The sequence below is a fragment of the Lissotriton vulgaris genome, unplaced genomic scaffold, assembly GCF_964263255.1.
Source record: "Lissotriton vulgaris unplaced genomic scaffold, aLisVul1.2 SCAFFOLD_1203, whole genome shotgun sequence".
Lineage (NCBI taxonomy): Eukaryota > Metazoa > Chordata > Amphibia > Caudata > Salamandridae > Lissotriton > Lissotriton vulgaris.
In genome coordinates, this window is record NW_028248146.1 from 201,692 (window position 1) to 345,870 (window position 144,179).

The following is a 144,179-nucleotide window of genomic DNA, read 5'->3' on the forward strand; positions in this document are numbered from 1 at the left end:
CTCCGCAACATCAAACTCTTCCTCCCGTTCCACATCCTCCGCCGATTCCTCCACCCCTTCCCGCTCCCATTCTCCCTACTATGCACCCAACAAATCCTTTGCAACAGGAGGTTTTCAGACCCCGCCACAAGCACATCGGTTGACTTATAGGGATTTAGCACAGCAACGTACACCTCAATCAGCGAATTACGACATACTTAAAGAGCCTCTTACAGATTGTAGATATGATCCAGTACCCGGTAAAGACGACAGAATGATGCTATCATCAGTACGTCTACGACGAGTTGCAAACTATTTAATGATATTACCAGGAATGATTGATCATCTAGACAGAATATATCGTTTTGTCCAAACAGGGGAAGGTCCTGAAAGTATTGGCGAGGCCATGGCATACCAGAAAGTTGACACTCAGAAAATGATATTACGTTTCTTCATAAACTGCTTGATAAGAAACCAAGACAGGCCTGGTGTAGACCAGGAAGAAATGAAGGCACTTAATAAATGGGGTCAGAATATAGCAGACGGGAAACATGATAAACAGAATAGTATAGAAAATATGTACCGGAGGATCCGAAAAGCAGTAGAACAAATACATGAAAGGAGACAGCCTGAAAGAGAAATAGATGCAGACAAAAGTGAATGCTCAGAGGAGGAGGAGGAACAACTAGAAGCGACTACAGGACAGTTACAATTACCAGCTAGAGAAATGATAGCATATGTAGGTAAGGGAAGACCCTTTAATAATTCAATGCGTCCGGTACGTCCAGAAAGCAAGAGACTCTTTCAAGCTGCCATGTCAAATCCAAAGACACCTGAACACCTATTTCAGGCTACCGATAAAATACTTCAAGAACGAATGGGGTACCATGTACTCAATTCTATGGATGAACAAGAATTAGCCAGGTCAGCAGTACAATGGGCTGACCGTTCTGATAAATATAATGATGACGCATTAGCACAAACCTTTTTAAATCTTTCCCCTGACGAACAGAAATTAGCTGGAATATACATGATTCAGCATCTCCTTATATTGTATAAAAGCCAACATTCTGATCCAGGTCCCCTACCTGATATATTAGTAGAGCTGCTCATGAATAGATGGAGAGGTCTAGGTACTGACCTAATTAAAATAATTCTGGAACAACGGCACAGATATAGTGCCTTCCTGTGTCCACAGTTTGATCCAGCTCCCCCTCCAGAAAGAAAAATGTATTACATAGACAGACAGAATCCCTTGCGAGAAGTACATCCAGTCAAGAATGATGATAACACCTTTAGACGTGTGTTTGTGTACACACCCATAACTAAAATGGAACTGTTAGAAATGAAGAAATTAGTGCCCAGTCATGACAAAGATCCAGTAGGTTTCCACCGTGAAATAAAAGACATGTTACTCATGGGTGATTACACCTATCCCGACATCATGAAAATATTGAAAGTATTATTGCCTGCTGGTATTTACGAGAAACTCAAGGAAAAAGAATGGGAGGTGGGAGAGGCAAAGATAGATTGGGCTGCATTAGAGAACGAAGAAAATTCTAGAACCCCAGGCCTAGGGCTCGGGGACAAAACTAAGGCATTACCAGGATTGTTAGTACAAGTATTGCCACGTTTGTTAGCAACGAAAAAAGAGGACTGGGATGCAATCTCAGCCTGCAAACAGAAACCCGATGAAGACACTAGTGATTTTTATTCCCGATTTGAGAAATGTTTTGTTATTAATAGTGGCCTGAAACCAAGTAGCGAATCATATCCACATCTTTTTGTATCTAAATTGGTCGAAAATTCTCTGCCCCAGTGTTAGACGGACCGGGAGGGTCGGCCGAGTATAAGGGGAGAGGTCTCCAGGGAGAGCCGTCTCCAGCGATCGTACAGACAAGTAACTTCCCCCCCACAGACGGACACCACACAAGGATAAGGTTAAACGATACTTTATCAGCAATTCTTTGAGTACGGTCAAATGGTACAAGGAGGTCTGGACTCAGGGGTCCCCTCGGTTCGGGTCTCTGGTGGGGAAAAGGGGTAGCGGGACAGTCTTGTTACCAAATGGGTGGATGGATAGCTCTCAATCCTCGAGCTCGGCGTTCTAGATGACCGGGCCGCGGCGGAGCCAGCAGGTCCCGAGATGGTTGAAGGTGGCGACGGTCCGCGGCGGAGCCAGCAGGTCCCGATGAAGATGGAGGTACAAACGGTCCGCGGCCACGCCAGCAGGTCCCGACGACGATGAAGGTTACGGAGGTTGCGGCAGCGCCAGCAGGCAGGACGGTAGTTCGCAAGGTAGGGCTACGGCAGCGCCAGTAGTCCGTCAAGGATGAGTTCTTCTCTGCGTCTCTCGACTCCAAGATACAACTGCCTTCCTGCTCTGGAGCTGCCTCAGTTATAGGGCTGATGCCCTTTGATGTCCGGACCCTCGCACTTGGAGATCGGTGGGTCCAGGATGAGGGAGTCCAGACACCCAGCAGGGGGGTGGAGCCAGCGCCCGGGGAGGCTGGGGGCGAGCGGTACCTGGCGGGGGAGAGCCATCGACACCTCTTTCTCCCATTGACCTGCCAAGTAGTCCACTCACCTCCTGGGTGGAGGTTGGTGCCGGGATGTCTGAGGCCTGGCCAGGCCCAGGGTTAGGGTCGGTCGGAGGCCACGCGGCCTCGTGGTGCAGTGTCCAAGATGGCGCCCTGGTCGGGCGCGCGGCCCAGTAGTGGATCGGGCCCAAGGGGTCGAGATGTTCAGAGGCAAGGGTCCCGGAGGGGACGGAAAACGTGAAGTGGTGGTGGGTAACACTTGAGGGACCGGGCTCGGGCCTGGTCGGGCAGAGGGGGAGCGGGTCCTTCATGTGGCCTGTCCAACATGCGTCCCCCCCAGCTGAAGGCGGGGAGAGTCACCCATCCTCTTGGGGACTCTCCTCGTCGAGGCGGAAAAAGCGTGACAGGCCATCCGCGTTGGCGTGGTCTTGCCCAGGTCGATGTTCCACAGTGAAGTCCATCCCCTGTAGGGAGATGGACCAACGTAGTAGTTTTGGGTTCTCCCCCCGCATCTGCATCAGCCACTGCAGGGGTCGATGATCGGTCTGGACCCGAAAGTGTGTGCCAAAGAGATAGGGCCGGAGCTTTTTGAGGGCCCATACCACTGCGAAGGCCTCCTTCTCGATGGTGCTCCAGCGTTGTTCTCGAGGCAGGAGTCGCCTGCTGATGAAGGCCACTGGCTGATCAAGGCCTTCGGGGTTCAATTGAGACAGGACCGCCCCAATGCCGTGGTCAGAGGCATCCGTCTGGACGACGAATTCCCGGCTGTAGTCGGGGGCCTGAAGCACAGGGGCGGAGCACATGGCGGCCTTCAGTTGTTCGAAGGCTATTTGACAATCTGGGGTCCAGTTGACCTTCTTTGGTTAATTTTTGGACGTGAGTTCTGTGAGGGGCCCCACTATGCTACCATAGTCCTTCACGAACCGTCGGTAATAGCCCGTGAGTCCCAGAAAGGCGCGTACCTCGGTCTGGGTGATGGGGGGCTGCCAGGACTGGATGGCGGCGATCTTGAGCTGCAGAGGGGCCACCAGGCCGCTTCCCACCTGGTGTCCGAGGTAGGTCACGGACCCCTGACCAATCTGGCATTTGCTGGCCTTGATCGTGAGGCCAGCTCGCTGAAGGGCCTCTAGCACCTCTCGGAGGTGGTGGAGGTGGTCGGACCAGTGGTGGCTGTATACAGCGATGTCGTCTAGGTAGGCGGCACTGAATCCTTCGAGTCCGGCCAAGACCTGATTAACGAGTCGCTGAAACGTTGCTGGGGCATTCTTCATGCCAAAGGGCATAACCTTGAAATGATAATGGCCGTCAGGAGTGGAAAACGCAGATCGTTCTTGGGCCCGGGGTGTGAGGCCGATCTGCCAGTAGCCCGCCGTCAGGTCGAAAATGCTGAGGTAGCGGGCAGCTCCCATGCGGTCGATTAGTTCATCTGCCCGGGGGATGGGATGTGCGTCTGTTCTGGTGACTGCATTCAAGCCCCGGTAGTCGACGCAGTACCGGAGTTCCGGTGTGGTACCGGGGGTGGCTGCTTTGGGGACCAGTACTACTGGGCTGGCCCAGGGGCGGTCTGAGGGTTCAATGACCCCGAGCGTGAGCATATTGGTTACTTCTTCCTGGATGCAGGCCCGTACCCGATCTGGTACGCGGTAGGCCCGGTGGCGGATAGGGGGGCTGTCCCCCGTGTCCACGTCGTGCACACACCAGGAGGTGACACCTGGGGTGAGGGAGAATAGGCTGGCGAACTGCAACAGAAGGTCTCGGCATTCTTGGCGTTGTTCCAGGGTGAGGGCCTCCGAGAGTCGGACCCCGTTCACGGAGCCGTCTTTCTCCCGAGTCCGTAGGAGGTCAGGGAGGGGTTCGGAGTCTTCTTCGGCTCCATTGTCGGTGGCCATTAGGAGGCTGAGTTCTGAACGCACGAAATGGGGTTTCAGTCTATTAGCGTGGAGGACCCGGAGGGGGTTCCGTGAGGTTTCCAGGTCGATGAGATAGGTGACAGGGCCCTTGCGCTCGACTACTTTGAAGGGCCCCGTCCACTTGTCTTGCAGGGCGCATGGTTCAGTGGGGGACATCACCCATACTTGTTGGCCGGGTTCAAATTCGATGGAGGAGGCATTTTGGTCATACCACTTTTTCATGTCCTCTTGACTGGGCTCCAAGTTTGCTTTTGCCAGCTCTCTGAACCGTCGGGTCTGGTTGCGGAGGGTTAGGAGGTATTTGAAGACATCTGGAGGGTTCTTTAGAGGGGGCATTTCCCAGCCTTCCTTGACCAGGCTGAGCGGTCCCCGTACGGGGTGTCCATACAACAGTTCAAACGGGCTGAAGCCGAGGGACTTCTGGGGGACCTCTCGATATGCGAAGAGGAGGCACGGCAGTAGCACATCCCACTGGCGACGGAGGGGCTCTTCCAACCCCCCAATCATTCCTTTGAGCGTGCGGTTGAACCGCTCAACGAGTCCGTTTCCTTGAGGGTGATAGGGGGTCGTGAATCGGTAGGTGACCCCACACTGTTGCCAGAGGGACTTCATATATTTTGAAATAAAGTTCGTGCCTCTGTCGCTGACGACTTCTCGGGGGAAGCCCACACGGGAGAAGATCCCCATCAGGGCCCGGCCGACTACCGGGGCTGTCACAGTTCGCAGGGGAACAGCCTCGGGGTAGCGGGTGGCGTGGTCCACCAGTACCAGGATGAACCGATGTCCTTGTGCTGTACGGGGGTCCAGGGGCCCCACAATGTCTATCCCGACCCACTCGAACGGGGTGGTAACCACTGGAAATGGTTGCAGGGGGGCTTTTAGTTTGCGGCCGCTCTTTCCACTGGCTTGGCACGTGGGGCAAGATCGGCAATGCTGGAGTACATCATTCCTCATTTTAGGCCAGAAGAAGTGGGTCACTAGGCGCCTGTAAGTTTTATCCTGGCCCAGGTGTCCAGCCAGGGGGACATCGTGGGCCAGATTTAGCAAGAAGTCTCTAAAACGGAGGGGCACCACTAGCACCCGACTGGCCCCCAACTCCGCGATCCTTTGTTCACTGTATAGCAGCTCATTGTCCCAATAGACCCAATGTGTTCCGGAGGTATCCCCTGCGCTCTGGGCGAGGGCTTGTTGGCGGAGTCCCTCGAGGGAGGGACAGGTCTTCTGCTCTTGGCGAAACTGCTCCTGTGTGGGCCCCCCCTCTTGATGCCACTGGTCGAGGCCAGAAAGGTCCGGAGGTTGAGCTGGTTCTGGGAGGACGGCACGGTCGGCGTCTTCGACTGGAGCGACCGGGGGAGGAGGCGTCGGCCATTCAGGTTCCTCGGGTCGGGGATTGGTCCGGGCGGCCATGGACCGGGTGGTGACGCACGCCCAGTCCGGGATGCCTAACATCCCCAGGTGTTCTCTTCGTTCTACAACTGCCCACGGGGAGCTTTCAAGGTCATTCCCCAGGAGGCAGTCTACGGGGGCATCATCTCGGACCGTCACCTTCAACATGCCGGAGACTCCTCCCCATTCGAAAGGGACGCAGGCCATCCGACACAGACTTTCCGAGTTATCGGCTGAACGGACAGGGCAGAGAATATTTGGTAGGAACTGTTCTGGGGTCACCAGGTGACAGCGGACGGCTGTTACACTGGCCCCGGTGTCACGGAGGGCTTCGGCCCGGCGTCCATTGATGCTCACCCATTGGCTGTACTTCCGGGTGTTAGCGGGTAGGGGGACCCGCGGGACCATGTCTTTCCCCCCTAAGCAGGCTAGAGCCATGGCGGCTGGCTCCCATTCTTGATGTTCTTGCTCATATTCTTCTTGTTCCTCGGAGATCTGTTCTTCCCCCAGGGCAGCGGCAGCCACCTGGCGGGGTCTCGGGCTCTGGTTCTGTGGGCAATTTGGGTCGTTTGCGTAGTGGCCGACTCGCTGGCATCGGTGACACGTGACATTGGCCCTATATCCCGGTCGTGCCGGGGTGCTGCCCCGGTTGGCCGGGGGAGTGGTGCTGGCAGCGGGGGTGGCCGGAGTGCTGTCTCTTCCTCTTCCTTGGCCCCCCCCTCCTCCCCCTCGGGGACGGTGCTGACCGTGGTGGTTTCGGTTCTGTTCATAGGACCCATTTCGGCCCACTCTGGTGATTTCCCACCGGTCAGCTTCGGCTGCGAGTTGCCGTGGATCAGTCAATTTGCTATCGAGGAGGTGCTGCCGGAGCTCGATGAAGCAATTGTTTGACAGATGCTCCCACACCATTAGATTGAAGAGTTGTTCGTAAGTTGTGACATTGCTTCCTTTGATCCAACCCTCGAAGGCTCTGCTGAAATAGTTAACGTACTCCACCCAAGTTGTACCCGGGATGCGGGTGCAGTCTCTGAACCTCTGGCGGTACATCTCGGGTGTGAGCCCATAGCGGGTGAGGAGGGCCGCTTTCATGTGGTCATAGGAGGTCATCAGATGGTCCGGGAGCTGTAGCAGGGCATCGCGGCCCTCATTGAGGAATCTCCCCCATAGACCGGCTCCCCAGTCGCTTCGATCGATCCGGTGGGAGGTCATAGCTATTTCGTAGGCCTTGAACCATTGTTGGATGTCGTCCTCTCAGAAGTATTCTCGGACGACATCCTTGGGGATGTGTACCTTCTTATCTGTTGCTCCCGGGGTGCGGGGTTGCTCGGTCGCCCCTGATTCCTTGTTCTGCTTGCGTAAGTCTATTTCAGCCAATTTGCGCTCATGTTCATATGCCAGTCTTTTTTCCTCGAGCTCTCTTTGTCTCTGTTTTTCCTCTCTTTCTTCTCGGAGCCTCAGATGTTCTAAGTTCAGTTTCTGTTCGGCCAACTTGAGTTCACCATCCATTTTGAGCCGGGCCATTTCTAGTTCATGTAGTCTTGTTCTTTCTCGTTCCTGGATCTCGTTTTGCGAGAGACCCGTTCTTCGCTCCTCGGGAGCCGCGGTGTCTTTGTCTACTGCTGTGATATTTTGGTCCGGGGGTCTGACGGCCCCGGTTTCTGCCCAGGGCTCCAGGGCCTGTTTGAAATCATCTTTGGTACTTAGACCGGTGGTAGCGATACCTAGTTCGATGCAGAATTGTTTTAATTCACGATGGCTGTATTCTTCCACTTTCTCCATCTGAAATTTCTCGGTGGATCCGCTTTCTTTGGTAGTCATCGTGATTTCGTCGTGGGGTGAGCTACTCTCTGTACGATTATGCGGTGATTCGGATCGCGCCGCTGGCCACCAATGTTAGACGGACCGGGAGGGTCGGCCGAGTATAAGGGGAGAGGTCTCCAGGGAGAGCCGTCTCCAGCGATCGTACAGACAAGTAACTTCCCCCCCACAGACGGACACCACACAAGGATAAGGTTAAACGATACTTTATCAGCAATTCTTTGAGTACGGTCAAATGGTACAAGGAGGTCTGGACTCAGGGGTCCCCTCGGTTCGGGTCTCTGGTGGGGAAAAGGGGTAGCGGGACAGTCTTGTTACAAAATGGGAGGATGGATAGCTCTCAATCCTCGAGCTCGGCGTTCTAGATGACCGGGCAGCGGCGGAGCCAGCAGGTCCCGAGATGGTTGAAGGTGGCGACGGTCCGCGGCGGAGCCAGCAGGTCCCGATGAAGATGGAGGTACAAACGGTCCGCGGCCACGCCAGCAGGTCCCGACGACGATGAAGGTTACGGAGGTTGCGGCAGCGCCAGCAGGCAGGACGGTAGTTCGCAAGGTAGGGCTACGGCAGCGCCAGTAGTCCGTCAAGGATGAGTTCTTCTCTGCGTCTCTCGACTCCAAGATACAACTGCCTTCCTGCTCTGGAGCTGCCTCAGTTATAGGGCTGATGCCCTTTGATGTCCGGACCCTCGCACTTGGAGATCGGTGGGTCCAGGATGAGGGAGTCCAGACACCCAGCAGGGGGGTGGAGCCAGCGCCCGGGGAGGCTGGGGGCGAGCGGTACCTGGCGGGGGAGAGCCATCGACACCTCTTTCTCCCATTGACCTGCCAAGTAGTCCACTCACCTCCTGGGTGGAGGTTGGTGCCGGGATGTCTGAGGCCTGGCCAGGCCCAGGGTTAGGGTCGGTCGGAGGCCACGCGGCCTCGTGGTGCAGTGTCCAAGATGGCGCCCAGGTCGGGCGCGCGGCCCAGTAGTGGATCGGGCCCAAGGGGTCGAGATGTTCAGAGGCAAGGGTCCCGGAGGGGACGGAAAACGTGAAGTGGTGGTGGGTAACACTTGAGGGACCGGGCTCGGGCCTGGTCGGGCAGAGGGGGAGCGGGTCCTTCATGTGGCCTGTCCAACACCCAGGTTAAGAATCGTGTTCTGAAAGTCGAGAGCACATGGCAAGCAAATACGCCTTCACAAATGTTACAAATGTTACAGTACCACCAGGACAGAATTAGAGAAGAACATGATCACGAACAAAGACGTATAAAAGACACAAAGATGAAAATGTTAGTTGCTCAGTCAGTTCCAGCTGACGGTCAGAGAAAGGGTATGACACAGTCCAATAATCCAGCACCTCCTGTTAAAGGGACCTGCAATTATTGTAAACAGCCAGGTCACTATATAAATGATTGTGCAGTTTTGAAACACAATATAGCTACAGGTAAAACTAAAGAGAGACCGCGTCCTCCTAGACAGGACCAGGTCCAACAACAAGTACCACAGAATATCCAGCCTATGCAAGCCTCACAACAGACAGTAGCGGTACCACAGCCACAACCCATTGCCGCAACACAACATACAACACAGCAGATGTACCAGTATGCACAGACGGATTACCCCGATTATCAGCGATACACATGAAACAGCCTAGAGAGGGAAGTTGACTTGCCTCTCATTGAGGTTCCTGTAGATCAAGAAGGTCCTTATGTACACAGTCAAGTATTAGGGAAAGACCGAAAGTTTCTGATTGATACAGGGGCAAGCAGGACAACTATAAGTCACGACGAGGTTCCAGGGGCACCCCTCTCAGGCTCACAGAATGTTTCCCTTGGATTTTCAGGAAAGCCTATTATTAATGAAGTATCACAACCACTTCCCCTTGCAGTTGGTCCATTGACACGTACTACAGATCTATTACTAACGAAATCATGTCCAGAAAACTTGTTAGGTATAAAGACATTGAAAGCTCTAGGAGCTGTCATTTGCTGTTCTCCGGAAGGAGTAAGACTGTTTTTACGTGACTTTAAAGGTCACTATGTGTTGAGAGATATTGATCCCAGATTACGGAATGTTCCTGCACATTTGTGGGCACAAGGCCCCACTGATGTAGGATGTATGCACATTACACCATATCGAGTCACACTCAGACCAGGAGTAGTCTTGCCACGAATTCGACAATACAAATTACCTCCAGATGCTGTAGCGGCTTTACTGAAAATCATTGACGAGCTCATTGCACAAGGAGTGGTTGTGGAAACCGACTCCAATGTATGTAACTCCCCTATCATTCCTATTCTTAAACGTACTGATCCAAATGCACCCCCAGTTTATCGATTAGTTATCGATCTACGCGAATTGAATAAATGCATCGTACCGCAGTATCCTGTGGTCCCTGATATATCGTCTCTATTAACTGCCATTGATTCCGAAGCAACGTTCTTTACTGTGATTGACCTGAAGAACGCCTTCTTTAGTGTCCCCATTGACCCGGAAAGCCAATTCCTTTTCGGATTCTGTTTAAATGGTCGAAGCTTCAAATTTACACGCGCACCTCAAGGATTCACAGAAAGCCCCAGCATCTATAGTCAAGCACTAAAAAGACAACTAGACAGTATACACATGACTAACAACACTGCCCTGTTACAGTATGTCGATGATCTATTGATCACCGCCCACAGCGAACCTGAATGCGAGCATGCGTCACTGACGGTTCTGCATTTCCTGGCTGACAAGGGACACAAGGTGTCCCCTTCGAAGTTACAATTCTGTGTTCAGCAAGTGGTATACCTTGGGCACTTGCTGTCCAAATGGGGGAGACAGCTAACACCCGACCGTATCCAGTTAATTGTAAATATGTCACAGCCCAGAACACAAAAGGAGGTACGAGCCTTTATAGGCCTCACTTCTTACTGCAGACAATGGATTCCTCAGTATGCATTTCTAGCCAAACCACTCATACAGTTGACAACCCAGGAGGCAGCGACATCGACTGTCCTCCCTTGGACTCCGGAACATACACAAGCTTTTGACGACTTAAAGAAAGCCTTATGTCAAGCACCAGTTTTAGCGACACCATGTTACAGTAAGCCTTTTACACTTTTTGTCACAGAACGTGAAGGTACTGCATTGTCAGTGCTCACGCAGGATCAAGCAGGTTCACACAAACTGTGTGCCTATTTTTCTAGTACATTGGATCCGGTAGCCCAGGCTTTGCCTGCGTGCTTGAAATCAGTAGCAGCAACAGCTCTAGCAATCAGACAAAGTGATTCCATAGTGTTAGGACACCAATTGACAGTACAAGTTCCACACTCCGTGGAAGTTCTTTTAAACCGAACACAGACTCAACACTTGACTATAGCACGACTGACGGGTTATGAATTGACATTGTTTCAGCCACACATAGAAATTAGACGTTGCAATACATTGAACCCTGCTACACTTTTGCCATTAAATGAGACAGACCCATTGGCACATGATTGTATTGAAGTTATTACTATTACGACAAAACCTAGACAAGACTTGACAGACACCGCATTACCAGATCCAGACCTGACACTTTATGTGGACGGTTCATGTATGAGAACAAGTACAGGAGAGCTAGTGGCCGCTTATGCAGTCACAACAGAAACTGAAGTCATAGAAACAAATTGTATAGACACCCTTTCAGCTCAAGCAGCAGAGCTCATTGCTCTGACCCAAGCCTGTATTCAAGCAAAGAACAAGAGAGTTAACATATACACAGATTCACGTTATGCATTCGGAGTCGTACACGACTTCGGTGTCCTCTGGCGAGAGAGAGGTTTTTTGACTTCTCACGGTGCCAAAATTCAGCACGGTTCCCTCATTCAAACTCTGTTAGATGCAATACATCTGCCTACAGCGATATCCATCATGAAGTGCAGGGCACATACGAAAGTTACAGATTCAATTTCTCAGGGTAACGACCTAGCAGACCAAACAGCCAAACATACAGCTCAGACTCACACCACTGATCTGACAAAGACCATAGTCGCGACACCAACACATTGCATGACAGTTAAGGATCCCGCCCTAGATGTAATTGATATACAGACACATGCTACACCAGACGAAATCAAGAAATGGACTGAACTAGGAGGGGTTCGGACAGACCAAGGATGGATGACGAAGGGAAGATGTACATGGTTTCTCCCCGACTCTATGGTCCAAGTAATCATTAACACAGTACATAGTCCTGCACATTTAGGAGAAAAAGCCATGTTATATAGTATTCAAAACATCTGGTTCAATAAACATTTACGAGCAGCAGCCAAACAGAAAGTGCGTACTTGCATGATTTGTTGTCAGTTCAACCCAGGTAAAAGCATTCCCGTAGAGCAAGGTGGATTCCATCCTCCCGATCACCCTTTTGAAGTCCTCCAGATGGATTATATCCAGATGGAACGTTGTCGAGGATTCAAATATGTCCTTGTAGTTGTATGTGCACTTTCCCATTGGACAGAAGCATATCCAGTCCCAGATTACACTGCTCCGACCACTGCCAAGCAGCTGGTACGTGAATTTTTCCCACGGTACGGTTTGCCCCGTGTCGTGTACTCAGATAATGGACAGCCATTCTCGTCCGAGTTAATGAAACAGGTATCACTCCTGCTCGGCTATCAATGGAAGTTCCATTGTGTCCGACATCCCGAGGCAGCAGGCCTCGTGGAACGCCATAATCAGACTCTGAAAATTCGTCTTGCCAAAATCTGTAGAGAGAAAGGAGTCGACTGGATAGTAGCTTTGCCAGTCGCACTCTTCTATATGAGGATGGTCGCACATTCCAGAACAGGGCTATCCCCGTACGAGGTGGTCTTTGGTAGGCCACCGAATATGTGGGGGACGCCTTTGCCGAGAAAAATTACCGATGTCGACTGTAATATGCTGACAGATTACCTTGCCTCCTTGATGTCTGCACTACAATCTTGTCGTTCACAGGTAGCTGCAGCCTTTCCCGACAACACCGATGTAAAGCCACATGGGATCGTTCCGGGAGACCTTATTCTCGTCAGGAACTTTGATCAGAGGAGTCCGCTGGAGCCCCGTTGGCAGGGGCCGAAACTTGTTCTGCTGACCACGAGGACTGCAATCAAGGTCGAGGGCCGCAAAGGGTGGCTCCACTCCAGCCACGTCAAGATATTTCATGGACTGCTTCCAGCTACAGACTCTCAGCCCTCCCCCTCTAAGGACTGCCCAGATTTCAGTGACTCTAAACTTCCCCTGATAGAGAAAACTCCGTCTAACTAACTAACTAAGGTCTAGCAAGTCAGACAGTTTAATTGTTTAAGTCCTCCCCTAGGTGAATCGGTTAAACCTGATTCTGACATGTACCCGTTAGACCCCAAGAGAGAGAGAGATAGACAGAAACAGCTCAAGAAACGTGAATATTGTAAATCTCTTCGCAGCCACTGCATTGTGACACTATTGATTATGTTTCTTCTAAGTCTTCTGATTATTGCTACAAGTGTGCTTTTACATATGTACTACCCTATTTTCAAACGTACACAGTCTTCTTCAAATGACACTGTCGAACACTCTTTCAGTGAACTGCCCCCGCATGAACTTTCTTATCGACTTGCGCTGCGTAACAACACATTCATTAGTATGTTACATCATTCCCATCAGACCAGCAATGTTACCAATTGTTGGATATGTGGTCGACTCCCTCCCTATCAGAAATACCAGGGAGTCCTACCCCTCTTCCCGTACCCGTTCACACACAATGGTTCCTGTGGGGCATGGTTTAGTTTAATTAATTCCTTAGATTCTGATTCTATAGTTTATCAGGGCAACTGGGTGTGGGGAAATCTGAACACAGTTTTGCATAGAGTATGCTTCCCTGACAAGGAGGGTCTTCCTAAAAGGATAGGGACTGATCTAGAAAACGAAGTATATGGATTAGGTAACTTTACACTTAACCTCATGATTCTGAATGTTGAATCCGAATCTGAACCAGTCTTACCTGCAATGTCCGTACTACCAGTTAAAGGTGAATTATGTGTCAGAAAGAATGGTTCAGTACGCCTGGGTCATAGTAAATGCCTTACTGTGATCGAATTCAGTGATAAGGGCAAGTCCACATTCAAGGCTTCACGTCATTCCTACTTTGTTTGTGGTCATACCGCATATGTACGCTTACCTCTAGATTGGGATGGCACCTGTTACATTGCATTCCTTCTGCCACCTGTTTTCCTAGCCCCTCCTGATTATCATAGGGACACCCATCTAGTACACCATAGACCACAGAGAGATCTCCCGATTGTCGACTACACTGAAACGGCATGGGAGCAATACACAGACTTCAATAAAGGTTTCTTTCCCTACTTAGGTACTGTCTCCAATAGTAAACTGATACGAAAATTAACCAGAACCCTCGAAGCAGTAGTGAACAAAGCTACTTCCGCCCTAAGTAACTTAACAGAGGAGCAGTCTGCTATACGGATTGTTGTTCTTCAAAATCGTCTTGTCCTTGACGTCATTCTGGCCGATAGGGGCGGAGCCTGTAGAGTCATCGGGTCGAGCTGCTGTGTTTTCATTCCTATAACGCGCCATCAGTATATAGAGCCATTACCCGTCTTCACAAGATTGCAAGTATGATACACCAGGATCCAGGCACCTGGACTTGGTCCGGTTGGTTCTGGACCACGTTGTCAGCCTGGGGATGGAAAGTCCTATCCTTCCTAGGTATTGCCCTTCTCATAGTATTCAGTTGCTGCCTATGTTTGCAATGTGGGCCAGCGATTTGCGGCTTGTGCGCCACATCATGTATTCCACATTCAAATCCTCATTCAAAACGCCATAAGAAGAAAGAAGAGCAAATGATGTTACATGAACAGATTGATAGATTGATGAGGATTGATATATCATGAAGGGTCCGTAGGGGACAAGGAGGGAATGAGGTAATATGAATTTTATGGTCAGTTGTGTCCCCTATCGTAGACCCCACCGGCTCCATGTACGTGTTTCTAGTACATGTAAGTTCCCTCCATTTCCAGCTATGAAGACGCAAATACATTTGCGTCCAACGTTAACATGTTCTCTCTCTTATCCACCATGAATGGGTCAGATATTCCGTTCCTAAGTGTGCCTTGCCAACGTCTTTATATGGTGCACTTTCATGATTTCTAGCTCTGGCGAGTTAGGCCCTGATTTCTGCCATCAAGCCTTTTCCTGCCTTCTGTATCTGAAAGCCGCAGCTTGCTGCTTCCTGACCCTTGACTTACTCCCTGCGCGGCGAGCAGTGCCTAGCTCGGCCTGCCTTGCCTGCCAAGACTGTATTCAACCTTCAAGTTATCTGCTCCGCTCCTCGAAAATACATTCCTGTCTAGTAGTTTACGAAAACATCCTTCCCAGCTGCAGAGCCTCACTGTCTCCATGCAGGAAATTCATAGCTTCCGTTACCATGGTAGGCCCATGGCCCCTCACATCTCATGTAGACACGTAGTCGCATATGCACGCACTAGCAGTCAGTATAGAATAGCCTCTGCCCGAGAGACCTTTCCTTCTAGATAATACAGTTCTTTAAACACAAGATATACCCAAGATATAGATATGATTTGGGTTTAGGTTGTTCTGACACTCCAGACTTTTGTCTCCACATGTAGGGCTAAATGTCAAGTCCCCTTCACCCTCCAGTTCCACGTCATTCACACGTCATACTGCTGCGCGCGCATCTCTGCCAGGTATTTCTGCTGACTGTGCAGGATTCTACTAAGGATCCACCCACATGTGACACCTCTATGTGACGTTTCTAGCACACACCTCCGTGTACGCCCTCATGCACGCCTTCTGCTACGTACATATGTTCTTATCTTTTTCTCTCAGCTGTTACGCCTTCTGAACCCATCACCACTGTAATGCATTGACTATTATTATTATTATTATAGGAGTTTATAAAGCGCCTGGTGACGCCTCCCGGCGTGTTCCCGCGCTATGGAGAGAGTGTTGCTTAGGTGGGGTGGCATCAGACAGTAATTAGATAGTGAAGAGGTGTGTTTTTAGATGTTTCCTGAAGGATGTTTCACTTTTTTCCTGTCTGATGTTCATAGGGAGGATGTTCCACTCCTTGGCTGCGAGAGTGCGAAAGGACCTGCCTCCAAGTCTGGCTTTTTTTGGGCACGATGTTTTAAGCAGACCAGTTCCCTTAGAACGTAGGGATCTGATGGGTTCATAGAGTGAGGCTAAATCAGACAAATAGGAGGGGGCTCTTTGATGGATGATCCTATGGCACCAGAGAAGTGCCTTGAAAACTATCCTCTTTCTGATGGGCAGCCAATGCAGAGTGTCCAGGGAGGGTTTAGATGGAGCTCTGCGCGGGAGTCTTAGCACGAGGCGTGCCGCTGAGTTTTGCAGGACTTGCAGTTTTCGAATGTTTTTTTCCGAAGTGCCCAACAGTAGCACATTCCCATAGTCAATACGGGAAGTGATGAGAGCCTGCGTCATGGTACACCTGGAACTCGATGGAAGTAGATCCATGGTGCGGCTAAGCGTCTTCATCACACCAAAGCACTTTCCAGCTGTTTTTTTGATGTGACTATCATAGGAGAGTTTGTTATCAATCCAGACACCTAGGTTTTTGGCCTCCTGACTAGGGGTGGGTATTGGTCCCAGACATGAGGGCCACCAATCTTTGGTCCAATTGGTGTTGTTCCCCCCAATAATGAGCACCTCTGTTTTTGTTCCGTTTAGTTTGAGGCAGTGCTCATTCATCCATGTAGCCAGCTTACACATACAGGATTTAAAGTTATCGGCCTCAAAGGAGGGGGATTGAGACAGGGAGATCAGGAGTTGAGTATCGTCGGCGTAGGAGACAAGCTCTACGCCGAACGATTGGATCACCTCTGCCAAAGGTGTCATATATAAGTTGAATAGGGTGGGACTCAGGGCGGAGCCCTGAGGTACCCCCTGTTCTAAGGGCAGACTGTCCGAGAGATAGGTCCCTCTTTGGACCTGGAAGCTTCTGTTGGTCAAGAAAGCTTTTAGCCAGCCTAAAGCCTCTTTCGTGACTCCCGCTCTGTTTAGACACTGTAGCAGTATATAGTGAGCTACAGTGTCAAACGCGGCACTGAGGTCCAACATGATCAGGGCCATAGTTTTGCCTTTGTCGGCTCCCTCCCGCAGAGTTTCAGTGGCTCTAAGGAGTGCTGTCTCTGTGGAGAAGCCTGATCTAAAGCCCGATTGTGAGGGATGAAAGGTTTTTTGTGTTTCTAGATGTGTCATAAGTTGGGCGTTAACTACTTTCTCAGCTAGTTTGGCTAGGTAAGGGAGTAGAGAAATAGGACGTAAATTCTCCAATATATCCTGGCTCAGGTTAGGTTTTTTCTTGATGGGGAACACTATAGCTTTTTTCCAGTCCGCGGGGAGGGTAGCTGTGGAAAAGGATGTTTGCAACATGTGCCTAAAGTGCGGCTCCAGGGCCGGGAGACTAGCAATTAAAATTTTAGGAGGTGCGGGGTCGCGTGGCGAACCAGATCTGATACTTTTACAGATTTTTGTCAGAATTTCAGCTGGAGGTACAGAGAAAGCACATAGATGAGTAGGAGTGCTTATATGAGCTTCGTTCTCTGTAAAATCAATGCCAGCTTTTACGTTGCTAGAAAAATTTGCATAGATGTTGGTAATTTTATCAGAGAAATATTTGGCAGTTTTATTGCAGGTATCCGCTGAATCATTCTGGGAGGTGGAGTTGGACTCAACTATATAGATCTCTTTGTAAATCTGAAAAAGCTCCTTAGAAGAGTTCTCAGCTTCCAGAATTCTCTTGTTATAATAGGAAGCTTTTGATGTGCGTACCATTCTGTAATAATCTTTTTGTGCTGTTTTGTATCTGGTTTTTATTTCAGAACAGAAGCTAACGCGCCAGTCTCTTTCGAGCTTCTTGCATGCCGTTTTAGCTGTCTGGAGCTCCTGACTATACCACGGGGCGGTTTTCTTAGTTCTTGAGGCATTTGTTATAGTACGGATGGGAGCGGTAGCGTCCAGCGCTTTTGCAATGTTGTCCTGTAAGTGAGCATAAGCTGTCTCACTGTCAGATCCTTTAGGGGGGGCCGGTATCCTGAATAATATTAGAAAAGGAATCAGAGGAGAAATTTTTCCAACTTCTACGCTTAAATCGTTGTGAGCTTTGTTTGTACTGCTCAGCCTTTTCTAGTTGGATTAATATAGGAACTATATAATGATCAGACCAAGGGATAGGCTGAGGAGCTGAAGTCTGGATTCCCTTCCAGTTGCCAAATACAGGGTCTAGTAAGTGTCCGTGTTGGTGTGTAGGATCATTATTTATTAACACTAGTTCCAGAGAGAGTAGCTCTGATTTGATGTCCGCCGCCTCTGAGTTATGGCTTCTACCAAAGTGAGGGTGAAGTCATAGAGTTGTCCGGGGGGGCGGTACACCAGGATACCAGAAAAGGAGTGATTAGGACCAGTAGTAATAGTAAAAGTGGCTGCTTCACTATGGTCAATCATGGTGGGGGAGAGGGAGCATTCTAATGGAGTTTTAGTGGCTATCGCAATGCCTCCCCCTCTGCCATCTTTCCTGTCCAGCCTAGAGAGGGCGAAGCCAGGTGGAAGAGCCTGTATAATGTCTGGCTCTGAGTGTTCATCCAGCCATGTTTCTGTAAGAAACAAAATATGGATAGTGTCGTCTTCAAGTAGGTGGAAAATTTCTAAGCTATGTTTTCGAAGGGATCTGCAGTTCAGCAGAGCTGCCTTTAGTGTATTGTTGTCACTGGCCGAGTTCAGATTGGTGACAGGGGCGAAAGTGCATGAGGAACAATTTGCTAGTGATAGGGCATGCACCGGTTGTTTATCACATGAGGAGATGTTGGGACGGATATCCAGCAACTCTTGTCTACCATACCTTATGGTGGTCAGAATAGGTGAACCAGGGGTTGTGGCCCCGCGCCCCGTCCGGCCGCGGACGGGCGCAAACGGGCTTGACTTTGGCTCGACTTTGGCACGCTTCCGGCGCGCCCGCTGCACGCGTCCGCTGCGTCACTATATATATGATGTACTTGTAATAAAGCATTGTAATTCCCTTCCTGAACCTTCGTGGTGATGGAATATGAATGAACCTGGTTCGAACCAATTCCTTTTTAAGGAATAAAACCCCTTTCAAAACTCAGATGCCACGGATTCTGCCTTTCATTTTGACTGAGTTATTTTATTTGAACTTTACCGCATAAATTCCGCATAGGTAATTAAAATTTACCACAATGCCATCAATGTTTGTCACCTGATATTTGGCATCAGGTAAAAGTTGCCTTGAGGGGACTAGACATTCAGCCACCATGGTGATGCTAGCCCCTGTGTCTCTGAAGGCCTCAACTTTCAAACCATTGATGAGGGGCTCCTGTCTATACTTGCTCAAAGTGTTTGGGCAAGCAGTGAAATTGGCAAACCCCATGCCAGTCTCATAGCCAAGAGTATCTGAGTTAGGGGACCTGGATAGGCCAGAGTCCACCTGTCCTCCAAAAGTAAACCCACCCAAATTCTTGGGGGTGCTCCCACCACCTGGGGGACCACTGCTAACAGTGACAGGAGGTGTTGGAGCCTTACCTGGAGGTATATTCTCCTTATTGACATTCTTGGGACAACAGCTGTCTGTGTTGTAATGCCCAACCTGTTTACAGGTATGACAATAAGGCTTTTTCTGGGCTGAAGAAGTGTCTTGGGACCCACCCCCATTCTTGGAGTTTTGGGGCCCTGGGGAAGTCTTTTCCTTACTTTTATTCCCACCCTTCTCTTGAGGCTTGGTAGTCTCTTTCTTTTGGTCACCACCCTGGTTCTTAGGCCTGATCCTGGTTCTGACCCATTTGTCTGCCCTCCTACCCAATTCTTGTGTGGAGGTCAGATCAGAGTCAACCAGAAGCTGATTTTGACAATTACTTAAGATTTGCTCTCTCATAATTAAATTATACAATCCTGTATAGTCAGTAACCTTGCTTCCCAGCAACCAGCCCTCCAGAGCCTTAGTGGCACATTGAATAAATTCAGACCAGTCCTGAGTCTGTGTCTTCTGGGTGTCTCTGAACATTAACCTGTACTGTTCAGTGGTTAAGCCTAACCCATCAATCAGAGCACTCTTCAGGACCATGTAGTTTCTAGAATGCCCATCACTAACTGTGAGGAGTCTGTCTCTGCCTCTACCTTCAAAGGAGAGCCACAAGATTGCTGCCCACTGCTCCTGAGGGATCTGCTGTACCATGCAGGCTCTCTCAAGTGCAGTCATCCATTTGTGGATGTCATCCCCAGCTTTGTAGGGGGGCACAATCTTACTCAGGTTTCTTGTATCAGAAGACCTGTCTTCATCCTTAGGGATAGTGCTGCCACCAGTGGATCCTAATCCACTCTCTCTAGGCTGTCTTTCTCTAGCAAGTTTCTCTTGGGCCAGGGCAACCTCTAATTCTTGTCTCTGGATCCTAAGCTCAGCCTCTCTCATTTTGGCCTCATGTTCCCTTCTCTGAGGGCTAGTCATCTCCCTTCTGGAGTGACCATGAGAACCTCTAGAAGCATGGGAGTTGTTAGAGTCACCTGAGTGAGTCCTTCTCCTCCTAGGCTTCTGGTTAAGTCCACCTGGGGGTCTGAATGGGTTGTTCCCAGATTCAGTCCCAAATAGGCTTAAGTTAGCCTGGTTCAGTCTACTGACCGGTACCTGACTATTTCTGTCATCATCTGACTCACTGCTCCCTCCTTCTGTCTCTTCTTCCTCTTCCTCCTCCTCATCTACCTGAGGAGCTCCAGTGATGGGGGCTTCCTCATCTACCAGGGCTATAGGGTCATGGGTTTCTGCAGTGTCATCCTCAGAAGGATGGCCTCCTTCAGCATTCCCTGTGGGGTCTGCCAAGAGGTCTTTAGAGTCTCAGACTGGTCTAAGATCTCTCTGAGGTGGTCTGTAGTAGGGGAAGGCCCTGTCTTCAGACCCCTTAAGACACAAAGCTGTCTTAGTTCCTTAAAGGAGAAAATAGCAAATTTGGATGGTGCCCTTGGAGGGTCACTCTCAACAGGGACATTCCCAGTGGAACCCTATGCTCCAGACATTGCTCTAGTGTGGGTGTATGTGTTGCAATCTACCTACACTGGTGTTTACTTACTAAACCTATCTAGTAGTTGTAGTCAGGGTGTGCTACTCCCTTTCCTCTACAACAACTAAGTTCAATAGAACTTAAGTATACTAGTCTTGTTTTATATGTACCTAGCAGGTACCTGTATGATCTTTCAAATGATAATCTCAAAGATTGTGATGGTAAAACAACAGCAAGCTCAGATCCCAATCCGCTGCTCACCAATGTGAGAAGTTGGCCTGGTATATAATGCTCACTAATTCTAGTGATCACTTTGTACCATGCCAAGCAGCCCTTATGATGATTGGTTGTAAGTCAACCTTATAGACCAGTTATCCTAGTGGTAACGTGGACAAAGCAGTCTTAGGCTAAACTCTGAAAGGCATGTGAAGCCAGCTGTATTACCATACACAACCCCCTTGAATACCAAATGAAAGGACACCATACAGATATATATTGAAAATATATATATAGATTTATAAACTAAAAGTATCCCCTGGACTCTTTATGAGCACAGAAGCACAAGCGTTAAAACACAAGACAGTTTAAAATACACAAAAGTTGCACAATATGGATGAGCCCTAGGGGCCACCTAAACCATATACTAAGAAAGTGGTATAAGAGATACCAATCTAAAAGGAAACAGGCCTAGGGCCTTGGGAATCGCTGGAGCTGTTCGGGACTAGCAGTGACTAAGTCGGGAAAGGCCAGCGGGACTCGGGTGCAATGTTTAAAGTGCACGCACTCACCAATGCAAAGTCTATGGTGCGTAAAAAGTACAAAGTTAGTTAGTTCGGACCCTTCCGAGTGACCTAGAAAGCTGAAACTTGAGACACAGGCCCTAGAGATGTGTACCAGTGTAGAAACACCAGCGGAGCTGAGTTATCTCACCCACAGGAACTGGGTGCACAGGGTCGAGGTAGTGTCGGGTTTCGTCACGCTGGTCGATGGTGCTTGGAGCTGAAGATGCTGCAGGCGGCTCGATGTGAAGAGTTCCAGTGGATCCAAGGGTGGATCTGAAGATGTGAAGACCTGAAAGCAGAGGGGACAATGTTCAAAGTCACTAGCCAGTGACTACCGTGGAACCAGATTGGAACCAGGCGATGTCGGGTGCAAACAGGCGTTGAGGTGTAGATTCTCTCTGCAGCCACGTAGACACCGGGGGTCAAGGACGTCCAGAAGTCGGACACGAGCTGTCCCACGCAGGCTTCTCGCTGTTGGCGGTGTTGGCAACTTGATCGGAGCAAACAGGCCTTGGCTAATGCAAGCCACACAGGAGTCAAAAAAGTCTTAACACTCGGACCAGCAAGGTCAGAGTGGGTGCTCCTTTTTACAGGAGCTAGGGCAAGTCTGGAGCAATCAGACCCGCAGTGTAGTTCTTCGGTTTCGTCGCCAAGATGGCCGCTGACCACGTGGCTAGTGGCCGGGATGGCGCGTCGAGTGGCACAATGCAAAAGGGCCCCACGCAGATCGTGGAGATTCTGGGGGGCTGTTCTTCAGTGCAAGAGCTGCGCGGTGGTGGGGGTTCTCAGTCCCCAAAGCACAATGTCAAGGATGCCTCTGGTGCTGCGCAGTCAGCTCTTCGGGGGTCTTCCAAGAAGTCCGGTCCCACGTCTCTCGGTGCCTCCACGGGTCCCTTCTTTGCAGGGACTGTGGATCCGGCTGTGAGAAGTCTGGGAGTCTGGGTCTTGTCAGGCTCTGGGCTCGGGCTCCGGCGGGAGGCAGTGGCAAAGCAGACGTCGATTCGCTGGTTGGTACCTGTATTCACAGGGTGGCCACTCCTAGGCCACAAGGGAGATTCTATTCAGTCTTCTGAGCAGCAGAATGTCGAAGTCCAGTCGTCTTCTTAGTTTCAAGTTGATTCAGGATGATCTGCTGTGCAATGGCACTGCTCCCACTCTTATTCCCAATCTGAGGGGTGGATCACCTACTAGATCCCTCCACTGGGTGGGACCAGGAAGGGGGGCGGTTACACCCCCTTTCCTTTGTCCAGCTCCTCGCGAGGCCTGGGTCTGGAAAGTCCCAGGACCGGTTTGGACTGGCTTATGCACGGGGACACCTTGTGTGCCCCGGGCATGTCTCAATCTATTCAGCCCTGTCCTACCCAATACACAAAACCCTGTCTGGGGTGGTGCTCGCACCTCCCAAGGCAGGAAATCCTTTGTCCAAGCCTCCCTCGCTGGAAGGACTCCCAGCAGCAGGAGGTCAGACTTGTGTCTGTGGTGGCAGCATCCATTTTGTGATGCTGAGGCTCTGGTTAACTTTAACCGGGGTTAAGGCTACACACATGTCGTGTCCCTCTAGAAGGGTGGAATGCTATCCCCGTCGACAGAACTGTCGAGGGGATAGTATTCCAATTCGTATGACACCTTAATCGACATGTTTTGATAAAGCCAAACCAAAGATAGCATATAACCGCGAGGATTATAATGCACTTAAGAGTATATGGTATGGCAATATCCCGGAACAGCTTAGGGAGTGGTTCCCGACAGCTGCAGACAGGCTCAGCTCATGCTAGAGCACCATCACACATATTTCCAAGCACTCTGCCTCCAGGATTGATGAGGCCTTCCATAGGAGTGGCTGATAGGAACATATGTGTCCAGTTTAGGGTTAGATATAGGGATACTATATCTAAGTAAGAGGTGATTACACCAACTTACCCCAGCTGAGTGATCAGCCAGTTGTGTCAAATATGGAGGCCAGGCCAGGGGTGGCACAATACATGCTGCAGCCCCTGGTAGGCCTTGGATGCACCTATGCCCTGGGTACCTATGGTACACTGTTACAGGGGCCAACAAGGTGAACCAGTTCCAATTGTGTATGCACCTAAGGTACATGGAGTCCATTTTAAGGAGAGAGCAATCAGCCTGGGGCCCTGAATAGCAGGATCCCAGGCCAACTATGTCAAAAACCAGCTAAACACCAGGCAAAAGGTTTGGGGGTAACCATAGTCAGATATCCACCTTCCTACAGGCGGCTAATAAACAAGCTGCCCAACATCTGCCTGTCTCACACTCGATAGAAGCCGCTTGAGGCTACTTGGTCTTCCTGCTGCCGCCTGCCTCCCGCCGTCTCCGACTCCAGAGATGAAAGCTTGCACAGGTGTGTTCGAATGATACAAAGCAGCACTCCAGTGCTCCATCGCGGCTCAGTTCAGCTCAGCTTCTCACCGTTTTGAGCGGAGGTCGATACTTCTCAACACTTTGTTACCACAGCATTTGCCTAATGAACGCCTCGGGTATTTCTGTATCGAAAACGTTCTTTTGAGGCAGTCTTCTTTTCCAAGCCAAAGAAACCAGGTAAGGCCGTAATAACGATTCCCTTCTCGGGAAGCCAGGAGAGAGAGGTTTAGAGCTGCCTACACAGCCCACGCCACGGCCGCCATCTTGCCTCGAGGAGACAGAATTAGAAATGAATTTTTGTTCTTTGTCCGCCCGACTTCTGTCACACTACCGTCGAGAGGCGATGGAGGTTGCGACAACTAATTAAGCCGTTCCAGGATAAAAGTGCGCAAGCTTACCTCAACAATCCTGCTCGACTTAAGGTGACCTGGGAAGGGCAGACTACATTTTTTGTCTCAGAAATTAAAGCCAAAGAATATTTGGATGAAATATCAGCTTAGGCTAAGATAGCACAGCACCAGTAATATCGTTAGCTTTGGTAGGGCAATTTTTTCCTTTTTTCTTGTTTTTCTGACCCAGACATGATTTAGGCGCTACATAGAAACACTTAAAAAAAAAATATTATAAAATGTTATAACAAAGTTTTTTTGTATGCTTGTGTTTGGGGTGCAGGGGACAGGTGGAAATCATGATATAGCATCATATATTTTTTTTTTTTTTGGAGCTCAGTATGTGTAATATTAGAAACAAAACAATGAGCTCTAGTCATATGTTGCACGTCCATCACTTCGTACTCTTATGGAGTCTGTTTGTCTCAATTTTGGTGGGAGGTGTGGGGGTGGGGTAGCTGGGGGGAGGTGAGAGGCTGGGGGGTGGGGTTGAAAACTAGAAAAAGAAGCAGCTCCAAATTTAATATCATAGCAACACAACAGAAAGTGATAATAGCAGCAACATTTTGTTCATCAAAAGAATACGATTTGACTTGTTTGAATAGATTTCTTGAAGCAGCAGAGGGTTGTGTGAAACATTATATTAAACTGTAATGGGGAGGTTAACATGCTGCTCCTGGAATGTGGCTGGCCTAAATCATAAAATCAAGAGGGCTCGTTTTTGTGAATTATTTAGACAAGGCTCTTTTGATATTGTCTGTGTGCACGAAACCCACCTTCCCTTGGAAAAAAGAGAACTTCTCAAAATTGCTGGCTATAATATACTTGCCTCCACAACTCAAACCTCGAACACCCGTGGGGTTGCGATTATGGCCAAAATATGTTTGGGGATACCTAATCGCAAACTCTTTGACTCCCAGGGGAGGTGGGCTATCGTAACACTGACATCAGGCATTACCATCTGCTCAGTTTATGGTTCAAATAAAGATGAACCACAAATATTTGAAAATATTGAACTTGAGCTTGCCTCTTGGACAAAGTCAATAATATTCTGTGGGGATTTAAATATTTCACTAGGACCGACATTTAGCAAACATACTCAAGATAAATATACAGGCCGAAAGCCCAAAGTGTTTAATGCTATTAGTCAACTGCGATCTAGCCACAATCTAATAGATATCTGGGATTTAAAGAATTGTCATGAGCAGAAATAAAGAAACTCGCTAAAATTATCTCAGACTACAACCCTCTACTTCTGATATTAGACATAACTAAATGCACCAGGCCATATACTAAATGGACGTTTGATAGAAAGCTCCTAGCTGATGAAGACTATGTGAATTTTATAAAAAAATGGGCAGAGGGATTTTTTGATATGAATCGATATAGTGCCTCTAAGGGGGTTGTATGGGATTGTTTTAAGGCGGCCCTCAGAGGAGAAACGATCAGCTCTGTAGCTAGGGCACAGAAACAAGGTGAAGCCAGGAACTCACAATTAATATATGATTTGATAAAAGCTGAAGAGGAACATGTTCTAGAAGTCACGCAAGATAAGGATGGAGTCCATATTCTTAACCGAATATTGATCCAAAAAACTGAATTAAATAGCTGGCTAACTAAACGCTCAGCGGAGATATTTCAGATGTATCGTAACAGCTTATACGAGAATGGTGAGAGAGTTGGTAAACAGTTGGCGCTATGCACCCGGCAAAAGGCCTCATATAACTCAATAGCATGCATCAATTTAAATGGCACCGATTATACTGATTCCGATGAAATAATGGAAGGGTTTCGGCAATATTATCAGGGACTGTGTACGGACCATATCCCTCAGAGCACCACAGAAGTTAGGAATGTGGTGACTGAATTTATAGGACATACCCCACAATCTAGAACATTGGATGATCTAACCAAGGAGGATTTGGAGAAAGAGGTCAGCATTGCCGAGATACAACTAGCCCTCTCTGGCTTGGCTTCAGGGATTTTTGAAGGCTGTGGGGGACAAAATGCCAGGTCCAGAATATTGAATTGACTTGGTTTCAACTTGTCTTGTAACACAAATCATACTTAATATCAAATACTGAGAGATAACTGAATGGCTGATATGATTTTAAAATTACTAAGAAAAGAACATAAATGTTCATACAATGATGGTTTTAAACATATGTGATTTTACATTGTGCTACGACCCCCTAATTAAAAACATCAAGAAGGGCCTTAAGAGTGTTAACAGTTTACACTTATCTATTATTGGGATGGGGATTTTTTTTTAAATGAATGTACTCCCAAAGTTTCTTTATTTATTTTGTTCAATACCATTAGCAGTGGAAGATAGTACTCTTAAAATAATAGACTCGCTGTTTTCATCCTTTATGTGGCAATATGGGAAAATTAGGAGATCACTTAAATTTCTGACGCTACCACAGCATAGAGGAGGCCTAAAACTCCCCAATATTGCGCTAAACCATTGGGCTGCCTTTCTCCAACAAATGGCTCCCTTATTTAGTATTTTCGCTACCAGTACAGAAATTCCACTACCAGAAATACCCTTGATATATGAACTAATATTGGGAAAGAAATATCAAGATTTTCTTTTAAAGCAATTAGAGCCCAGTTATTTAAAACAAACAAAATTTAAGATAGTCAAGAGTGCGTGGAGAGTTTGGTGCAAGATTTCAAGGTTTTTGAAAATCCCAAAATATAATAGATATACCCCTTTATGGGGCTCCTCGCTACTGCCCCTGTTAGTAAATGATGATATGGCAAAGAAATGGGAAATGCTAGGCATAAGAACAGTCTGTGATTTCTGTGGAAACAAAGCAGATTGTAAATTTACAAGTATTCAGAATAAATTTGGAATACCCAAATCCCATTTTTTTTTTAATTTAGGCAGGCTAAAACAGTCCTGAAATCAAAAACTCCTAGGATTCTATTCGAAAGAATACCACTTCTCGAGATTCTCGGTACAAAATCATTTACAATTGGTTAAATTTATGACCCGCTTTTAAACAGCCTAAACGATGATCTAGAGCACATTGAGTCCTCTTGGGCTTTCAGACTTACCAACCCTAACGTAGACATCGATAAGAGTTTATATTTGGCATCTAAGACACTTATGTCCTCGAGCCTTAAAGCCCAATTATATAAAACTATTTTTAATCTTTATTTTACCCCCGCTAAGTTGTTTTCATGGGGGATAGGATTGGATGATCACTGCCCAAGATGTGGATGGGTCCTGCCAATTTTAACCACATGTTCTATGAGTGTGAAAAATTAATGGGGTTAAAGAATTGACTGGGTATATACTGGGAAGAAGTATTTGGACATCCTTTAGCGATTTCTTCTACATTGGTTATTCTAGGGTGTGATCGTAAATTGGGGTTGAGTAAGGTCGAAGAATCATGCCTGTTTATAGGAACAGCGGTATTCAGGATTTTATTAGCAGCTAGCTGGAAAGAAACAAATCCCCCATCCTTTCAAATGTGGCTTGCCAGGTTCTTGGCTATATATGACCAAGAAACGGCTATATATGTAACCAGTGGTAGACACTATAGATCGTGTGGTCAAAAAATCTGGCAAACCATTGAAAACTGGATAAAAGCAGTGAAAGAGGACTCATAGAGAGGAGAATCTTTGTCGATATACTGTAATTATTTGTATAACCTATATTGTATCATACTGTATGTATATGTGAATATGAAATATTTTATTATCACAATATCTAGCTTCCCTTTATCTAAATTTAAATGCTGCTGTTCTTTTACTGAAATTCTTTATTTTTTCTACCAATCTGCTGCTATTCTTCTTTTCTCTCCTATTTTTTCAAATATGTACTTTTATACTATTGTTGTATCTTCTATGTACCCATTTGCTGCTAAACGTATGAAATTTGTGTGGTATATAATTGTTGCTATGTATTTATTTGGTGCTGCATAATAAATACATTTAAAAAATAAAAGAAAGTTGGACAGGTATTTTCAAGTTTTACATGTCCTGGTAGTAACCGACTCGCAAATTTGCTTTTCACCATTGTAAGGCTTACCTCTCTCGTAGGACAACAGTGGGTAATCTTCTTATATTTAATAAGTGATAGCTTTTGTTAGAGAGCAGGTGGGATTGCCATGTTTGTTGCCTGAGGAATTACAATTTAAAACCCTCTTTAATGATAAAGTCAGATTGTAAGTTGCAATTCTGGAAATGACAAATTTAAAAGTTGAAATGTTCTTGTCCTAAATAGTGCCTGCATCCTGTTTCCTGGGTCACATGACTATGTGTAGTTGGCACTTGACCTTTGTGTATTCACCAAGACAGCCACATAATATATGGCCTGGATGTTGGCAGGATAAACCATCAAAGACAGGCTGGTGCAAAGCTGTGTACACACCTACTTGCACTTTAAAGACCCTGCCTCAGCTCACACACAAATAAATTTACATTAGTATAATGTGTCTGTAGGCAGGGGGCAGGAAATTCCAAACACCTCAGTGGTGGGGAAAAAACTCTACAAGCTTTTCCATTTCAAGGCTTTTCGCTACCTATAAAAATGCAAACCTCAGACCCAAGAACTCTGCAATAACCTATCTAACTGCTTCCACAGTAATATTGTATAACAATAAAGGGTGTGGCTCCAAGCAGTAAGGCTGAGCACAGATACATGAAACACCAAAAACAATTGCCAATACTGCTTTATGTTTGTAACTTAGTCCTGTATGAAAATGGGTGGGTATACCATCAAACCATTTTAAGCTTACTAATTGCTTTTATTTGAGTTAATTTGAAAATAATTTTGTTTACACATTAGCAAAAATGACTAATACATATTTATATCTCTGTACACCATAAATATATACAATTTTCATGAAACACACTAAATTTACACGCCACACCACTTTCAAATCCACAACTTTGAAAAGAAAAACTTGAACACCTTTCATTCACACTCATACTCATCATACCAAACAATATTGCACTGAATGAAACACAATATTGCATTCTATACAAACTTCTTTTTTGTTTAACCTATTTAACACATTTGCTTATTTTCCAGTAATGTCAATTAGTTCTTCCAGAACCAGTTGTTGTGAGCGATTGTTTGGTATTCCACGGTCTACGCGTTTCGAACCATTTGAATACAGGTTCTCATCAGGACCAACCTCACTTCCTTACAAGCAAGCCTTGCATCAAGTATTTTCTGTCTACTGGTACCAAGACCGATATTCAAAAGCTTTTCGTAACTTCAAACAAGTGGCGTCCTTCGTTTTTTAGCCTTTGGATGCGTTGTTTTGAATAGTGCCCTCCCAATTAGAGTCCATGGTCCCCGTGGGGGGCTAGGATTTGCGTATACAATCCGCGAAAGCCTATCACAGGGATTCTGGAGAGTTGAATGACTGTCTCTGTGCTCTGGAAAGTCATGTGACTTTCCGGACCACATTTTCATACAGGACTAAGTTACAAACATAAAGCTGTATTGGCAATTGTTTTTGGTGGTCCACAGTAAGATGGCAAACATCTTCAGCAGTTTTGCACACCAACCAGAACCTAGCAACCTCAATGCCAACCTGCCCACCACTAATCAAGGTGACCACCTAACCGAATTTAGAACTCACCAGAGAAGAAACTCAACCATCATGCTGAATATCCACTCAGGGGCCCCAAATGTTCCCTGCCCCTACCACAAATGGAACCTCGATACTGCACCTATCAGTACTGCCCTCAACCACATCATCAACACCTCCATCAACTCCACCACCTTCCTGGAATACTCAAAACATGAGACTATTAACACCCTCTTGAAGATACCTTCAGCTGACCCAAGCCAACTGAGTAACTTCCATCCCATCTCCCAGCTCCCAAACCCAGCCAAAGTGATACAGAAGGCAATTGTCAAGCAACTCAAAAGCCACCTTGAGCTACACCTCCTACTGGACAACACTCAGTCAGGATTCAGAAAGAACCACTTCACCTAAACAGCACTCATTGCAGACATAGACAACATCAAGGCCATTTTGGACTAAGGAGAAATATCTGCCCTCCTCCTGCTCAACCTCTCTGCAGCATTTGACTCAGTTTCCCACGCCACAGTTATCATAAGACTCCAAGAGACTGGCATCCAAGGACCCACAATCAATTCAATCTGCTCTTTTCTCACGGGAAGAACAACACCACTCTTCACATCGGAGACCAAGAATCTTATCTGCTCAATCCTCAGGGGATTATCACTCAGCCTGACCATGTTTAATGTCTACATGGCACCACTCGCCAATACCATCTGATACAAAGTCATCACCATCATCTCCTACATGATGGAACCCAAATCATCTGATGGGCAAGACTACCACCAACAGAACCAACTTCGCCAATTGCATGAACATGGTAGCAGAATATCTGAGATCCAACATCCTGAAGCTCAACTCTGATAAGACAGATGTTCTGGTCTTCAGAAACAAGGTTTCCCCATTCAAACCCCCCTGGTGGCTGACAAAACATGCACCAACACCCATTGGCTATGCCAAATTTGGGGAACATCAGGAACAACATGTGCATCATTATTGACAAGTCAACGCAGTGAGCTCCGCCTGCTTCCGCATCCTACAAATACTATGAAAGATCTCCAAGTGGTTGCCACAGAGCACTAAATGGACTGTCATGCAAGACCTTACCACAATCAGACACCAGAGTGGTATCCCACTTTACGCTCAAATCTCAAAGCAGCTCCTACACATACTTCAGACAATTCGTAATGCTGCTGTGAGATTTATAATTAACCTCTTGTGGTGCACCCACATCTCACCAAACCTCAGAGAGCTCCACTGGCTCCCCATTCAACAAACACAGCCAATTCAAACTCCTCACGCAAAGCCCTTCACAACATTGGCCTAGCATATCTGTACAACAGCGTTCACTTTCACCAGCCTGCCAGACACCTACCCCCCAACATTCTCAAAAGCAGAACAGGAGGTTGATTATACTTCTATATTTCACAATAAACATGGAAAGACTTCCCACAAAACATCAGAGCCTCCTCCTCACTCAAGAAGCTGAGACCTGGCTCTTCTTACAACTCTACGGAGGTCACACACCCAAACACCTGCTTGAGTTCCTGGATACCCTCATGGGTGATTAGTGCACTCTATGGATCAACGTAACATAATATAGCACTCTGCAGTACACGCTGTGACCTAGGGATACTACAACAAAAGGACTTCTCTGCTGCCAGCACTCTTCCCTGCTGCCCAAGGCTGCTGTTCTGCCTCAGGCTGCTGTGCTGCCTGTGAGGGAAGACTGGTCCTTTATGTTTCATTCCAGGCTACCTGAGTGACTCTAAGGTCTAGTTATCTGGCCTGTTATTCTGAGCTACTGGGATACATCAAGCTCCAGATGTCTTGGTGTAACTGCCCAACCAACCTGCTGCACTAGATCTGCCTGAGCCATTATGGCATCTACTCGAGCGAGTCCCTGATCACCAAGACATACCTTGCAGGTTCTGGACCCTTCCTCTTGGAAGAAAAGGAGAATTCCTGAAGTTTGGACTCTTCATGATCCGAACAAGCCTGTTCACACCAACATCTGGCTACCCTTGTCGATCACTATTGCGAATATCAGGTGAACCTGAGTCTTCATGCTACAGAAACTGCAAGCAATGACCGGCAATGCTGAGATCTGAATATTGTACTAAACTATCAACAGTCCTCATTAATGTGAATTCCCAGCAATACCCATCCACAAAGCTGACATTATCTTCCCTCTACAGCATAGACCATACAAAATGCTCTCCCTGCTTCTCGCTATCTCTCCCACTGCAAACTGAACTCTTCGGGTCCGATTCACAAATGTAAACTTAGACAAAATCCTAACTTTACGACTTTCGGTATTCACAAAGGGCATTTACGAGTAATAATGTTAGGAATCCTAATTTTACCATTCCTAAATGCCCATTGTGAATACCGAAAGTCATAACGTTAGGATTTTGTCTCAGATTACTTTTGTGAATCAGGCCCCACATGCCAGACTTTAGAAGGTAACCTTTTCAGCAGGACTAACCTGGACTAACCTGGACTCTGTATTTGGCCCATGCCATTGATAACACATTAAATACTTAAAGATCAAAATCAGAATCATAATCATAAGGACATAAGACACCAGACTGGGAGTTATAGCATATTTACATATTTACATATTTACACCTAATGGAGAATACCAGCAGATAAGATCCGTCACTCCTCAAGTTACAAGGGGCCACAGTTTTTGTCCCTTTTCCCTCCTCCTCCGTCCGTTTAGCAGGTAAACTGAGAGTTCTATGGATCACTGAAATAATATCGAGGGACAAAATATCGACTTGCAAAAATATCGTGGACAAAATATCGACAGTCAAAATATCGAGTTTGTATCTACAAACAGGTAAGTACAAAAATATCGAGTACAAAATATCGTTTACAATAATATAATTGTAAAAAATATCGACTTTATTAAAAACAGTGTTAAATTAAATTAATATTAAAATTTAATTACTAAAATATACTTAAAAATACTTAAATTAACTTATAATAATTAAATAATAAATGAAAATTAATAAAAAAAATGTATACAATCATATTTGTTAAAACATATATATATAGTAACATACTATAATTAAATAAGATACTATTATATTACCGTACGATACCAGAAGTGTAAAAAATACTATTCCCACTCCAAAGAGTGCAAGCGTAGGGAAAGCATTGGATAGCGTAGGGGTTAAAATTACTATTCCAACTCCAGTGGGTGCAACAGTAGGGAAAGCGTTGGGTAGCGTAGGGGTTAAAATTAATATTCCCACTCCAGTGGGTGCAACAGTAGGGAAAGTGTTGGATAGCGTAGGGGTTAAAATTACTATTCCCACTCCAGTGGATGCAACAGTAGGGAAAGCGTTGGATAGCGTAGGGGTTAAAATTACTATTCCAACTCCAGTGGGTGCAACAGTAGGGAAAGCGTTGGATAGCGTAGGGGTTAAAATTACTATTCCCACTCCAGTGGGTGCAACAGTAGGGAAAGCGTTGGATAGCGTAGGGGTTAAAATTACTATTCCCAATCCAGTGGGTGCAACAGTAGGGAAAGCGTTGGATAGCGTAGGGGTTAAAATTACTATTCCAACTCCAGTGGGTGCAACAGTAGGGAAAGCGTTGGATAGCGTAGGGGTTAAAATTACTATTCCCACTCCAGTGGGTGCAACAGTAGGGAAAGTGTTGGATAGCGTAGGGGTTAAAATTACTATTCCCACTCCAGTGGGTGCAACAGTAGGGAAAGCGTTGGATAGCGTAGGTGTTAAAATTACTCTTCCAACTCCAGTGGGTGCAATAGTAGGGAAAGCGTTGGATAGCGTAGGGGTTAAAATTACTATTCCCACTCCAGTGGGTGCAACAGTAGGGAAAGCGTTGGATAGCGTAGGGGTTAAAATTACTATTCCAACTCCAGTGGGTGCAACAGTAGGGAAAGCGTTGGATAGCGTAGGGGTTAAAATTACTATTCCCACTCCAGTGGGTGCAACAGTAGGGAAAGTGTTGGATAGCATAGGTGTTAAAATTACTATTCCCACTCCAGTGGGTGCAACAGTAGGGAAAGCGTTGGAAAGCGTAGTTGTAATAATTAAATTTGTAAAAATCACATATTACCAAATTAATCAATTAATATAAAATGATTAACAATTACTATTTAATTAATTAACACATATAAATTAATTATCAATTATTTACTAATTACTATCAATAAATATATTAACATATTTAATTATTATTAATTAAATTACTTCCCACCCTATTCCCCTATAATCCCACAACCCGCTACTGCATTAAATTAGTAAAATTTACATATTTACCAATTAATCAATTATTATTAATTATTTTGCAATTACTATTAAATTAATTAACACATATAAATTAATTTACAATTAATTTTAAATTAATATCAATTAATTAATTTACATATTTAATTAATTATAATTAAATTACTTCCCACCCTATTCCCCTATAAACCCACAACCCGCTACAGAATGACATTACGCAATTATTATAAAAACAAAATTCATTTAATAAAATTATTTATAACATTAATACACACTTTTCACACATATTATTACATAAAAATACACTATAAAATATTATATATTATTAAAAATTCGATATTTTTGCTATCTATATTTTATACAGTCGATATTACTTCACTTACCTTAAAAACGATATTTTTGTAGTCGATATTCTGTCCAGTCGATATTTTGTCCAGTCTATATTTAAAAGTCGATATTATGTCCAGTCGATATTTTGGAGTCGATATTTTGTCTGTGCACCAGTTCTATATTATATACAGCTAAAAGCCTGGAGCTCCAGTTACAGAAAGTAGGGGGGGTGGGGGTCAGGGCTCATCCAGTTGGAGATAATGCACAATCAGACTATGGCCATTGACATAGAGACAAGCCCAGAAACAGCACGTGGCCAGCTCACATTCCTCGCGAGTCCCAAAATTACCATGTCTGGAGAGATGGATATAGGAAGCCCTAAAACCTTGGTCAAAAATGTTCCACATTCTGAAAAAATGTCATTAACATTGGGCAAGAAAAAAACATATGCACTGTATCTGCTGATAACATCCCGCATCTGCTACATATTCCCTCCCTATTTAGCTATTTTGGCTGGTGTATAATAAAGATCGAAAATAGACATAAAATGTTGACTCCGAAGGCTACCTGATAATAAAGTCTGGTTGGCTAATTCAAGTGAATGTTCAATATTAATACCCTCCTTCCCGAGTTTCCGATCCCATTTATCATTCTGACTTAATAAATCATCCAGAAAGGATTCCAAAAATACCTGATAAATTTCCCCTATCCGGGATTTCTTTTGGATTAAGTCAACTAATAATACCTTCCCATATATTCCAAAGAGCCTTGTGTTTTGTATCTAAGAAACCACTAATCTGTAAATATATGAGGAAATCCCGTTTGTCCAGACCATATTTCCACCATACCGATTTTATAAATAGTTGGACTGACCGCCTCTGAACATTGGCTCCTATCTCCAACTAAAATTACCCCCATATGTTGCAGCATATGTGCCTAATAATAGAACAAAACATTTGGAATGGCCCAGCCCCCGCGCAATATAGGGAGGGCCAGCCACTTGGCTGCTCTCTTGGATCTATGATAGCTCCACATAAACCTGGAGCACATCCTTTCAATCTTTTTAAACCATGAAGCAGGAAATTCCAAAGGAATAGTCCTGAACAGATATAGTATTTTTGGAAATACTATAATTTTAATGACATTATTTCACCTATTCATAGATAAATGTAGGCGGTCTAGCATTTCGAATGTGTGATTGACTGTATTAATTATGGGGCCAATACTTATATCTGGGATTTGATCAATCCCTGCATTAAGCTTAATCCCCAGATATGTTGTTACTGACACAATTGGTAAATCTGGAAAATATTCCCTGCCAGAAAAAAGAATCTGAGTCTTGTTGTGTCATTTATACCGTGAATGAATACCATAGCGGATATGCCGAAATTATATCAGATGTTAATATCGCGACATCATCGGCATAAACCAGAGTTTCATAGTAGAAACCATTAACCTTCACAGGCTCAATATTGCTACAATGTTCTAATTTCTGCAAAAAGGAATAAATATATAATGAAAATAGGAGGGGAGAACAGGGGCAACCCTGCCTTGTGCCCCTGCTTATATTAAGTGTATTGGACTCCTGCCACGAGATGCGAATCCCGGCCAGCGGTGGCAAATACAGAGCCTGGATTGCCTGAATAAATTCATTAGCCATACACTCCCAATGAAGGACGGACCACAGGAACTGCCAGGAGACTCTGTCAAATGCTTTCTCGGCGTCCAGCAGGATCATCCCAAGCGGAGACCCCGTGGCCTGTGCCCAGTCAAGAAGGAAGGTAGCCCTCCTGACATGATCAGTTGTGTCCCTCCCCGGTGAACCAGTGCTGCCATATAGAAACCAAAGGCTTGATAATACCTCCTAATCAAGATGGTAACATTTTTGAGTAAATCTTACTGTTGGCGTTAGGGAGTGAGATGGGTCTATATGATGATGGATTTAATTCTGTTTTCCCTTTCTTTTTAAATATGATAATAGTAGTTCTCCTCCAAGACTCAGGTATGTGACTCCTCTGTGCTGACTGAAATAGAGATATTTATCTGATCTTAACAAATTCTGAAACGTTCTGAAGAATTCTAAAGGGATCCCATTCGAGCCAACAGCCTTACCAGTAGCTAGAGAAGTTATAGCTATTTCTTTCTCCTCCCAAGTAAATGGGGCCACAAGAGACATGTATTGATCTGATGTAACCTTAGCGGTTTGAAGATATTCAAAGAATTCCTCTAAGGGTTCTTCACCATTTCAATCTACTCCTTCACTTTCTCCCTCAGTATAGAGCTGTTGATAAAAATTCTGAAACACCATCAAGACCCCTATCGAAGAATCATTAATTCGGCCAGACTGACCTCCCTCTGCTGTAGCCATTTAGCCAGAACCCTACCCGTATTTCCCCCAGTTCATATGCTTCAGTTCTATATTGCACATATTTGAGAGGAAGTTTTTCACTAAAATGCTGGTGTATCTTAGCCTTAATAATAGCAATTGACTGCTGACACTCCTCAATAGTTTGACCACCACAGATTTTCTGCATCAGCTGCACCTCTGCCAGCCTAAGCTGTTCTACCCAGCCCCTCAGGTTTTCCTTGAGCGCCTTTCGGTGATAACCGTAAAATGAAGGGTCTCTCCCCACACAGCTGCCTTGAAAGCGTCTCACACTATAGTTCCTGAAGCTGCATTCCTATTAAAATAAAAAAACTCTGCCATCCACTTAGCCATATCCTCACAGTAGGACTGATCCAGCAGTAATTTATGTTCAAAGTCTCGGAGCCTCCATAAACCTGCTAAACGGGAGTTCCACCAGTACAGGATTGTGATCTAAAATAACCTGGGATATACTAATACTGGTTCCTTCTGCCAATTGACATGAGACAAAGAGATAATCAAGACGGACCAGCTTGTTATGAGGGGCAGAATGAAAAGTCCATCCGTTAATGTCTATACCATAAATCAATTAGCCCATGTTCCCTGACTAGCCCCTGTAAAGCCTTAAAAGTCATTATTTTCCGCCATTGATATGAAGAATCACTAGACAGATCAAAATTACTCTCCAAATGATTACCAAAGTCACCACAGAGAATTAATGGGTGTGGCCACATAGCAAGTTCCATACTCAAAAAGTGTAAAACATCAGGATTATCCATATTGGATCTGTAAACAGAGCAGATTGTAAAGGGGGGCACCATTAATTTTAAATTCAACAATTACCAACCATCCAATTTGGTCCTCCTTAACACTTTGACATTTTCCTAAGCTGCGTCGTGCGAGGAGAGCCACACCCCTAATAGTGGTGCTTTGCTGTGTATATGCCACAAGATCCAAGCCACAATCCTTCAGCCAGCCACTTTTGCTACTAGGGATGTGGGTTTCTTGTAAACAGAGGATATCAATCTTCATGTATTGTACACATTTGGCTAATAACCCAATTTTTTTGGGTCATTTAAGCCACAAATATTCCATGAGCGGTACAAAAGGGGGTGGTAATGGACGGAGCATCTGAACCAATCAAACACTCACACCCAGTCAAAAGATCTGGGTTTAATGCATCACCGTTCTTTAACCCACTCTGCCACCCCAGTTCAGACATGGCTATATGCAAATCAGTCTGACCCTGTGCCTCATGGGAACAGTCCAGCCCGCACTGCCAAGCCATGCCTTCCCTGGACCGGAAACAAGCTTCCGAGGACCGGTTTCAGACATTCCAGCCGTCTTCAGCCCGGCTTGCTTGAATCCAGTGGCAAAGTGAGCAAGGGACTCACGTCTGAGCATACCCTGCCACACTTATGGCGGCCAAAAGCGGTACAAAAGGGGGTGGTAATGGACGGAGCACCTGAACCAATCAAACACTCACACCCAGTCAAAAGATCTGGGTTTAATCCATCACCGTTCTTTAGCCCACTCTGCCACCCCAGTTCAGACATGGCTATATGCAAATCAGTCTGACCCTGTGCCTCATGGGAACAGACCAGCCCGAACTGCCAAGCCATGCCTTCCCTGGACTGGAAACAAACTTCCGAGGGCCGGTTTCTGGCATTCCAGCCGTCTTCAGCCCATCTTGCTTGAATCCAGTGGCTAAGTGAGCAAGGGACTCACGTCTGAGCATACCCTGCCACACTTATGGCGGCCAAAAGCGGTACAAAAGGGGGTGGTAATGGACGGAGCATCTGAACCAATCAAACACTCACACCCAGTCAAAAGATCTGGGCTAATCCATCACCGTTCTTTAGCCCACTCTGCCACCCCAGTTCAGACATGGCTATATGCAAATCAGTCTGACCCTGTGCCTCATGGGAACAGTCCAGCCCAAACTGCCAAGCCATGCCTTCCCTGGACCGGAAACAAGCTTCCGAGGACCAGTTTCTGGCATTCCAGCCATCTTCAGCCCGGCTTGCTTGAATCCAGTGGCAAAATGAGCAAGGGACTCACGTCTGAGCATACCCTGCCGCACTTATGGCGGCCAAAAGCGGTACAAAAGGGGGTGGTAATGGACGGAGCATTTGAACCAATCAAACACTCACACCCATTCAAAAGATCTGGGTTTAATCCATCACCGTTCTTTAGCCCACTCTGCCACCCCAGTTCAGACATTGCTATATGCAAATCAGTCTGACCCTGTGCCTCATGGGAACAGACCAGCCCGAACTGCCAAGCCATGCCTTCCCTGGACTGGAAATAAGCTTCCGAGGGCTGGTTTCTGGCATTCCAGCCGTCTTCAGCCCGGCTTGCTTGAATCCAGTGGCTAAGTGAGCAAGGGACTCACGTCTTAGCATACCCTGCCACACTTATGGCGGCCAAAAGCGGTACAAAAGGGGGTGGTAATGGACGGAGCATCTGAACCAATCAAACACTCACACCCAGTCAAAAGATCTGGGTTTAATCCATCACCGTTCTTTAGCCCACTCTGCCACCCCAGTTCAGACATGGCTATATGCAAATCAGTCTGACCCTGTGCCTCATGGGAACAGTCCAGCCCGAACTGCCAAGCCATGCCTTCCCTGGACCGGAAACAAGCTTCTGAGGACCGGTTTCTGGCATTCCAGCCATCTTCAGCCCGGCTTGCTTGAATCCAGTGGCAAAGTGACCAAGGGACTTACGTCTGAGCATACCCTGCCACCCTTATGGCGGCCAAAAGCGGTACAAAAGGGGGTGGTAATGGATGGAGCATCTGAACCAATCAAACACTCACACCCAGTCAAAATATCTGGGTTTACTCCATCACCGTTCTTTAGCCCACTCTGCCACCCCAGTTCAGGCATGGCTATGTGCAAATCAGTCTGACGCTGTAGCTCAAGGAAACAGTCCAGCCTGAACTGCCAAGCCATGCCTTCCCTGGACAGGAAACAATCTTCCGAGGACCGGTTTCTGGCATTCCAGCCGTCTTCAGCCTGGCTTGCTTGAATCCAGTGGCAAAGTGAGCAAGGGACTCACGTCTGAGCATACCCTGCCACACTTATGGCGGCCAAAAGCGGTACAAAGGGGGTGGTAATGGATGGAGCATCTGAACCAATCAAACACTCACACCCAGTCAAAAGATCTGAGTTTAATCCATCACCGTTCTTTAGCCCACTCTGCCATCCCAGTTCAGACGTGGGTATATGCAAATCAGTCTGACCCTGTGCCTCATGGGAACAGTCCAGCCCGAACTGCCAAGCCATTCCTTCCCTGGACCGGAAACAAGCTTCAGAGAAACAGTTTCTGGCATTCCAGCCGTCTTCAGCCCGGCTTGCTTGAATCCAGTGGCTAAGTGAGCAAGGGACTCACGTCTGAGCATAACCTGCCACACTAATGGCGGCCAAAAGCGGTACAAAAGGGGGTGGTAATGGACGGAGCATCTGAACCAATCAAACACTCACACCCAGTCAAAAGATCTGGGTTTAATCCATCACCGTTCTGTAACCCACTCTGCCACCCCAGTTCAGACATGGCTATATGCAAATCAGTCTGACGCTGTAGCTCATGGAAACAGTCCTGCCTGAACTGCCAAGCCATGCCTTCCCTGGACAGGAAACAATCTTCCGAGGACCGGTTTCTGGCATTCCAGCCGTCTTCAGCCTGGCTTGCTTGAATCCAGTGGCAAAGTGAGCAAAGGACTCATGTCTGAGCATACCCTGCCACCCTTATGGCGGCCAAAAGCGGTACAAAAGGGGGTGGTAATGAACGGAGCATCTGAAACAAACAAATATTCACACCCAGTCAAAAGATCCGGTTTAATCCATCACCATTCTTTAGCCCACTCTGCCACCCCAGTTCAAACATGAATATATGCAAATCAGTCTGGCCCTGTGCCACATGGGAACAGTCCAGCCCGAACTGCTAAGCCATGCCTTCCCTGGAACGGAAACAAGCTTCCGAGGACCGATTTCTGGCATTCCAGCTGTCTTCAGCCCGGCTTGCTTGAATCTAGTGGAAAAGTAAACAAGGGACTCACGTCTGAGCATACCCTGCCACACTTATGGCGGCCAAAAGTGTTACAAAAAGGGGTGGTAATGGACGGAGCATCTGAAACAATCAAACACTCACACACAGTCAAAAGATCTGGGTTTAATCCATCACTGTTCTTTAGCCCACTCTGCCACCCCAGTTCAGACATAGCTATATGCAAATCAGTCGGACCCTGTGCCTCATGGGAACAGTCCAGCCCGAACTGCTAAGCCATGCCTTCCCTGGAACTGAAACAAGCTTCTGAGGACCGGTTTCTGGCATTCCAGCCGTCTTCAGCCCGGCTTGCTTGAATCCAGTGGCAATGTGAGCAAGGGACTCACGTCTGAGCATACCCTGCCTCACTTATGGCAACCAAAAGCTGTTCAAAAGGGGGTGGTAATGGACGGAGCATCTGAACCAATCAAACACTCATACCCATTCAAAAGATCTTGGTTTAATCCATCACCGTTCTTTAGCCCACTCTGCCACCCCACTTTAGACATGGCTATATGCAAATCAGTCTGACCCTGTGACTCATGGGTACAGTCCAGCCCGAACTGCCAAGCCATGCCTTCCCTGGAAAGGAAACAAACTTCCGAGGATCGGTTTCTGGCATTCCAGACGTCTTTAGCCTGGCTTGCTTGAATCCAGTGGCAAAGTGAGCAAGGGACTCACGTCTGAGCATACCCTGCCACACTTATGGCGGCCAAAAGCGGTACAAAAAGGGGTGGTAAGGGACGGAGCATCTGAACCAATCAAACACTCACACCCAGTCAAAAGATCTGGGTTTAATCCATCACCGTTCTTTAGCCCACTCTGCCACACCAGTTCAGACATGGCTATATGCAAATCAGTCTGACCCTGTGCCTCATGGGAACAGTCCAGCCCGAACTGCAGAGCCATGCCTTCCCTGGACCGCAAACAAGCTTCCGAGAACCGGTTTCAGGCATTCCAACCGTCTTCAGCCCGGCTTGCTTGAATCCAGTGGCAAAGTGAGCAAGGGACTCACGTCTGAGCATACCCTGCCACACTTATGGCAGCCAAAAGCGGTACAAAAGGAGGTGGTAATGGACGGAGCATCTGAACCAATCAAACACTCACACCCAGTCAAAAGATCTGGGTTTAATCCATCACCGTTCTTTAGCCCACTCTGCCACCCCAGTTCAGACATGGGTATATGCAAATCAGTCTGACCCTGTGCCTCATGGGAACAATCCAGCCCGAACTGCGAAGCCATTCCTTCCCTGGACCGGAAACAGGCTTCAGAGATACAGTGTCTGGCATTCCAGCCGTCTTCAGCCCGGCTTGCTTGAATCCAGTGGCTAAGTGAGCAAGGGACTCATGTCTGAGCATAACCTGCCACACTTATGGCAGCCAAAAGCGGTACAAAAGGGGGTGGTAATGGACGGAGCATCTGAACCAATCAAACACTCACACCCAGTCAAAAGATCTGGGTTTAATCCATCACCGTTCTTTAGCCCAATCTGCCACCCCAGTTCAGACATGGATATATGCAAATCAGTCTGACCCTGTGCCTCATGGGAACAGTCCAGCTCGAACTGCCAAGCCATGCCTTCCCTGGACCGGAAACAAGCTTCCGAGGACCGATTTCTGGCATTCCAGCCGTCTTCAGCCCGGCTTGCTTGAATCCAGTGGCAAAGTGAGCAAGGGACTCACGTCTGAGCATACCCTGCCACACTTATGGCGGCCAAAAGCAGTAAAAAAGGGGGTGGTAATGGACGGAGCATCTGAACCAATCAAACACTCACACCCAGTCAAAAGATCTGGGTTTAATCCATCACCGTTCTTTAGCCCACTCTGCCACCCAGTTCAGACATGGCTATATGCAAATCAGTCTGACACTGTGCCTCATGGGAACAGTACAGCCCAATCTGCCAAGCCATGCCTTCCCTGGACCGGAAACAAGCTTCCGAGGACCGGTTTATGGCATTCCAGCCATCTTCAGCCTGGCTTGCTTGAATCCAGTGGCAAAGTGAGCAAGGGACTCACGTCTGAGCATACCCTGCCACACTTATGGCGGCCAATAGCAGTACAAAAGGGGTGGTAATGGACGGAGCATCTGAACCAATTAAATACTCACACCCAGTCAAAAGATCTTGGTTTAATCCATCACCCTTCTTTAGCCCACTCTGCCACCCCAGTTCAGACATGGCTATATGCAAATCAGTCTGACCCTGTGCCTCATGGGTACAGTCCAGCCCGAACTGCCAAGCCATTCCTTCCCTGGACCGGAAACAAGCTTCAGAGAAACAGTTTCTGGCATTCCAGCCGTCTTCAGCCCAGCTTGCTTGAATCCAGTGGCTAAGTGAGCAAGGGACTCACGTCTGAGCATACCCTGCCACACTTATGGTGGCCAAAAGCGGTCCCAAAGGGGGTGGTAATGGACGGAGCATCTGAACCAATCAAACACTCACACCCAGTCAAAAGATCTGGTTTTAATCCGTTACCGTTCTTTAGCCCACTCTGCCACCCCAGTTCAGACATTGCTATATGCAAATCAGTCTGACCCTGTGCCTCAGGGGAACAGTCCAGCCTGAACTGTCCAGTCATGCCTTCCCTGGACCGGAAACAAGCTTCCGAGGGCCGGTTTCTGGCATTCCAGCCGTCTTCAGCCCGGCTTGCTTGAATCCAGTGGCAAAGTGAGCAAGGGACTCACGTCTGAGCATACCCTGCCACACTTATGGCGGCCAAAAGCAGTACAAAAGAGGATGGTAATGGACGGAGCATCTGAACCAATCAAACACTCACACCCAGTCAAAAGATCTGGGTTTAATCCATCACCGTTCTTTAGCCCACTCTGCCACCCCAGTTCAGACATGGCTATATGCAAATCAGTCTGACCCTGTGCCTCATGGAAACAGTCCAGCCCGAACTGCCAAGCCATTCCTTCCCTGGACCGGAAACAATCTTCCGAGGACCGGTTTCTGGCATTCCAGCCGTCTTCAGCCCGGCTTGCTTGAATCCAGTGGCAAAGTGAGCAAGGGACTCACGTCTGAGCATACCCTGACACCCTTATGGCGGCCAAAAGCGGTACAAAAGGTGGTGGTTATGGGCGGAGCATCTGAACCAATCAAACACTCACACCCAGTCAAAAGATCTGGGTTAAATCCATCACCGTTATTTAGCCCACTCTGCCACCCCAGTTCAGACATTGCTATATGCAAATCAGTCTGACCCTGTGCCTCATGGGAACAGACCAGCCCGAACTGCCAAGCCATGCCTTCCCTGGACCGGAAACAAGCTTCCGAGGGCCGGTTTCTGGCATTCCAGCCGTCTTCAGCCCGGCTTGCTTGAATCCAGTGGCTAAGTGAGCAAGGTCCTCACGTCTTAGCATACCCTGCCACACTTATGGCGGCCAAAAGCGGTACAAAAGGGGGTGGTAATGGACGGAGCAACTGAACCAATCAAACACTCACACCCAGTCAAAAGATCTGGGTTTAATCCATCACCGTTCTTTAGCCCACTCTGCCACCCCAGTTCAGACATGGCTATATGCAAATCAGTCTGGCCCTGTGCCTCATGGGAACAGTGCAGCCTGAACTGCTAAGCCATGCCTTCCCTGGAACGGAAACAAGCTTCCGAGTACCGGTTTCTGGCATTCCAGCCGTCTTCAGCCCGGCTTGCTTGAATCCAGAGGCAAAGTGAGCAAGGGACTCACGTCTGAGCATACCCTGCCACACTTATGGCAGCCAAAAGTGTTACAAAAAGGGGTGGTAATGGACGGAGCATCTGAACCAATCAAACACTCACACCCAGTCAAAAGATCTGGGTTTAATCCATCACCGTTCTTTAGCCCACTCTGCCACCCCAGTTCAGACATGGCTATATGCAAATCACTCTGACCCTGTGCCTCATGGGAACAGTCCAGCCCGAACTGCTAAGCCATGCCTTCCCTGGACCGGAAACAAGCTTCCGAGGACCGGTTTCTGGCATTCCAGCCGTCTTCAGCCTGGCTTGCTTGAATCCAGTGGCAAAGTGAGCAAGGGAATCACGTCTGAGCATACCCTGCCACACTTATGGCGGCCAAAAGCGGTACAAAAGGGGGTGGTAATGGACGGAGCATCTGAGCCAATCAAACACTCACACCCAGTCAAAAGATCTGGGTTTAATCCATCACCGTTCTTTAGCCCACTCTGCCACCCCAGTTCAGACATGGGTATATGCAAATCAGTCTGACCGTGTGCCTCATGGGAACAGTCCAGCCCGAACTGCCAAGCCATTCCTTCCCTGGACCGGAAACGAGCTTCAGAGAAACAGTTTCTGGCATTCCAGCCGTCTTCAGCCCGGCTTGCTTGAATCCAGTGTCTAAGTGAGGAAGGGACTCACGTCTGAGCATAACCTGCCACACTAATTGCGACCAAAAGCGGTACAAAAGGGGGTGGTAATGGACGGAGCATCTGAACCAATCAAACACTCACACCCAGTCAAAAGATCTGGGTTTAATCAATCACCGTTCGTTAACCCACTCTGCCACCCCAGTTCAGACATGGCTATATGCAAATCAGTCTGACCCTGTAGCTCATGGAAACAGTTCAGCCTGAACTGCCAAGCCATGCCTTCCCTGGACAGGAAACAATCTTCCGAGGACCGGTTTCTGGCATTCCAGCCGTCTTCAGCCCGGCTTGCTTGAATCCAGTGGCAAAGTGAGCAAGGGACTCACGTGTGAGCATACCCTGCCACCCTTATGGCGGCCAAAAGCGGTACAAAAGGGGGTGGTAATGGGCGGAGCATCTGAACCAATCAAACACTCACACCCAGTCAAAAGATCTGGGTTTAATCCATCACGTTATTTAGCCCACTCTGCCACCCCAGTTCAGACATTGCTATATGCAAATCAGTCTGACCCTGTGCCTCATGGGAACAGACCAGCCCGAACTGCCAAGCCATGCCTTCCCTGGACCGGAAACAAGCTTCCGAGGGCTGGTTTCTGGCATTCCAACCGTCTTCAGCCCGGCTTGCTTGAATCCAGTGGCTAAGTGAGCAAGGGACTCACGTCTTAGCATACCCTGCCACACTTATGGCGGCCAAAAGCGGTACAAAAGGGGGTGGTAATGGACGGAGCATCTGAACCAATCAAACACTCACACCCAGTCAAAAGATCTGGGTTTAATCCATCACCGTTCTTTAGCCCACTCTGCCACCCCAGTTCAGACATGGCTATATGCAAATTAGTCTGACCCTGTGCCTCATAGGAACAGTCCAGCCCGAACTGCCAAGCCATGCCTTCCCTGGACCGGAAACAAGCTTCCGAGGACCGGTTTCTGGCATTCCAGCCGTCTTCAGCCCGGCTTGCTTGAATCCAGTGGCAAAGTTAGCAAGGGACTTACGTCTGAGCATACCCTGCCACCCTTATGGCGGCCAAAAGCGGTACAAAAGGGGGTGGTAATGGACGGAGCATCTGAACCAATCAAACACTACACCCAGTCAAAATATCTGGGTTTAATCCATCACCGTTCTTTAGCCCACTCTGCCACCCGAGTTCAATCATGAATATATGCAAATCAGTCTGGCCCTGTGCCTCATGGGAACAGTCCAGCCCGAACTGCCAAGCCATGCCTTCCCTTGACTGGAAACAAGCTTCCGAGGACAGATTTCTGGCATTCCAGCTGTCTTCAGCCCGGCTTGCTTGAATCCAGTGGCAAAGTGAGCAAGGGACTCACATGTCTGAGCATACCCTGCCACACTTATGGCGGCCAAAAGCGGTACAAAAGGGGGTGGTAATGGACGGAGCATCTGAACCAATGAAACGCTCACACCCAGTCAAAAGATCTGGGTTTAATCCATCACTGTTCTTTAGCACACTCTGCCACTCTAGTTCAGACAGGGCTATATGCAAATCAGTCTGACCCTGTGCTTCATAGGAACAGTCCAGCCCGAACTGCCAAGCCATGCCTTCCCTGGACCGGAAACAAGCTTCCGAGGACCGGTTTCTGGCATTCCAGCCGTCTTCAGCCCGGCTTGCTTGAATCCAGTGGCAAAGTGAACAAGGGACTCATGTCTGAGCATACCCTGCCACACTTATGGTGGCCAAAAGCGGTACAAAAGGGGGTGGTAATGGACGGAGCATCTGAACCAATCAAACACTCACACCCAGTCAAAAGATCTAGGTTTAATCCATCACCGTTCTTTAGCCCACTCTGCCACCCCAGTTCAGACATGGCTATATGCAAATCAGTCTGACCCTGTGCCTCATAGGAACAGTCCAGCCCGAACTGCCAAGCCATGCCTTCCCTGGACCGGAAACAAGCTTCCGAGGACCAGTTTCTGGCATTTCAGCCATCTTCAGCCTGGCTTGCTTGAATCCAGTGGCAAAGTGAGCAAGGGAGTCACGTCTGAGCATACCCTGCCACACTTATGGCAACCAAAAGCTGTACAAAAGGGGGTGGTAATGGACGGAGCATCTGAACCAATCAAACACTCATACCCATTTAAAAGATCTTGGTTTAATCCATCACCGTTCTTTAGCCCACTCTGCCACCCCACTTTAGACATGGCTATATGCAAATCAGTCTGACCCTGTGCCTCATGGGTACAGTCCAGCCCGAACTGCCAAGCCATGCCTTCCCTGGAAAGGAAACAAACTTCCGGGGACCGGTTTCTGGCATTCCAGACGTCTTTAGCCCGGCTTGCTTGAATCCAGTGGCAAAGTGAGCAAGGGACTCACGTCTGAGCATACCCTGCCACATTTATGGCGGCCAGAAGCGGTACAAAAAGGGGTGGTAACGGACGGAGCATCTGAACCAATCAAACACTCACACCCAGTCAAAAGATCTGGGTTTAATCCATCACCGTTCTTTAGCCCACTCTGCCACACCAGTTCAGACATGGCTATATGCAAATCAGTCTGACCCTGTGCCTCATAGGAACAGTCCAGCCCAAACTGCCATGCCATGCCTTCCCTGGACCGGAAACAAGCTTCCGAGAACCGGTTTCTCGCATTCCAGCCGTCTTCAGCCCGGCTTGCTTGAATCCAGTGGCAAAGTGAGCAAGGGACTCACGTCTGAGCATACCCTGCCACCCTTATGGCAGCCAAAAGCGGTACAAAAGGGGGTGGTAATGGACGGAGCATCTGAACCAATCAAACACTCACACCCAGTCAAAAGATCTGGGTTTAATCCATCACCGTTCTTTAGCCATTTCTGCCACCCCAGTTCAGACATGGGTATATGCAAATCAGTCTGACCCTGTGCCTCATGGGAACAGTCCAGCCCGAACTGCCAAGCCATTCCTTCCCTGGACCGGAAACAGGCTTCAGAGAAACAGTGTCTGGCATTCCAGCCATCTTCAGCCCGGCTTGCTTGAATCCAGTCGCTAAGTGAGCAAGGTACTCATGTCTGAGCATAACCTGCCACACTTATGGCGGCCAAAAGGGGTACAAAAGGGGGTGGTAATGGACGGAGCATCTGAACCAATCAAACACTCACACCCAGTCAAAAGATCTGGGTGTAATCCATCACCGTTCTTTAGCCCACTCTGCCACCCTAGTTCAGACATGGATATATGCAAATCAGTCTGACCCTGTGCCTCATAGGAACAGTCCAGCCCGAACTGCCAAGCCATGCCTTCCCTGGACCGGAAACAAGCTTCCGAGGACCGGTTTCTGGCATTCCAGCCGTCTTCAGCCCGGCTTGCTTGAATCCAGTGGCAAAGTGAGCAAGGGACTCACGTGTGAGCATACCCTGCTAGCCTTATGGCGCCCAAAAGCTGTACAAAAGGGGGTGGTAATGGGCGGAGCATCTGAACCAATCAAACACTCACACCCAGTCAAAAGATCTGGGTGTAATCCATCACCGTTCTTTAGCCCACTCTGCCACCCTAGTTCAGACATGGATATATGCAAATCAGTCTGACCCTGTGCCTCATAGGAACAGTCAAGCCCGAACTGCCAAGCCATGCCTTCCCTGGACCGGAAACAAGCTTCCGAGGACCGGTTTCTGGCATTCCAGCCGTCTTCAGCCCGGCTTGCTTGAATCCAGTGGCAAAGTGAGCAAGGGACTCACGTGTGAGCATACCCTGCCAGCCTTATGGCGCCCAAAAGCTGTACAAAAGGGGGTGGTAATGGGCAGAGCATCTGAACCAATCAAACACTCACACCCAGTCAAAAGATCTGGGTTTAATCCATCACTGTTATTTAGCCCACTCTGCCACCCCCGTTCAGACATTGCTATATGCAAATCAGTCTGACCCTGTGCCTCATGGGAACAGACCAGCCCAAACTGCCAAGCCATGCCTTCCCTGGACCGGAAACAAGCTTCCGAGGGCCGGTTTCTGGCATTCCAGCCGTCTTCAGCCCGGCTTGCTTGAATCCAGTGACTAAGTGAGCAAGGGACTCACGTCTTAGCATACCCTGCCACACTTATGGCGGCCAAAAGCGGTACAAAAGGGGGTGGTAATGGACAGAGCATCTGAACCAATCAAACACTCACACCCAGTCAAACGATCTGTGTTAGACGGACCGGGAGGGTCGGACTAGGACTAGGGGAGAGGTCTCCGGGGAGAGCCGTCTCCAGTGATCGTACAGACGAGTAACTTCCCCCCCACAGACGTACACCACACAAAGATAAGGTTTAACGTTTCTTTATAAGTAATCTTTAGGTACGAGAAGATGGTACAAGGAGGTCTGGACTCAGGGGTCCCCTCGATTCTAGTCTCTTGGATGGGTCAGGGGGTAGCGGGACAGTCTTGTTACCAATCTGGTAAATGTGATGATATGATGGATAGCTCACAATCCTCGAGCTCGGCGTTCTAGGTGGATGGGCCGTGGCAACGCCAGCAGGTCCTGAGATGATCGTAGGTAGCGACGGTCCGCGGCGGCGCCAGCAGGTCCCGGGGAAGGTGGTAAGGACAACGGTCCGCGGCAGCACCAGCAGGTCCCGACGAGGATGAAGGATGCAGAAGGTTGCGGCAGCGCCAGCAGGCAGGACAATAGTTCACAAGGCAAGGCTACGGCAGCGCCAGTAGTCCGTCAAGGATGAGTTCTTCTCGGTGTCTCTCGACTCCAGGATACAACTGCCTTCCTGCTCTGGAGCTGCCCCAGTTATAGGTCTGGCGCCCTTTGATGTCCGGACCCTCGCACTTGGAGGTCGGGAGGTCCGGGATGAGGGAGTCCAGACACCCAGCAGGGGGGTGGAGCCAGCGTCCGGGGAGGCTGGGGGCGATCGGCACCTGGCGGGGGAGAGCCATCGACACCTCTTTCTCCCATTGACCTGCCAAGTGGTCCGTTCACCTCCTGGGTGGACGGTGGTGCCGAGATGTCGGGGCCTGGCCAGGCCCAGGGTTGGGGTCGAGCTGAGGCCATGGGGCCTCGTGGTGCAGTGTCCAAGATGGCGGCCGGGCTGGGCAATGGTGCTGACGGTGGCCCGGGCCCGTGATACAGAGATGTCCGGGAGTAGGGGTCCCGTAGGGGACGGAGTGTGGGTTGCTTCTGTGGGTAGCACCTGGAGAGCTGATGTCCGGGCTCTGTCATGCGGGGAGGGAGCGCGCCCTTCATGTGGCCTGTCCAACAATCTGGGTTTAATCCATCACCGTTCTTTAGCCCACTCTGCCACCCCAGTTCAGACATGGCTATATGCAAATTAGTCTGACCCTGTGCCTCATAGGAACAGTCCAGCCCGAACTGCCAAGCCATGCCTTCCCTGGACCGGAAACAAGCTTCGGAGGACCGGTTTCTGGCATTCCAGCCATCTTCAGCCCGGCTTGCTTGAATCCAGTGGCAAAGTGAGCAAGGGACTTACGTCTGAGCATACCCTGCCACCATTATGGCGGCAAAAAGCGTTACAAAAGGGGGTGGTAATGGGCGGAGCATCTGAACCAATCAAACACTCACACCCAGTCAAAATATCTGGGTTTAATCCATCACCGTTCTTTAGCCCACTCTGCCACCCCAGTTCAAACATGAATATATGCAAATCAGTCTGGCCCTGTGCCTCATGGGAACAGTCCAGCCCGAACTGCCAAGCCATGCCTTCCCTGGACCGGAAACAAGCTTCCGAGGACAGATTTCTGGAATTCCAGCTGTCTTCAGCCCGGCTTGCTTGAATCCAGTGGCAAAGTGAGCAAGGGACTCACGTCTGAGCCAACCCTGCCACACTTATGGCGGCCAAAAGCGGTACAAAAGGGGGTGGTAATGGACGGAGCATCTGAACTAATGAAACGCTCACACCCAGTCAAAAGATCTGGGTTTAATCCATCACTGTTCTTTAGCACACTCTGCCACTCCAGTTCAGACATGGCTATATGCAAATCAGTCTGACCCTGTGCTTCATAGGAACAGTCCAGCCCGAACTGCCAAGCCATGCCTTCCCTGGACCGGAAACAAGCTTCCGAGGACCGGTTTCTGGCATTCCAGCCGTCTTCAGCCTGGCTTGCTTGAATCCAGTGGCAAAGTGAGCAAGGGACTCATGTCTGAGCATACCCTGCCACACTTATGGCGGCCAAAAGCGGTACAAAAGGGGGTGGTAATGGACGGAGCATCTGAACCAATCAAACACTCACACCCAGTCAAAAGATCTGGGTTTTATCCATCACCGTTCTTTAGCCCACTTTGCCACCCCAGTTCAGACATGGCTATATGCAAATCAGTCTGACCCTGTGCCTCATAGGAACAGTCCAGCCCGAACTGCCAAGCCATGCCTTCCCTGGACCGGAAACAAGCTTCCGAGGACCGGTTTCTGGCATTTCAGCCATCTTCAGCCTGGCTTGCTTGAATCCAGTGGCAAAGTGAGCAAGGGACTCACGTCTGAGCATACCCTGCCACACTTATGGCAACCAAAAGCTGTACAAAAGGGGGTGGTAATGGACGGAGCATCTGAACCAATCAAACACTCATACCCATTTATAAGATCTTGGTTTAATCCATCACCGTTCTTTAGCCTACTCTGCCACCCCACTTTAGACATGGCTATATGCAAATCAGTCTGATCCTGTGCCTCATGGGTACAGTCCAGCCCGAACTGCCAAGCCATGCTGAGGAAATAGAAATTTTTAGGTAACCAGTATGTCCCCCCCTCGCACCCTATCCATGTACTCATGTTCCATATATGTCGTGTAATTCCCATCCCGTGCCTGTCATGAAGACGCACATGCATTTGCGTCCAACGTTAACATGTTAGTTATTCAGTTCTCCAAGAAAACCACGTTAATTTGGCTTTTAGGCCTATGGTGCCAACGTCTTTACATGGTACACTTTTAAATAACGCGAAGCACACGTTATCCACGTTTTCTGGCTCAGTCGAGCCAGGCCCTTAATTGAGGCTCCGAGTCTCTTCTGTCTCTGAAAGCTGTAGTTTAGGTATGTATCCCTGACCTTTACCTTACTTCCTTCCCAGCGAAGCGGTGCCCGGCTCGGCCTGGCCTGCCTGCCAAGACAGTATTTTGCCTACAGTTATCTGCTCAGCCTCCTCGAAAACACATTCCAGTCCAGTTAAATAGGTAAACATTTTCCAGCCTGCAGAGCAAAGGGCCCGGCCTCCCTGTCCTCCTTGCAAGTAATTTACTGCACCCGTTGCCATAGTAGGCCCATGGCCCCGCTCATTGCACCAAGACACGTATGCACGCACTAGCATTCAGTATTGAACGGCCTCTGTCCGAGAGACCTTTTACTTCAGATAATACATCCTCCAAACACAAGATACCAGATATGCTATAGGTACAGGTCGTTCTGACATTTCAGACATCATGACTCCTCTACTAGTGCTAAAGTCAAGCCCCCCAGCTCTCCCCAGTTACACGCCAATATCACGTCATGCTCAGTTGCGCACGCATCCATGCAGAAGGTTTCTGCTGACCCTGCAGAATCCCTCTATGTATCCACCCACTTATGTCATTTCTGTGACGTTTCCAGTACACACCTCCGTGTACGCCTCTGTACACGCCCTCTTTTACGCCCATGTGTTCTTATCTTTTTCTTTTTCACTAGTTACGCCTACTGTATTCAATGCAATTATACTGTTCTACTATATATATTGTGTGATGTTAATAAAATGTTGAATGTCCCTTCCTGAACCTTAGTGGTGATGGAACATGATGTCCATTTCTCGAGAAACTTAATTAAAGCCCGTATGACTCAGATACCACGGACTCTGCCTCTCATTATATTTGAGCTATCCTTTATTGTCATTTAATGTATAGAAAAATAGTCCCGGTAATTTTATTTACCACATAATCTGGCGCCCGAACAGGGACCCCTCCCCTTCATCACGCGCCGGCGATGTACGCAGGCCCCTGACCCCTTCTGTAGCCGTGACGGATCCCTGTGCACACCTGCGAATTTTCCTGCTATCTCCCTCAGGCCCACGGAGGAGACGGAGACTGCGGTCCGGCATCCAGACGAGGCGGTGAGGAATGCGGAGAGTCCCGACCAGAGCCCAAGTCGAGAGAGCAAGGTCCGAGGTATCCGGAGGCCCACCTGTTCCGAAGCGCAAGCGTAGACGTCGTAGCAGTCCAGTCCAGTCCAGTGTCGAGTTTCCGAGGCCTTCAGTTTTGCTTCCCGGTGAGTACCGTTGTTGGGAACGCATCTAGACGGGTTCATTAATTTGTGCCCAGTCAAGACGGGTCTGGGTACACAGACCCGGTCCAGACGTGTTCACTTAGGTGAATACGGTATGACGTGTCTCTTTATGGGACCGGTATGTCTGTACTGTTCTAGCAGTGCATCTAGTGATTCAGTATTCTAGTATTGTTTCTCGAGATTGTCGGGATGTATCAGTCTGAAATGTTATAATGTGTTTAATGTCGTGGTATGAATGACTGTTTGCTATTCCTTACTGTGTTTATTGTGTTCACGTTCAAGTAAGTTCAAATATGCCACTGTTTTCGAAATTACATCAGATAGGAACTAGGAAAGGGATACTCGAGGAAGCAGTTCCCGTCCCGCCTAGGGACACTCCTGGACATTTTATGTACCATAAACATGGCTTAGATGCCATACTGTACTTAGACTTGTGGGTTGACTACACGAAGGATCTGGAAGAGAAATATAGATGGCCTGTCTCAGGGACATGGGATGCCGAGTGCATTATGAGAGTAGAAGAAGCATTGTGGAAAAAGAAAGCCAGACAATCCCAGAAAGATGCCATAGAATTGTGGCGTAAAGAAGCACATAGAAGAACAGAGAAAGAAATGAGAAAAGCAGAGAAAAGTAGAGAAGAATCCGAAAAAGCTAAAGAACGAGAGCTACTAGAAGAAGGCGAACGAGTTAGAGCAGAACAGTTAGACAGACAAAGACATGCCCTTATTACAGGCATGTATCCCGTTCTCGCCGAGGGCCTGCCTAAAGCGACCCCGGAAGTACCCAGTAATCTACCGCCACCATTGGTTCCGACTAAATTCCGACATAAACAGACCGCAGCAGATATTTTCCTTTCCTCTTATTTAGATGATACTGTCCCAGAATATGCGAACAGAAATCCTCCTCCAATTGTCCATCCTCCCAACCCTGTGCACAATCCTGTTCAAGACACGATTCCCCCCCACTGTCTCACCGGCCACTGCTTCTGTTACTGGCCCTAGTAATCCTTTTAATCCGCCTACAACTCAGGGCCCACCTGCATTACCTGCACCTATTTTACCGCCTACATTACCACCAGCGACAGCACAGCCAGTAATAGTTGACGATCCCGCTTCAGGAGGAGCAGTAGGAGGTCTTCCGGTCACTCCGCCTCAAGTAAGACGAACCACACTCAGAGAAGCAGCATTACAACGTACACCAAAAGTAGCTACATACGCAGCCCTTAAAAAGTTCCTTACTGATTGCAGATATGATCCAGTACCAGGCGAAGACCAGCTGATACTATATTCAATACGTTTACGACGTGTTACAAATTATTTGACTATTTTACCAGACATGAGGGATCATTTAGACAACATATATCATTTTATTAGAACGGGGGAAAAGCCAGAAAGTATTCACGAGGCCATGGCAAACAGGAAGGTGGAGACTCAAAATATGATCTTACAGTTTCTGATAAATTGTTTGATAAGGGAACAAGACCAGCCAGGTAAAGACAAAGAAGAGATGAGAGTCCTGATAAAATGGAGTGACAACATAGCGGACGGAAAGCATAGTAAACAAGGTTGTATAGAATCCATGTATAGAAAGATCCGTAAAGAAATCCTAGACATACACGCAAGGGAGAAAACAGCGAGAGAAGCCGAGAAAGCGGAAGATGTAGTCTCAGAAGACGATGATATAGAAACAGAAACACAAGACAGAATAGCGTACGTAGGTAGGACAAGACCCTTTGAGAGACCCTTTTGACAAACCGATACGCCTAGAGTGTAAGAAAAGTTTTCTTTCTCCCATACCAGAACATTGTTCTCTTGAACATTTATTCCAAGCCACTGATAAAGTACTGAAAGAACGAATAGGTTATAGTGAACTTAGTACCATGCATGAACAGGAACTAGCCCGGTCAGCAGTCCAATGGGCTGGCAATACTAGTGTATATAAAGATGACACGGTAGCGCAAACATTTTTGAACCTTACCCCAGACGAACAGCGAGTAGCTGGTATGTACATGATTCAACATCTCATTACACTGTACGAAAGTCAGCATTCTGATCCAGGGCCCTTATATATTATATTGGATGAGTTACTGCTAGTCAGATGGAGAGGCCTAGGTACCGATTTAATTAATGTCATTCTAGAACAACGACACAAATACAGAACTTTCTTGACTCCACATTTCGTTCCTGTTCCACCCCCAGTAAGGAAAACATTTTACATAGACAGACAGAATCCCTTACGAGAAGTTCATCCCGTCCGGACCGCAGGAGGTGAGCTAGAACGAGTATTCGTATACACCCCCTTGACTAAAATGGAATTATTGGAAATGAAAAAATTAGTGCCCTGTCATGATAAAGATCCAGCAGGGTTCCACCGTGAATTTAAAGACATGCTACTCATGGGGGATTATACGTATCCCGATATTCTTAAAATGTTAAAGGTACTGTTGCCAGCAGGCATCTACGAAAAGCTGAAAGAAAAAGAATGGGAGGTGGGAGATAAAAAGATTATTTGGACAGAATTAGAAAACGAAGAAAATACGCGAATCCCAGGAACTGGTCTTGGGGACAAAACTAAAGCATTACCAGGATTATTAGTACAGGTCTTGCCGAGGTTATTAACAGTTAAAAAGGAAGACTGGGATGCTATCTCAGCCTGCAAACAGAAACAAGACGAAGACACTAGTGATTTTTATTCCAGATTCGAGAAATGTTTCATTATTATTAGCGGCCTGAAAACAAGTAGTGAATCATATCCACATCTTTTTGTGACCAAACTAGTAGAGAATTCCTTACCACAGGTTAAAAATAGAGTACTGAAAGTCGAGAGTACATGGCAAGCTAATACCCCTTCCCAAATGTTACAAATGTTACAGTACCATCAAAACAGAATTAGAGAAGAACACGAACATGAACAGAGACACATTAAAGACACGAAAATGAAAGTACTAGTTGCCCAGTCTGTCCCAGCAGATGGTCAGAAGAGGGGTATGCCACCGACCACCCATCCTGCAGCTCCCGTTAAAGGGAATTGCAATTACTGCAAACAGCCAGGTCACTATATAAACGAATGTACCGTTCTGAAATATAATATTGCTACAGGCAAAACGAAAGAAAGACCGCGTCCACCTAGACAAGAACATGTTCCACAGAATATTCCGCAGAACACGCAATCTCCTCAGACTACACAACAGACAGTAGCAGTACCCCAACCCCAGCCTATAGCTGCCACACAACATGTTACACAGCAAATGTACCAGTATGCTCAGTCAGATTACCCCGATTATCAACAGTATTCATGAAACAGCCTAGAGAGGGTGGTTGGCTTGCCTCTTATCGAGGTTCCTGTAGATCAAGAGGGTCCCTATGTACATAGTCAGGTATTAGGGAAAGACAGAAAATTTTTGATTGACACAGGGGCGAGCAGAACTACCATCAGTCACGACGAGGTTCCAGGGGCACCCCTCTCAGGCACACAGAATGTTTCCCTGGGATTTTCAGGAAAGCCTATTGTTAACGAAGTGTCAAAGCCAGTTTCCCTAGAAGTTGGTCCATTATCTCGTACTACAGACTTGTTACTTACGAAATCATGTCCTGAAAACTTGCTTGGTATAAAAACGTTGAAAGCACTAGGAGCAGTGATTTGTTGTTCTCCGGAAGGAGTGAGATTGTTTTTACGTGATTTTAAAGGACATTATGTGTTGAGAGATTTTGATCCAAGATTGCAGAATGTACCACAGCATTTATGGGCGCAAGGTCCAACTGATGTAGGTTGTATGCACATTACCCCATATCGTGTTACTCTCAAACAAGGAGTTATACTGCCCCGAATCCGACAATACAAGTTACCGCCCGAGGCTGTAGCGGCCTTACTGAAAATAATTGACGAGCTCATTGCTCAAGGAGTGGTTATAGAAACTGACTCCAATGTGTGTAATTCTCCAATTATCCCGATTCTTAAACGAACTGACCCAAATGCATCGCCGGTCTACAAACTGGTGATCGACCTTCGAGAATTAAATAAATGTATAATACCCCAGTACCCAGTGGTCCCAGACATTTCTTCTCTATTGACTGCCATTGATTCCGAAGCAGCGTTCTTTACTGTAATCGATCTCAAGAACGCCTTCTTTAGTGTCCCCATTCATCCAGAAAGCCAGTATCTCTTCGGATTCAGTTTAAATGGCCGAAGCTTCAAATTTGCACGTGCTCCCCAAGGGTTCACAGAGAGCCCTAGTATTTACAGCCAAGCACTGAAACGACAACTAGACTGTATTCATATGCCTACTGACACTGCCCTACTCCAATATGTTGATGATCTGTTAATCACAGCACAGACCGAACGTGACTGCGAACGTGCATCACTGACTGTCTTGTATTTTCTAGCCGAAAAGGGGCACAAAGTGTCCCCTTCGAAGCTCCAATTCTGTGCCCAGCAAGTGGTATACGTTGGACACTTGCTGTCCAAGAGGGGTAGACAGTTGACACCTGACCGTATCCAGTTAATTGCACATATTCCACAGCCAAAGACACAAAAGGAAGTACGGGCCTTCATTGGCCTCACTTCTTACTGCAGACAATGGATTCCTCAGTATGCATATCTAGCCAAGCCACTCATACAATTGACAACACAGGAGGCAGCGACTTCGACTGTCCTCCCTTGGACCCAGGAACACACACAAGCTTTTGATGACTTGAAGAAAGCTTTATGTCAGGCACCTGTTTTAGCGACACCATGTTACAGCAAACCTTTTACACTTTTTGTCACTGAACGCGATGGCACAGCATTATCTGTACTCACTCAAGATCAGGCAGGAAAACACAAGCCTTGTGCTTATTTTTCTAGTACATTGGATCCAGTAGCCCAGGCGCTGCCTGCGTGTCTGAAATCAGTTACAGCAACAGCTCTAGCAATCAGACAAAGCGATTCCATAGTGTTAGGACATCCACTGACAGTACAGGTTCCACACTCTGTGGAAGTTCTCCTAAACCGAACCCAGACTCAGCACTTGACCATACCACGACTGACAGGATATGAACTGACACTGTTCCAACCACACATAGAAATCAGGCGTTGCAATATACTAAACCCTGCTACACTGTTACCCTCAATCACAGCAGACCCTGCACCACATGACTGTGTGGACGTCATTAATACCGTAACAAAGCCAAGACAAGACTTGACAGACATTGCATTACCTGATCCAGACCTGACACTTTACGTGGATGGTTCATGTATGAGAACAAGTACAGGAGAGTTAGTAGCCGCATATGCAGTGACCACTGAATCTTAAGTCATAGAAACACATCGTATTGACACACTGTCTGCTCAAGCAGCAGAGCTCATCGCTCTGACCCAAGCCTGCATACGAGCCAAAAACAAGAAAGTAAACATATACACAGATTCACAGTATGTGTTCAGAGTCGTTCACGACTTCGGCGTTCTCTGGCAAGAGAGAGGTTTTTTGACCTCCCACGGAGCCAAGATCCAACATGGTCCCCTCATTCAAGCTCTGTTAGAAGCAATACATTTGCCTACAGCCATTGCCATTATGAAGTGCAAAGCACATACTAAAGTCACAGACACTATTTCCCAGGGTAACGACCTGGCAGATCGAACAGCTAAGCTTACAGCTCAGACTCAGACAGACATATCGACTGATACGACAATGACTGAAGTAGCATCACCGACACATTGCATGACAGTCAGGGATCCCACACAAGATGTACTCGACATACAGTCACATGCAACTCCAGACGAAATCAAGAAATGGACTGAACAAGGAGGAGTCCAGACAGATCAGGGATGGATGACGAAGGGAAAAGCCACATGGTTTCTCCCCGACTCTATGGTTCAAGTTGTCATTAATACAGCACATAGTCCAGCACACTTAGGAGAAAAAGCCATGCTAGACAGCATCCAGAATATTTGGTTCAATAAGCATTTACGTGCAGCAGCAAAACAGAAAGTACGTACCTGTATGATCTGTTGTCAGTTCAATCCAGGCAAAGGCATTCCCGTGGAACAAGGTGGATTTCATCCTCTTGACCATCCTTTTGAAGTCCTCCAGATGGATTATATTCAGATGGATAGATGCCGAGGATTCAAGTATGTCCTCGTAGTCGTATGTGCCCTTTCCAGATGGACAGAAGCTTACCCAGTCCCAGATTACACTGCTGTAACCACTGCCAAACAGTTGGTCCGTGAATTTTTCCCGCGATATGGTTTGCCCCGTGTCGTGTATTCAGATAACGGTCAGCCATTCTCGTCCGAACTCATGAAACAGGTATCACTCCTGTTAGGATACCAGTGGAAATTCCACTGCGTTCGACACCCTGAAGCAGCTGGTTTAGTTGAGAGACACAATCAGATCCTGAAAACACGGTTAGCGAAGGTCTGTGCAGAAAAAGGAGTAGATTGGATGGTAGCCCTGCCGGTTGCCCTCTTCTATATGCGAATGGTAGCTCATTCTAGAACTGGACTGTCCCCGTATGAAGTAGTTTTCGGTCGTCCCCCAAATATGTGGGGTACGCCTATGCCTCATAAAATTACCGATGTCGACAGTAACATGCTGACAGATTACCTGGCTTCCTTGATGTCTGCACTACTCTCTTGTCGTTCACAGGTTGCAGCTGCCTTTCCGGACAACACCCAAGTGAAACCGCATGAAATCGTTCCCGGCGACCTGGTGTTGGTCCGCAACTTTGACCGCTCAAGCCCTCTGGAGCCCAGGTGGAAGGAACCGAAACTGGTGTTGCTGACCACGAGGACCGCAGTGAAGATTGAAGGAAGAAAAGGGTGGCTCCACTCCAGCCACATAAAACGATTTCATGGACTGTGTCCAAATACACTTCCCAAGGACTTCCCAGTTACAGATACAGACTCTAAACTCCCCCTGTTAGAGAAAACGCCGCAACAGGAGTACAAAACTAAGTTGAGGTCTAGTAAGTCAGACAGCGTTTAATTGTTTAAGTCCCTCTCGGGTGAAGCGGTTAGACAGGTTTCTGACATGTATAAGATAGACCCAAATAGTCAGAGAGATAGGCAAACCAAAAAGAGAGAAGAATATTGCAAAAACCTGCACAGCAGATGCGTCTTTACATAAATTTTTATGTTCCTTCTGAGTCTTACGATCATATGCATAAGTTTAATGTTACATGTTTTCTTTCCTCTTGGTTCTCATGTACATACTTCTTCTAATGATACAGTAGAACACACTTTCAGTGACCTGCCTCCTCATGAGCTGTCCTATCGATTAGCAATGCGCAACAATACTTTTATCCGTATGTTACACCATTCTCACCAGACCAGCAATGCCACGAATTGCTGGGTATGTGGCCGACTCCCACCCTATCAGAAATACAGGGGAGCTCTGCCCCTCTTTCCTTATCCGTTTACACATAATGGTTCATGCGGAGCATGGTTTAATTTAATGTCCTCATTAGACAGTAAGTCCACAGATCTGCATATAGTTATGAACAAAGCATGTTTCCCAGATAAGGAAGGTTTTCCCCAAAGGACAGGAACCGATCTAGAAAATGAAGTGTATGGATTAGGAAATTTTACACTTAACCTCATGATTCTAACCGTTTAGTCTGAGACTAATTCGGACTTGCCGTTTATTTCAGTTCTACCAGTGAAAGGTGAATTATGCGTCAGAAAGAATGGTTCAGTACACCTAGGACACAGTGATTGTAATACTGTGGTCGAATTCAGTGATAAAGGAAAGTCTACTTTCAAAGCCTCCCGCCATTCTTACTTTATATGTGGTCAGACAGCTTATGTACGTCTGCCCTTGGATTGGGATGGAACGTGTTATATTGCGTTCCTATTACCACCTGTTTTTCTAGCTCCACCCGATTATCATCGAAATCCACATCTTGTGCATGTAAGACATAGAAGGGAGATCAAGACCCCGATTGTCGACCAGACTGAGACAACATTGGAGCAATATACAGATTTCAATAAAGGATTCTTTTTCTTCATAGGTCCCATTCAAAACAGTAAATTAATACGTAGATTAACCAGAACTTTGGAAGCAGTAGTGAATGAGACTACTTCTGCTTTGGGTAACCTGACCGAAGAGCAGTCTGCTATGAGACTTGTTGTTCTTCAAAACCGCCTTGTTCTTGACGTCATCCTGGCCGATAGGGGCGGAGCTTGTAGAGTGATCAGATCTAGTTGTTGTGTGTTTATTCCTAATAACGCACCGTCAGTATATAAAGCAATAACAAGGCTTCATGAAATAGCTCACCAGATACACCAGAATCCTGGCACCTGGACTTGGTCCGGTTGGCTATGGAGTGTGATATCCGCCTGGGGATGGAAAATACTGTCATTCCTAGGATTAGTATTTCTTATAATATTCAGTTTTTCAATTCAATTCATAATCTTTATTCGATTGTAAGTTTTACAATCATAAAAGTGCATTTTATGAGCACACAATTAAAAACATTACAGACAATTCATTTTCAAAATGGCAAATAATGACACAGTAAACAGTACAATATATCAGACAATATGAGCATGGGCAATATATGATTAAAAATATAAATAACTGTAATCTTAAAAAGTTCCTAAAATGTTTGCAGCATGGTTAGCCATCCATGCTTTTCCTGAAGCAGTTGTTGCCTCTGTCTACAATGTGGGCCAGCAATTTGCGGCTTGTGCGCCACAGCTTGTATTCCCCGTCCAAGTTCACGTTCCCGTTCCAGAATAAAAAAAGATGAGCAAATGATGTTATACGAACAGATAGATGGTCTCATGAAAATAGACATATCCTAAAGGGTGAAGTAGGGGCCAAGGAGGGAATGAGGAAATAGAAATTTTTAGGTAACCAGTATGTCCCCCCCTCGCACCCTATCCATGTACTCATGTTCCATATATGTCGTGTAATTCCCTTCCCGTGCCTGTCATGAAGACGCATATGCATTTGCGTCCAACGTTAACATGCTAGTTATTCAGTTCTCCATGAAAACCACGTTAATTTGGCTTTTAGGCCTATGGTGCCAACGTCTTTACATGGTACACTTTTAAATAACGCGAAGCACACGTTATCCACGTTTTCTGGCTCAGTCGAGCCAGGCCCTTAATTGAGGCTCCGAGTCTCTTCTGTCTCTGAAAGCTGTAGTTTAGGTATGTATCCCTGACCTTTACCTTACTTCCTGCCCAGCGAAGCGGTGCCCGGCTCGGCCTGGCCTGCCTGCCAAGACAGTATTTTGCCTACAGTTATCTGCTCAGCCTCCTCGAAAACACATTCCAGTCTAGTGAAATAGGTAAACATATTCCAGCCTGCAGAGCAAAGGGCCCGGCCTCCCTGTCCTCCTTGCAAGTAATTTACTGCACCCGTTGCCATAGTAGGCCCATGGCCCCGCTCATTGCACCAAGACACGTATGCACGCACTAGCATTCAGTATTGAACGCCTCTGTCCGAGAGACCTTTTACTTCAGATAATACATCCTCCAAACACAAGATACCAGATATGCTATAGGTACAGGTCGTTCTGACATTTCAGATATCATGACTCCTCTACTAGTGCTAAAGTCAAGCCCCCCAGCTCTCCCCAGTTACACGCCAATATCACGTCATGCTCAGTTGCGCACGCATCCATGCAGAAGGTTTCTGCTGACCGTGCAGAATCCCTCTATGTATCCACCCACTTATGTCATTTCTGTGACGTTTCCAGTACACACCTCCGTGTACGCCTCTGTACACGCCCTCTTTTACGCCCATGTGTTCTTATCTTTTTCTTTTTCACTAGTTACGCCTACTGTATTCAATGCAATTATACTGTTCTACTATATATATTGTGTGATGTTAATAAAATGTTGAATGTCCCTTCCTGAACCTTAGTGGTGATGGAACATGATGTCCGTTTCTCGAGAAACTTAATTAAAGCCCGTATGACTCAGATACCATGGACTCTGCCTCTCATTATATTTGAGCTATCCTTTATTGTCATTTAATGTATAGAAAAATAGTCCCGGTAATTTTATTTACCACAATGCCTTCCCTGGAAAGGAAACAAACTTCCGAGGACCGGTTTCTGGCATTCCAGACGTCTTTAGCCCGGCTTGCTTGAATCCAGTGGCAAAGTGAGCAAGGGACTCACGTCTGAGCATACCCTGCCACACTTATGGCGGCCAAAAGTGGTACAAAAAGGGGTGGTAATGGACGGAGCATCTGAACCAATCAAACACTCACACCCAGTCAGCAGATCTGGGTTTAATCCATCACCGTTCTTTAGCCCACTCTGCCACACCAGTTCAGACATGGCTATATGCAAATCAGTCTGACCCTGTGCCTCATGGGAACAGTCCAGCCTGAACTGCCAAGCCATGCCTTCCCTGGACCGGAAACAAGCTTCCGAGAACCGGTTTCTGGCATTCCAGCCGTCTTCAGCCCGGCTTGCTTCAATCCAGTGGCAAAGTAAACAAGGGACTCACGTCTGAGCATACCCTGCCACACTTATGGCAACCAAAAGCTGTACAAAAGGGGGTGGTAATGGACGGAGCATCTGAACCAATCAAACACTCACACCCAGTCAAAAGATCTGGGTTTAATCCATCACCGTTCTTTAGCCCACTCTGCCACCCCAGTTCAGACATGGGTATATGCAAATCAGTCTGACCCTGTGCCTGATGGGAACAGTCCAGCCCGAACTGCCAAGCCATTCCTTCCCTGGACCGGAAACAGGCTTCAGAGAAACAGTGTCTGGCATTCCAGCCGTCTTCAGCCCGGCTTGCTTGAATCCAGTCGCTAAGTGAGCAAGGTACTCATGTCTGAGCATAACCTGCCACACTTATGGCGGCCAAAAGGGGTACAAAAGGGGGTGGTAATGGACGGAGCATCTGAACCAATCAAACACTCACACCCAGTCAAAAGATCTAGGTTTAATCCATCACCGTTCTTTAGCCCACTCTGCCACCCCAGTTCAGACATGGATATATGCAAATCAGTCTGACCCTGTGCCTCATGGGAGCAGTCCAGCCCAAACTGCCAAGCCATGCCTTCCCTGGACCAGAAACAAGCTTCCGAGGACCGATTTCTGGCATTCCAGCCGTCTTCAGCCTGGCTTGCTTGAATCCAGTGGCAAAGTGAGCAAGGGACTCACGTCTGAGCATACCCTGCCGCACTTATGGCGGCCAAAAGCAGTACAAAAGGGGGTGGTAATGGACGGAGCATCTGATCCAATTAAATACTCACACCCAGTCAAAAGATCTATGTTTAATCCATCACCGTTCTTTAGCCCACTCTGCCACCCCAGTTCAGACATGGCTATATGCAAATCAGTCTGACCCTGTGCCTCATGGGAACAGTCCAGCCCGAACTGCCAAGCCATGCCTACCCTGGACCGGAAACAAGCTTCCAAGGACCGGTTTCTGGCATTCCAGCCGTCTTCAGCCCGGCTTGCTTGAATCCAGTGGCAAAGTGAGCAAGGGACACAAGTCTGAGCATACCCTGCCACACTTATGGCGGCCAAAAGCGGTACAAAAGGGGGTGGTAATGGACAGAGCATCTGAACCAATCAAACACTCACACCCAGTCAAAAGATCTGGGTTTAATCCATCACCGTTCTTTAGCCCACTCTGCCACCCCAGTTCAGACATGGCTATATAAAAATCAGTCTGACCCTGTGCCTCATGGGAACAGTCCAGCCTGAACTGCCAAGCCATGCCTTCCCTGGACCGGAAACAAGCTTCCGAGGACCGGTTTCTGGCATTCCAGCCGTCTTCAGCCCGGCTTGCTTGAATCCAGTGGCAAAGTGAGCAAGGGACTCACGTCTGAGCATACCCTGCCACACTTATGGCGGCCAAAAGCAGTACAAAAGGGGGTGGTAATGGACGGAGCATCTGAACCAATCAAACACTCACACCCAGTCAAAAGATCTGAGTTTAATCCATCACCGTTCTTTAGCCCACTCTGCCACCCAGTTCAGACATGGCTATATGCAAATCAGTCTGACCCTGTGCCTCATGGGAACAGTACAGCCCAAACTGCCAAGCCATGCCTTCCCTGGACCGGAAACAAGCTTCCGAGGACCGGTTTCTGGCATTCCAGCCATCTTCAGCCCGGCATGCTTGAATCCAGTGGCAAAGTGAACAAGGGACTCACGTCTGAGCATACCCTGCCACACTTATGGCGGCCAAAAGCAGTACAAAAGGGGGTGGTAATGGACGGAGCATCTGAACCAATTAAATACTCACACCCAGTCAAAAGATCTGGGTTTAATCCATCACCGTTCTTTAGCCCACTCTGCCACCCCAGTTCAGACATGGCTATATGCAAATCAGTCTAACCCTGTGCCTCATGGGAACAGTCCAGCCCGAACTGCCAAGCCATTCCTTCCCTAGACCGGAAACCGGCTTCAGAGAAACAGTGTCTGGCATTCCAGCCGTCTTCAGCCCGGCTTGCTTGAATCCAGTGGCTAAGTGAGCAAGGGACTCATGTCTGGGCATAACCTGCCACACTTATGGCTGCTAAAAGGGGTACAAAAGTGGGTGGTAATGGACGGAGCATCTGAACCAATCAAACACTCACACCCAGTCAAAAGATCTGGGTTTAATCCATCACCGTTCTTTAGCCCACTCTGCCACCCCAGTTCAGACATGGATATATGCAAATCAGTCTGACCGTGTGCCTCATGGGAACAGTCCAGCCCGAACTGCCAAGCCATGCCTTCCCTGGACCGGAAACAAGCTTCCGAGGACCGATTTCTGGCATTCCAGCCGTCTTCAGCCCGGCTTGCTTGAATCCAGTGGCAAAGTGAGCAAGGGACTCTCGTCTGAGCATACCCTGCCACATTTATGGAGGCGAAAAGCAGTACAAAAGGGGGTGGTAATGGACGGAGCATCTGAACCAATTAAATACTCACACCCAGTCAAAAGATCTGGGTTTAATCCATCACCGTTCTTTAGCCCACTCTGCCACCCCAGTTCAGACATGGCTATATGCAAATCAGTCTGACCCTGTGCCTCATGAGAACAGTCCAGCCCGAACTGCCAAGCCATGCCTTCCCTGGACCGGAAACAAGCTTCCAAGGACCGGTTTCTGGCATTCCAGCCGTCTTCAGCCCGGCTTGCTTGAATCCAGTGGCAAAGTGAGCAAGGGACACAAGTCTGAGCATACCCTGCCACACTTATGGCGGCCAAAAGCGGTACAAAAGGGGGTGGTGATGGACAGAGCATCTGAACCAATCAAACACTCACACCCAGTCAAAAGATCTGGGTTTAATCCATCACCGTTCTTTAGCCCACTCTGCCACCCCAGTTCTGACATGGCTATATGCAAATCAGTCTGACCCTGTGCCTCATGGGAACAGTCCAGCCCGAACTGCCAAGCCATGCCTTCCCTTGACCCGAAACAAGCTTCCGAGGACCGGTTTCTGGCATTCCAGCCATCTTCAGCCCGGCTTGCTTGAATCCAGTGGCAAAGTGAACAAGGGACTCACGTCTGAGCATACCCTGCCACACTTATGGCGGCCAAAAGCGGTACAAAAGGGAGTGGTAATGGACGGAGCATCTGAACCAATCAAACACTCACACCCAGTCAAAAAATCTGGGTTTAATCCATCACCATTCTTTATCCCACTCTGCCACCCCAGTTCAGACATGGCTATATGCAAATCAGTCTGATTCTGTGCCTCATGGGAACAGTCCAGCCCGAACTGCCAAGCCATTCCTTCCCTGGACCGGAAACAAGCTTCCAAGAAACAGTTTCTTGCATTCCAGCCGTCTTCAGCCCGGCTTGCTTGAATCCAGTGGCAGAGTGAGCAAGGGACTCACGTCTGAGCATACCCTGCCACACTTATGGCGGCCAAAAGCGGTACAAAAGGGGGTGGTAATGGACGGAGCATCTGAACCAATCAAACACTCACACCCAGTCAAAAGATCTGGGTTTAATCCATCACCGTTCTTTAGCCCACTCTGCCACGCCAGTTCAGACATGGGTATATGCAAATCAGTCTGACCCTGTGCCTCATGGGAACAGTCCAGCCCGAACTGCCAAGCCATTCCTTCCCTGGACCAGAAACAGGCTTCAGAGAAACAGTGTCTGGCATTCCAGCCGTCTTCAGCCCGGCTTGCTTGAATCCAGTGGCTAAGTGAGCAAGGGACTTATGTCTGAGCATAACCTGCCACACTTATGGCGGCCAAAAGGGGTACAAAAGGGGGTGATAATGGACGGAGCATCTGAACCAATCAAACACTCACACCCATTCAAAAGATCTTGGTTTAATCCATCACCGTTCTTTAGCCCACTCTGCCACCCCAGTTCAGACATGGCTATATGCAAATCAGTTTGACCTTGTGCCTCATGGGAACAGTCAAGCCCGAACTGCCAAGCCATTCCTTCCCTGGACCGGAAACAGGCTTCAGAGAAACAGTGTCTGGCATTCCAGCCGTCTTCAGCCCGGCTTGCTTGAATCCAGTGGCTAATTGAGCAAGGGACTCATGTCTGAGCATAACCTGCCACACTTATGGCGGCCAAAAGGGGTACAAAAGGGGGTGGTAATGGACGGAGCATCTGAACCAATCAAACACTCACACCCATTCAAAAGATCTTGGTTTAATCCATCACCGTTCTTTAGCCCACTCTGCCACCCCAGTTCAGACATGGCTATATGCAAATCAGTCTGACCCTGTGCCTCATGGGAGCAGTCCAGCCCGAACTGCCAAGCCATGCCTTCCCTGGAACGGAAACAAGCTTCCGAGGACCGGTTTCTGGCATTCCAGCCGTCTTCAGCCTGGCTTGCTTGAATCCAGTGGCAAAGTGAGCAAGGGACTCACGTCTGAGCATAGCCTGCCACACTTAAGGTGGCCAAAAGCGGTACAAAAGGGGGTGCTAATGGACGGAGCATCTGAACCAATCAAACACTCACACCCATTCAAAAGATCTTGGTTTAATCCATCACCGTTCTTTAGCCCACTCTGCCACCCCAGTTCAGACATGGCTATATGCAAACCAGTCTGACCATGTGCCTCATGGGAACAGTCCAGCCCGAACTGCCAAGGCATGCCTTCCCTGGACCGGAAACAAGCTTCCGAGTACCTGTTTCTGGCATTTCAGCCGTCTTCAGCCCAGGCTTGCTTGAATCCAGTGGCAAAGTGAGCACGGGACTCACGTCTGAGCATACCCTGCCACATTTATGGCGGCCAAAAGCGGTACAAAAGGGGGTGGTAATGGACGGAGCATCTGAACTAATCAGACACTCACACCCAGTCAAAAGATCTATGTTTAATCCATCACCGTTCTTTAGCCCACTCTGCCACCCCAGTTCAGACATGGCTATATGCAAATCAGTCTGAGCCTGTGCCTCATGGGAACAGTCCAGCCCGAACTGCCAAGCCATGCCTTCCCTGGACCGGAAACAAGCTTCCGAGGACCGATTTCTGGCATTCCAGCCGTCTTCAGCCCGGCTTGCTTGAATCCAGTGGCAAAGTGAGCAAGGGACTCACGTCTGAGCATACCTGCCACACTTATGGCGGCCAAAAGCGGTACAAAAGGGGGTGGTAATGGATGGAGCATCTGAACCAATCAAACACTCACACCCAGTCAAAAGATCTGGGTTTAATCCATCACTGTTCTTTAGCCCACTCTGCCACCCTAGTTCAGACATGGCTCTATGCTAATCAGTCTGACCCTGTGCCTCATAGGAACAGTCCAGCCTGAACTGCAAAGCCATGCCTTCCCTGGACCGGAAACGAGCTTCCGAGGACCGGCTTCTGGCATTCCAGCCGTCTTCAGCCTGGCTTGCTTGAATCCAGTGGCAAAGTGATCAAGGGACTCACGTCTGAGCCTACCCTGCCACACTTATGGCGGCCAAAAGCGGTACAAAAGGGGGTGGTAATGGACGGAGCATCTGAACCAATCAAACACTCATACCCATTCAAAAGATCTTGGTTTAATCCATCACCGTTCTTTAGCCCACTCTGCCACCCCAGTTCAGACATGGCTATATGCAAATCAGTCTGACCCTGTGCCTCATGGGAACAGTCCAGCCCGAACTGCCAAGCCATGCCTTCCCTGGAACGGAAACAAGCTTCCGAGGACCGGTTTCTGGCATTCCAGCCGTCTTTAGCCCGGTTTGCTTGAATCCAGTGGCAAAGTGAGCAAGGGACTCACGTCTGAGCATACCCTGCCACACTTATGGTGGCCAAAAGCTGTACAAAAAGGGGTGGTAATGGACAGAGCATCTGAACCAATCAAACACTCACACCCAGTCAAAAGATCTGGATTTAATACCATCACCGTTCTTTAGCCCACTCTGCCACCCCAGTTCAGACATGGCTATATGCAAATCAGTCTGACCCTGTGCCTCATGGGAACAGTCCAGCCCGAACTGCCAAGCCATTCCTTCCCTGGACAGGAAACAAGTTTCAGAGGACCGGTTTCTGGCATTCCAGCCGTCTTTAGCCCGGCTTGCTTGAATCCAGTGGCAAAGTGAGCAAGGGACTCACATCTGAGCATAACCTGCCACACCCATGGCGGCCAAAAGCGGTACAAAAGGGGGTGGTAATGGACGGAGCATCTGAACCAATCAAACACTCACACCCATTTAAAAGATCTGGGTTTAATCCATCACCGTTCTTTAGCCCACTCTGCCACCCTAGTTCAGACATGGCTATATGCAAATCAGTCTGACCCTGTGCCTTATGGGAACAGTCCAGCCCGAACTTCCAAGCCATGCCTTCCCTGGAACGGAAACAAGCTTCCGAGGACCGGTTTCTGGCATTCCAGCCTTCTTTAGCCCGGCTTGCTTGAATCCAGTGGCAAAGTGAGCAAGGGACTCACGGCTGAGCATACCCTGCCACACTTATGGCGGCCAAAAGCGGTACAAAAGGGGGTGGTAATGGACGGAGCATCTGAACCAATCAAACACTCACACCCAGTCAAAAGATCTGGGTTTAATCCATCACTGTTCTTTATCCCACTCTGCCACCCCAGTTCAGACATGGCTATATGCAAATCAGTCTGACCCTGTGCCTCATGGGAACAGTCCTGCCCGAACTGCCAAGCCATTCCTTCCCTGGACCGGAAACAAGTTTCAGAGAAACAGTTTCTGGCATTCCAGCCGTCTTCAGCCCGGCTTGCTTGAATCCAGTGGCTAAGTGAGCAAGGGACTCACGTCTGAGCATAACCTGCCACACTTATGGCGGCCAAAAGCAGTACAAAAGGGGGTGGTAATGGGCGGAGCATCTGAACCAATCAAACACTCACACCCATTTAAAAGATCTGGGTTTAATCCATAACCGTTCTTTAGCCCACTCTGCCACCCCAGTTCAGACATGGCTACATGCAAATCAGTCTGACCCTGGGCCAGGGACAGACTAATTTGCATGTAGCCAGGTTCTGAGCTGGGATGGTGCAGTGAGCTAAAAAATGGTGATGGATCAAGCCCTGATCTTTGGACTGGGTAAGAGTGGTCTGCTTAATTCAGACACTCTGTCCATCACCACTCCCTTTTCTGAATCGTTTTGTCCACAATAAGCGTGGAAGGGTATGCTCAGACATGAGTCCCTTGCTCACTGCACCATCAGGATTCAAGCAAGCCGGGCCGAAGACAGCTGTAATGCCAGAAACCGGTCCCCGGAAGCTTGTTTCCTTTCCAGTATAAGAATTGGCTTGGTAGTTTGGTCTGCCCCGTTCCCATGAAGCACTGGGCCAGGGACAGACTTATTTGCATGTAGCCAGGTTCTGAGCTGGGATGGTGCAGTGAGCTAAAAAACGGTGATGGATCAAGCCCTGATCCTTGGACTGGGTAAGAGTGGTCTGCTTCATTCAGACACTCTGTCCATCACCACCCCCTTTTCTCCCTGTGCCTCATGGGAACAGTCCAGCCCGAACTGCCAAGCCATTCCTTCCCTGGACCGGAAACAAGCTTCCGAGGACCGGTTTCTGGCATTCCAGCCGTCTTTAGCCCGGCTTGCTTGAATCCAGTGGCAAAGTGAGCAAGGGACTCACGTCTGAGCATACCCTGCCACACTTATGGTGGCCAAAAGCTGTACAAAAAGGGGTGGTAATGGACAGAGCATCTGAACCAATCAAACACTCACACCCAGTCAAAAGATCTGGGTTTAATGCATCACCGTTCTTTAGCCCACTCTGCCACCCCAGTTCAGACATGGGTATATGCAAATCAGTCTGACCCTGTGCCTCATGGGAACAGTCCAGCCCGAACTGCCAAGCCATTCCTTCCCTGGACCGGAAACAAGTTTCAGAGAAACAGTTTCTGGCATTCCAGCCGTCTTCAGCCCGGCTTGCTTGAATCCAGTGGCTAAGTGAGCAAGGGACTCACGTCTGAGCATAACCTGCCACACTTATGGCGGCCAAAAGCGGTACAAAAGGGGGTGGTAATGGGCGGAGCATCTGAACCAATCAAACACTCACACCCATTTAAAAGATCTGGGTTTAATCCATCACCGTTCTTTAGCCCACTCTGCCACCCCAGTTCAGACATGGCTACATGCAAATCAGTCTGACCCTGGGCCAGGGACAGACTAATTTGCATGTAGCCAGGTTCAGAGCTGGGATGGTGCAGTGAGCTAAAAAATGGTGATGGATCAAGCCCTGATCTTTGGACTGGGTAAGAGTGGTGTGCTTAATTCAGACACTCTGTCCATCACCACTCCCTTTTCTGAATCGTTTTGTCCACAATAAGCGTGGAAGGGTATGCTCAGACATGAGTCCCTTGCTCACTGCACCATCAAGATTCAAGCAAGCCGGGCCGAAGACGGCTGTAATGCCAGAAACCGGTCCCCGGAAGATTGTTTGCTTTCCAGTATAAGAATTGGCTTGGTAGTTTGGTCTGCCCTGTTCCCATGAAGCACTGGGCCAGGGACAGACTTATTTGCATGTAGCCAGGTTCTGAGCTGGGATGGTGCAGTGAGCTAAAAAACGGTGATGGATCAAGCCCTGATCCTTGGACTGGGTAAGAGTGGTCTGCTTCATTCAGACACTCTGTCCATCACCACCCCCTTTTCTCCCTGTGCCTCATGGGAACAGTCCAGCCCGAACTGCCAAGCCATTCCTTCCCTGGACCGGAAACAAGCTTCCAAGAAACAGTTTCTGGCATTCCAGCCGTCTTCAGCCCAGCTTGCTTGAATCCAGTGGCAGAGTGAGCAAGGGACTCACGTCTGAGCATACTCTGCCACACTTATGGCGGCCAAAAGCTGTACAAAAGGGGGTGGTAATAGACGGAGCATCTGAACCAATCAAACACTCACACCCAGTCAATAGATCTGGGTTTCATCCATCACCGTTTTTTAGCCCACTCTGCCCCCCTTATTCAGACATGGCTATATGCAAATCAGTCTGATCCTGTGCCTCATGGGAACATTCCAGCCCGAACTGCCAAGCTATGCCTTCCCTGGACCGGAAACAAGCTTCCGAGGACCGGTTTCTGGCATTCCAGCCGTCTTCAGCCCGGCTTGCTTGAATCCAGTGGCAAAGTGAGCAAGGGACTCACGTCTGAGCATACCTGCCACACTTATGGCGGCCAAAAGCGGTACAAAAGGGGGTGGTAATGGACGGAGCATCTGAACCAATCAAACACTCACACCCAGTCAAAAGATCTGGGTTTAATCCATCACTGTTCTTTATCCCACTCTGCCACCCCAGTTCAGACATGGCTATATGCAAATCAGTCTGACCCTGTGCCTCATGGGAACAGTCCAGCCCGAACTGCCAAGCCATTCCTTCCCTGGACCGGAAACAAGTTTCCGAGGACCGGTTTCTGGCATTCCAGCCGTCTTTAGCCCGGCTTGCTTGAATCCAGTGGCAAAGTGAGCAAGGGACTCACGTCTGAGCATAACCTGCCACACCCATGGCGGCCAAAAGCGGTACAAAAGGGGGTGGTAATGGACGGAGCATCTGAACCAATCAAACACTCACACCTAGTCAAAAGATCTGGGTTTAATCCATCACCGTTCTTTAGCCCACTCTGCCACCCTAGTTCAGACATGGCTCTATGCTAATCAGTCTGACCCTGTGCCTCATAGGAACAGTCCAGCCCGAACTGCAAAGCCATGCCTTCCCTGGACCGGAAACGAGCTTCCGAGGACCGGCTTCTGGCATTCCAGCCGTCTTCAGCCTGGCTTGCTTGAATCCAGTGGCAAAGTGATCAAGGGACTCACGTCTGAGCCTACCCTGCCACACTTATGGCGGCCAAAAGCGGTACAAAAGGGGGTGGTAATGGACGGAGCATCTGAACCAATCAAACACTCATACCCATTCAAAAGATCTTGGTTTAATCCATCACCGTTCTTTAGCCCACTCTGCCACCCCAGTTCAGACATGGCTATATGCAAATCAGTCTGACCCTGTGCCTCATGGGAACAGTCCAGCCCGAACTGCCAAGCCATGCCTTCCCTGGAACGGAAACAAGCTTCCGAGGACCGGTTTCTGGCATTCCAGCCGTCTTTAGCCCGGTTTGCTTGAATCCAGTGGCAAAGTGAGCAAGGGACTCACGTCTGAGCATACCCTGCCACACTTATGGTGGCCAAAAGCTGTACAAAAAGGGGTGGTAATGGACAGAGCATCTGAACCAATCAAACACTCACACCCAGTCAAAAGATCTGGGTTTAATGCATCACCGTTCTTTAGCCCACTCTGCCACCCCAGTTCAGACATGGCTATATGCAAATCAGTCTGACCCTGTGCCTCATGGGAACAGTCCAGCCCGAACTGCCAAGCCATTCCTTCCCTGGACCGGAAACAAGTTTCAGAGGACCGGTTTCTGGCATTCCAGCCGTCTTTAGCCCGGCTTGCTTGAATCCAGTGGCAAAGTTAGCAAGGGACTCACATCTGAGCATAACCTGCCACACCCATGGCGGCCAAAAGCGGTACAAAAGGGGGTGGTAATGGACGGAGCATCTGAACCAATCAAACACTCACACCCATTTAAAAGATCTGGGTTTAATCCATCACCGTTCTTTAGCCCACTCTGCCACCCTAGTTCAGACATGGCTATATGCAAATCAGTCTGACCCTGTGCCTTATGGGAACAGTCCAGCCCGAACTTCCAAGCCATGCCTTCCCTGGAACGGAAACAAGCTTCCGAGGACCGGTTTCTGGCATTCCAGCCGTCTTTAGCCCGGCTTGCTTGAATCCAGTGGCAAAGTGAGCAAGGGACTCACGTCTGAGCATACCCTGCCACACTTATGGCGGCCAAAAGCGGTACTGAAGGGGGTGGTAATGGACGGAGCATCTGAACCAATCAAACACTCACACCCATTTAAAAGATCTGGGTTTAATCCATCACCGTTCTTTAGCCCACTCTGCCACCCTAGTTCAGACATGGCTATATGCAAATCAGTCTGACCCTGTGCCTTATGGGAACAGTCCAGCCCAAACTGCCAAGCCATTCCTTCCCTGGACCGGAAACAAGTTTCCGAGGACCGGTTTCTGGCATTCCAGCCGTCTTTAGCCCGGCTTGCTTGAATCCAGTGGCAAAGTGAGCAAGGGACTCACGTCTGAGCATAACCTGCCACACCCATGGCGGCCAAAAGCGGTACAAAAGAAGGTGGTAATGGACGGAGCATCTGAACCAATCAAACACTCACACCTAGTCAAAAGATCTGGGTTTAATCCATCACCGTTCCTTAGCCCACTCTGCCACCCTAGTTCAGACATGGCTCTATGCTAATCGGTCTGACCCTGTGCCTCATAGGAACAGTCCAGCCCGAACTGCAAAGCCAGGCCTTCCCTGGACCGGAAACGAGCTTCCGAGGACCGGCTTCTGGCATTCCAGCCGTCTTCAGCCTGGCTTGCTTGAATCCAGTGGCAAAGTGATCAAGGGACTCACGTCTGAGCATACCCTGCCACACTTATGGCGGCCAAAAGCGGTACAAAAGGGGGTGGTAATGGACAGAGCATCTGAACCAATCAAACACTCATACCCATTCAAAAGATCTTGGTTTAATCCATCACCGTTCTTTAGCCCACTCTGCCACCCCAGTTCAGACATGGCTATATGCAAATCAGTCTGACCCTGTGCCTCATGGGAACAGTCCAGCCCGAACTGCCAAGCCATGCCTTCCCTGGAACGGAAACAAGCTTCCGAGGACCGGTTTCTGGCATTCCAGCCGTCTTTAGCCCGGCTTGCTTGAATCCAGTGGCAAAGTGAGCAAGGGACTCACGTCTGAGCATACCCTGCCACACTTATGGTGGCCAAAAGCTGTACAAAAAGGGGTGGTAATGGACAGAGCATCTGAACCAATCAAACACTCACACCCAGTCAAAAGATCTGGGTTTAATGCATCACCGTTCTTTAGCCCACTCTGCCACCCCAGTTCAGACATGGGTATATGCAAATCAGTCTGACCCTGTGCCTCATGGGAACAGTCCAGCCCAAACTGCCAAGCCATTCCTTCCCTGGACCGGAAACAAGTTTCAGAGAAACAGTTTCTGGCATTCCAGCCGTCTTCAGCCCGGCTTGCTTGAATCCAGTGGCTAAGTGAGCAAGGGACTCACGTCTGAGCATAACCTGCCACACTTATGGCGGCCAAAAGTGGTACAAAAGGGGGTGGTAATGGGCGGAGCATCTGAACCAATCAAACACTCACACCCATTTAAAAGATCTGGGTTTAATCCATCACCGTTCTTTAGCCCACTCTGCCACCCCAGTTCAGACATGGCTACATGCAAATCAGTCTGACCCTGGGCCAGGGACAGACTCATTTGCATGTAGCCAGGTTCTGAGCTGGGATGGTGCAGTGAGCTAAAAAATGGTGATGGATCAAGCCCTGATCTTTGGACTGGGTAAGAGTGGTCTGCTTAATTCAGACACTCTGTCCATCACCACTCCCTTTTCTGAATCGTTTTGTCCACAATAAGCGTGGAAGGGTATGCTCAGACATGAGTCCCTTGCTCACTGCACCATCAGGATTCAAGCAAGCCGGGCCAAAGACGGCTGTAATGCCAGAAACCGGTCCCCGGAAGATTGTTTGCTTTCCAGTATAAGAATTGGCTTGGTAGTTTGGTCTGCCCTGTTCCCATGAAGCACTGGGCCAGGGACAGACTTATTTGCATGTAGCCAGGTTCTGAGCTGGGATGGTGCAGTGAGCTAAAAAACGGTGATGGATCAAGCCCTGATCCTTGGACTGGGTAAGAGTGGTCTGCTTCATTCAGACACTCTGTCCATCACCACCCCGTTTTCTCCCTGTGCCTCATGGGAACAGTCCAGCCCGAACTGCCAAGCCATTCCTTCCCTGGACCGGAAACAAGCTTCCAAGAAACAGTTTCTGGCATTCCAGCCGTCTTCAGCCCAGCTTGCTTGAATCCAGTGGCAGAGTGAGCAAGGGACTCACGTCTGAGCATACTCTGCCACACTTATGGCGGCCAAAAGCTGTACAAAAGGGGGTGGTAATAGACGGAGCATCTGAACCAATCAAACACTCACACCCAGTCAATAGATCTGGGTTTCATCCATCACCGTTTTTTAGCCCACTCTGCCCCCCTTATTCAGACATGGCTATATGCAAATCAGTCTGATCCTGTGCCTCATGGGAACATTCCAGCCCGAACTGCCAAGCTATGCCTTCCCTGGACCGGAAACAAGCTTCCGAGGACCGGTTTCTGGCATTCCAGCCGTCTTCAGCCCGGCTTGCTTGAATCCAGTGGCAAAGTGAGCAAGGGACTCACGTCTGAGCATACCTGCCACACTTATGGCGGCCAAAAGCGGTACAAAAGGGGGTGGTAATGGACGGAGCATCTGAACCAATCAAACACTCACACCCAGTCAAAAGATCTGGGTTTAATCCATCACTGTTCTTTATCCCACTCTGCCACCCCAGTTCAGACATGGCTATATGCAAATCAGTCTGACCCTGTGCCTCATGGGAACAGTCCAGCCCGAACTGCCAAGCCATTCCTTCCCTGGACCGGAAACAAGTTTCCGAGGACCGGTTTCTGGTATTCCAGCCGTCTTTAGCCCGGCTTGCTTGAATCCAGTGGCAAAGTGAGCAAGGGACTCACGTCTGAGCATAACCTGCCACACCCATGGCGGCCAAAAGCGGTACAAAAGGGGGTGGTAATGGACGGAGCATCTGAACCAATCAAACACTCACACCTAGTCAAAAGATCTGGGTTTAATCCATCACCGTTCTTTAGCCCACTCTGCCACCCTAGTTCAGACATGGCTCTATGCTAATCAGTCTGACCCTGTGCCTCATAGGAACAGTCCAGCCCGAACTGCAAAGCCATGCCTTCCCTGGACCGGAAACGAGCTTCCGAGGACCGGCTTCTGGCATTCCAGCCGTATTCAGCCTGGCTTGCTTGAATCCAGTGGCAAAGTGATCAAGGGACTCACGTCTGAGCCTACCCTGCCACACTTATGGCGGCCAAAAGCGGTACAAAAGGGGGTGGTAATGGACGGAGCATCTGAACCAATCAAACACTCATACCCATTCAAAAGATCTTGGTTTAATCCATCACCGTTCTTTAGCCCACTCTGCCACCCCAGTTCAGACATGGCTATATGCAAATCAGTCTGACCCTGTGCCTCATGGGAACAGTCCAGCCCGAACTGCCAAGCCATGCCTTCCCTGGAACGGAAACAAGCTTCCGAGGACCGGTTTCTGGCATTCCAGCCGTCTTTAGCCCGGTTTGCTTGAATCCAGTGGCAAAGTGAGCAAGGGACTCACGTCTGAGCATACCCTGCCACACTTATGGTGGCCAAAAGCTGTACAAAAAGGGGTGGTAATGGACAGAGCATCTGAACCAATCAAACACTCACACCCAGTCAAAAGATCTGGGTTTAATGCATCACCGTTCTTTAGCCCACTCTGCCACCCCAGTTCAGACATGGCTATATGCAAATCAGTCTGACCCTGTGCCTCATGGGAACAGTCCAGCCCGAACTGCCAAGCCATTCCTTCCCTGGACCGGAAACAAGTTTCAGAGGACCGGTTTCTGGCATTCCAGCTGTCTTTAGCCCGGCTTGCTTGAATCCAGTGGCAAAGTTAGCAAGGGACTCACATCTGAGCATAACCTGCCACACCCATGGCGGCCAAAAGCGGTACAAAAGGGGGTGGTAATGGACGGAGCATCTGAACCAATCAAACACTCACACCCATTTAAAAGATCTGGGTTTAATCCATCACCGTTCTTTAGCCCACTCTGCCACCCTAGTTCAGACATGGCTATATGCAAATCAGTCTGACCCTGTGCCTTATGGGAACAGTCCAGCCCGAACTTCCAAGCCATGCCTTCCCTGGAACGGAAACAAGCTTCCGAGGACCGGTTTCTGGCATTCCAGCCGTCTTTAGCCCGGCTTGCTTGAATCCAGTGGCAAAGTGAGCAAGGGACTCACGTCTGAGCATACCCTGCCACACTTATGGCGGCCAAAAGCGGTACAAAAGGGGGTGGTAATGGACGGAGCATCTGAACCAATCAAACACTCACACCCAGTCAAAAGATCTGGGTTTAATCCATCACTGTTCTTTATCCCACTCTGCCACCCCAGTTCAGACATGGCTATATGCAAATCAGTCTGACCCTGTGCCTCATGGGAACAGTCCAGCCCAAACTGCCAAGCCATTCCTTCCCTGGACCGGAAACAAGTTTCCGAGGACCGGTTTCTGGCATTCCAGCCGTCTTTAGCCCGGCTTGCTTGAATCCAGTGGCAAAGTGAGCAAGGGACTCACGTCTGAGCATAACCTGCCACACCCATGGCGGCCAAAAGCGGTACAAAAGAAGGTGGTAATGGACGGAGCATCTGAACCAATCAAACACTCACACCTAGTCAAAAGATCTGGGTTTAATCCATCACCGTTCCTTAGCCCACTCTGCCACCCTAGTTCAGACATGGCTCTATGCTAATCGGTCTGACCCTGTGCCTCATAGGAACAGTCCAGCCCGAACTGCAAAGCCAGGCCTTCCCTGGACCGGAAACGAGCTTCCGAGGACCGGCTTCTGGCATTCCAGCCGTCTTCAGCCTGGCTTGCTTGAATCCAGTGGCAAAGTGATCAAGGGACTCACGTCTGAGCATACCCTGCCACACTTATGGCGGCCAAAAGCGGTACAAAAGGGGGTGGTAATGGACAGAGCATCTGAACCAATCAAACACTCATACCCATTCAAAAGATCTTGGTTTAATCCATCACCGTTCTTTAGCCCACTCTGCCACCCCAGTTCAGACATGGCTATATGCAAATCAGTCTGACCCTGTGCCTCATGGGAACAGTCCAGCCCGAACTGCCAAGCCATGCCTTCCCTGGAACGGAAACAAGCTTCCGAGGACCGGTTTCTGGCATTCCAGCCGTCTTTAGCCCGGCTTGCTTGAATCCAGTGGCAAAGTGAGCAAGGGACTCACGTCTGAGCATACCCTGCCACACTTATGGTGGCCAAAAGCTGTACAAAAAGGGGTGGTAATGGACAGAGCATCTGAACCAATCAAACACTCACACCCAGTCAAAAGATCTGGGTTTAATGCATCACCGTTCTTTAGCCCACTCTGCCACCCCAGTTCAGACATGGGTATATGCAAATCAGTCTGACCCTGTGCCTCATGGGAACAGTCCAGCCCAAACTGCCAAGCCATTCCTTCCCTGGACCGGAAACAAGTTTCAGAGAAACAGTTTCTGGCATTCCAGCCGTCTTCAGCCCGGCTTGCTTGAATCCAGTGGCTAAGTGAGCAAGGGACTCACGTCTGAGCATAACCTGCCACACTTATGGCGGCCAAAAGTGGTACAAAAGGGGGTGGTAATGGGCGGAGCATCTGAACCAATCAAACACTCACACCCATTTAAAAGATCTGGGTTTAATCCATCACCGTTCTTTAGCCCACTCTGCCACCCCAGTTCAGACATGGCTACATGCAAATCAGTCTGACCCTGGGCCAGGGACAGACTCATTTGCATGTAGCCAGGTTCTGAGCTGGGATGGTGCAGTGAGCTAAAAAATGGTGATGGATCAAGCCCTGATCTTTGGACTGGGTAAGAGCGGTCTGCTTAATTCAGACACTCTGTCCATCACCACTCCCTTTTCTGAATCGTTTTGTCCACAATAAGCGTGGAAGGGTATGCTCAGACATGAGTCCCTTGCTCACTGCACCATCAGGATTCAAGCAAGCCGGGCCGAAGACGGCTGTAATGCCAGAAACCGGTCCCCGGAAGCTTGTTTCCTTTCCAGTATAAGAACTGGCTTGGTAGTTTGGTCTGCCCCGTTCCCATGAAGCACTGGGCCAGGGACAGACTTATTTGCATGTAGCCAGGTTCTGAGCTGGGATGGTGCAGTGAGCTAAAAAACGGTGATGGATCAAGCCCTGATCCTTGGACTGGGTAAGAGTGGTCTGCTTCATTCAGACACTCTGTCCATCACCACCCCCTTTTCTCCCTGTGCCTCATGGGAACAGTCCAGCCCGAACTGCCAAGCCATTCCTTCCCTGGACCGGAAACAAGCTTCCGAGGACCGGTTTCTGGCATTCCAGCCGTCTTTAGCCCGGCTTGCTTGAATCCAGTGGCAAAGTGAGCAAGGGACTCACGTCTGAGCATACCCTGCCACACTTATGGTGGCCAAAAGCTGTACAAAAAGGGGTGGTAATGGACAGAGCATCTGAACCAATCAAACACTCACACCCAGTCAAAAGATCTGGGTTTAATGCATCACCGTTCTTTAGCCCACTCTGCCACCCCAGTTCAGACATGGGTATATGCAAATCAGTCTGACCCTGTGCCTCATGGGAACAGTCCAGCCCGAACTGCCAAGCCATTCCTTCCCTGGACCGGAAACAAGTTTCAGAGAAACAGTTTCTGGCATTCCAGCCGTCTTCAGCCCGGCTTGCTTGAATCCAGTGGCTAAGTGAGCAAGGGACTCATGTCTGAGCATAACCTGCCACACTTATGGCGGCCAAAAGCGGTACAAAAGGGGGTGGTAATGGGCGGAGCATCTGAACCAATCAAACACTCACACCCATTTAAAAGATCTGGGTTTAATCCATCACCGTTCTTTAGCCCACTCTGCCACCCCAGTTCAGACATGGCTACATGCAAATCAGTCTGACCCTGGGCCAGGGACAGACTAATTTGCATGTAGCCAGGTTCTGAGCTGGGATGGTGCAGTGAGCTAAAAAATGGTGATGGATCAAGCCCTGATCTTTGGACTGGGTAAGAGTGGTCTGCTTAATTCAGACACTCTGTCCATCACCACTCCCTTTTCTGAATCGTTTTGTCCACAATCAGCGTGGAAGGGTATGCTCAGACATGAGTCCCTTGCTCACTGCACCATCAGGATTCAAGCAAGCCGGGCCGAAGACGGCTGTAATGCCAGAAACCGGTCCCCGGAAGCTTGTTTGCTTTCCAGTATAAGAATTGGCTTGGTAGTTTGGTCTGCCCTGTTCCCATGAAGCACTGGGCCAGGGACAGACTTATTTGCATGTAGCCAGGTTCTGAGCTGGGATGGTGCAGTGAGCTAAAAAACGGTGATGGATCAAGCCCTGATCCTTGGACTGGGTAAGAGTGGTCTGCTTCATTCAGACACTCTGTCCATCACCACCCCCTTTTCTCCCTGTGCCTCATGGGAACAGTCCAGCCCGAACTGCCAAGCCTTTCCTTCCCTGGACCGGAAACAAGCTTCCAAGAAACAGTTTCTGGCATTCCAGCCGTCTTCAGCCCAGCTTGCTTGAATCCAGTGGCAGAGTGAGCAAGGGACTCACGTCTGAGCATACTCTGCCACACTTATGGCGGCCAAAAGCTGTACAAAAGGGGGTGGTAATAGACGGAGCATCTGAACCAATCAAACACTCACACCCAGTCAATAGATCTGGGTTTCATCCATCACCGTTTTTTAGCCCACTCTGCCCCCCTTATTCAGACATGGCTATATGCAAATCAGTCTGATCCTGTGCCTCATGGGAACATTCCAGCCCGAACTGCAAAGCTATGCCTTCCCTGGACCGGAAACAAGCTTCCGAGGACCGGTTTCTGGCATTCCAGGCGTCTTCAGCCCGGCTTGCTTGAATCCAGTGGCAAAGTGAGCAAGGGACTCACGTCTGAGCATACCTGCCACACTTATGGCGGCCAAAAGCGGTACAAAAGGGGGTGGTAATGGACGGAGCATCTGAACCAATCAAACACTCACACCTAGTCAAAAGATCTGGGTTTAATCCATCACCGTTCTTTAGCCCACTCTGCCACCCTAGTTCAGACATGGCTCTATGCTAATCAGTCTGACCCTGTGCCTCATAGGAACAGTCCAGCCCGAACTGCAAAGCCATGCCTTCCCTGGACCGGAAACGAGCTTTCGAGGACCGGCTTCTGGCATTCCAGCCGTCTTCAGCCTGGCTTGCTTGAATCCAGTGGCAAAGTGATCAAGGGACTCACGTCTGAGCCTACCCTGCCACACTTATGGCGGCCAAAAGCGGTACAAAAGGGGGTGGTAATGGACGGAGCATCTGAACCAATCAAACACTCATACCCATTCAAAAGATCTTGGTTTAATCCATCACCATTTTTTAGCCCACTCTGCCACCCCAGTTCAGACATGGCTATATGCAAATCAGTCTGACCCTGTGCCTCATGGGAACAGTCCAGCCCGAACTGCCAAGCCATGCCTTCCCTGGAACGGAAACAAGCTTCCAAGAAACAGTTTCTGGCATTCCAGCCGTCTTCAGCCCAGCTTGCTTGAATCCAGTGGCAGAGTGAGCAAGGGACTCACGTCTGAGCATACTCTGCCACACTTATGGCGGCCAAAAGCTGTACAAAAGGGGGTGGTAATAGACGGAGCATCTGAACCAATCAAACACTCACACCCAGTCAATAGATCTGGGTTTCATCCATCACCGTTTTTTAGCCCACTCTGCCCCCCTTATACAGACATGGCTATATGCAAATCAGTCTGACCCTGTGCCTCATGGGAACATTCCAGCCCGAACTGCCAAGCTATGCCTTCCCTGGACCGGAAACAAGCTTCCGAGGACCGGTTTCTGGCATTCCAGCCGTCTTCAGCCCGGCTTGCTTGAATCCAGTGGCAAAGTGAGCAAGGGACTCACATCTGAGCATACCCTGCCACACCCATGGCGGCCAAAAGCGGTACAAAAGGGGGTGGTAATGGACGGAGCATCTGAACCAATCAAACACTCACACCCAGTCAAAAGATCTGGGTTTAATCCATCACCGTTCTTTAGCCCACTCTGCAACCCTAGTTCAGACATGGCTATATGCAAATCAGTCTGACCCTGTGCCTCATGGGAACAGTCCAGCCCGAACTGCCAAGCCATGCCTTCCCTGGACTGGAAACAACTTTCCGAGGACCGGTTTCTGGCATTCCAGCCATCTTCAGCCCGGCTTGCTTGAATCCAGTGGCAAAGTGAGCAAGGGACTTACGTCTGAGCATACCCTGCCACCCTTATATCGGCCAAAAGCGGTACAAAAGGGGGTGGTAATGGACGGAGCATCTGAACCAATCAAACACTCACACCCAGTTAAATATCTGGGTTTAATCCATCACCGTTCTTTAGCCCACTATGCCACCCCAGTTTAGACATGGCTATATGCAAATCAGTCTGACCCTGTGCCTCATGGGAACAGTCCAGCCCGAACTGCCGAGCCATGCCTTCCCTGGACCAGAAACAAGCTTCCGAGGACCGATTTCTGGCATTCCTGCCGTCTTCAGCCCGGCTTGCTTGAATCCAGTGGCAAAGTGAGCAAGGGACTCACGTCTGAGCATACTCTGCCACACTTATGGCGGCCAAAAGCGGTACAAAAGGGAGTGGTAATGGACAGAGCATCTGAACCAATCAAACACTCACACCCAGTCAAAAGATCAGGGTTTAATCCATCACCGTTCTTTAGCCCACTCTGCCACCCCAATTCAGACATGGCTACATGCAAATCAGTCTGACCCTGGGCCAGGGACAGACTAATTTGCATGTAGCCAGGTTCTGAGCTGGGATGGTGCAGTGAGCTAAAAAACGGTGATGGATCAAGCCCTGATCTTTGGACTGGGTTAGAGTGGTCTGCTTAATTCAGACACTCTGTCCATCACCACCTCCTTTTCTGAATCGTTTTGTCCACCATAAGCGTGGAAGGGTATGCTCAGACATGAGTCCCTTGCTCACTGCACCATCAGGATTCAAGCAAGCCGGGCCGAAGACGGCTGTAATGCCAGAAGCCGGTCCCCGGAAGCTTGTTTCCTTTCCAGTATAAGAATTGGCTTGGTAGTTTGGTTTGCTCTGTTCCCATGATGCACTGGGCCAGGGACAGACTAATTTGCAAGTAGCCAGTTTCTGAGCTGGGGTGGTGCAGTGAGCTAAAAAACGGTGATGGATCAAGCCCTGATCTTTGGACTGGGTAAGAGTGGTCTGCTTAATTCAGACGCTCTGTCCATCACCACCCCCTTTTCTGAATCCCTGTGCCTCATGGGATCAGTCCAGCCCGAACTGCAAAGCCATGCCGTCCCTGGACCGGAAACAAGCTTCCGAGGACCGGTTTCTGGCATTCCAGCCGTCCTCAGCCCGGCTTGCTTGAATCCAGTGGCAAAGTGAGCAAGGGACTCACGTCTGAGCATACCCTGCCACACTTATGGCGGCCAAAAGCGGTACAAAAGGGGGTGGTAATGGACGGAGCATCTGAACCAATCAAACACTCACACCCAGTCAAAAGATCTAGGTTTAATCCATCACCGTTCTTAGCCCACTCTGCCACCCCAGTTCAGACATGGCTATATGCAAATCAATCTGACCCTGTGCCTCATGGGAACAGTCCAGCCCGAACTGTCAAGCCATTCCTTCCCTGGACCGGAAACAAGCTTCCGAGAAACAGTTTCTGGCATTCCATCCGTCTTCAGCCCGGCTTGCTTGAATCCAGTGGCAGAGTGAGCAAGGGACTCACGTCTGAGCATACCCTGCCACACTTATGGCGGACAAAGCGGTACAAAAGGGGGTGGTAATAGACGGAGCATCTGAACCAATCAAACACTCACACCCAGTCAAAAGATCTGGGTTTAATCCATCACCGTTCTTTAGCCCACTCTGCCACCCTAGTTCAGACATGGCTATATACAAATCAGTCTGACCCTGTGCCTCATGGGAACAGTCCAGCCCGAACTGCCAAGCCATGCCTTCCCTGGACCAGAAACAAGCTTCCGAGGACCGATTTCTGGCATTCCAGCCGACTTCAGCCCGGCTTGCTTGAATCCAGTGGCAAAGTGAGCAAGGGACTCACGTCTGAGCATACCCTGCCACACTTATGGCGGCCAAAAGCTGTACAAAAGGGGGTGGTAATGGACGGAGCATCTGAACTAATCAAACGCTCACACCCAGTCAAAAGATCTGGGTTTAATCCATCACCATTCTTTAGCCCACTCTGCCATCCCAGTTCAGACATGGGTATATGCAAATCAGTCTGACCCTGTGCCTCATGGGAACAGTCCAGCCCGAACTACCAAGCCATTCCTTCCCTGGACCGGGAACAAGCTTCAGAGAAACAGTTTCTGGCATTCCAGCCGTCTTCAGCCCGGCTTGCTTGAATCCAGTGACTAAGTGAGCAAGGGACTCACGTCTGAGCATAACCTGCCACACTTATGGCGGCCAAAAGCGGTACAAAAGGGGGTGGTAATGGACGGAGCATCTAAACCAATCAAACACTCACACCCAGTCAAAAGATCTGGGTTTAATCCATCACCGTTCTTTAGCCCACTTTGCCACCCCAGTTCAGATATGGATATATGCAAATCAGTCTGACCCTGTGCCTCATGGAAACAGTACAGCCCAAACTGCCAAGCCATGCCTTCCCTGGACCGGAAACAAGCTTCCGAGGACCGGTTTCTGGCATTCCAGCCGTCTTCAGCCCGGCTTGCTTGAATCCAGTGGCAAAGTGAGCAAGGGACTCACGTCTGAGCATACCCTGCCACACTTATGGCGGCCAAAAGCGGTACAAAAGGGGGTGGTAATGGACCGAGCATCTGAACCAATCAAACACTCACACCCAGTCAAAAGATATGGGTTTAATCCATCACCGTTCTTTAGCCCACTCTGCCACCCCAGTTCAGACATGGCTATATGCAAATCAGTCTGACCCTGTGCCTCATGGGAACAGTACAGCCCGAACTGCCAAGCCATGCCTTCCCTGGACCGGAAACAAGCTTCGGAGGACCGGTTTCTGGCATTCCAGCCGTCTTCAGCCCGGCTTGCTTGAATCCAGTGGCAAAGTGAGCAAGGGACTCACTTCTGAGCATACCCTGCCACACTTATGGCGGCCAAAAGCAGTACAAAAGGGGGTGGTAATGGATGGAGCATCTGAACCAATCAAACACTCACACCCAGTCAAAAGATCTGGGTTTAATCCATCACCGTTCTTTAGCACACTCTGCCACCCCAGTTCAGACATGGCTATAATCAAATCAGTCTGACCCTGTGCCTCATGGGAACAGTCCAGCCCGTACTACCAAGCCATGCCTTCCCTAGACCGGAAACAAGCTTCTGAGGACCGGTTTCTGGCATTCCAGCCATCTTCAGCCCGGCTTGTTTGAATCCAGTGGCAAAGTGAGCAAGGGACACACGTCTGAGCATACCCTGCCACACTTATGGCGGCCAAAAGAGGTACAAAAGGGGGTGGTAATGGTCAGAGCATCTGAACCAATCAAACACTCACACCCAGTCAAAAGATCTGGGTTTAATCCATCACCGTTCTTTAGCCCACTCTGGCACCCCAGTTCAGACATAGCTATATGCAAATCAGTCTGACCCTGTGCCTCATGGGAACAGTCCAGCCCAAACTGCCAAGCCATGCCTTCCCTGGACCGGAAACAAGCTTCCGAAGACCGGTTTCTGGCATTCCAGCCGTCTTCAGCCCGGCTTGCTTGAATCCAGTGGCAAAGTGAGCATGGGACTCACGTCTGAGCATACCCTGCCACACTTATGGCGGCCAAAAGCGTTACAAAAGGGGGTGGTAATGGACGGAGCATCTGAACCAATCAAACACTCACACCGAGTCAAAAGATCTGGGTTTAATCTGTCACTGTTCTTTAGCCCACTCTGCCACCCCAGGTCAGACATGGCTATATGCAAATCAGTCTGACCCTGTGCCTCATGGGAACAGTCCAGCCCGAACTGCCAAGCAATGCCTTCCCTGGACCGGAAACAAGCTTCCGAGGACCGGTTTCTGGCATTCCAGCCGTCTTCAGCCCGGCTTGCTTGAATCCAGTGGCAAAGTGAGCAAGGGACTCATGGCTGAGCATACCCTGCCACACTTATGGCGGCCAAAAGCGGTACAAAAGGGGGTGGTAATGGATGGAGCATCTGAACCAATCAAACACTCACACCCAGTCAAAATATCTGGGTTTAATCCATCACCGTTCTTTAGCCCACTCTGCCACCCCAGTTCAGACATGGGTATATGCAAATCAGTCTGACTCTGTGCCTCATGGGAACAGTCCAGCCCGAACTGCCAAGCCATTCCTTCCCTGGACCAGAAACAAGCTTCCGAGGACCGGTTTCTGGCATTCCAGCCGTCTTCAGCCCGGCTTGCTTGAATCCAGTGGCAAAGTGTGCAAGGGACTCACTTCTGAGCATACACTGCCACACTTATGGCGGCCAAAAGCAGTACAAAAGGGGGTTGTAATGGATGGAGCATCTGAACCAATCAAACACTCACACCCAGTCAAAAGATCTGGGTTTAATACATCACCGTTCTTTAGCCCACTCTGCCACCCCAGTTCAGACATGGCTATATGCAAATCAGTCTGACCCTGTGCCTCATAGGAACAGTCCAGCCTGAGCTGCCAAGCCATGCCTTTCCTGGACCGGTACAAGCTTTCGAGGACTTGTTTCTGGCATACGAGCCATCTTCAGCCCGTCTTGCTTGAATCCAGTGGCAAAGTAAGCAAGGGACACACATCTGAGCATACCCTGCCACACTTATGGAGGCCAAAAGCGGTACAAAAGGGGGTGGTAATGGACAGAGCATCTGAACCAATCAAACACTCACACCCAGTCAAAAGATCTGGGTTTAATCCATCACCGTTCTTTAGCCCACTCTGCCACCCCAGTTCAGACATGGCTATATGCAAATCAGTCTGACCCTGTGCCTCATGGGAACAGTCCAGCCCGAACTGCCAAGTCATGCCTTCCCTGGACCTGAAACAAGCTTCCGAGGACCGGTTTCTGGCATTCCAGCCGTCTTCAGCCCGGCTTGCTTGAATCCAGTGGCAAAGTGAGCAAGGGACTCACGTCTGAGCATACCCTCCCACACTTATGGCGGCCAAAAGCGGTACAAAAGGGGGTGGTAATGGACGGAGCATCTGAACCAATCAAACACTCACACCTAGTCAAAAGATCTGGGTTTAATCCATCACCGTTCCTTAGCCCACTCTGCCACCCCAGTTCAGACATGGCTATATGCAAATCAGTCTGACCCTGTGCCTCTTGGGAACAGTCCAGCCCGAACTGCCAAGCCATGCCTTCCCTGGACCGGAAACAAGCTTCCGAGGACCGGTTTCTGGCATTCCGGCCGTCTTCAGCCCGGCTTGCTTGAATCCAGTGGCAAAGTGAGCAAGGGACTCACTTCTGAGCATACCCTGCCACAACTATGGCGGCCAAAAGCAGTGCAAAAGGGGGTGGTAATGGATGTAGCATCTGAACCAATCAAACACTCACACCCAGTCAAAAGATCTGGGTTTAATCCATCACCGTTCTTTAGCCCACTCTGCCACCCCAGTTCAGACAAGGCTATATGCAAATCAGTCTGACCCTGTGCCTCATGGGAACAGTCCAGCCTGAGCTGCCAAGCCATGCCTTCCCTGGACCGGAAACAAGCTTCCAAGGACTGGTTTCTGGCATTCCAGCCGTCTTCAGCCTGGCTTGCTTGAATCCAGTGGCAAAGTAAGCAAGGGACACACATCTGAGCATACCCTGCCACACTTATGGAGGCCAAAAGTGGTACAAAAGGGGGTGGTAATGGACAGAGCATCTGAACCAATCAAACACTCACACCCAGTCAAAAGATCTGGGTTTAATCCATCACCGTTCTGAGGAAATAGAAATTTTTAGGTAACCAGTATGTCCCCCCCTCGCACCCTATCCATGTATTCATGTTCCATATATGTCGTATGATTCCCTTCCCGTGCCTGTCATGAAGACGCATATGCATTTGCGTCCAACGTTAACATGTTAGTTATTCAGTTCTCCAAGAAACCAACGTTAATTTGGCTTTTAGGCCTATGGTGCCAACGTCTTTACATGGTACACTTTTAAATAACGCGACGCACACGTTTTCCACGTTTTCTGGCTCAGTCGAGCCAGACCCTTAATTGAGGCTCCGAGTCTCTTCTGTCTCTGAAAGCTGTAGTTTAGGTATGCATCCCTGACCTCTACCTTACTTCCTGCCCAGCGAAGCGGTGCCCGGCTCGGCCTGGCCTGCCTGCCAAGACAGTATTTTGCCTACAGTTATCTGCTCAGCCTCCTCGAAAACACATTCCAGTCTAGTGAAATAGGTAAACATGTTTCCAGCCTGCAGAGCAAAGGGCCCGGCCTCCCTGTCCTCCTTACAAGTAATTTACTGCACCTGTTGCCATAGTAGGCCCATGGCCCCGCGCATTGCACCAAGACACGTATGCACGCACTAGCATTCAGTATTGAACGGCCTCTGTCCGAGAGACCTTTTACTTCAGATAATATATCCTCCAAACACAAGATACCAGATATGCTATATGTACAGGTCGTTCTGACATTTCAGACATCATGACTCCTCTACTAGTGCTAAAGTCAAGCCCCCAGCTCTCCCCAGTTACACGCCAATATCACGTCATGCTCAGTTGCGCACGCATCCATGCAGAAGATTTCTGCTGACCCTGCAGAATCCCTCTATGTATCCACCCACTTATGTCATTTCTGTGACGTTTCCAGTACACACCTCCGTGTACGCCTCTGTACACGCCCTCTTTTACGCCCATGTGTTCTTAGCTTTTTCTTTTTCACTAGTTACGCCTACTGTATTCAATGCAATTATACTGTTCTACTATATATATTGTGTGATGTTAATAAAATGTTGAATGTCCCTTCCTGAACCTTAGTGGTGATGGAACATGATGTCCGTTTCTCGAGAAACTTAATTAAAGCCCGTATGACTCAGATACCACGGACTCTGCCTCTCATTTTATTTGAGCTATCCTTTATTGTCATTTAATGTATAGAAAAATAGTCCCGGTAATTTTATTTACCGCATAATCTGGCGCTCGAACAGGGACCCCTCCCCTTCATCATGCGCCGGCGATGTACGCAGGCCCCTGACCCCTTCTGCAGCCGTGACGGATCCCTGTGCACACCTGCGGGTTTTCCTGCTATCTCCCTCAGGCCCACGGAGGAGACGGAGACTGCGGTCCGGCATCCAGACGAGGCGGTGAGGAATGCGGAGAGTCCCGACCAGAGCCCAAGTCGAGAGAGCAAGGTCCGAGGTATCCGGAGGCCCACCTGTTCCGAAGCGCAAGCGTAGACGTCGTAGCAGTCCAGTCCAGTCCAGTGTCGAGTTTCCGAGGCCTTCAGTTTTGCTTCCCGGTGAGTACCGTTGTTGGGAACGCATCTAGACGGGTTCATTAATTTGTGCCCGGTCAAGACGGGTCTGGGTACACAGACCCGGTCCAGACGTGTTCACTTAGGTGAATACGGTATGACGTGTCTCTTTATGGGACCGGTATGTCTGTACTGTTCTAGCAGTGCATCTAGTGATTCAGTATTCTAGTATTGTTTCTCGAGATTGTCGGGATGTATCAGTCTGAAATGTTTTAATGTGTTTAATGTCGTGGTATGAATGACTGTTTGCTATTCCTTACTGTGTTTATTGTGTTCACGTTCAAGTAAGTTCAAATATGCCACTGTTTTCGAAATTACGTCAGATAGGAACTAGGAAAGGGATACTCGAGGAAGCAGTTCCCGTCCCGCCTAGGGACATTCCTGGACATTTTATGTACCATAAACATGGCTTAGATGCCATACTGTACTTAGACTTGTGGGTTGACTACACGAAGGATCTGGAAGAGAAATATAGATGGCCTGTCTCAGGGACATGGGATGCCGAGTGCATTATGAGAGTAGAAGAAGCATTGTGGAAAAAGAAAGCCAGACAATCCCAGAAAGATGCCATAGAATTGTGGCGTAAAGAAGCACATAGAAGAACAGAGAAAGAAATGAGAAAAGCAGAGAAAAGTAGAGAAGAATCCGAAAAAGCTAAAGAACGAGAGCTACTAGAAGAAGGCGAACGAGTTAGAGCAGAACAGTTAGACAGACAAAGACATGCCCTTATTACAGGCATGTATCCCGTTCTCGCCGAGAGCCTGCCTAAAGCGACCCCGGAAGTACCCAGTAATCTACCGCCACCATTGGTTCCGACTAAATTCCGACATAAACAGACCGCAGCAGATATTTTCCTTTCCTCTTATTTAGATGATACTGTCCCAGAATATGCGAACAGAAATCCTCCTCCAATTGTCCATCCTCCCAACCCTGTGCACAATCCTGTTCAAGACACGATTCCCCCCACTGTCTCACCGGCCACTGCTCCTGTTACTGGCCCTAGCAATCCTTTTAATCCGCCTACAACTCAGGGCCCACCTGCATTACCTGCACCTATTTTACCGCCTACATTACCACCAGCGACAGCACAGCCAGTAATAGTTGACGATCCCGCTTCAGGAGGAGCAGTAGGAGGTCTTCCGGTCACTCCGCCTCAAGTAAGACGAACCACACTCAGAGAAGCAGCATTACAACGTACACCAAAAGTAGCTACATACGCAGCCCTTAAAAAGTTCCTTACTGATTGCAGATATGATCCAGTACCTGGCGAAGACCAGATGATACTATATTTAATACGTTTACGACGTGTTACAAATTATTTGACTATTTTACCAGACATGAGGGATCATTTAGACAACATATATCATTTTATTAGAACAGGGGAAAAGCCAGAAAGTATTCACGAGGCCATGGCACACAGGAAGGTGGAGACTCAAAATATGATCTTACAGTTTCTGATAAATTGTTTGATAAGGGAACAAGACCAGCCAGGTAAAGACAAAGAAGAGATGAGAGTCCTGATAAAATGGAGTGACAACATAGCGGACGGAAAGCATAGTAAACAAGGTTGTATAGAATCCATGTATAGAAAGATCCGTAAAGAAATCCTAGACATACACGCAAGGGAGAAAACAGCGAGAGAAGCCGAGAAAGCGGAAGATGTAGTCTCAGAAGACGATGATATAGAAACAGAAACACAAGTCAGAATAGCGTACATAGGTAGGGCAAGACCCTTCGAGAGACCCTTTGACAAACCGATACGCCTAGAGTGTAAGAAAAGTTTTCTTTCTCCCATACCAGATCATTGTTCTCTTGAACATTTATTCCAAGCCACTGATAAAGTACTGAAAGAACGAATAGGTTATAGTGAACTCAGTACCATGCATGAACAGGAACTAGCCCGGTCAGCAGTCCAATGGGCTGGCAATACTAGTGTATATAAAGATGTCACAGTAGCGCAAACATTTTTGAACCTTACCCCAGACGAACAGCGACTAGCTGGTATGTACATGATCCAACATCTCATTACACTGTACGAAATTCAGCATTCTGATCCAGGGCCCTTATATAATATATTGGATGAGTTACTGCTAGGCAGATGGAGAGGCCTAGGTACCGATTTAATTAATGTCATTCTAGAACAACGACACAAATACAGAACTTTCTTGACTCCACATTTCGTTCCTGTTCCACCCCCAGTAAGGAAAACATTTTACATAGACAGACAGAATCCCTTACGAGAAGTTCATCCTGTCCGGACCGCAGGAGGTGAGCTAGAACGAGTATTCGTATACACCCCCTTGACTAAAATGGAATTATTGGAAATGAAAAAATTAGTGCCCTGTCATGATAAAGATCCAGCAGGGTTCCACCGTGAATTAAAAGACATGCTACTCATGGGGGATTATACGTATCCCGATATTCTTAAAATGTTAAAGGTACTGTTGCCAGCAGGCATCTACGAAAAACTGAAAGAAAAAGAATGGGAGGTGGGAGATAAAAAGATTATTTGGACAGAATTAGAAAACGAAGAAAATACGCGAATCCCAGGAACTGGTCTTGGGGACAAAACTAAAGCATTACCAGGATTATTAGTACAGGTCTTGCCGAGGTTATTGACAGTTAAAAAGGAAGACTGGGATGCTATCTCAGCCTGCAAACAGAAACAAGACGAAGACACTAGTGATTTTTATTCCAGATTCGAGAAATGTTTCATTATTAATAGCGGCCTGAAAACAAGTAGTGAATCATATCCACATCTTTTTGTGACCAAACTAGTAGAGAATTCCCTACCACAGGTTAAAAATAGAGTACTGAAAGTCAAAAGTACATGGCAAGCTAATACCCCTTCCCAAATGTTACAAATGTTACAGTACCATCAAAACCGAATTAGAGAAGAACACGAACATGAACAGAGACGCATTAAAGACACGAAAATGAAAGTACTAGTTGCCCAGTCTGTCCCAGCAGATGGTCAGAAGAGGGGTATGCCACCGACCAGCCCTCCTGCAGCTCCCGTTAAAGGGAATTGCAATTACTGCAAACAGCCAGGTCACTATATAAACGAATGTACCGTTCTGAAATATAATATTGCTACAGGCAAAACGAAAGAAAGACCGCGTCCACCTAAACAAGAACATGTTCCACAGAATATTCCGCCGAACACGCAATCTCCTCAGACTACACAACAGACAGTAGCAGTACCCCAACCCCAGCCTATAGCTGCCACGCAACATGTTACACAGCAAATGTACCAGTATGCTCAGTCAGATTACCCCGATTATCAACAGTATTCATGAAACAGCCTAGAGAGGGTGGTTGGCTTGTCCCTTATCGAGGTTCCTGTAGATCAAGAGGGTCCCTATGTACATAGTCAGGTATTAGGGAAAGACAGAAAATTTTTGATTGACACAGGGGCGAGCAGAACTACCATCAGTCACGACGAGGTTCCAGGGGCACCCCTCTCAGGCACACAGAATGTTTCCCTGGGATTTTCAGGAAAGCCTATTGTTAACGGAGTGTCAAAGCCAGTTTCCCTAGAAGTTGGTCCATTATCTCGTACTACAGACTTGTTACTTACGAAATCATGTCCTGAAAACTTGCTTGGTATAAAAACGCTGAAAGCATTAGGAGCAGTGACTTGTTGTTCTCCGGAAGGAGTGAGATTGTTTTTACGTGATTTTAAAGGACATTATGTGTTGAGAGATTTTGATCCAAGATTGCAGAATGTACCACAGCATTTATGGGCGCAAGGTCCAACTGATGTAGGTTGTATGCACATTACACCTTATCGTGTTACTCTCAAACAAGGAGTTATACTGCCCCGAATCCGACAATACAAGTTACCGCCCGAGGCTGTAGCGGCCTTACTGAAAATAATTGACGAGCTCATTGCTCAAGGAGTGGTTGTAGAAACTGACTCCAATGTGTGTAATTCTCCAATTATCCCGATTCTTAAACGAACTGACCCAAATGCATCGCCGGTCTACAGACTGGTGATCGACCTTCGAGAATTAAATAAATGTATAATACCCCAGTACCCAGTGGTCCCAGACATTTCTTCTCTATTGACTGCCATTGATTCCGAAGCAGCGTTCTTTACTGTAATCGATCTCAAGAACGCCTTCTTTAGTGTCCCCATTCATCCAGAAAGCCAGTATCTCTTCGGATTCAGTTTAAATGGCCGAAGCTTCAAATTTGCACGTGCTCCTCAAGGGTTCACAGAGAGCCCTAGTATTTACAGCCAAGCATTAAAACGACAACTAGACTGTATTCATATGCCTACTGACACTGCCCTACTCCAATATGTTGACGATCTGTTAATCACAGCACGGACCGAACGTGATTGCGAACGTGCATCACTGACTGTCTTGTATTTTCTAGCCGAAAAGGGGCACAAACTGTCCCCTTCGAAGCTCCAATTCTGTGCCCAGCAAGTGGTAACCTTGGACACTTGCTGTCCAAGAGGGGTAGACAGTTGACACCTGACCGTATCCAGTTAATTGTACATATTCCACAGCCCAAGACACAAAAGGAAGTACGGGCCTTCATTGGCCTCACTTCTTACTGCAGACAATGGATTCCTCAGTATGCATATCTAGCCAAGCCACTCATACAATTGACAACACAGGAGGCAGCGACTTCGACTGTCCTCCCTTGGACCCAGGAACACACACAAGCTTTTGATGACTTGAAGAAAGCTTTATGTCAGGCACCTGTTTTAGCGACACCATGTTACAGCAAACCTTTTACACTTTTTGTCACTGAACGCGATGGCACAGCATTATCTGTTCTCACTCAAGATCAAGTAGGAAAACACAAGCCTTGTGCTTATTTTTCTAGTACATTGGATCCAGTAGCCCAGGCGCTGCCTGCGTGTCTGAAATCAGTTGCAGCAACAGCTCTAGCAATCAGACAAAGCGATTCCATAGTGTTAGGACATCCACTGACAGTACAGGTTCCACACTCCGTGGAAGTTCTCCTAAACCGAACCCAGACTCAGCACTTGACCATAGCACGACTGACAGGATATGAACTGACACTGTTCCAACCACACATAGAAATCAGGCGTTGCAACATACTAAACCCTGCTACACTGTTACCCTCAATCACAGCAGACCCTGCACCACATGACTGTGTGGACGTCATTAATACCGTAACGAAGCCAAGACAAGATTTGACAGACATTGCATTACCTGACCCAGACCTGACACTTTACGTGGATGGTTCACGTATGAGAACAAGTGCAGGAGAGTTAGTAGCCGCATATGCAGTGACCACTGAATCTGAAGTCATAGAAACACATCGTATTGACACACTGTCTGCTCAAGCAGCAGAGCTCATCGCTCTGACCCAAGCCTGCATACGAGCCAAGAACAAGAAAGTAAACATATACACAGATTCACAGTATGCGTTCGGAGTCATTCACGACTTCGGCGTTCTCTGGCAAGAGAGAGGTTTTTTGACCTCCCACGGAGCCAAGATCCAACATGGTCCCCTCATTCAAGCTCTGTTAGAAGCAATACATTTGCCTACAGCCATTGCCATTATGAAGTGCAAAGCACATACTAAAGTCACTGACACTATTTCCCAGGGTAACGACCTGGCAGATCGAACAGCTAAGCTTACAGCTCAGACTCAGACAGACATATCGACTGATACGACAATGACTGAAGTAGCATCACCGACACATTGCATGACAGTCAGGGATCCCACACAAGATGTACTCGACATACAGTCACATGCAACTCCAGACGAAATCAAGAAATGGACTGAACAAGGAGGGGTCCAGACAGATCAGGGATGGATGACGAAGGGAAAAGCCACATGGTTTCTCCCCGACTCTATGGTTCAAGTTATCATTAATACAGCACATAGTCCAGCACACTTAAGGAGAGAAAGCCATGCTAGACAGCATCCAGAATATTTGGTTCAATAAGCATTTACGTGCAGCAGCAAAACAGAAAGTACGTACCTGTATGATCTGTTGTCAGTTCAATCCAGGCAAAGGCATTCCCGTGGAACAAGGTGGATTTCATCCTCCTGACCATCCTTTTGAAGTCCTCCAGATGGATTATATTCAGATGGATAGATGCCGAGGATTCAAGTATGTCCTCGTAGTCGTATGTGCCCTTTCCAGATGGACAGAAGCTTACCCAGTCCCAGATTACACTGCTGTAACCACTGCCAAACAGTTGGTCCGTGAATTTTTCCCGCGATATGGTTTGCCCCGTGTCGTGTATTCAGATAATGGTCAGCCATTCTCGTCCGAACTCATGAAACAGGTATCACTCCTGTTAGGATACCAGTGGAAATTCCACTGCGTTCGACACCCTGAAGCAGCTGGTTTAGTCGAGAGACACAATCAGACTCTGAAAAAACAGTTAGCGAAGGTCTGTGCAGAAAAAGGAGTAGATTGGATGGTAGCCCTGCCGGTTGCCCTCTTCTATATGCGAATGGTAGCTCATTCTAGAACTGGACTGTCCCCGTATGAAGTAGTTTTCGGCCGTCCCCCAAATATGTGGGGTACGCCTATGCCTCGTAAAATTACTGATGTTGACAGTAACATGCTGACAGATTACCTGGCTTCCTTGATGTCTGCACTACTCTCTTATCGTTCACAGGTTGCAGCTGCCTTCCCGGACAACACCCAAGTGAAACCGCATGAAATCGTTCCCGGCGACCTGGTGTTGGTCCGCAACTTTGACCGCTCAAGCCCTCTGGAGCCCAGGTGGAAGGAACCGAAACTGGTGTTGCTGACCACGAGGACCGCAGTGAAGATTGAAGGAAGAAAAGGGTGGCTCCACTCCAGCCACATAAAACGATTTCATGGACTGTGTCCAAATACACTTCCCAAGGACTGCCCAGTTACAGATACAGACTCTAAACTCCCCCTGTTAGAGAAAACTCCGCAACAGGAGTACAAAACTAAGTTGAGGTCTAGTAAGTCAGACAGCGATTAATTGTTTAAGTCCCTCTCGGGTGAAGCGGTTAGACAGGTTTCTGACATGTATAAGATAGACCCAAATAGTCAGAGAGATAGGCGAACCAAAAAGAGAGAGGAATATTGCAAAAACCTGCACAGCAGATGCGTCATTACATTAATTTTTATGTTCCTTCTGAGTCTTACGATCATATGCATAAGTTTAATGTTACATGTTTTCTTTCCTCTTGGTTCTCATGTACATACTTCTTCTAATGATACAGTAGAACACACTTTCAGTGACCTGCCTCCTCATGAGCTGTCCTATCGATTAGCAATGCGCAACAATACTTTTATCCGTATGTTACACCATTCTCACCAGACCAGCAATGCCACGAATTGCTGGGTATGTGGCCGACTCCCACCCTATCAGAAAAAACAGGGGAGCTCTGCCCCTCTTTCCTTATCCGTTTACACATAATGGTTCATGCGGAGCATGTTTAATTTAATGTCCTCATTAGACAGTAAGTCCACAGATCTGCATATAGTTATGAACAAAGCATGTTTCCCAGACAAGGAAGGTAATCCCCAAAGGACAGGAACCGATCTAGAAAATGAAGTGTATGGATTAGGAAATTTTACACTTAACCTCATGATTCTGAATGTTCAGTTTGAGACTAATTCGGACTTGCCGTTTATTTCAGTTTTACTAGTGAAAGGTGAATTATGCGTCAGAAAGAATGGTTCAGTACACCTAGGACACAGTGATTGTAATACTGTGGTCGAATTCAGTGATAAAGGAAAGTCTACTTTCAAAGCCTCCCGCCATTCTTACTTTATATGTGGTCAGACAGCTAATGTACGTCTGCCCTTGGATTGGGATGGAACGTGTTATATTGCGTTCCTATTACCACCTGTTTTTCTAGCTCCATCCGATTATCATCGAAATCCACATCTTGTGCATGTAAGACATAGAAGGGAGATCAAGACCCCGATTGTCGACCAGACTGAGACAACATTGGAACAATATACAGATTTCAATAAAGGATTCTTTTTCTTCATAGGTCCCATTCAAAACAGTAAATTAGAGTGATCGGATCTAGTTGTTGTGTGTTTATTCCTTATAACGCACCGTCAGTATATAAAGCAATAACAAGGCTTCATGAAATAGCTCACCAGATACACCAGAATCCTGGCACCTGGACTTGGTCCGGTTGGCTATGGAGTGTGATATCCGCCTGGGGATGGAAAATACTGTCATTCCTAGGATTAGTATTTCTTATAATATTCAGTTGTTGCCTCTGTCTAGAATGTGGGCCAGCGATTTGCGGCTTGTGCGCCACAGCTTGTATTCCCCGTCCAAGTTCACGTTCCCGTTCCAGAATAAAAAAAGATGAGCAAATGATGTTATACGAACAGATAGATGGTCTCATGAAAATAGACATATCCTAAAGGGTGAAGTAGGGGCCAAGGAGGGAATGAGGAAATAGAAATTTTTAGGTAACCAGTATGTCCCCCCCTCGCACCCTATCCATGTATTCATGTTCCATATATGTCGTATGATTCCCTTCCCGTGCCTGTCATGAAGACGCATATGCATTTGCGTCCAACGTTAACATGTTAGTTATTCAGTTCTCCAAGAAACCCACGTTAATTTGGCTTTTAGGCCTATGGTGCCAACGTCTTTACATGGTACACTTTTAAATAACGCGAAGCACACTTTTTCCACGTTTTCTGGCTCAGTAGAGCCAGACCCTTAATTGAGGCTCCGAGTCTCTTCTGTCTCTGAAAGCTGTAGTTTAGGTATGCATCCCTGACCTCTACCTTACTTCCTGCCCAGCGAAGCGGTGCCCGGCTCGGCCTGGCCTGCCTGCCAAGACAGTATTTTGCCTACAGTTATCTGCTCAGCCTCCTCGAAAACACATTCCAGTCTAGTGAAATAGGTAAACATGTTTCCAGCCTGCAGAGCAAAGGGCCCGGCCTCCCTGTCCTCCTTACAAGTAATTTACTGCACCCGTTGCCATAGTAGGCCCATGGCCCCGCGCATTGCACCAAGACACGTATGCACGCACTAGCATTCAGTATTGAACGGCCTCTGTCCGAGAGACCTTTTACTTCAGATAATACATCCTCCAAACACAAGATACCAGATATGCTATAGGTACAGGTCGTTCTGACATTTCAGACATCATGACTCCTCTACTAGTGCTAAAGTCAAGCCCCCAGCTCTCCCCAGTTACACGCCAATATCACGTCATGCTCAGTTGCGCACGCATCCATGCAGAAGGTTTCTGCTGACCCTGCAGAATCCCTCTATGTATCCACCCACTTATGTCATTTCTGTGACGTTTCCAGTACACACCTCCGTGTACGCCTCTGTACACGCCCTCTTTTACGCCCATGTGTTCTTATCTTTTTCTTTTTCACTAGTTACGCCTACTGTATTCAATGCAATTATACTGTTCTACTATATATATTGTGTGATGTTAATAAAATGTTGAATGTCCCTTCCTGAACCTTAGTGGTGATGGAACATGATGTCCATTTCTCGAGAAACTTAATTAAAGCCCGTATGACTCAGATACCACGGACTCTGCCTCTCATTTTATTTGAGCTATCCTTTATTGTCATTTAATGTATAGAAAAATAGTCCCGGTAATTTTATTTACCTCAGTTCTTTAGCCCACTCTGCCACCCCAGTTCAGACATGGCTATATGCAAATCAGTCTGACCCTGTGCCTCATGGGAACAGTCCAGCCCGAACTGCCAAGTCATGCCTTCCCTGGACCTGAAACAAGCTTCCGAGGACCGGTTTCTGGCATTCCAGCCGTCTTCAGCCCGGCTTGCTTGAATCCAGTGGCAAAGTGAGCAAGGGACTCACGTCTGAGCATACCCTGCCACACTTATGGCGGCCAAAAGCGGTACAAAAGGGGGTGGTAATGGACGGAGCATCTGAACCAATCAAACACTCACACCTAGTCAAAAGATCTGGGTTTAATCCGTCACCGTTCTTTAGCCCACTCTGCCACCCCAGTTCAGACATGGCTATATGCAAATCAGTCTGACCCTGTGCCTCATGGGAACAGTCCAGCCCGAACTGCCAAGCCATGCCTTCCCTGGACCAGAAACAAGCTTCCGAGGACCGGTTTCTGGCATTCCAGCCGTCTTCAGCCCGGCTTGCTTGAATCCAGTGGCAAAGTGAGCAGGGGACTCACGTCTGAGCATACCCTGCCACACTTATGGCGGCCAAAAGTGGTACAAAAGGGGGTGGTAATGGACGGAGCATTTGAACCAATCAAACACTCACACCCAGTCAAAAGAGCTGGGTTTAATCCATCACCGTTCGTTAGCCCACTCTGCCACCCCACTTCAGACATGGCTATATGCAAATCAGACTGACCCTGTGCCTCATGGGAACAGTCCAGCCTGAACTGCCAAGCCATTCCTTCCCTGGACCGGAAACAAGCTTCAGAGAAACAGTTTCTGGCATTCCAGCCGTGTTCAGCCCGGCTTGCTTGAATCCAGTGGCAGAGTGAGCAAGGGACTCACGTCTGAGCATACCCTGCCACACTTATGGCGGCCAAAAGCGGTACAAAAGGGGGTGGTAATAGACGGAGCATCTGAACCAATCAAACGCTCACACCCAGTCAAAAGATCTGGGTTTAATCCATCACCGTTCTTTAGCCCACTCTGCCCCCCTTTTTCAGACATGGCTATATGCAAATCAGTCTGACCCTGTGCCTCATGGGAACAGTCCAGCCCGAACTACCAAGCCATGCCTTCCCTGGACCGGAAACAAGCTTCCGAGGACCGGTTTCTGGCATTCCAGCCGTCTTCAGCCTGGCTTGCTTGAATCCAGTGGCAAAGTGTGCAAGGGACTCACGTCTGAGCATACCCTGCCACACCCATGGCGGGCAAAAGCGGTGCAAAAGGGGGTGGTAATGGACGGAGAATCTGAACCAATTAAACACTCACACCCAGTCAAAAGATCTGGGTTTAATCCATCACCATTCTTTAGCCCACTCTGCCACCCTAGTTCAGACATGGCTATATGCAAATCAGTCTGACCCTGTGCCTCATGGGAACAGTCCAGCCCGAACTGCCAAGCTATGCCTTCCCTGGAACGGAAACAAGCTTCCGAGGACCTATTTCTGGCATTCCAGCGGTCTTCAGCCCGGCTTGCTTGAATCTAGTGGCAAAGTGAGCAAGGGACTCACGTCTGAGCATACCCTGCCACACTTATGGCGGCCAAAAGTGGTACAAAAGGGGGTGGTAATGGACGGAGCATCTGAACCAATCAAACACTCACACCCAGTCAAAATATCTGGGTTTAATCCATCACCGTACTTTAGCCCACTCTGCCACCCCAGTTCAGACATGGCTATATGCAAATCAGTCTGACCCTGTGCCTCATGGGAACAGTCGATCCCGAACTGCCAAGCCATGCCTTCCCTGGACCGGAAACAAGCTTCCGAGAAACAGTTTCTGGCATTCCAGCCGTCTTCAGCCGGGCTTGCTTGAATCCAGTGGCAGAGTGAGCAAGGGACTCACGGCTGAGCATACCCTACCACACTTATGGCGGCAAAAGGCAGAACAAAAGGGGGTGGTAATAGACGGAGCATCTGAACCAATCAAACACTCACACCCAGTCAAAAGATCTGGGTTTCATCCATCACCGTTCTTTAGCCCACTCTGCCTCCCTTATTCAGACATGGCTATATGCAAATCAGTCTGACCCTGTGCCTCATGGGAACAGTCCAGCCCGAACTGCCAAGCCATGCCTTCCCTGGACCGGAAACAAGCTTCCGAGGACCGGTTTCTGGCATTCCAGTCGTCTTCAGCCCGGCTTGCTTGAATCCAGTGGCAAAGTGATCAAGGGACTCACGTCTGAGCATACCCTGCCACACCCTTGGCGGCCAAAACCGGTACAAAAGGGGGTGGTAATGGACGGAGCATCTGAACCAATCAAACACTCACACCCAGTCAAAAGATCTGGGTTTAATCCATCACCGTTCTTTAGCCCACTTTGCAACCCTAGTTCAGACATGGCTATATGCAAATCAGTCTGACCCTGTGCCTCATGGGAACAGTCCAGCCCGAACTGCCAAGCCATGCCTTCCCTGGAACGGAAACAAGCTTCCGAGAACCGATTTCTGGCATTCCAGCCATCTTCAGCCCGGTTTGCTTGAATCCAGTGGCAAAGTGAGGAAGGGACTCACGTCTGAGCATACCCTGCCACACTTATGGCAGCCAAAAGTGGTACAAAAGGGGGTGGTAATGGACGGAGCATCTGAACAAATCAAACACACCCAGTCAAAATATCTGGGTTTAATCCATCACCGTTCTTTAGCCCACTCTGCCACCCCAGTTCAGACATGGCTATATGCAAATCAGTATGACCCTGTGCCTCATGGGAACAGTCCAGCCCGAACTGAAAAGCCATGCCTTCCCTGGACAGGAAACAAGCTTCCGAGGACCGATTTCTGGCATTCCAGCCGTCTTCCGCCCGGCTTGCTTGAATCCAGTGGCAAAGTGAGCAAGGGACTCACATCTGAGCATACTTTGCCACACTTATGGTGGCCAAAAGCGGTACAAAAGGGGGTGGTAATGGACGGAACATCTGAACCAATCAAACACTCACACCCAGTCTAAAGATGTGGGTTTAATCCATCAATGTTCTTTAGCCCACTCTGCCACCCCAGTTCAGACATTGCTATATGCAAATCAGTCTGACCCTGTGCCTCATGGGAACAGACCAGCCCGAACTGCCAAGCCATGCCTTCCCTGGACCGGAAACAAGCTTCCGAGGGCCTGTTTCTGGCATTCCAGCCATCTTCAGCCCGGCTTGCTTGAATCCAGTGGCAAAGTGAGGAAGGGACTCACGTCTGAGCATACCCTGCCACACTTATGGCGGCCAAAAGTGGTACAAAAGGGGGTGGTAATGGACAGAGCATCTGAACCAATCAAACACTCACACCCAGTCAAAATATCTGGGTTTAATCCATCACCGTTCTTTAGCCCACTCTGCCACCCCAGTTCAGACATGGCTATATGCAAATCAGTCTGCCCCTGTGCCTCATGGGAACAGTCCAGCCCGAACTGCCAAGCCATGCCTTCCCTGGCACGGAAACAAGCTTCCGAGAACCGATTTCTGGCATTCCAGCCATCTTCAGCCCGGCTTGCTTGAATCCAGTGGCAAAGTGAGGAAGGGACTCACGTCTGAGCATACCCTGCCACACTTATGGCGGCCAAAAGTGGTACAAAAGGGGGTGGTAATGGACAGAGCATCTGAACCAATCAAACACTCACACCCAGTCAAAATATCTGGGTTTAATCCATCACCGTTCTTTAGCCCACTCTGCCACCCCAGTTCAGACATGGCTATATGCAAATCAGTCTGCCCCTGTGCCTCATGGGAACAGTCCAGCCCGAACTGAAAAGCCATGCCTTCCCTGGCACGGAAACAAGCTTCCGAGAACCGATTTCTGGCATTCCAGCCATCTTCAGCCCGGCTTGCTTGAATCCAGTGGCAAAGTGAGCAAGGGACTCACGTCTGAGCATAACCTGCCACACTTACGGCGGCCAAAAGCGGTACAAAAGGGGGTAGTAATGGACGGAGCATCTGAACCAATCAAACACTCACACCCAGTCAAAAGATCTGGGTTTAATCCATCATCGTTCTTTAGCCCACTCTGCCTCCCCAGTTCAGACATGGGTATATGCAAATCAGTCTGACCCTGTGCCTCATGAGAACAGTCCAGCCCGAACTGCCAAGCCATTCCTTCCCTGGACCGGAAACAAGCTTCAGAGAAACAGTTTCTGACATTCCAGCCGTCTTCAGCCCGGCTTGCTTGAATTCAGTGGCTAAGTGAGCAAGGAACTCACGTCTGAGCATAACCTGCCACACTTATGGCGGCCAAAAGTGGTACCAAAGGGGGTAGTAATGGACGGAGCATTTGAACCAATCAAACACTCACACCAAGTCAAAAGATCTGCGTTTAATCCATCATCGTTCTTTAGCCCACTCTGCCTCCCCAGTTCAGACATTGCTATATGCAAATCAGTCTGACCCTATGCCTCATGGGAACAGTCCAGCCCGAACTGCCAAGCCATGCCTTCCCCGGACCGGAAACAAGCTTCTGAGGACCGGTTTCTGGCATTCCAGCCGTCTTCAGCCCGGCTTGCTTGAATCCAGTGGCAAAGTGAGCAAGGGACTCACATCTGAGCATACTTTGCCACACTTATGGTGGCCAAAAGCGGTACAAAAGGGGGTGGTAATGGACGGAACATCTGAACCAATCAAACACTCATACCCAGTCTAAAGATGTGGGTTTAATCCATCAATGTTCTTTAGCCCACTCTGCCACCCCAGTTCAGACATTGCTATATGCAAATCAGTCTGACCCTGTGCCTCATGGGAACAGACCAGCCCGAACTGCCAAGCCATGCCTTCCCTGGACCGGAAACAAGCTTCCGAGGGCCTGTTTCTGGCACTTCAGCCGTCTTCAGCCCGGCTTGCTTGAATCCAGTGGCTAAGTGAGCAAGGGACTCACGTCTGAGCATACCCTGCCACACTTATGGTGGCCATAAGCGGTACAAAAGGGGGTGGTAATGGATGGAGCATCTGAACCAATCAAACACTCACACCCAGTCAAAAGATCTGGGTTCAATCCATCACTGTTCTTTAGCCCACTCTGCCACCCCAGTTCAGACATGACTATATGCAAATCAGTCTGACCCTGTGCCTCATGGGAACAGTCCAGCCCGAACTGCCAAGCCATGCCTTCCCTGGACCGGAAACAAGCTTCCGAGGACCGGTTTCTGGCATTCCAGCCATCTTCAGCCCGGCTTGCTTGAATCTAGTGGCAAAGTGAGCAAGGGACTTACATCTGAGCATACCCTGCCACACTTATGGCGGCCAAAAGCGGTACAAAAGGGGGTGGTAATGGACAGAGCATCTGAACCAATCAAACACTCACACCCAGTCAAAATATCTGGGTTTAATCCATCACCGTTCTTTAGCCCACTCTGCCACCCCAGTTCAGACATGGCTATATGCAAATCAGTCTGACCCTGTGCCTCATGGGAACAGTCCAGCCCGAACTGAAAAGCCATGCCTTCCCTGGACCGGAAACAAGCTTCCGAGGACTGATTTCTGGCATTCCAGCCGTCTTCAGCCCGGCTTGCTTGAATCCAGTGGCAAAGTGAGCAAGGGACTCACGTCTGAGCATAACCTGCCACACTTATGGCGGCCAAAAGCGGTACAAAAGGGGGTAGTAATGGACGGAGCATCTGAACCAATCAAACACTCACACCCAGTCAAAAGATCTGGGTTTAATCCATCATCGTTCTTTAGCCCACTCTGCCTCCCCAGTTCAGACATGGGTATATGCAAATCAGTCTGACCCTGTGCCTCATGAGAACAGTCCAGCCCGAACTGCCAAGCCATTCCTTCCCTGGACCGGAAACAAGCTTCAGAGAAACAGTTTCTGGCATTCCAGCCGTCTTCAGCCCGGCTTGCTTGAATTCAGTGGCTAAGTGAGCAAGGAACTCACGTCTGAGCATAACCTGCCACACTTATGGCGGCCAAAAGTGGTACCAAAGGGGGTAGTAATGGACGGAGCATTTGAACCAATCAAACACTCACACCCAGTCAAAAGACCTGCGTTTAATCCATCATCGTTCTTTAGCCCACTCTGCCTCCCCAGTTCAGACTTTGCTATATGCAAATCAGTCTGACCCTGTGCCTCATGGGAACAGTCCAGCCCGAACTGCCAAGCTATGCCTTCCCTGGAACGGAAACAAGCTTCCGAGGACCTATTTCTGGCATTCCAGCGGTCTTCAGCCCGGCTTGCTTGAATATAGTGGCAAAGTGAGCAAGGGACTCACGTCTGAGCATACCCTGCCACACTTATGGCGGCCAAAAGTGGTACCAAAGGGGGTAGTAATGGACGGAGCATCTGAACCAATCAAACACTCACACCCAGTCAAAATATCTGGGTTTAATCCATCACCGTTCTTTAGCCCACTCTGCCACCCCAGTTCAGACATGGCTATATGCAAATCAGTCTGGCCCTGTGCCTCATGGGAACAGTCCAGCCCGAACTGAAAAGCCATGCCTGTGAGAAGTTGGCCTGGTATATAATGCTCACTAATTCTTAGTGATCACTTTGTACCATGCCAAGCAACCCTTATGATGATTGGTTGTAATTCAACCTTGTAGACCAGTTATCCTAGTGGTAACGTGGACAAAGCAGTCTTAGGCTAAACTCTGAAAGGCATGTGAAGCCAGCTGTATTACCATACACAACCCCCTTGAATACCAAATGAAAGGACACCACACAGATATATATTGAAAATATATATTGATTTATTAACTACAAAATCCCCTGGACTCTTTATGAGCACAGAAGCACAAGCGTTAAATCACAAGACAGTTTAAAATACACAAAAGTTGCACAATATGGATGAGCCCTAGGGGCCACCTAAACCATATACTAAGAAAGTGGTATAAGAGATACCAATCGGAATGGGAACAGGCCTAGGGCCTTGGGAATCGCTGGAGCTATTCGAGACTAGCAGTGACTAAGTCGGGAAAGGCCCGCGGGACTCGGGTGCAGTGTTCAAAGTGCACGCACTTTCCAATGTAAAGTCTATGGTGCGTAAAAAGTACAAAGTTAGATAGTTTGGAACCTTCCGAGTGACCTAGAATGCTGAAACTTAAGACACAGGCCCTTGAGATGTGTACCAGTGTAGGAACACCGGCGGAGCTGAGTTACCTCACCCACAGGAAGCGGGTGCACAGGGTCGAAGTAGTGTCGGGTTTCGTCACGCTGGTCGATGGTGCTTGGAGCTGAAGATGCTGCAGGCGGCTCGATGTGAAGAGTTCCGGTGGATCCAAGGGTGGATCTGAAGATGTAAAGACCTGAAAGCAGAGGGGACAATGTTCAAAGTCACTAGCCAGTGACTACCGTGGAACCAGATTGGAACCAGGCGATGTCGGGTGCAAACAGGCATTGTCGTGTAGCTTCTCTCTGCAGTCACGTAGACACCGGGGGTCGAGGACATCCAGGAGTCAGTCACGAGCTGTCCCACGCAGGCTTCTTGCTGTTGGCGGTATCGGCAACCTGATCGGAGCAAACAGGCCTTGGCTAATGCAAGCCACGCAGGAGTCGAAAGATGCTTAACACTCGGACCAGCAAGGTCAGAGCGAGTGCTCCTTTTCACAGGAGCTTGGGTGAGTCTGGAGCAACCAGACCCGCTGTGTAGTTTGTCGGTTTCGTTGCCAAGATGGCCGCTGACCACGTGGCTAGTGGCCGGGATGGCGCATCGAGTGGCACAATGCAAAAGGGCCCCACGCAGATCGTGGAGATGCTGGAGGGCTCTTCTTCAGTGCAAGGGCTGCTCGGTGGTGGGGGTTCTCAGTCCCCAAAGCACAACGTCGAGGATGCCTCAGATGCTGCGCAGTCAGCTTTTTGAGTGTCTTCCAAGAGGTCCGGTCCCACGTCACTCGGTGCCTCCGCGGGTCCCTTCTTTGCAGGGACTGTGGATCGGGCTGTGAGAGGTCTGGGAGTCTGGTTCTTGTCGGGCTCTGGGCTCGGGCTCCGGCGGGAGGCGGCGGCAAAGCAGATGTCGAGTTGCTGGTTGGTGCCTGCTTTCACAGGGTGGCCACTCCTAGGCCACAAGGGAGATTCTCTTCAGTCTTCTGAGCAGCAGAATGTTGAAGTCCAGTCTTCTTCTTTATTTCAAGTTGATTCAGGATGATCTGCTGTGCAATGGCACTGCTCCCACTCTTATTCCCAATCTGAGGGGTGGATCACCTACTAGGTCCCTCCTCTGGGAGGAACCAGGAAGGGGGGCGGTTACACCCCCTTTCCTTTGTCCAGCTCCTCGCCAGGGCTGGGTCTGGAAAGTCCCAGGACCGGTTTGGACTGGCCTATGCACGGGGACACCTTGTGTGCCCCGGGCATGTCTGATTCTATTCAGCCCTGTCCTACCCAATACACAAAACCCTGTCTGGGGTGGTGCTAGCACCTCCCAAGGCAGGAAACCCTTTGTCCAGGCCACCATCTGCCGAGTTTCGGTCAGCAGCAGGAGGCCAGACTCATGTCTGTGGTGGCAGCATCCATTTTGTGATGCTGAGGCTCTGGTTAACTTTAACTGGGGTTAAGGCTACACACATGTCGTGTCCCTCTAGAAGGGTGGAATGCTATCCCCGTCGACAGAACTGTCGAGGGGATAGTATTCCAATTTGTTTTACACCTTACTCGACATGTTTTGATAAAGCCAAACCAAAGATAGCATTTAACCGCGAGGATTATAATGCACTTAAGAGTATATGGTATGGCAATATCCCCGAACAGCTTAGGGAGTGGTTCCCGACAGCTGCAGACAGGCTCAGCTCATGCTAGAGCACCATCTCACATATTTCCAAGCACTCTGCCTCCAGGATTGAGGAGGCCTTCCATAGGAGTGGCTGATAGGAACATATGTGTCCAGTTTAGGGTTAGGCACAGGCATACTGTACCTAAGTAAGAGGTGATTACACCAACTTACCCCAGCTGAGTGATCAGCTAGTTGTGTCAAATATGGAGGCCAGGCCAGGGGTGGCACAATACATGATGCAGCCCCTGGTAGGCCTTGGAAACACCTATGCCCTGGGTACCTAGGGTACACTGTTACAGGGGCCAATAAGGTGAACCAGTTCCAATTCGTAATGCACCTAGAGTGCATTGGCAGTAATTTAGAGAGAGAACAGCAGAATGTGGGTCTGATTAGCAGGCCCACAGCCACATTAAGTCATAAACCAGTGAAGCAAAAAGCAAAAATTTGGGGTGACCATAGGATAGCAGACCCTACTCTCCTACAATGCCTTCCCTGGACCGGAAACAAGCTTCCGAGGACCGATTTCTGGCATTCCAGCCATCTTCAGCCCAGCTTGCTTGAATCCAGTGGCAAAGTGAGCAAGGGACTCACGTCTGAGCATAACCTGCCACACTTATGGCGGCCAAAAGCGGTACAAAAGGGGGTAGTAATGGACGGAGCATCTGAACCAATCAAACACTCACACCCAGTCAACAGATCTGGGTTTAATCCATCATCTTTCTTTAGCCCACTCTGCCTCCCCAGTTCAGACATGGGTATATGCAAATCAGTCTGACCCTGTGCCTCATGAGAACAGTCCAGCCCGAACTGCCAAGCCATTCCTTCCCTGGACCGGAAACAAGCTTCAGAGAAACAGTTTCTGGCATTCCAGCCGTCTTCAGCCCGGCTTGCTTGAATTCAGTGGCTAAGTGAGCAAGGAACTCATGTCTGAGCATAACCTGCCACACTTATGGCAGCCAAAAGTGGTACCAAAGGGGGTAGTAATGGACGGAGCATCTGAACCAATCAAACACTCACACCCATTCAAAAGATCTGCGTTTAATCCATCATCGTTCTTTAGCCCACTCTGCCTGCCCAGTTCAGACATTGCTATATGCAAATCAGTCTGACCCTGTGCCTCATGGGAACAGTCCAGCCCGAACTGCCAAGCCATGCCTTCCCTGGACCGGAAACAAGCTTCTGAGGACCGGTTTCTGGCATTCCAGCCGTCTTCAGCCCGGCTTGCTTGAATCCAGTGGCAAAGTGAGCAAGGGACTCACATCTGAGCATACTTTGCCACACTTATGGTGGCCAAAAGCGGTACAAAAGGGGGTGGTAATGGACGGAACATATGAACCAATCAAACACTCACACCCAGTCAAAAGATGTGGGTTTAATCCATCACCGTTCTTTAGCCCACTCTGCCACCCCAGTTCAGACATTGCTATATGCAAATCAGTCTGACCCTGTGCCTCTTGGGAACAGACCAGCCCGAACTGCCAAGCCATGCCTTCCCTGGACCGGAAACAAGCTTCCGAGGGCCGGTTTCTGGCACTTCAGCCGTCTTCAGCCCGGCTTGCTTGAATCCAGTGGCTAAGTGAGCAAGTGACTCACGTCTGAGCATACCCTGCCACACTTATGGTGGCCATAAGCGGTACAAAAGGGGGTGGTAATGGATGGAGCATCTGAACCAATCAAACACTCACACCCAGTCAAAAGATCTGGGTTTAATCCATCACTGTTCTTTAGCCCACTCTGCCACCCCAGTTCAGACATGGCTGTATGCAAATCAGTCTGACCCTGTGCATCATGGGAACAGGTCAGCCTCGAACTGCCAAGCCATGCCTTCCCTGGACCGGAAACAAGCTTCCGAGGACCGGTTTCTGGCATTCCAGCCATCTTCAGCCCGGCTTGCTTTAATCTAGTGGCAAAGTGAGCAAGGGACTTACATCTGAGCATACCCTGCCACCCTTATGGCGGCCAAAAGCGGTACAAAAGGGGGTGGTAATAGACGGAGCACCTGAACCAATCAAACACTCACACCCAGTCAAAAGATCTGGGTTTAATCCATCACCGTTCTTTAGCCCACTTTGCAACACTTGTTCAGACATGGCTATATGCAAATCAGTCTGACCCTGTGCCTCATGTGAACAGTCCAGCCCGAACTGCAAAGCTATGCCTTCCCTGGAATGGAAACAAGCTTCCGAGAACCGATTTCTGGCATACCAGCCATCTTCAGCCCGGCTTGCTTGAATCCAGTGGCAAAGTGAGGAAGGGACTCACGTCTGAGCATACCCTGCCACACTTATGGCGGCCAAAAGGTGTACAAAAGGGGGTGGTAATGGACGGAGCATCTGAACCAATCAAACACTCACACCCAGTCAAAATATCTGGGTTTAATCCATCACCGTTCTTTAGCCCACTCTGCCACCCCAGTTCAGACATGGCTATATGCAAATCAGTCTGACCCTGTGCCTCATGGGAACAGTCCAGCCCGAACTGAAAAGCCATGCCTTCCCTGGACCGGAAACAAGCTTCCGAGGACCGATTTCTGGCATTCCAGCCGTCTTCAGCCCGGCTTGCTTGAATCCAGTGGCAAAGTGAGCAAGGGACTCACGTCTGAGCATAACCTGCCACACTTATGGCGGCCAAAAGCGGTACAAAAGGGGGTAGTAATGGACGGAGCATCTGAACCAATCAAACACTCACACCCAGTCAAAAGATCTGGGTTTAATCCATCATCGTTCTTTAGCCCACTCTGCCTCCCCAGTTCAGACATGGGTATATGCAAATCAGTCTGACCCTGTGCCTCATGAGAACAGTCCAGCCCGAACTGCCAAGCCATTCCTTCCCTGGACCGGAAACAAGCTTCAGAGAAACAGTTCCTGGCATTCCAGCCGTCTTCAGCCCGGCTTGCTTGAATTCAGTGGCTAAGTGAGCAAGGAACTCACGTCTGAGCATAACCTGCCACACTTATGGCGGCCAAAAGTGGTACCAAAGGGGGTAGTAATGGACGGAGCATCCGAACCAATCAAACACTCACACCCAGTCAAAAGATCTGCGTTTAATCCATCATCGTTCTTTAGCCCACTCTGCCTCCCCAGTTCAGACATTGCTATATGCAAATCAGTCTGACCCTGTGCCTCATGGGAACAGTCCAGCCCGAACTGCCAAGCCATGCCTTCCCTGGACCGGAAACAAGCTTCTGAGGACCGGTTTCTGGCATTCCAGCCGTCTTCAGCCCGGCTTGCTTGAATCCAGTGGCAAAGTGAGCAAGGGACTCACATCTGAGCATACTTTGCCACACTTATGGTGGCCAAAAGCGGTACAAAAGGGGGTGGTAATGGACGGAACATCTGAACCAATCAAACACTCACACCCAGTCAAAAGATGTGGGTTTAATCCATCACCGTTCTTTAGCCCACTCTGCCACCCCAGTTCAGACATTGCTATATGCACATCAGTCTGACCCTGTGCCTCATGGGAACAGACCAGCCCGAAATGCCAAGCCATGCCTTCCCTGGATCGGAAACAAGCTTCCGAGGGCCGGTTTCTGGCACTTCAGCCGTCTTCAGCCCGGCTTGCTTGAATCCAGTGGCTAAGTGAGCAAGGGACTCACGTCTGAGCATACCCTGCCACACTTATGGCGGCCATAAGCGGTACAAAAGGGGGTGGTAATGGATGGAGCATCTGAACCAATCAAACAGTCACACCCATTCAAAAGATCTGGGTTTAATCCATCACTGTTCTTTAGCCCACTCTGCCACCCCAGTTCAGACATGGCTATATGCAAATCAGTCTGACCCTGTGCCTCATGGGAACAGTCCAGCCCGAACTGCCAAGCCATGCCTTCCCTGGACCGGAAACAAGCTTCCCAGGACCCGTTTCTGGCCTTCCAGCCATCTTCAGCCCGGCTTGCTTGAATCCAGTGGCAAAGTGAGGAAGGGACTCACGTCTGAGCATACCCTGCCACACTTATGGCGGCCAAAAGTGGTACAAAAGGGGGTGGTAATGGACGGAGCATCTGAACCAATCAAACACTCACACCCAGTCAAAATATCTGGGTTTAATCCATCACCGTTCTTTAGCCCACTCTGCCACCCCAGTTCAGACATGGCTATATGCAAATCAGTCTGACCCTGTGCCTCATGGGAACAGTCCAGCCCGAACTGAAAAGCCATGCCTTTCCTGGACCGGAAACAAGCTTCCGAGGACCGATTTCTGGCATTCCAGCCGTCTTCAGCCCGGCCTGCTTGAATCCTGCGGCAAAGTGAGCAAGGGACTCACGTCTGAGCATAACCTGCCACACTTATGGCGGCCAAAAGCGGTACAAAAGGGGGTAGTAATGGACAGAGCATCTGAACCAATCAAACACTCACACCCAGTCAAAAGATCTGGGTTTAATCCATCATCGTTCTTTAGCCCACTCTGCCTCCCCAGTTCAGTCGTGGGTATATGCAAATCAGTCTGACCCTGTGCCTCATGAGAACAGTCCAGCCCGAACTGCCAAGCCATTCCTTCCCTGGACCGGAAACAAGCTTCAGAGAAACAGTTTCTGGCATTCCAGCCGTCTTCAGCCCGGCTTGCTTGAATTCAGTGGCTAAGTGAGCAAGGAACTCACGTCTGAGCATAACCTGCCACACTTATGGCGGCCAAAAGTGGTACCAAAGGGGGTAGTAATGGACGGAGCATCTGAACCAATCAAACACTCACACCCAGTCAAAAGATCTGCGTTTAATCCATCATCGTTCTTTAGCCCACTCTGCCTCCCCAGTTCAGACATTGCTATATGCAAATCAGTCTGACCCTGTGCCTCATGGGAACAGTCCAGCCCAAACTGCCAAGCCATGCCTTCCCTGGACCGGAAACAAGCTTCTGAGGACCGGTTTCTGGCATTCCAGCCGTCTTCAGCCCGGCTTGCTTGAATCCAGTGGCAAAGTGAGCAAGGGACTCACATCTGAGCATACTTTGCCACACTTATGGTGGCCAAAAGCGGTACAAAAGGGGGTGGTAATGGACGGAACATCTGAACCAATCAAACACTCACACCCAGTAAAAAGATGTGGGTTTAATCCATCACCGTTCTTTAGCCCACTCTGCCACCCCAGTTCAGACATTGCTATATGCAATTCAGTCTGACCCTGTGCCTCATGGGAACAGTCCAGCCCGAACTGCCAAGCCATGCCTTCCCTGGACCGGAAACAAGCTTCCGAGGACCGGTTTCTGGCATTCCAGCCAGCTTCAGCCCAGCTTGCTTGAATCTAGTGGCAAAGTGAGCAAGGGACTTACATCTGAGCATACCCTGCCACCCTTATGGCGGCCAAAAGCGGTACAAAAGGGGGTGGTAATGGACGGAGCATCTGAACTAATCAAACACTCACACCCAGTTAAATATCTTGGTTTAATACATCATCGTTCTTTAGCCCACTCTGCCTCCCCAGTTCAGACATTGCTATATGCAAATCAGTCTGACCCTGTGCCTCATGGGAACAGTCCAGCCCAAACTGCCAAGCCATGCCTTCCCTGGACCGGAAACAAGCTTCTGAGGACCGGTTTCTGGCATTCCAGCCGTCTTCAGCCCGGCTTGCTTGAATCCAGTGGCAAAGTGAGCAAGGGACTCACATCTGAGCATACTTTGCCACACTTATGGTGGCCAAAAGCGGTACAAAAGGGGGTGGTAATGGACGGAACATCTGAACCAATCAAACACTCACACCCAGTAAAAAGATGTGGGTTTAATCCATCACCGTTCTTTAGCCCACTCTGCCACCCCAGTTCAGACATTGCTATATGCAATTCAGTCTGACCCTGTGCCTCATGGGAACAGTCCAGCCCGAACTGCCAAGCCATGCCTTCCCTGGACCGGAAACAAGCTTCCGAGGACCGGTTTCTGGCATTCCAGCCATCTTCAGCCCAGCTTGCTTGAATCTAGTGGCAAAGTGAGCAAGGGACTTACATCTGAGCATACCCTGCCACCCTTATGGCGGCCAAAAGCGGTACAAAAGGGGGTGGTAATGGACGGAGCATCTGAACTAATCAAACACTCACACCCAGTTAAATATCTTGGTTTAATACATCACCGTTCTTTAGCCCACTCAGCCACCCCAGTTCAGACATGGCTCTATGCAAATCAGTCTGACCCTGTGCCTCATGGGAACAGTTCAGCCCGAACTGCCAAGCCATGCCTTCCCTGGACCAGAAACAAGCTTCCGAGGACCGATTTCTGGCATTCCTGCCATCTTCAGCTCGGCTTGCTTGAATCCAGTGGCAACATGAGCAAGGGACTCACATCTGAGCATACCCTGCCACACTTATGGCGGCCAAAAGCGGTACAAAAGGGGGTGGTAATGGACGGAGCATCTGAACCAATCAAACACTCACACCCAGTCAAAAGATCTGGGTTTAATCCATCACAGTTCTTTAGCCCACTCTGCCACCCCAGTTCAGACATGGCTATATGCAAATCAGTCTGACCCTGGGCCAGGGACAGACTAATTTGCATGTAGCCAGGTTCTGAGCTGGGATGGTGCAGTGAGCTAAAAAAACGGTGATGGATCAATCCCTGGTCTTTGGACTGGGTAAGAGGTGTCTGCTTAATTCAGACACTCTGTCCATCACCACCCCCAGTTCTGAATCGTTTTGTCCACCATAAGCATGGAAGGGTATGCTCAGACATGAGTCCCTTGCTCACTGCACCATCAGGATTCAAGCAAGCCGGGCCGAAGACGGCTGTAATGCCAAAAACCGGTCCCCGGAAGCTTGTTTCCTTTCCAGTATAAGAATTGGCTTGGTAGTTTGGTCTGCCCTGTTCCCATGATGCACTGGGCCGGGAACAGACTAATTTGCATGTAGCCAGGTTCTGAGCTGGGATGGTGCAGTGAGCTAAAAAACGGTGATGGATCAAGCCCTGATCTTTGGACTGGGTAAGAGTGGTCTGCTTAATTTAGACACTCTGTCCATCACCACCCCCTTTTCTGAATCCCTGTGCCTCATGGGAACAGTCCAGCCCGAACTGCAAAGCCATGCCTTCCCTTGACCGGAAACAAGCTTCCGAGGACCGGTTTCTGGCATTCCAGCCGTCTTCAGCCCGGCTTGCTTGAATCCAGTGGCAAAGTGAGCAAGGGACTCACGTCTGAGCATACCCTGCCACACTTATGGCGGCCAAAAGCGGTACAAAAGGGGGTGGTAATGGACGGAGCATCTGAACCAATCAAACACTCACACCCAGTCAAAAGATCAGGGTTTAATCCATCACCGTTCTTTAGCCCACTCTGCCACCCCAGTTCAGACATGGCTATATGCAAATCAGTCTGACCCTGTGCCTCATGGGAACAGTCCAGCCCGAACTATCAAGCCATTCCTTCCCTGGACCGGAAACAAGCTTCCGAGAAACAGTTTCTGGCATACCATCCGTCTTCAGCCCGGCTTGCTTGAATCCAGTGGCAGAGTGAGCAAGGGACTCACGTCTGAGCATACCCTGCTACACTTATGGCGGCCAAAGTGGTACAAAAGGGGGTGGTATTAGACGGAGCATCTGAACCAATCAAACACTCACACCCAGTCAAAAGATACGGGTTTAATCCATCACCGTTCTTTAGCCCACTCTGCCACCCCAGTTCAGACATGGCTATATGCAAATCAGTCTGACCCTGTGCCTCATGGGAACAGTCCAGCCTGAACTGGCAAGCCATGCCTTCCCTGGACCGGAAACAAGCTTCCAAGGACCGGTTTCTGGCATTCCAGCCATCTTCAGCCCGGCTTGCTTGAATCCAGTGGCAAAGTAAGCAAGGGACTCACGTCTGAGCATACCCTGCCACACTTATGGCGGCCAAAAGCGGTAAAAAAGGGGGTGGTAATGGACAGAGCATCTGAACCAATCAAACACTCACACCTAGTCAAAAGATCTGGGTTTAATCCGTCACCGTTGTTTAGCCCACTCTGCCACCCCAGTTCAGACATGGCTATATGCAAATCAGTCTGACCCTGTGCCTCATGGGAACAGTCCAGCCCGAACTGCCAAGCCATGCCTTCCCTGGACCGGAAACAAGCTTCTGAGGACCGGTTTCTGGCATTCCAGCCGTCTTCAGCCCGGCTTGCTTGAATCCAGTGGCAAAGTGAGCAAGGGACTCACGTCTGAGCATACCCTGCCACACTTATGGTGGCCAAAAGTGGTACAAAAGGGGGTGGTAATGGACGGAGCATTTGAACCAATCAAACACTCACACCCAGTCAAAAGATCTGGGTGTAATCCATCACCGTTCCTTAGCCCACTCTGCCACCCCAGTTCAGACATGGCTATATGCAAATCAGTCTGACCCTGTGCCTCATGGGAACAGTCCAGCCCGAACTGCCAAGCCATTCCTTCCCTGGACCAGAAACAAGCTTCAGAGAAACAGTTTCTGGCATTCCAGCCGTCTTCAGCCCGGCTTGCTTGAATCCAGTGGCAGAGTGAGCAAGGGACTCACGTCTGAGCATACCCTGCCACACTTATGGCGGCCAAAAGCGGTACAAAAGGGGGTGGTGATAGACGGAGCATCTGAACCAATCAAACGCTCACACCCAGTCAAAAGATCTGGGTTTAATCCATCACCGTTCTTTAGCCCACTCTGCCCCCCTTATTCAGACATGGCTATATGCAAATCAGTCTGACCCTGTGCCTCATGGGAACAGTCCAGCCCGAACTACCAAGCCATGCCTTCCCTGGACCGGAAACAAGCTTCCGAGGACCGGTTTCTGGCATTCCAGCCGTCTTCAGCCCGGCTTGCTTGAATCCAGTGGCAAAGTGAGCAAGGGACTCACGTCTGAGCATACCCTGCCACACCCATGGCGGCCAAAAGCGGTACAAAAGGGGGTGGTAATGGACGGAGCATCTGAACCAATCAAACACTCACACCCAGTCAAAAGATCTGGGTTTAATCCATCACCGTTCTTTAGCCCAATCTGCCACCCCAGTTCAGACATGGATATATGCAAATCAGTCTGACCCTGTGCCTCATGGGAACAGTCCAGCCCGAACTGCCAAGCCATGCCTTCCCTGGACCGGAAACAAGCTTCCGAGGACCGATTTCTGGCATTCCAGCCGTCTTCAGCCCGGCTTGCTTGAATCCAGTGGCAAAGTGAGCAAGGGACTCACGTCTGAGCATACCCTGCCACACTTATTGCGGCCAAAAGCAGTACAAAAGGGGGTGGTAATGGACGGAGCATCTGAACCAATCAAACACTCACACCCAGTCAAAAGATCTGGGTTTAATCCATCACCGTTCTTTAGCCCACTCTGCCACCCCAGTTCAGACATGGCTATATGCAAATCAGTCTGACCCTGTGCCTCATGGGAACAGTCCAGCCCGAACTATCAAGCCATTCCTTCCCTGGACTGGAAACAAGCTTCCGAGAAACAGTTTCTGGCATACCATCTGTCTTCAGCCCGGCTTGCTTGAATCCAGTGGCAAAGTAAGCAAGGGACTCACGTCTGAGCATATCCTGCCACACTTATGGCGGACAAAAGCGGTACAAAAGGGGGTGGTAATGGACAGAGCATCTGAACCAATCAAACACTCACACCTAGTCAAAAGATCTGGGTTTAATCCGTCACCGTTCTTTAGCCCACTCTGCCACCCCAGTTCAGACATGGCTATATGCAAATCAGTCTGACCCTGTGCCTCATGGGAACAGTCCAGCTCGAACTGCCAAGCCATGCCTTCCCTGGACCGGAAACAAGCTTCTGAGGACCGGTTTCTGGCATTCCAGCCGTCTTCAGCCCGGCTTGCTTGAATCCAGTGGCAAAGTGAGCAAGGGACTCACGTCTGAGCATACCCTGCCACACTTATGGTGGCCAAAAGTGGTACAAAAGGGGGTGGTAATGGACGGAGCATTTGAACCAATCAAACACTCACACCCAGTCAAAAGATCTGGGTTTCATCCATCATCGTTCTTTAGCCCACTCTGCACCCCTTATTCAGACATGGCTATATGCAAATCAGTCTGACCCTGTGCCTCATGGGAACAGTCCAGCCCGAACTGCCAAGCCATGCCTTCCCTGGACCGGAAACAAGCTTCCGAGGACCGGTTTCTGGCATTCCAGCCGTCTTCAGCCTGGCTTGCTTGAATCCAGTGGCAAAGTGAGCAAAGGACTCACGTCTGAGGATACCCTGCCACACTTATGGCAGCCAAAAGTGGTACAAAAGGGGGTGGTAATGGACGGAGCATTTGAACCAATCAAACACTCACGCCCAGTCAAAAGATCTGGGTTTAATCCATCACCGTTCCTTAGCCCACTCTGCCACCCCAGTTCAGACATGGCTATATGCAAATCAGTCTGACCCTGTGCCTCATGGGAACAATCCAGCCTGAACTGCCAAGCCATTCCTTCCCTGGACCAGAAACAAGCTTCAGAGAAACAGTTTCTGGCATTCCAGCCGTCTTCAGCCCAGCTTGCTTGAATCCAGTGGCAAAGTGAGCAAGGGACTGACATCTGAGCATACCCTGCCACACTTATGGTGGCCAAAAGCGGAACAAAAGGGGGTGGTAATGGACGGAGCATCTGAACCAATCAAACACTCACACCCAGTCAAAAGATCTGGTTTTAATCCGTCACCGTTCTTTAGCCCACTCTGCCACCCCAGTTCAGACATTGCTATATGCAAATCAGTCTGACCCTGTGCCTCATGGGAACAGTCCAGCCCGAACTGCCAAGCCATGCCTTCCCTGGACCGGAAACAAGCTTCCGAGGGCCGGTTTCTGGCATTCCAGCCGTCTTCGGCCCGGCTTGCTTGAATCCAGTGGCAAAGTGAGCAAGGGACTCACGTCTGAGCATACCCTGCCACACTTATGGCGGCCAAAAGCAGTACAAAAGGGGGTAGTAATGGACGGAGCATCTGAACCAATCAAACACTCACACCCAGTCAAATGATCTGGGTTTAATCCATCACCATTCTTAAGCCCACTCTGCCACCCCAGATCAGACATGGCTATATGCAAATCAGTCTGACCCTGTGCCTCATAGGAACAGTCCAGCCCGAACTGCCAAGCCATGCCTTCCCTGGACTGGAAACAAGCTTCCGAGGACCGGTTTCTGGCATTCCAGCCGTCTTCAGCCTGGCTTGCTTGAATCCAGTGGCAAAGTGAGCAAGTGACTCACGTCTGAGCATACCCTGCCACACTTATGGCTGCCAAAAGTGGTACAAAAGGGGGTGGTAATGGACAGAGCATCTGAACCAATCAAACGCTCATACCCATTCAAAAGATCTTGGTGGAATCCATCACCGTTCTTTAGCCCACTCTGCCACCCCAGTTCAGACATGGCTATATGCAAATCAGTCTGACCCTGTGCCTCATGGGAACAGTCCAGCCCGAACAGCCAAGCCATGCCTTCCCTGGAACGGAAACAAGCTTCCGAGGACCGGTTTCTGGCATTCCAGCCGTCTTTAGCCCGGCTTGCTTGAATCCAGTGGCAAAGTGAGCAAGGGACTCACGTCTGAGCACACCCTGCCACACTTATGGCGGCCAAAAGCAGTACAAAAAGGGGTGGTAATGGACGGAGCATCTGAACCAATCAAACACTCACACTCAGTCAAAAGATCTGGGTTTAATCCATCACCGTTCTTTAGCCCACTCTGCCACCCAGTTCAGACATGGCTATATGCAAATCAGTCTGACCCTGTGCCTCATGGGAACAGTCCAGCCCTAACTCCAAGCCATGCCTTCCCTGGACTGGAAACAAGCTTCTGAAAACCGGTTTCTGGCATTCCAGCCATCTTCAGCCCGGCTTGCTTGAATCCAGTGGCAAAGTGAGCAAGGGACTAACGCCTGAGCATACCCTGCCACACTTATGGCAGCCAAAAGCGGTACAAAAGGGTATGGTAATGGACGGAGCATCTGAACCAATCAAACACTCACACCCAGTCAAAAGATCTGGGTTGAATCCATCACCGTTCTTTAGCCCACTCTGCCACCCCAGTTCAGACATGGGTATATGCAAATCAGTCTGACCCTGTGCCTCATGGGAACAGTCCAGCCCGAACTGCCACGCCATTCCTTCCCTGGACCGGAAACAAGCTTCAGAGAAACAGTTTCTGGGATTCCAGCCGTCTTCAGTCCGGCTTGCTTGAATCCAGTGGCTAAGTGAGCAAGGGTCTCACGTCTGAGCATAACCTGCCACACTTATGTCGGCCAAAAGCGGTACAAAAGGGGGTGGTAATGGATGGTGCATCTGAACCAATCAAACACTCACACCCAGTGTGAGAAGTTGGCCTGATATATAATGTTCACTATTCTAGTGAGCACTTTGTATCAGTCCAAACAACCCTTATGGTGATTGGTTGTAAGTCAACCTTATAGACCAGCTATCCTAGTAGCGTGGATACGAGCAGTCTTCGGGCTAAACTCTAGAGGGCGTGTTAAGCCAGCTGTTATACCATCACATATACCCCTTGAACACCAAGTGAAAGGACACCACACAAGTGTTATGAAAATAAACAGTGTATTTATTTAGATCACAACAGCCCTGTACTCTTTATGAGGACAGGGTACTAAGCACACAACAAAACTCTTATGAAAATACTTCAAGTTGCACAATTTACACAAATGCCCGAGGGGCACGAAAAACCATATACTCTGAAAGTGGAATGCGAAATTACTAGCAGGTAAGTACTATACTAATAGGCTTTGGAATCGCTAGGACTACGTTACTGAACCTTCAGATTACTAGTAGGAGGCCTAGGGGACTCGGGTGCAGAGTGTGCACTCTCACGCGGGATGCGGGACAAAGTCTATGGTAGCTAGATTTCACAAAGTTAGTGTTCTCGGGCGAACCCGACTAGGTAGATCGAAAACGACAGTGGATCCTGACCCTTGGATAGTGAGGCTATGCTGGGGCACCGAAATGCCGAAGTTACCTAGCCCAGGGGCTGCAGCTGCATAGGTCTCAAAAGACGTCGGGAATCCTCGTAGACGAACCAGGAGCCTGAAGAAAGAAGTTGCTGGCAGGCGACCAGTGAAGATAGTTCGAGTGATCCAAGCCTGGATCGAAGATGGATGACACCTGAAAGCAGAGGGGACCAAGTTCGTGACTACTAGCCAGTAGTCAGGTGGCCCCAGGAGGGCACCGGATGGTAGTCACCTCGACTAGGTGAGTGGGCGACGCTGGGCTCTGCAGTCTCACGGACCAGGAGGCATTGTCGGTGACCAGGATGGAGGTGCGAGCTGTCCCACGATGGATGATGCTGTCGACGTCGCTGGACCCAGGATTGGGGCAACAAGTCTTGGCAAATTCAAGCCCACGCGGTGGGCCTAAAATGGCGTCTGGTGTGGACCAGGAGGGTCCGGGGTGCTCCTCTTTTGGAAGGGAGCAAGGGCCAGTCTGGAGCAACCAGACCAGCAGCAGTGATGTCGTTGGGCGTCGTTAAGAAGGCCACAAGCCAGCGGGCTAGTAGCCAACCAACGCGGTGAGCAGCAAAAAGCAGAAGGGCCCCACGCAGATCGTGGAGATGCTGGGAGGCTGGACTTCGGTGCTGGAGCTGCTCAGGGTCGGGGCTTCTCGGACCCCAAAGCACTCACCAGAGGATCCCTCGGCGGTCGTGCTGGATAGAAGTCGTGCAGTTCTGATGATGGCCGGTTCCTCGAGGTCTCGTCGCACCTACAGTTCTCAGCTTAGCTGTAGAGGTAGGTAGAGGTCAGAGGTGCCAGGGAAGCCGGGTCTCATCGTGCTGGTCGGTCGGATTCCTGAGGAAGGACGTGCAGCAAACCGCAGTGTTCTTAGATGGTGCCTGCGGATGCAGGGTGACTACTCCTTAGCCACAAGGGAGAAATCTTGAGAAGAAGTCGAGAGTTCCTTTCGTAGAAAGTAGTTTCTTGATTCAAAGATGATCTAATTTGGAAGGGTCCCCGCTCCTGCCTTTATCCTAAAGAAAGGGGTGGGTACGCGACTAGGTCCTGCCCTAGGGGTGGAACCAGGAAGGGGGGTGGTTACACCCCTCTCCCATGCCGGACTTTCCCCAGGCCAGGGGCTGGTGTGCCCCTGGAACTGGTTCTAGCCGGCAGATGCGTAGTGAGCACCGGGGTGCCACTCTGCAGTCACCTTCCTGTAAAGCCCTGCCTACCCAGGATACACAAAACCCTGTCTGGGATGGTGCTAGCACCGCCCCTGACAGGAAACCCTTTGTCCAAGCTCTCCTCGCTGGAAGGACTCCCAGCAGCAGGAGGTCAGACTCGTGTCTGTGGTGGCAGCATCCATTTTGTGGAGCTGAGGCTTCAGTTAACTTTAACCCGGTTCACAGTTACATACATGTTGTGTCCCTCTAGAAGGGTGGAATGCTAACCCCGTCGCCAGAATTGGCGAGGAGTTAGTATTCCAATTCGTATGACACCTTACTCGACATGTTTTGATAAAGCAATACCAGAGTTAGCATTTAACCGCGAGGATTATAATGCACTTAAGAGTATATGGTATGCGTTATCATGGAACAGCTATTAGGACTTGGAGCTGCAAACGGGCTCAGCTCATGCCAGAGCACCATCTCACACGATTCCAAGCACTCTGCCTTCAGGATTGTCAAGGCCTGCCATAGGAGTGACTGATAGGAATCTGTGTGTCCATTTTTAGGGTTAGATATAGGTATACTATATCTAAAGCAAAGGATGATTACACCACCTTGCCCCAGCTGTCGTGCAGCCAGTTGTGTCAGATTTAGATGGCCATCCAGGGGTGGCATAATACATGCTTCAGCCCCTAGTAGGCCCTGGGTACACCTATGCCCTGAGTTACAGGGTCTGATAAGGTGGCCCAGTCCCAATTGGATAATGCACCTAAGGTACACATGTCAATTTAGTGAGAGAACAGCTAGGCTGTGGGTCTGATTGGCAGGCCCACAGCCAGAGAAAGTCGTAAACCAGTGAAACAAAAGCAAAAAATCTGGGTGATCATAGGATTGCAGACCCTACTCTCCTACATGACCCCCCCCAAACTTTGGGACAATAAACTAACCTTGACCAGGTGAGTCTTCTTGCTCTAAGTGTAAATACCTGGAGAGCCCATCTGCATTGCCATGATCAGTGCCAGGTCTATGCTCCACTGTAAAATCCATCCCCTGTAGGGAAATGGACCACCTAAGCAGTTTGGGGTTTTCACCCTTCATCTGATTTAGCCACAAGAGGGGCTTATGGTCGGTAAGAATCTTGAAATGAGTGCCAAACAAGTATGGCCTCAGTTTCTTCAGGGCCCAAACCACAGCAAAGGCCTCCCTCTCAATAGCTGACCAATTTTTCTCTCTGGGGGTCAGCCTTCTGCTTATAAAAGCAATGGGCTGGTCATTACCATCAAAATTCAGTTGAGATAGAACAGCTCCCACACCCAACTCAGAAGCATCTGTTTGGACAATGAATGGTTTGGAGTAGTCTGGACTCTTGAGGATAGGTGCTGTGCACATCGCCTGTTTTAGGTCATCGAATGCTTTTTGACAGCCTGCTGTCCACTGAACCTTTTTTTGGCATTTTCTTACTTGTCAGTTCATTAAGTGGAGTCACAATTGATCCATAATTTCTGACAAACTTTCTGTAGTAACCAGTCAGGCCCAAGAAAGCTCGAACCTGAGTCTGGGTGGTTGGAGGAGCCCAGTCCAGAATTGACTGTATTTTGCTCTCCAGTGGCTGAACTTGGCCTCCACCTACAAGGTGGCCCAAGTATACAACCTGTGTCTGCCCTATCTGGCACTTTGTGGCCTTGATAGTGAGACCTGCTGCTTGCAGTGCCTCTAACACTTTCCTCAGGTGGACCAGGTGATCCTCCCAGGTGGAGCTAAAGACAGCAATATCATCTAGATATGCTGCACAGAAGTCATCCAGCCCAGTGAGAACATGATTCACCAACCTTTGGAAGGTGGCAGGTGCATTTTTCAGACCAAAGGGCATTACCACAAATTGATAATGTCCACCAGGGGTTGAAAATGCTGTCTTGGGCTTGGCATCCTCAGCTAACCTGATTTGCCAATACCCAGCTGTCAGGTCAAATGTACTTAAGTAGTTGGCAGAAGCCAATCTATCTATAAGTTCATCTGCCCTTGGTATTGGGTGGGCATCAGTCTTAGTGACTGCATTGAGACCCCTGTAGTCTACGCAGAACCTCATCTCTTTCTTACCACCCTGGGTGTGAGGTTTTGGCACTAGAACTACTGGACTAGCTCAAGGGCTATCTGAGGGTTCAATGACTCCCAACTCCAACATTTTCTGCACTTCAGTTTTGATGCAGTCTCTAACATGATCCGGCTGCCTGTAGATTTTACTCTTAACTGGCAAGCTGTCCCCAGTGTCAACCTCATGGGTACACCAATTGGTCTGACTGGGTGTTAGAGAGAACATATGCCTGAAGGATTGAAGAACCTGTTTACAATCCTTCTGTTGATGTTCAGAGAGGCTGCCACAAAAGACAACACCATCTACTGACCCATCATCAGGATTCTGAGTGAGCAGGTCTGGGAGAGGGTCACTCTCTTCCTCCTGTCCCTCATCTATGGCCATGAGCAAGCTCATGTCCTTCCTGTCGACATATGCTTTGAGCCTGTTAACATGGAGCACCCTGTGGGGGCTCCTGGGAGTTCCAAGGTCCACCAGGTAGGTGACCTCTCCCTTTTGCTCAAGAATTGTGTGGGGCCCAGACCATTTGTCTTTGAGTGCTGCTGGGGCCACTGGCTCCAACACCCACACCTTATGTCCAGGCTGATACACAGTCAGGACAGCGTTTTGGTCATGCCAAGCTTTTTGGAGTTCTTGGCTGGCCCTAAGGTTTTCAGATGCCTTCTCCATATACTCAGCCATCCTGGAGCGGAGACCAAGTACATAGTCCACTATGTTGGTTGCAGGCTTTTTGAGAGGTCTCTCCCATCCTTCCTTCACCAAACACAGGGGTCCTCTTAGAGGATGCCCATACAAAAGTTCAAAAGGGCTGTAGCCAACCCCCTTTTGTGGGACCTCTCTGTAAGCAAACAGAAGGCAGGGTATCAGGACATCCCATCTACGCCTGAGCTTTTCAGGTAGTCCATGAATCATCCCTTTTAGGGTCCTGTTGAACCTTTCAACAAGCCCATTGCATTGTGGATGATAGGGTGTAGTGAACTTGTAGTTGACACCACATTCCTTCCACATAGCAGTTAAGTAGCTTGACATGAAGTTTGCACCTCTGTCAGAGACAACCTCCTTAGGGAAGACCACTCTGGAGAACACTCCAACTAGGGCTCTTGCCACAACAGGTGCTGAAGTGGTCCTAAGGGGAATAGCTTCAGGATACCTGGTGGCATGATCCACTACCACCAGTATAAACTTGTGCCCTGATGCTGTCTGGGGTTCCATTGGACCAACAATGTCAATCCCCACTCTTTCAAAGGGCACCCCCACCACAGGCATTGGTATAAGGGGGGCCTTTGTTGTGCCACCTGACTTACCACTGGCTTGGCAAGTGACACAGGAGCGACAAAACTCCTTGGTATCCTCATTCATGTGAGGCCAGTGAAAGTGTGAGACAAGTCTGTCCCAAGTCTTTGTCTGGCCTAAGTATCCTGCTAAGGGAATCTCATGGGCCAAGGTAAGAAGGAAACCTCTCTGAGACAAGGGGATAACCAGCCTCCTGGCCATGCCAGGCTTGGGGTCTCTTGCCTCAGTGTACAGGAGTCCATCATCCCAGTACACCTTGTGGGTACCTGTGGCGTTCCCAGCAGCCTCAGCAGCAGCCTGCTGTCTGAGGGGTTCAAGGGAAGGGCAGTCTAACTGATCCTTCCCCAGGTCTTCTCTTGAGGGTCCCCCTGAGCCCAGAAACTCAACTTGATCAAGTTCCAGTTCTTTAGGCTCAGTTTCCCTCAATTCCTGTAGGTCAGCCTCCTCTAAGACTTGATCCTCAACCTGGGGCAAGGGGGAAGGCAATGCCTTGACCCTACTGCTCTTCTTCTTGGGAGGTGTCTGGTCCATTGTTCCAGGATCCAGCACCTGTTCAGTGGGGCATTTTCTGGCCTGTGACCTAGTCACATCAAGCACATGTGCTGGCAAGCCTAACATCTCCATGTGAGTCCTCTGCTCCACTTCTGACCATTGTGATTGTAGGAGAGTAGGGTCTGCTATCCTATGGTCACCCCAAATTTTTGCTTTTTGCTTCACTGGTTTCTGACTTAATGTGGCTGTGGGCCTGCTAATCAGACCCACAGCCTGCTGTTCTCTCTCTAAATTACTGCCAATGCACTCTAGGTGCATTACGAATTGGAACTGGTTCACCTTGTGAGCCCCTGTAACAGTGTACCATAGGTACCCAGGGCATAGGTGTAGCCAAGGCCTACCAGGGGCTGCAGCATGTATTGTGCCACCCCTGGCCTGGCCTCCATATTTGACACAACTGGCTGATCACTCAGCTGGGGTAAGTCGGTGTAACCACCTCTTACTTAGGTACAGTATGTCTGTGCCTAACCCTAAACTGGACACATATGTTCCTATCAGCCACTCCTATGGAAGGCCTCATCAATCCTGGGGGCAGAGTGCTTGGAAATATGTGAGATGGTGCTCTAGCATGAGCTGAGCCTGTCTGCAGCTGTCGGGAACAACTCCCTAAGCTGTTCCGGGATATTGCCATACCATATACTCTTAAGTGCATTATAATCCTCGCGGTTAAATGCTATCTTTGGTTTGGCTTTATCAAAACATGTCGAGTAAGGTGTCATACGAATTGGAATACTATCCCCTCGCCAATTCTGGCGACGGGGATAGCATTCCACCCTTCTAGAGGGACACGACATGTGTGTAGCCTTAACCCCGGTTAAAGTTAAACAGAGCCTCAGCTTCACAAAATGGACGCTGCCACCACAGACACAAGTCTGGCCTCCTGCTGCTGACCGAAACTCGGCAGATGGTGGCCTGGACAAAGGGTTTCCTGCCTTGGGAGGTGCGAGCACCACCCCAGACAGGATTTTGTGTATTGGGTAGGACAGGGCTGAATAGAATCAGACATGCCCGGGGCACACAAGGTGTCCCCGTGCATAGGCCAGTCCAAACCGGTTCTGGGGCCTTCCAGCCCCAGTCCTGGCGCGGAGCTGGACAAAGGAAAGGGGGTGTAACCGCCCCCCTTCCTGGTTCCTCCCAGAGGAGGGACCTAGTAGGTGATCCACCCCCAGTTTGGGAATAAGAGGGGGAGCAGTGCCATTGCACAGCAGATCATCCTGAAATCAACTTTAAACAAGAAGAAGACTGGACTTCGACATTCTGCTGCACAGAAGACTGAAGGGAATCTCCCTTGTGGCCTAGGAGTGGCCACCCTGTGAACACAGGTACCAACCAGCAACTCGACGTCTGCTTTGCCGCCGCCTCCCGCCGGAGACCGAGCCCAGAGCCCGACAAGAACCAGACTCCCAGACCTCTCAGAGCCCGATCCACAGTCCCTGCGAAGAAGGGACCCGTGGAGGCACCGAGTGACGTGGGACCGGACCTCTTGGAAGACACTCGAAAAGCTGACTGCGCAGCTTCTGAGGCATCCTCGACGTTGTGCTTTGGGGACTGAGAACCCCCACCACCGAGCAGCCCTTGCACCGAAGATCAGCCCTCCAGCATCTCCACGATCTGCGTGGGGCCCTTTTGCATTGTGCCACTCGACGCGCCATCCCGGCCACTAGCCACGTGGTCAGCGGCCATCTTGGCGACGAAACCGAAGATTTACACAGCAGGTCTGGTTGCTCCAGACCTACCCAAGCTCCTGTGAAAAGGAGCACCCGCTCTGACCTTGCTGGTCTGAGTGTTAAGCATCTTTCAACTTCTGCCTGGCTTGCCTTTGCCAAGGCCTGTTTGCTCCGATCGAGGTGCCGACACCGCCAACAGCGAGAAGCCTGCGTGGGACAGCTCGTGACCAACTCCTGGACGTCCTCGACCCCGGGTATCTACGTGGCTGCAGAAAGAAGCTACCCGACAACGCCTGTTTGCACCCGACATCGCCTGGTTCCAATCTGGTTCCACGGTAGTCACTGGCTAGTGACTTTGAACACTGTCCCCTCTGCTTTCAGGTCTTCACATCTTCAGATCCACCCTTGGATCCACCGGAACTCTTCTCATCGAGCCGCCTGCAGCATCTTCAGCTCCAAGCACCATCGACCAGCGTGACGAAACCCGACACATCTTCGACCCTGTGCACCCGCTTCCTGTGGGTGAGGTAACTCAGCTCCGCCGGTGCTCCTGCACTGGTACACATCCCAAGGGCCTGTTTTTTAAGTTTCAGCTCCGTAGGTCACTCGGAAGGTTCCTAACTTTCTAACTTTGTGCTTTTTACGCACCATAGACTTTGTATTGAGAAGTGCGTGCACTTTGAACACTGCACCCGAGTCCCGTGGGCCTTTCCCGACTTAGTTAACTCCAGTCTCGAATAGCTCCAGCGATTCCCAAGGCCCTAGGCCTCTTCACTTTCCTCCTGGTATCTCTTATACCACTTTCTTAGTATATGGTTTAGGTGGCCCCTAGGGCTCATCCATATTGTGCAACTTTTGTGTATTTTAAACTGTCTTGTGATTTAACGCTTGTGCTTCTGTGCTCATAAAGAGTCCAGGGGATTTTATAGTTAATAAATCAATATATATTTTCAATATATATCTGTGTGGTGTCCCTTTCATTTGGTATTCAAGGGGGTTGTGTATGGTATAACAGCTGGCTTCACATGCCTTTCAGAGTTTAGCCTAAGACTGCTTTGTCCACGTTACCACTAGGATAACTGGTCTACAAGGTTGAATTACAACCATCATCATAAGGGTTGCTTGGCATGGTACAAAGTGATCACTAGAATTAGTGAGCATTATATACCAGGCCAACTTCTCACATTGGTGGCAGCGGTGGGATCTGAGCTTGCTGTTGTTTTACCATTACAATCTTTGAGATTATCATTTGAAAGATCATACAGGTACCTGCTAGGTACATATAAAACAAGACTAGTATACATAAGTTCTACTGAACTTAGTTGTTGTAGAGCAAAGGGAGTAGCACACCCTAGCTACAACTACTAGATAGGTTTAGTAGGTAAACACCAGTGTAGGTAGATTGCAACACATCCACCCACACTAGAGCAATGTCTGGAACAGAGGGGTCCAGTGGACTTACTCCTGTTGAGAGTGACCCTCCAAGGGCACCATCCCAGTTTGCTATTTTTCCCTTTAAGGAATTAAGACAGCTTTGTGTCTTAAGGGGTCTGAAGACAGGGCCTTCCCCTACTACAGACCACCTAAGAGAGCTCTTGGATCAGTCTGAGGCTCTAAAGACCTCTAAAGCAAACCCCACAGGGGATGCTGAAGGAGGCCATCCTTCAGAGGATGACACTGTAGACCCCCCTGCCCCTATCATCCTGGTAGATGAGGAAGCCTCCACCACTGGAGCTCCTCAGGTAGATGAAGAGGAAGAAGAAGAGGAGGAGGAGGTGGAAAGCAGTGAGTCAGATGATGACAGAGATAGTCAGGTGCTGGTCAGTAGACTGAACCAGGCTAACTTAAGTCAACTTGGGAATGAATCAGGTAACAACCCATTCAGACCCCCAGGTGGACTTAACCAGGAGCCTAGGAGGAGAAGGATTCACTCAGGTGACTCTGACAACTCCTATGCTTCTAGAGGTTCTCATGGTTACTCCAGAAGGAGGATGACTAGCCCTCAGAGAAGGGAACATGAGACCAAGTTGAGAGAATCTCAAATTGCAGAGGCTGAATTGAGAGTCCAGAGACAAGAGTTAGAGATTGCCCTGGCCCAAGAGAAACTTGCTAGAGCAAGACAGCCTAGAGAGAGTGGGGTAATAGAACCCACTGGTGGCAGCAATATCCACAAGGATAAAGACAGGTCTTTTGATAATAGAAACCTGAGTAAGATTGTGCCCCCCTACAAAGCTGGGGATGATATCCATAAATGGATTACTGCAATGGAGAGAGCCTGCAGAGTACAGCAGATCCCTCAGGAGCAGTGGGCAGCAATCTTGTGGCTCTCCTTTGAAGGTAGAGGCCGAGACAGACTCCTCACAGTTAGTGATGGGGATTCTAGAAACTACCTGGTCCTGAAGAGTGCTCTGATTGATGGGTTAGGCTTAACCACTGAACAGTACAGGTTAATGTTCAGAGATACCCAGAAGACACAGACTCAGGACTGGTCTGAATTTGTTGAGTGTGCCACTAAGGCTCTGGAGGGATGGTTGCTGGGAAGCAAGGTTACAGACTATGAAGGATTGTATAATTTGCTGATGAGAGAACAAATTTTAAATAATTGTCAGAACCAGCAGTTGCATCAACATTTGGTTGACTCAGATTTGACCTCTCCCCAAGAATTGGGAAAGAGGGCAGATAAATGGGTAAGAACCAGAGTTAAGCAAAAGAACCAGAACCAGAACCAGGGTGGTGACCAGAAGAAAACAGACCAGAAGGGTGGGGAGCAGAAAGCTAAAGACCAGAAGTCTTCAACAGGGCCCCAAACTGAGACAGAGGGTGGGTCCCAAACTTCCAAGAAGAAGAAGAAAGAAGGTCAGAAGAAACCCTGGTGTAAAACTTGTAAGAACACCTCTCACTGGACAAGTGAGTGTAAAAAGGGTGGAGCCCCCAGCACTGCAGCCCCTAAGGCACCAGCACCCACTAGTACAGTTAGCAGTGCTGGTCCTCAAGCCAAGGGATTAGTGGGAATCACTTTGGGAACTGAAGGAGATTCTGACCTAGTCAGAACTCTTACACAGGCTGTTCTGGTTTGTGAAGGGGACATAGATTTGACCCCTGACATAAGTCCCAGTAACCTGGGCAAATACAGACAGACACCTTTGATTAACAACAAAGTGGCTCAAGCTTACAGGGACACATGTGCCAGTGTCACTATGGTGACACCTAACTTTGTGGACCCTGGACAATACATGCCAGGCGATGATTACCTGGTGACCAATGCCAGCAATGTCACTACTACACATAGTGTGGCACTTGTTAACTTTTCCTGGGGAGGGGTAACTGGCCTAAAGAAAGTTGTGGTTAGTGCTGATCTCCCAGTAGAATGTTTGTTGGGCAATGACCTGGAGAACTCTCTATGGTCAGAAGTTGAGTACAGGACTCATGCAGAGATGTTAGGGATATCATCACATGTCCTTGCTGTGACCAGGTCACAGGCCAAAAAGTGCCTCTCTGAACCTCAGGTCTTGGATCCTGGAACAATGGACCAAGTACCTCCCAAGAAGAAGAACAGGAGGGTTAAGGCTGCGCCTTCCCAACTGCCTACAAGTGAGGATCAGGCTTCACAGGAAACTGATCTGGAGACCCCTGAAGGAACTGTCCCTGAAGAACTTGAACCTGATCAGGTTGAGTTTCTGGGGACAGGGGGACCTTCTAGGGCAGACTTGGGGCAGGCTCAGTTAACCTGTCCTTCTCTTGAACCCCTCAGACAGCAGGCTGCTGCTGAGGCTGCTGGGAATGCTCAAGGTGCCCATAAAGTATATTGGGACGATGGACTCCTTTATTCAGAGGCTAGAGACCCCAAGCCTGGTGCTACCAGGAGGTTGGTTATACCTCTGCAATTTAGGGGCTTCCTACTCACCTTGGCCCATGATATTCCTTTAGCAGGACACCTAGGCCAGAACAAGACTTGGGACAGGCTTGTCCCTCACTTTCACTGGCCTCACATGTCTGAAGACACCAAGGAGTTTTGTCGCTCCTGTGAAACCTGCCAAGCCAGTGGTAAAGCAGGTGGAACAACAAAGGCCCCCCTGATACCACTACCTGTGGTGGGGGTTCCCTTTGAGAGAGTGGGGATTGATATTGTTGGTCCAATGGATCCCCCTACAGCATCTGGGCACAGATTCATACTGGTGGTGGTGGATCATGCCACCAGGTACCCAGAGGCAATTCCCCTTAGGACCACAACAGCTCCTGTTGTGGCCAGGGCCTTACTTGGAGTTTTCTCCAGAGTGGGGTTTCCTAAGGAGGTAATATCAGATAGAGGTGCCAACTTCATGTCTGGATATTTGACAGCTATGTGGAAGGAATGTGGTGTAAACTACAAGTTCACCACTCCTTATCACCCACAATGCAATGGGCTTGTTGAGAGATTTAACAAGACCCTAAAGGGCATGATTAAAGGATTACCTGAAAAGCTCAGGCGAAGATGGGACATCCTTCTGCCCTGCCTTTTGTTCGCTTACAGAGAGGTCCCTCAAAAGGGGGTTGGCTTCAGCCCCTTTGAATTGTTGTTTGGGCACCCTGTAAGAGGACCCCTGTGTCTTGTGAAGGAAGGATGGGAGTTACCTCTCAAAAAGCCTAAACAGGACATAGTGGACTATGTACTTGGTCTCCGCTCCAGGATGGCAGAGTACATGGAAAAGGCATCCAAAAACCTTGAGGCTAGCCAAGAATTACAAAAAGCTTGGCATGACCAAAAGGCTGTCCTTGTTGAATTTCAGCCTGGACAGAAGGTATGGGTGTTGGAGCCAGTGGCCCCAGCAGCACTCCAAGACAAATGGTCTGGACCCCATACAATTCTGGAAAAGAAGGGAGAGGTCACCTACTTGGTGGACCTAGGAACTCCCAGGAGCCCCCACAGGGTGCTCCATGTGAACAGATTGAAGGCATATGTCAGCAGGGCAGACATGGGCTTGCTCATGGCTACAGATGAGGGACAGGAGGAAGAGAGTGACCCTCTCCCAGACCTGCTCACTCAGAACCCTGAGGATGGCTCAGTTGATGGTGTGGCCTTAGGTGGCAGCCTCACTGAACATCAGCAACATGACTGCAGACAAGTTCTACAGGCATACAGGCATATGTTCTCCTTGACACCCAGTCAGACTAACTGGTGTACACATGTGGTGGACACTGGTGACAGTCTTCCTGTAAAGAGCAAAATTTACAGGCAACCTGACCACGTCAGGGACTGTATAAAGACTGAGGTGCAAAAGATGCTGGAGTTAGGTGTCATTGAGCCTTCAGAGAGCCCCTGGGCTAGCCCAGTGGTTCTGGTCCCCAAACCTCACACCAAAGATGGCAAGAGAGAGATGAGGTTCTGTGTGGATTACAGAGGACTCAATGCTGTCACCAGGACAGATGCACACCCTATTCCAAGGGCAGATGAGCTCATTGACAAGTTGGCTTCTGCCAAATATTTGAGCACATTTGACTTGACAGCTGGCTACTGGCAAATCAGGTTAGCTGAGGAGTCTAAAGCCAAGACAGCATTTTCTACCCCTAGTGGGCATTATCAGTTTGTGGTGATGCCCTTTGGTTTGAAAAATGCACCTGCCACCTTCCAAAGGTTGGTGAACCAAGTCCTCACTGGGTTGGATGACTTTTGTGCAGCTTATCTGGACGATATTGCTGTCTTTAGCTCCACCTGGGAGGATCACCTGATCCACCTGAAGGAAGTGCTTGAGGCTCTGCAGAAGGCAGGCCTCACTATCAAGGCAACAAAGTGCCAGATAGGGCAGAGCAAGGTTGTATACCTGGGCCACCTTGTAGGTGGAGGCCAAGTTCAACCACTGGAGAGTAAGATCCAGACCATCAAGGACTGGTCCCCTCCAACTACCCAGACTCAGGTCAGAGCTTTCTTGGGCCTGACTGGGTACTACAGGAAGTTTGTTAAGAACTATGGGTCCATTGTGACTCCTCTTAATGATCTGACATCCAAGAAGATGCCCAAAAAGGTTCAGTGGACAGAAATCTGTCAAAAGGCATTTGATGACCTGAAGAAGGCCATGTGCTCTGCACCTATCCTGAAGAGTCCTGACTACTCAAGAGAGTTCATTGTCCAAACAGATGCTTCTGAGTTGGGAGTGGGAGCAGTGCTTTCACAGCTTAATGTAGATGGCCAGGACCAGCCCATTGCTTTCATTAGCAGAAGGCTGACCCCCAGAGAGAAACGTTGGTCAGCATTAGAGAGGGAGGCCTTTGCTGTGGTGTGGGCCCTGAAGAAGTTGAGACCATACTTATTTGGCACTCACTTCAAGATTCAGACCGACCATAAGCCCCTCCTATGGCTTAATCAGATGAAGGGTGAAAACCCCAAACTACTCAGGTGGTCCATTTCCCTACAGGGGATGGACTTTACAGTGGAGCACCGCCCAGGGACTGACCATGGCAACGCAGATGGTCTCTCCAGGTACTTCCACTTAGAACATGAAGACACAACTGGTCAAGGTTAGTCTAATGTCCCTGCGTTTGGGGGGGGGGGTTATGTAGGAGAGTAGGGTCTGCTATCCTATGGTCACCCCAAATTTTTGCTTTTTGCTTCACTGGTTTCTGACTTAATGTGGCTGTGGGCCTGCTAATCAGACCCACAGCCTGCTGTTCTCTCTCTAAATTACTGCCAATGCACTCTAGGTGCATTACGAATTGGAACTGGTTCACCTTGTGAGCCCCTGTAACAGTGTACCATAGGTACCCAGGGCATAGGTGTAGCCAAGGCCTACCAGGGGCTGCAGCATGTATTGTGCCACCCCTGGCCTGGCCTCCATATTTGACACAACTGGCTGATCACTCAGCTGGGGTAAGTCGGTGTAACCACCTCTTACTTAGGTACAGTATGTCTGTGCCTAACCCTAAACTGGACACATATGTTCCTATCAGCCACTCCTATGGAAGGCCTCATCAATCCTGGGGGCAGAGTGCTTGGAAATATGTGAGATGGTGCTCTAGCATGAGCTGAGCCTGTCTGCAGCTGTCGGGAACAACTCCCTAAGCTGTTCCGGGATATTGCCATACCATATACTCTTAAGTGCATTATAATCCTCGCGGTTAAATGCTATCTTTGGTTTGGCTTTATCAAAACATGTCGAGTAAGGTGTCATACGAATTGGAATACTATCCCCTCGCCAATTCTGGCGACGGGGATAGCATTCCACCCTTCTAGAGGGACACGACATGTGTGTAGCCTTAACCCCGGTTAAAGTTAAACAGAGCCTCAGCTTCACAAAATGGACGCTGCCACCACAGACACAAGTCTGGCCTCCTGCTGCTGACCGAAACTCGGCAGATGGTGGCCTGGACAAAGGGTTTCCTGCCTTGGGAGGTGCGAGCACCACCCCAGACAGGATTTTGTGTATTGGGTAGGACAGGGCTGAATAGAATCAGACATGCCCGGGGCACACAAGGTGTCCCCGTGCATAGGCCAGTCCAAACCGGTTCTGGGGCCTTCCAGCCCCAGTCCTGGCGCGGAGCTGGACAAAGGAAAGGGGGTGTAACCGCCCCCCTTCCTGGTTCCTCCCAGAGGAGGGACCTAGTAGGTGATCCACCCCCAGTTTGGGAATAAGAGGGGGAGCAGTGCCATTGCACAGCAGATCATCCTGAAATCAACTTTAAACAAGAAGAAGACTGGACTTCGACATTCTGCTGCACAGAAGACTGAAGAGAATCTCCCTTGTGGCCTAGGAGTGGCCACCCTGTGAACACAGGTACCAACCAGCAACTCGACGTCTGCTTTGCCGCCGCCTCCCGCCGGAGACCGAGCCCAGAGCCCGACAAGAACCAGACTCCCAGACCTCTCAGAGCCCGATCCACAGTCCCTGCGAAGAAGGGACCCGTGGAGGCACCGAGTGACGTGGGACCGGACCTCTTGGAAGACACTCGAAAAGCTGACTGCGCAGCTTCTGAGGCATCCTCGACGTTGTGCTTTGGGGACTGAGAACCCCCACCACCGAGCAGCCCTTGCACCGAAGATCAGCCCTCCAGCATCTCCACGATCTGCGTGGGGCCCTTTTGCATTGTGCCACTCGACGCGCCATCCCGGCCACTAGCCACGTGGTCAGCGGCCATCTTGGCGACGAAACCGAAGATATACACAGCAGGTCTGGTTGCTCCAGACCTACCCAAGCTCCTGTGAAAAGGAGCACCCGCTCTGACCTTGCTGGTCTGAGTGTTAAGCATCTTTCAACTTCTGCCTGGCTTGCCTTTGCCAAGGCCTGTTTGCTCCGATCGAGGTGCCGACACCGCCAACAGCGAGAAGCCTGCGTGGGACAGCTCGTAACCAACTCCTGGACGTCCTCGACCCCGGGTATCCACGTGGCTGCAGAAAGAAGCTACCCGACAACGCCTGTTTGCACCCGACATCGCCTGGTTCCAATCTGGTTCCACGGTAGTCACTGGCTAGTGACTTTGAACACTGTCCCCTCTGCTTTCAGGTCTTCACATCTTCAGATCCACCCTTGGATCCACCGGAACTCTTCTCATCGAGCCGCCTGCAGCATCTTCAGCTCCAAGCACCATCGACCAGCGTGACGAAACCCGACACATCTTCGACCCTGTGCACCCGCTTCCTGTGGGTGAGGTAACTCAGCTCCGCCGGTGCTCCTGCACTGGTACACATCCCAAGGGCCTGTGTTTTAAGTTTCAGCTCCGTAGGTCACTCGGAAGGTTCCTAACTTTCTAACTTTGTGCTTTTTACGCACCATAGACTTTGTATTGAGAAGTGCGTGCACTTTGAACACTGCACCCGAGTCCCGTGGGCCTTTCCCGACTTAGTTAACTCCAGTCTCGAATAGCTCCAGCGATTCCCAAGGTCCTAGGCCTCTTCACTTTCCTCCTGGTATCTCTTATACCACTTTCTTAGTATATGGTTTAGGTGGCCCCTAGGGCTCATCCATATTGTGCAACTTTTGTGTATTTTAAACTGTCTTGTGATTTAACGCTTGTGCTTCTGTGCTCATAAAGATTCCAGGGGATTTTATAGTTAATAAATCAATATATATTTTCAATATATATCTGTGTGGTGTCCCTTTCATTTGGTATTCAAGGGGGTTGTGTATGGTATAACAGCTGGCTTCACATGCCTTTCAGAGTTTAGCCTAAGACTGCTTTGTCCACGTTACCACTAGGATAACTGGTCTACAAGGTTGAATTACAACCATCATCATAAGGGTTGCTTGGCATGGTACAAAGTGATCACTAGAATTAGTGAGCATTATATACCAGGCCAACTTCTCACAGTGATGACTCCAAATCATTGCCCAACAAACAATCCACTGGGAGGTCTGAACTAACTACAACCTTTTTCTGGCCATTTACCCCTCCCCAGGAGAAAGCAACAATTGCCATACTATGACTGGTAGTGACATTGCTTGCATTGGTCACCAGGAAATCTGTACCTGGCATGATCTGTCCAGGGTCCACAAAGTTAGGTGTCACCATGGTGACACTGGCACAAGTGTCCCTATAGGCCTGAGCCATCCTTCCATTGATTAAAGGTGTCTGTCTGTATTTGCCCAAAGTATTGGGACTGACATCAGGGGATATATCCATATCCCCTGTACAGACAAGGACAGCCTGAGTGAGTGTGCCAACTAAGTTGTCATACCCCTCAGAACCCAAGGTTAACCCAACTAGTCCCTTGGGAGGTGCACTACTACTGCTGGCTGTACTAGGGGGCACAGGTGCCTTAGGGGCTGCAGTAGCAGGAGGCTGCCCTCCTCCTTTCTTGGTGCACTCACTAAACCAGTGAGTTTTACTTTTGCAGTATTGGCACCACCTTTTTGACTGGCCTTCTTGATTCTTCTTTTTCTGGGAAGCCTGACCCCCACCCTCTTTGGGTTGTTGGGGACCTGTTGAAGACTTCTGGTAATTTTGTTCACCTTTAGAATCTTTACCCTTCTGGTCTGCTTTCTTCTGACCACCCTGGTTCTGGCCCTGGTTCTGTTTAACTCTTGTTCTGACCAATCTGTCTGCCTTCTTTCCCAATTCTTGGGGAGAGGTCAGATCTGAGTCAACAAGATGCTGATGCAACAACTGGTTCTGACAATTGTTTAAAATCTGTTCCCTCATGATCAGAATATACAATCCTGTGTAATCAGTAACCTTACTGCCCAGCAACCAGCCCTCCAAAGCCTTAGTGGCACAATCTACGAAATCAGACCAATCCTGAGACTGAGTTTTCTGGGTATCCCTGAACAGCAACCTGTACTGCTCAGTGGTTAGGCCAAACCCATCAATCAGTGTATTCTTCAGGACTTGGTAATTGTTAGCATCCTCAGCTCTAGTAGTGAGGAGCTTATCTCTACCTTTACCTTCAAAGGAGAGCCACAAGATAGCTGCCCACTGACTCTGGGGGACACACTGTACAGTGCAGGCCCTCTCCAAAGCAGCCATCCACTTGTGGATATCATCCCCTTGCTTAAAGGGGGGCACTATCTTACTCAGGTGCCTAGTGTCTAAACTCCTGTTTTCCCTTGGGGGAATGCTGCCACCAGTGGAATCTTGTCCACTCAACTTTTGCTCTATAGCAAAGGCAAGTCTCTCTTTGGCCAGGGCAAGTTCTTCCCTTTTAATCCTCAGATTGACTTCCCTCACTTTGGCTTCATACACTCTCCTCTGAGGGGATGTCATCCCTCTTTGAGAAGAGCCCTGAGAGCCATTGGTTCGAATGGATCTGTTAGAGCCTCTGGATAGAGACCTAACTCGTCCATTCCCAATGTTAAGCTGGCCTGAGAGGGGCCCCAGGGGTCTCCTAGTACCATTCTCTTGCCTGCTTAAGTTGTCCCTAGTTAGCTGGCTAACTACTTCTGGACCTTTGTCTGCCTCATCCTCAGATGGCTCTAGATCCTCATCTTCCTCTTCACCTTCTGCAGAGAGATGGATAAGGTCAGGGTCACCTGTGGTTCCCTCTAGGGGAGGCATGTTCCCATCTGGATGAGAAGGGTCTGTGTTACCAGCCCTCCTAGCATCATAAGTCTCTAAGAGACCAATCAGAAAAGGAATTGTGGGGTTAGACCCCTGTTTTAGCTTCCTGGAGGTACACACTTGTCTCATCTCCTGGAAGCTAAGAGCAGCATATCTGGAAGTGACCTGTGGAGGGTCCACTGACACAAGGGGAGACTCAGAGTTTCCTCCTTTGTCTGACATGCTGATTCTGTGTGGTGTAAGTGATGCACCTACCTACACTATTTGTTTGCCTACTGATCCCTTGCTAAGAGTTGTAGCCAATGTGTGCTAAGCCTTGAGGAGCTACAACAGCTGGTTCAGTAGAACTCAGAGTATTCTAAGCTAAGTTATATGTACCTGGAGTACTTATGTGATCTTTCACAAGATATTCTTAGGATACGTGTGGTAAAACAACAGCAAGCTCAAATCCCAACCGCTGCTCACCAATGTGAGAAGTTGGCCTGATATATAATGTTCACTATTCTAGTGAGCACTTTGTATCAGTCCAAACAACCCTTATGGTGATTGGTTGTAAGTCAACCTTATAGACCAGCTATCCTAGTAGCGTGGATACGAGCAGTCTTCGGGCTAAACTCTAGAGGGCGTGTTAAGCCAGCTGTTATACCATCACATATACCCCTTGAACACCAAGTGAAAGGACACCACACAAGTGTTATGAAAATAAACAGTGTATTTATTTAGATCACAACAGCCCTGTACTCTTTATGAGGACAGGGTACTAAGCACACAACAAAACTCTTATGAAAATACTTCAAGTTGCACAATTTACACAAATGCCCGAGGGGCACGAAAAACCATATACTCTGAAAGTGGAATGCGAAATTACTAGCAGGTAAGTACTATACTAATAGGCTTTGGAATCGCTAGGACTACGTTACTGAACCTTCAGATTACTAGTAGGAGGCCTAGGGGACTCGGGTGCAGAGTGTGCACTCTCACGCGGGATGCGGGACAAAGTCTATGGTAGCTAGATTTCACAAAGTTAGTGTTCTCGGGCGAACCCGACTAGGTAGATCGAAAACGACAGTGGATCCTGACCCTTGGATAGTGAGGCTATGCTGGGGCACCGAAATGCCGAAGTTACCTAGCCCAGGGGCTGCAGCTGCATAGGTCTCAAAAGACGTCGGGAATCCTCGTAGACGAACCAGGAGCCTGAAGAAAGAAGTTGCTGGCAGGCGACCAGTGAAGATAGTTCGAGTGATCCAAGCCTGGATCGAAGATGGATGACACCTGAAAGCAGAGGGGACCAAGTTCGTGACTACTAGCCAGTAGTCAGGTGGCACCAGGAGGGCACCGGATGGTAGTCACCTCGACTAGGTGAGTGGGCGACGCTGGGCTCTGCAGTCTCACGGAACAGGAGGCGTTGTCGGCGACCAGGATGGAGGTGCGAGCTGTCCCACGATGGATGATGCTGTCGACGTCGCTGGACCCAGGATTGGGGCAACAAGTCTTGGCAAATTCAAGCCCACGCGGTGGACCTAAAATGGCGTCTGGTGTGGACCAGGAGGGTCCGGGGTACTCCTCTTTTGGAAGGGAGCAAGGGCCAGTCTGGAGCAACCAGACCAGCAGCAGTGATGTCGTCGGGCGTTGTTAAGAAGGCCACAAGCCAGCGGGCTAGTAGCCAAACAACGCAGTGAGCAGCAAAAAGCAGAAGGGCCCCACGCAGATCGTAGAGATGCTGGGAGGCTGGACTTCGGTGCTGGAGCTGCTCAGGGTCGGGGCTTCTCGGACCCCAAAGCACTCACCAGAGGATCCCTCGGCGGTCGTGCTGGATAGAAGTCGTGCAGTTCTGATGATGGCCGGTCCCTCGAGGTCTCGTCGCACCTACGGTTCTGTCAGAGGTGCCAGGGAAGCCGGGTCTCGTCGTGCTGGTCGGTCGGATTCCTGAGGAAGGACGTGCAGCAAACCGCAGAGTTCTTAGATGGTGCCTGCGGATGCAGGGTGACTACTCCTTAGCCACAAGGGAGAAATCTTGAGAAGAAGTCGAGAGTTCCTTTCGTAGAAAGTAGTTTCTTGATTCAAAGATGATCTAATTTGGAAGGGTCCCCGCTCCTGCCTTTATCCTAAAGAAAGGGGTGGGTACGCGACTAGGTCCTGCCCTAGGGGTGGGACCAGGAAGGGGGGTGGTTACACCCCTCTCCCATGCCGGACTTTCCCCAGGCCAGGGGCTGGTGTGCCCCTGGAACTGGTTCTAGCCGGCAGATGCGTAGTGAGCACCGGGGTGCCACTCTGCAGTCACCTTCCTGTAAAGCCCTGCCTACCCAGGATACACAAAACCCTGTCTGGGATGGTGCTAGCACCGCCCCTGACAGGAAACCCTTTGTCCAAGCTCTCCTCGCTGGAAGGACTCCCAGCAGCAGGAGGTCAGACTCTTGTCTGTGGTGGCAGCATCCATTTTGTGGAGCTGAGGCTTCAGTTAACTTTAACCGGGGTTCACAGTTACATACATGTTGTGTCCCTCTAGAAGGGTGGAATGCTAACCCCGTTGCCAGAATTGGCGAGGGGTTAGTATTCCAATTCGTATGACACCTTACTCGACATGTTTTGATAAAGCAATACCAGAGTTAGCATTTAACCGCGAGGATTATAATGCACTTAAGAGTATATGGTATGCGTTATCATGGAACAGCTATCAGGACTTGGTTCCGCAAGCTGCAAACGGGCTCAGCTCATGCCAGAGCACCATCTCACACCATTCTAAGCACTCTGCCTTCAGGATTGTCAAGGCCTGCCATAGGAGTGATTGATAGGAATCTGTGTGTCCATTTTTAGGGTTAGATATAGGTATACTATATCTAAAGCAAAGGGTGATTACACCACCTTGCCCCAGCTGCCGTGCAGCCAGTTGTGTCAGATTTAGATGGCCATCCAGGGGTGGCATAATACATGCTTCAGCCCCTGGTAGGCCCTGGGTACACCTATGCCCTGAGTTACAGGGTCTGATAAGGTGGCCCAGTCCCAATTGGATAATGCACCTAAGGTACACATGTCAATTTAGTGAGAGAACAGCTAGGCTGTGGGTCTGATTGGCAGGCCCACAGCCAGAGAAAGTCGTAAACCAGTGAAACAAAAGCAAAAAATCTGGGTAATCATAGGATTGCAGACCCTACTCTCCTACACCCAGTCAAAAGATCTGGGTTTAATCCGTCACCGTTCTTTAGCCCACTCTGCCACCCCAGTTCAGACATTGCTATATGCAAATCAGTCTGACCCTGTGCCTTATGGGAACAGTCCAGCCCGAACTGCCAAGCCATGCCTTCCCTGGACCAGAAACAAGCTTCCGAGGGCCGGTTTCTGGCATTCCAGCCGTCTTCAGCCCGGCTTGCTTGAATCCAGTGGCAAAGTGAGCAAGGGACTCACGTCTGAGCATACCCTGCCACACTTATGGTGGCCAAAAGCGGTACAAAAGGGGGTGGAAATAGACGGAGCATCTGAACCAATCAAACACTCACACCCAGTCAAAAGACCCGGGTTTAATCCATCACCGTTCTTTAGCCCACTCTGCCACCCCAGTTCAGATATGGATATATGCAAATCAGTCTGACCCTGTGCCTCATGGGAACAGTCCAGCCCGAACTGCCAAGCCATGCCTTCCCTGGACCGGAAACAAGCTTCCGAGGACCGATTTCTGGCATTCCAGCCGCCTTGAGCCCGGCTTGCTTGAATCCAGTGGCAAAGTGAGGAAGGGACTCACGTCTGAGCATACCCTGCCACACTTATGGTGGCCAAAAGCGGTACAAAAGGGGGTGGTAATGGACGGAGCATCTGAACCAATCAAACACTCACACCCAGTCAAAAGATCTGGGTTTAATCCGTCACCTTTCTTTAGCTCACTCTGCCACCCCAGTTCAGACATTGCTATATGCAAATCAGTCTGACCCTGTGCCTCATGGGAACAGTCCAGCCCGAACTGCCAAGCCATGCCTTCCCTGGACCGGAAACAAGCTTCCGAGGGCCGCTTTCTGGCATTCCAGCCGTCTTCAGCCTGGCTTGCTTGAATCCAGTGGCAAAGTGAGCAAGAGACTCACGTCTGAGCTTACCCTGCCACACTTATGGCGACCAAAAGCGGAACAAAAGGGGGTAGTAATGGACGGAGCATCTGAACCAATCAAACACTCATACACATTCAAAAGATCTTGGTTTAATCCATCACCGTTCTTTAGCCCACTCTGCCACCCCAGTTCAGACATGGCTATATGCAAATCAGTCTGACCCTGTGCCTCATAGGAACAGTCCAGCCCGAACTGCCAAGCCATGCCTTCCCTGGACCGGAAACAATCTTCTGAGGACTGGTTTCTGGCATTCCAGCCGTCTTCAGCCTGGCTTGCTTGAATCCAGTGGCAAAGTGAGCAAGGGACTCACGTCTGAGCATACCCTGCCACACTTATGGCGGCCAAAAGCGGTACAAAAGGGGGTGGTAATGGACGGAGCATCTGAACCAATCA